Genomic DNA, 144,179 nt, shown 5'->3' on the forward strand with positions numbered 1-144,179 from the left:
TGAACCCGGAAATGTCGAGTTGTCTTATATCCAGGGTTGATTTATAATCAGGACAATATGATACCTGTTGCTGATAGGTTGTGGCACTTGCTATTACCCAAAAAGCTCATGAGAACACTTTACAATTCCAGACAAAGGAAGACAGAGAGATCTAATGAATATATACTTGTAAAAATATTTTATGATGGTCTCTTTGTAATGTTGCCAGATCTGAGCTCTGGCCTCAACCAGTCCCAATCAGAGGATCAGGGCAATTCATCCCCTGAGGCTGCAGGGAAACAGGGACCACTTGCAGCAAGCCTAGATGAGTATCCTGGACCCAGCTGGTCCTAGTAGGGTGCTAGGAGGAACCAATCCTCTAAGGTCACAGGCAACAGGTTACACCCACTCATGCTTTTAAAGGGAAGGCTCAGCCTGCAGTATTCTGCTTAAGCAAAGACTTGCTTTCAAATTGTATGTGCTTTCTTGCTTCACCTGTTGGGTTTCTGGTTCTGGCTCTTGACTCCTGGCATCTCCTGATTGTGGCTTTGAGGTCCTGCTTCTGGTTCTGACTTCTGGCAAATCTTGACCCCGGCTTTGACTCCTGATTTTAGTAATGATTGCTGGCCTAAGACTGCCTATGCCTTGGCCCTTAACATCTCTAACTTAACTTCAAATTTGCTTTTTTCATATTCTGTGTTATTTTCCGTAGTTCATAACCTTTCTTTTCAGCAGTAGCACATTTGCATTAGGCCATCAATTTGCCACCATAATTATGTTGGACTGTGGCCTCCATGAAACTGCACTGAAATAGTTTAATTTCTTTTTTCTGAAGCGTGATGTTGCCTCCACAGACTTGAACCAAAATTGGCTCATTTTGTTGCAAATTATCTCTTCCCACATGCTGCATTGCTACTGCTTTGCACATCCCCCTTACTGCTGGAAATGCAAGCTTTAATTGTGCTCAGGATATGGGTTAAATGAACTTCAGGGGTGGGTGAGGAAAGGGAAAGAGAGAGAGCTTTTGGCTCAGTGCATTCTTTATACAAATATAATGAAACATTGAGGGAACTTAATCAACTATTTACATGGTTAAGCAGGTGGAACCACTGTAACTTGGAACTAAGCAAGCATGGTGCCTAAACTACTACTTCTCTCCACTTCTGGGATGAAGAAACCACTAGGATGTATGCAGTAGCATCAAATGCTAGTCATTGATTTCTTTGTTTCACACTATAAAACATTTCTGTCCACTAGGATTATCAGCCCCTTGTCACTTATAAGTGCTACTGTAGCACAAAGATGCTTTTTTTTCTTACTGAATTAAGTTTTAATAAAGCTATTATATTTGATCACCAGTTTAGGAAGCAGTAACATAGCACAACAAGAAAAGACCATTAATGTTCAGTGAACTTGGCACTCATCTCCACTTTCTGTTGCCCTAGAGAGAAGAGGAAAAATCTTTAACTGAAGTCTAAATACAGTATATTTCTTTTTTTATTTCCTGCACTTACTCCAATAAACAGTATGATGTCTGCAGAATTCCTCTTGAAATGTAACTAAATGTGCACTGAAAAGGGTGGAGGGCCTTTCACCTGGAAAAGAACTGGCTGGGATAGCTCTTTGCAAACAGAGGTTTGCCTGATATCATTCAGATAGACCCATGTCCCCATCCCATATGATCTTAACATCTACAGTGATCTAAAGTAGATGCTGAAGCTGCAAACTGGCATTACTCTTTATTATGAAACTGTCAAGAATAGAAGTATTCTGGCCCCTTTTGGCCACACTCTTGCCATGACCTCAACGTGACACCTGTTCCAGGGGCCGTGTGATAGTTCTTCTTGTTAGCTAAGACCATTTTGGTGGGCAAGTAGATAAGATGGAGGAACTGGTGCTTCTCAGCCTCTTATGGGCTAAAATCAAGTAAGTAGCTGCACTGGTTTGTTGCCCTGACCGAGATGGATTTAAATGGCATTGTGTAGTGGAGGTTGCACCTGTGTAATGCACTACAGACAGGACACCCTGCAAGAGTCTGTAATAGCCTCCCAATGGCCATCTTCCAGTGGGAGGATCTCAGCTACACACCCACTTTATGGAAACGGGGGACTCCTCCCTAACTTGCTCCTGTGGCCATTGGCCAAGGGCAAGTGAGATTCAGGGATATACAAACCCCAAGACCTCCAGGCTTGGGCCTGCATATAAGATGCTTGCCAATAGATTTGGGAGTATCTGAAGTCCCAGACTGAAAAGTCTGCGGTGGAGGGTACTTGTCAGTTGTAGCACCATATACGGTAGTTGAACGATTAAGTTTTGTTCAGTCAAGAGGATTCAGAACTGATTTGGCCGATTTGACCTGGAATATGAAAAATTGAAAAAAAAAACCAAACAAAACTGGTGCCTAAAAAGCCTGTTGCTTAAAACCTGAATTATTTAGCAAGTTAAGAAAATCCCAAAACTATGGATACTATTGTGCACTGCAGTAGTGTAGCTAGAATGAGATGACCAAGGCAGTTGCTCTGCATGCTGACTTGGGGGTGGGGGGGTGGGAAGCAGGTAGAATTGCTGCTACCGAGCTGTAAATCACTGCTACCCCTGTGTGTTGCAGCTGCCCTGGGTGCCTAGCTGTGTTGTTATGCCTCTGATGCATTAGCCTAAACCTGGACCTAAGTTTTAAGGTTGGTCAAGTCTCTAAAAATAGGCAGCACAAAAATAAAAGACTCAAATATCCCTGTTGTGGGGATGTTTGAAAACTTTAGCTTCAGATCTGAATTTTGTGACTTTAAATTATGTTTAGTTTCAGCGGCAGATCACACTCCTGTAGGCAGTGAGACAGCCTGGTGAGTCCTGGTGCTTTGCAAACTCATCAAATTCCCATCTAGTTCAAGGAATACATTGCTGTCTGCCTGCAAGAAAAAAAAAGATCCACTTTTGTCCTTGACCTGGGATGAACTGGATCTTCTGAATGAGTTAGTACGGCTGTAACGTAACCAAAAATCCTCAGAGAAAAACCAATGCAGCTAACAATATCATATTAGACTTCTTTCAATATCAGACAAGAGCGCTTAGGAAACCACTAGCAAATGTTTTTCATTAGATCTCCTCTTGCTGAATTATGCCACCATAGAACTCAACACCTTTTTTTGAACAATGAAAAGATAAAATTTAGAACAGGGTGGCCAACAAGTGACCTGGTTTGGCCAGCACAGTTTTGGATTTTATAGGGTGGTCCCAGGTAGTTGGTCAAAACTTAAACAGAAATCTCAGAATCGGAGGTATGCAGGGTGTGGTTTGGTGGGGAAGTGGAGCAGCATGGTGCACCTCCCCACTGGACTGCACCCATGCCACTGCCCGCAGCTGTGCTGCTGACTGAAGAGGTGGGGGCTATTGTCCCAGATTTCCTTATGGTCACCCCAGGCATGCAGCAGATTGGGAAAGGGACAGGGTGCATGGTGGCAGATTGGACTGGAAACCTAGGGACAAAAGAAGGCAGAACAATGGATTTGGGAAGGGGACTGGAGTAGCACTCAGTTTCCCCCCCACCTCCCCAATTTAGAGGACATGATTCAAACAGATACATAATTAAAATTAAATGATGGATGGTCATTTTTTGACCAGAACATCCTGAATAAACAGTGAAATGTTTGTAAGATCTATGGCTACATTTCTTATATTCATAAGATACTTGTTACAAGAGCACAAAATTGTAGCTATAATTAACAACAAAGCTTAAGAAATCATTTGATCCACCATAATGCCATGTCTCTAGTGTTCTAGAATATATTGTTTCTTTTTTGTGGGGTCACATACAAAAGAACAGTAAGAGAAGTGAATAAAATTAAAACAAGTCACTGAATAGCATCTGTGGGTTAAGATAGGGTAGAATAGGCTGTTTACGGATAAATCAATCAGTTCTTTCTGGGAAGGTTGGCAGTTTACATCTTTTTATAAGCACGAAACATTAGCAACAGATGGACTGATTTCATTCACAGTATTTCTGAAATGCTTTTATTCAGCAAAGGGACATCATATTTCACTGCAATGCACTCTAATAAGATAAGAGATGCTGGCTAATATGGTAACAATAGGAGATCAGATTAGGTGATCTCATGGGCACACCTAGGAAAATGAAATCAGTCACGAAGTATAGCTGCATGCGAATGCTGGATATATTGTGTGCACAGTTATCTGTATTAAAAAATAAAAGCTTCTCTCCCGCTCCCCTTCTTGAATTTACTCCTTTCATTACTTCTTCAGGAAAAGATATTCATTATTGATCAGCACACCCAAAATTACTGTGATGTGAAAATAAAAGAAATAACTCACTGAACCCATGAAAAGTTTCTAGGCAAGGGGAAATAAATAGAATCCATTTAGTAGAGGCAAGTAACTTCCACATGGGATTAGGCTGACATAGATTCTCTAAAGTGTTTGTTAAAATATTATTCTGAGGGAAGGTGCAGAGCTTAGGGTGAAGGGTTTTAGCTCACACTTGTGTAGAAAATGCCATCTCCTCCAGACAACTCCAGGTTAGTGCTAATGGATTCTAGTTAAAAGGCCTTAAATCCTTACATGCAATACAAATCACTATGCAGCACTGCAAATTAGAAGTAATTGAAAGATTTCCTCCCTGTTCAGGCTACAAACAACAGCTTCAGTTTATTACTGTCATTTGAAACATAAAAAAAAATATTCTTCTAGAACTGTTGAGCATTAGGATAATCCCAAAAATGTTGCCAAATCTCAAAATACCTAAATCCCAGGCTCCTGGATTCATGTGATTAGAGAATTTTAATTTTGGGAGTGGGGGGCATTTGTTTTTAAAAACAAAGTAAGAGTTCTGTACACAGAGAAGTAGACTGCAAAACTAAGTCTGGGTATGAATTTACAGCATACTTGATGCTCCACGCTGAGATGGCATATGGACACTCTAAGGGCACAGTAAATGCAAAATTCCTCCCTCTATTTGTAGAGTGTCCACACAGGAAGTTAACTCAGAGTAACTAGCACAGTAAATTCATACCTGAGGTTATTACACAGTACCCTATTCGTGCAAAGCATGACCAGAGCTTCCAGCTATCAAGGTTGCGGAGAAAATTCTGAAAATGTGACTCCAGGACAACCTAGAGACTCAGAAATCAGGACATATATATTACACTCACATATTTTGGCAGGGGCGGGGTCTTTCAATTTTTCAAAATGTGGGGTTGGTGGTGCTGTAGTCCTAGAAAATGAGCAGTGCCCAAACCACTGATGCAACAGAGCCTTGTTCAAGTCTTCCTTTCCTTTGGGTCTCAGTTGGTAGAGTAGGCGGGTGTCACTTCAGCTTCTGCTACCAGATGTCAGTGCTGTCAGTGCACAGAGTGGAGCATGTCTAGCAGCACTAGGAGTGAGTAGGAGGGTCTCAGGCCTATTGTGACAAGAATGGCTTCCTAAAATAGCATAAATCATATGCGCTTTCTGGAGCCGCTGTTACTTTTCTAATCTGTCTACAACCACTACAGCTAAGGAATCTGCTTCTTCCCTTGCTATCCTGTTTTACCGCAGTGCCTGTCCATGTCTGTCACAGCATTTCATAGAATCATAGGGCACTGCCCGATACCTGCTCCAACGCATGCTAATTAGCCAGCATTAGAGCAGACTCGATTAACTGAGTCTGCTTGAGCGTGTTAAGTAGCATGCTCCAGCAGCGTTGGTGGTGTCTCATGTATTCAGTGTCCCTGTGCTTTAAAATGATAGTGGGGGCGCTTTAACTAAAGCTTATCGAATGACCTTTAAAGCACCCCTGCTGCTATTTTGAAGCATGGAATGCTGAACGCACCAGATTTTAATTAGAGCAGCTCCTGAGAGACTAATTAAAGCATCCCTCCTCCCACAGGTTCAAAGATGCCCATAGAGAGGAAAGGCTGAGAGTGACTTCTAGAGGTCAGTCTAGTCCAAGGTTTCTCAGCTAGTGGGATGCAAGGGTCCTTTAGGTGGGACTCGGGTTGTGGCAGCAAAACCAGAGGTGCCACAGATGGGACTTCGTTTCAGTTTTGTGCGCTTCAATCAGCCACTGGGGGACCTCCCCCTGCTCTTCAACTGACCTCTGAGGGGACCCTTCACCCTGCTCATCGACCCATGGGACCAGGATTTTTTGACCTTACATAGGTGGGACATAAGGTGCAAAAGGTTGAGAACTGCTGATTTAGTCCAGTGTTTCTCAACCCCTGATTTGTGACCCAAAAGTCACTCTCAAGAATATATGAAAAGGTTGCAAACAAGCTTTAAAAGTGGATCAACGAATTTTAACAAATGGATTCTCCTTTAAAGGAGAAAAACATGGGAAACCGTACTTTTCCCTTGCAAGCTGGCAGACTTGCAGCCTGCAAGGGACTGCTTGGGGCTCCCAATGCTACCCCCTCCCCCCGACACATTTTGTGGGGCTTGGGCTTGGAGGCAGCAGGTCGCAAATGGCCATCAATATTTACAAATGGGCCTTGGTACAATGAGAACCACCAGTCTAGTCCAACCCCCTACCTGGAGCAAAATCATCTCTATCCAAACCACCCTTTGCCTAATCCTAAAACAAAACCATTGTCTTAATCAGGGCCCAGCTTCAAAAACACGTTCCAGTCCCAGCATGTGAATGGGCAAGATTGTTAAGAGGAAGAGGAGAATCTCATCTGGGATTCACTTCAAGGCGGCGTGTAGGGGTGTTGCAAGGAGGGAAGGGGGGTGCTTGGTGTGCTACAGTTACCCCCTTAACCACCTCCGTAAGAGCGACACTAGCTGCCATGGTCCCGGGGTGAGACCAGGCACCAGGGTCATGTTTTCCACTGGCCCAGCTGCACAGTTGGGATTAGGGCAGCCATCACAGAGGACGTGCCAGTTTTCTGCTACTCTGTCCTTTATTGGTAAAGCCAGTGCCTTTATGGCCTCTATTTTTTTTTTCCAAGAGGCAACCCAAGCAGGATGCGGGGCCAGGGGCAAGTCAGCCTGTGCAGATCCCTGCCCTGGAAGCAAGGAAGCCGGTGTCAGATTGCAGGGGGGGGGGGGGGACAAACAGCCGAATGCAAAGCTGGTGGCAGCAGGGAGTCGCCACAGCCGCTCCACCCAGCTCTGGGGGCCCCCAAAGCGCAGGCCCCGAGTTGTCCCCCCCCAGGGACAGCCCTGCATAAAGGCACCCAGTTTTGTATGGACAGAGGACAACTGGACTGCCCTCTAGGATAGCCACCCTAGTCAGGATAGAGGCAGGCAAGGCTTTGTCGCCTGCCTCTTTCTTGCAGCTCTTCCTTCTACCTTGCGGTCTCTCCATCGGGCGGCAGAAACACCTCGAGAAAGGAAGAAAGAGAGAGGGCGGGGGACACGGCCAGGCCTAGCTCCTCGGGGCCCCCGCGGGGGGGTCGCGGCCCGCGTCGCGTCGCGGCGGCTCTTCTTGGCGGGCGCAGGGGGGCCCAGCCATCGCCACTTTAAATGACTCAGGAAGTGGAAGGCGACGCGGCCCCAGCTGCAGAAGCGAAAGTAGCTGCGGGGCCGGGACCGGGACCGGGGCCGGGGCCGGCCATGGCGTCGGGCAGCGCTGAGGAGCTGCCCCCCGACGGCACGTGCGACGCGTGCGAGCCCGACGAGGCGCGGGGCGCGGCGGCGCTGTGCCAAGACTGCGGCTTCGCCTTCTGCGCGCCGCACGCCGGCGAGCACGGCCGCCGCCACCCCGCGCACCGCCTGCGCCGCCCGCCCCCAGGGGGGCCGCCGGGCGGCGGGGAGGAGCCGGGGCCGGAGCCGGAGCCGGAGCCGCAGGCCGAGGCGCTCAAGCAGCCGGAGCGGAAGCTGTGCGCGGAGCACGGGCAGGAGCTGAGCCTGTACTGCCAGGAGCACGAGGCCATCATCTGCGTGCTCTGCGCGCTGCGCGGCGCCCACCAGCACCACGCGCTAGTCACGCTGGACGAGGCGTACCGCGCCGCGCGGGTGAGCGCCCCCTCAGCAGACAGGCAGGGTTGGCCGCCGCGCCGCAGTCACTGCTGCTCTGTTTTTCTTTAAATCTGAGCCGCCTCATGGAAGGGGGTGAGAAGCTGCCCTTCCCCCCTTCTGGATCTTCCGTTTCTGTTGGCCGGAAGTCATCCAGCTGCCATCCGGCCCCAGCGCAGGGCGGGGTCGGGGGGAGTCCTGCCTAGGTACAGCGGTGGCGAAGGGAACTCGTGGTGGCATGTTTGAATTGGATAGCGGTTGGACTAGGTGACCTGTGGAGGCCCCTTCCAGCCCTGCTTCTTCACGATTCAGTGATTGGTGGGCATCTGAAACGGATCAAAAAGCCCAAAGTGGGTCTTTTGTTTGTGTTTATGGCAGTTGGAAAGATGGATTTAAAAGCTTGAGAAGGCAAGCCAGGCCTGCAAGGTTTGGCAGTCATATTGTTATTGGGTCAGATCCACCGTTGGCTCACAGCCCCTTTGTGCAGGTGTAAGGGTCACAGGGCACTTTTACACATGCTCAGTTGCGGGGAGGGGTGCTTTAATTAGAGTGGTTCTGGGAGCCACTGTAATTAAAGCATTGCTGCATCTCCTGCATCGGCATCCCTGTGCTTAAAAATGGCAGCAGGAATGCTTGAACTACAGCTTATTTGACAATGTGTAGTTCAAGCACCACTCCCCCCCACCAATTTTTAAGCATAGGGGTGCTGATACACGGGATGCAGGAGGCTGCTGGGGCTCAGCAATTGCCGCACTCCAGCAGACTCGGTTACTTGAGTCTGCTTCGCCACGCTGGAATTCCAGCGCATCAGAGCAGCCTCAGCACCTGTGTTATAGGCGCCCACAGTGTCCTGTGGAACAGCCAAATCTCGGGGAGCCAGCCAGTGGTGTGGCAAGTCTTGGTCATCAGAGACTTCCGTGCACTGCAGCACTTACTGCTGAGTCTCTTCAGAGGTGCGATAGTGGAAAATGAAGGACAGGATAATCCTCACAACAGCAGTCGCTTGTATCAAGGACTAAAATGGACCTAGCACCCATGAATAAGCAGGAGGAAGGGATTTAAGCCACCTCCCCTCCATATTCGTGCCAGTGCCTAGAATTATTCCTTGATAGCAATCTAAAAAGGCTTGGGCATCCTGGGTTTAAGTTTCCTCTTCCACAGGCCTCATACTGGGCCCATCTGTTGATATCAAAAGATGGAGTGCTGATGCACATCAGCTGGAACCACGTGGGAAAAGACCTCTCTGTCTGCTTTTTTTGTGCATTAAAGCCATAACTATATTCCCTGTTGTATATCATTTGTAAGAAACAAATTGTAGACCAGTCTACTTCTAATACCGTTGGACTGGAGGAACATCACTGTGATTTTCTGAAAGCTGTGTGTCTTGCTGTTTTAAGTACAATAACATAGAACCTGCCCTTAGGTACTACATTTTACATCAGAATGGACTGCTGGCAACAGATTTATTTCTAAGGAGTGAAGGGTGGATATTATAAGGTGATCACTAAAAACTAGATGGCCCTGAGTGCAACCATGTGATTAGGATTCTTAGTGGGCAGAGTAGTACAAAAAGAATCAAGTTCAGATCCCAACTCCTTCCTAAGTTTTATGGAGTTTAGTTATGGCATTTTCATGTGGTTGTATCAGGAGACTGCCTTTTCGAAGCATGATCCTTGTTGCAAGCTTTAGTCTCAGTGTAATCTTTCATTAAAATATGAGGCAAATTTATCTTTCAGTGTGTTCACACCTATCCTCCAAAAAAGCAGAGGCATAGTTCTTGGTGTCTGGATTTTCAGTAAACTTAGGGGAAGCTTTCCTATATATGGTTAACTGCATAGCTTCTGGATTGAAAAGAGGCTAGGCATATATTTGGAGTATGTGTTTATCTGAACTTGGTGCCCTTTGAGTACACAGCCCTGTGCTAGTAGCAGCCCTAAAAGTGACTAGCTGCACACTATTTCAAAGCTACTATAATAGTTCCATAACTGCTAATAAAGGAAAATGTGGGGACATAGTCCGTTTCCAGGGCTGTTACGAGACAGCTCTGTAAGCAGCACTTATTAAGTACACAGCCCCTTCACTGTTGCAGTATTAGCAGACCTGGAACTGGATAGCTTCCTCATTTTTGAATTTTTTCTAGTCACTCTCAAGATTGCTAATAGATAGGAGCAGCCATGAAGCTGACTCTAGTGTCTCATTTTTTCAAGGCATGTAATAGCAGCCCTTTGACACCTGTTTCCCATTCCCTCTTTCAGTTAAAATGCCATGTGTATAGTTAGGAAGCAGATAGCAAGGCTAAAGGGTGCTATTCACTCGAGCTGCTTGTGCATTTAATATATATGCAGATAACTGGAATTTGTTACAAGATGAGAACAAATTGGGACTGTGTTATACAGTACACTGGCGTACATATCTAGTATGCAAATAAACTGAATACATGGGTCTCTGATATACCATTGCCCTGATTTAAACTGTTCTGTTAGAGTACTTTTTATTTGGAAACCAAGTAGGCTTGATATTAGAAATAGTGCTTCTTTTATTGAGTGTCCATTGAAGTTGGCTGCAAGTCTGCCATTAGCCTTAATAAAAGTATTGGGTCCATATTTTCTTGTAGTATTTCTGATAGCTGTATGTGGTAGAGGCCGCTCTATCTTGTATTAAAGCTAATTTATATAATTTCCTTTGCCTTTTACCTGTTGTCCAGAATAGATCCAGGCAGAATAATTTGCAAATGGGATGTTGTAGCTAAGCACTGTGATGATTATTAGTATTTACCTTTAGCTTAAACCTTGCATACTGTAGGGAAATTTTCAATCATGGCTACTGCCAGTTGAGCTTCACCAGAGCTAGAAGTGGCATTTGTAGTGCAACAGATAGTCCCTGTTTTGACCATTGTGCCATTCAAACCAGATCTGACCTAGATTGGTTAGAAAATAGGGTGTTTAAAATGAATCTACCTGTTTCTTGGTTTGAGCTAGTGCTCATGCTTCTTTAGCTGAACTGATGCCACCCAAACTTTACTATAGAGATCCTTATGTCTGGCACTGCAGCCTCGAGAAACAGTTGGCTAAACCAAGTTTAGTTTTTCTGTTCTTTGGGCATTAGGGCCAGCTGCAGGAACATGTATGGGCTAGCCTCACTAAGCCGTCGTCGCCATATGTTTCTCCACCTTTTCCTATTAAACAGCATATATATTTCTGTTTAGGGAGTGGAAAAACTATGGGGAGAAAAGCAAGAGAGAAAGACAAAAATAGAGAAGGAGGTGGAGAAAAAAATAAATTGGAGAGCGGGGAGCTGGGTGTAGGAAATTAAAAAAAAACTGGGCTGGGTCACTGGCATTTGAGGATGTGGTGAAATGTGCCTCTAATCAATTGCAGACAATAATATTTTCACTGCAGTTGGAGACAATATAAGGAAATTTTGAAGCAAGATGTTACCTGAGCAAGTGGCTGTCCTCATAACAATGTTGGATTTCTTTGGTGTAATGGTCTGTCATCCTATTGCCCTCTCCTAACTTAAGGCTGTTTGCTCTGTTTCTATGTGGTAGTGATGCAATGTACCCTGCGCTATATACTGGGATATTCTTGTATATTCCAATAGCCTGCAACTGCAGTATACCCTGGCAACCCAAGACACAGCTGGTAAGTCTAATTTTAGGCCTCCCTTCCAGCATTGATGGTTGTTTTCCTGAGATCCCAGGAAAAGTGCTTCTCTGTCTAAGGAACTGTGGGAGGTTTGCAAAGCCATGGTGTTAATTTTTTAAATACCGAAATAGTCAGTGGAAAAAAAATAGGAGTCTGTTCATTACTAGAAGCCATTTATCTGTTTGCTTTCTTGACAATAGTCTTATTTGTTCCTTAGCAGCCCAAAAGGCTAGCAAAGAGACTTCTCACTCTTTCTTCCTCCTGCTCTTTGACTGTTCTTTACCATAAACCTCTCTGGGATCAGAGAGACTGGATCAATGATCCAAGAGGTAATAAGCTATTAATCCTTCAGCCTCTGTGGTACATCTATCCCTTAACAGTAATGACTGAAAATTGTTACCATCAGATGGCTGCCCAATGACTGGCCTTGTGGGATTTGACTTTGGTCTTAGTTCATCTCTCCATGGCTGTATCCTGAAAGCTGCTAACACAAGTGAGCTCCCTGGTGGTAGTTTCAGCTGCTAGGGGTGATCAGGACTGGGGCAGTATGGGGAAAACTTGCCTGCTGTCTTTGCTTTGCCTGTTTCATTTCTTAAATGAACACTAAGGCTCAGCTTAGGAAAGGCATTCGATGTCTAATTCTCATAGACTTCTCATTCAAAAGGAAGGAGCCTTTGGCATGGTGGGCTGGTGCTTGGGACCCTGCCACAGTTGTGGGCCAGCTGTCCCCTCTGCAGTCCCTCAGCCCTCCTTGCTCTGTGGCCTTCTGTGCTCCCTTAATGCATTCTCTGATTACTGAACACTGCCAAAAAGTTCAGACTTGAACTAAAGCCTGACTGCTTAGGATCTCTTATCTAAAACCAGGGGTGAGATTCTCATTCCTGCTCCAGCCCCTTTGTGTTGGCTAAAAAAGTTGAGTGGTGTGACAAGGGCTCTCTAAAAAAAACCCTGTCCCTGAAGGGACAGTATTCCCTGAAGAGACGGTCCTGTGCAAACAGCCAAAAAGCTCCTGAGTTTTCTTTAATAAGCCCTTGTTATGTAGGGGGGTATTCTGAGGGTGGGTCTGGGGAGGTGAGATAGGGACAAACCTGCTATTTGCTGAGATCCTGGAGAGTATTATGATGCAGAGCAAAGTCCAGGCCACAGGCCCCCAGGGAAGCCTAATTTTATGGGGGTGGGGGGGAGCCTGCAGAGCAGCCTGGGAACATCAGAATGCACCCTCTTTTTTTCCCCTTGGTTAGCACAGAATTTCCCTCCTTGTTTGTGCATTTTTTTGGGTTGAAATATTCTTTGTCACAAAGGTCACAGAATGAAATAACTGAAGATGCTTTATATTTAATAAAATCTAATTGTGATGCTCCTATTCCCATCACAGATGATGGGTATGTGCTTTCATTTTCTCAGAGCATTCTCTTTCTTAAAATTGCAAGTTCTTCTTCTTTGTCATGCTTCCTATTGACATCCTGCTAGGAACTCCACAGCAAACTGCACCTGCTGTATAAGTAGGGGCCCTCTCTTGCAAGGTCCTGAGTGTTCAATGCTGAATGAAATCAATAGGAAGTGCAGGTGCTTTCTACTTTGCAGGATGAGGCTTCATTTTTGTGCAATTGTAGGCCAGCCATACCACGGAGATAATTGATACATTTCAGTGAGGTGGCTGGAGGGATAAGATTGGGTAGTATTTGTTCAAACTTCAAATTGCTGGCTGCACTTCTGTATCTCCAGTGGAGATGCTTTAATGAGTAACAAACATTTTTAGCATTAGTTTGGCTCATGCTGTTTTTCGAATGTGTGCACAAACTTAACTCATTCCTGTAAGAACATGCCATTTATAACAGATGAAAGGATATCTGTAAATTAGAAGATGAGGAGAATAGATACATACCCATGAAGGCACTAATACCTCCTTGACAGATCACAAGAGCCAGGCTTGTATGGCTCTCACAAACCACACTCTAGTAACCTTATTAAAAATAATGTAAATAACATTCCATTGAGTGGAAGAGTCTCATGGCAAGTGAAGCAAAAGATACAGGGTACATACCCTAAGATTTCAGACCTGGATCAGAATCTGTGGGACTACATGATAGATGCAGGTTATACTAAAAGTTTCACTCAAAAAGCAGTCTACACAAAAATCTTTCTGATTCTGCATTCAGTGTCTGCAAGTGTCTCTTGAGACCTGGGGGGAAAAAAACCCTCGTATTTTTCTGTCTCCATCAGTTATTATGGGGAGGTGTTAATGGACCACTGGGATGCCAGTTGGCTTGTCAAAGTCATTTTGCCTTCTGTCTTGTGTTTAGCTAATCCCTCAGGACACTTCTGATGCCTTGTGGAAAATACTGTCTGGAAGCAATCATGTTTAAGTACCTCATTTTAAGAGTTCCATATGCCTCCCTCAGAATCCTAATCCTGAACTTATTATGTCACAATTGATAGCTGAGAAAACAGTTGTGTTGTATTCTTCCTTTTGGACAACACCTAGAAGCTCTGCTGACTGACACACTAGTTAGCCTCGAAGTGAAGAATAAATATTGGAAGCAGGTGAAATTTTTCGTGCAGCATTCCTTTTTGATGCAGCTATCCCAGTGGTGTGGAGGAAGGGAGGAGGAAAGAAAGTAAGTTAGCAGAAACTTCCTGAAGTAGAGGAGTATCTTTTGGTTACAGGACACACTGTGATACATGTTTGGGGCTATTCAACGAAACCCCTCAGCAGTGAAAGTACCTGAAAAGGTCCTTGAATGGGGATAGTTTAGGGGTGATCTTGTGGACAACTGTGTTCCTGGAGGAATTTGGTTTAAAGCTTCGTAAGGCAAAAACTCCATTGTGCTGCCATACCTTGTGAAGAAGCAAAGTTTGCTTATTTAATTTTAAATATGTGGTTTCTTTTATAAGGCCAACTGTTTAGTTGGGAGGGATGTTGGTGTCCTTTGGAAGGGACTCATCTATTTTTCTGGCTTGCTTTCCCTCTTTTGGATGGTTCTGTATCAGCATGATCAAAGTTCATGAGGCCTGGACTATGTCTGTGGATTGGCAAGATTGGGATTATGGTTAGCCCCCTGCATGGAATCAGTCTTGCCCTCGGTGATGTTTGTGCCTCAGTGTGGCCTGTCTCCAATATCGGGTTCTTCTCTGCAGGGTTAGCCACGCAGGGGTGGGACTAACTGCATGGGGGTGCCAAACTCAGCTGACCTCATGGACTGGGTAAGTGGCATGGGATCAGTCTGCAGGCTAGATCATACTCACAGGCTGGCCCTGCATGTGAGACCCAGCATATGTCTTGGAGCAGCCAGTGTGAATGCTGTGTTTGGCATGGTCCTACTTTGGTCCCCCTGTGACACTGCTGGATCTGATGAGAAGCAAATGCTTGCTGGAGGGTCAGCAGTGGCCTGCAGGTCAACTCTGAGATGCACGAGCAGCGCTGGGGCCAGATGATAGGACTCGGTAGGCCATATCTTTGATGTCCCTGATCTAGAGTCCTGAGTGCCGGGATGGAGAGAGAGTGGCACTGGTGTTGCTTCTCCTGCCCTCTTGACAGACCAAAGGAGTTGTTAGAACAGAGTAATTCCTGCTTTTCCAATTGGCTACAGGTTCTGTCAGTAGGTGTTACTGGCTCCTGGTAGTAGACAGTGTTGTGTCTGTGTCTTGGATCTGAAGCCCATCTGTGTTTTTGTGTTTGGTAATATGGGCCCTCTGGCCAGTGGTCCTAAAGAAGACACAAGATGGCTGCTGAGTAGCAGTGGCGGGTGGAATTCAGAGAAATAAAAATGATTCCAGGTCCAAGAAAATACCACCTAACTGAGCATCCTGAAGCCATTCCAGCACTTATACTGGGATTGTGGTTGGCCTCTTCCCAAGAGCATAAAGAGAGCTTCTTGCATCCTTTATGTGCAATGGATAGGGAGAATCAGGTTGTCCAATCTCAGGACAGGTTGACTGTCCCCACATCAGATCCATTGTTTTATGCCTCCTCTTAGGGGGTCCTGTATTGCTGTAGTTTCTTCTCTTCAGCTTACATATGTGAGCGCGTGTGCATGCACATATATTGCATCTTACATAAACTTTCTTTTAGATCTCATCAGGACCTTTTACAATGTACCAGTTATTGGGTCACTTTTTTGACACTGTTTATTGCATACCCAATTTTCCAAAACCATTCAGTGGTTTTGTATTCCAAGAACTACCCAGTTTAATATAGTCTGAGTAATGTTCTCCTGTTCATCTTTGTTCTGTAGAATGCAAGTGAGTTATGGGTTGTGGAAAACCAGCTGCCCATATCCTGCAAGCTTGAAGTTTAGCTACATTTCTTGCTAGGCACATCCTGGCATTTCAAAAGCTCTACTTAGTTTAGCACTGCCTCAGACACTTATATTTTGTCTGCATAAGCATAACTGATCTGATAAGCATCTACACAATACACTTTAAAACACATTTTAGTATACATATCTCTTAATCATAATTGTTATCAGCAGTGAATCTTTTAAAAGCCATTTTATTAAATGCTATAGATAAGTATGACGAGCATCTTGGAATGAGCCTCCTTCAGACTCGATAAACTCTTATACTTATCATTAGGCTCTTATCTGTTGAATAAGAAGTGTAACTTATTTTTTCCCAGAGAACAGCTGAAGCAAAGGAAATGACTATTACAGGGGTTCCATAAGTGCTTAGCACTTCACTTTACTTTTTTCTCCTAAAGTATGAACCCTTGATTGCGTCCCTAATTAGTTCTTTCCTTTTTTAATCTTTTTCTCTGTTCTCTTTTTATAAATGGAACTATAAAAAGTGCCAGATTAAATTATCAGGCCACAAGTGCACACTCCGGAAAATAAATGTAATGAGGTTCCCGGCTGCCCCCTCCCTGCATAACCTCTGTAAGCGTCCTATCCTGAAAACTGCTGAGTGCCTCCTGCAAGTTGTTGAGCCATTAGCTTTAGTGATGGTTGAGGCCAGTGAACACTTTGCAGGATTAGGCCTTAATTCAGTGAACATGAATGCAGTTGAGCCAAGAGACAAAGCAACAAATGAGTCAGCCTGTGCAATTGCATATAATTTTCATTCCAATAGTTCTCCCAGTTTTCTTGGCGGCTGTTTTCCTTCCCCCCCCACCCTTTTCTTTTCTTTCTTTTGAGTCTTCTGCCTGAGCAAAAGCAGTCTTGCAAGAGTGGGCAAATATATTCATGGGTTCACTGCACCTTGCCCATTAGAATTCGCTGAAAAATTGCTGCCTCTTTTTGTCTTGTGAAAATCTTTGTTGTGCTTGGTGGAGTTAAAATGAGTGACCTCTGTCCTCTCTTTCTTATAGAATAGAGAACCTGTTGACCTGAAGGTGGCCATGCTGGAGATGGTGGAAAGGTTAAAATTCAGGTGCACAGACCCTAAAGTAAGTTACTGAAATGATTACTTGTTTGCATGCTGGCCATCTCCTGCCTTTCATCCTTCTTGATCTAAATGCATTTTATTGTTAATGTCTATTTGAATATTCAGATCTAATTAAGGCTGCATACACACATTAAAATAATTTGGGAGAATTCTCCCAGATTTGTTCTCCTGGTAGAGAAACTTACCCAGAGCCACATTTACAGACATTGAAGTGCTGAGGCCCTGAAGAACAGAGTGTTTGCAATGTCTGCTGATACTGTGAAGCCGGGGGGAACTCTGTGCACACATCTCGGCATGCTCTGCAGGCTTCCTTACTCAGCCTGGCAACAAATGGCAGCAGTGCATACAGTAGTCCTGATTGGCTGACCAAGACTGCCTGTGGTCAGCCTGTGTTTCTGTGCAGCACAATATGAAGATTGCGAAGGGGGTCATGTTCTGCTCCTCAGAGTCCAGCAAGTGATAGACTGACTCCCTTGGAAGTTTGTGTTCTCTCTTCAGAGACAGAGAGATATATATACATATATAGACATTTGGTCTCCCAGGAGAAACACCTGGGTGTGATTTAACCCTGGTTGTTCCTATCTTATTTTGTTCTGGAGCAGCCGTTTTTACTCTAGGTGAAAAAGCCTGAGCACAGTTGTGATCTCCTCTGGGAGAGCAGTGACTCTCCCAAGAGAAACTGAACATCTGTATAAGGCCTCAATTCATCAGTCAAAATGTAGAACACACTAATATGCCTAGTTGTAAGTCCTACTTCTTCTCCCTCTATTTTTTTACTTTTAAGCATACAATTGTTAATTGTTTTTCCTGAACTGCAAACACATGTATTGTTAATTTTTCCTTACAGCAGTGTTTGCCTTAGAGGCCCACATTCATGTAAAAAAGGATGAAAATAGCTCGTGAAACATCCAGTGCAAGCTATACTGTAGCTAAAGAGAACCAGAGAAGTGTGTCCTATCGGGAAAATAAGGCACTGGTCTTACTTTCATCCAAGTGGTGGTTCAGAATAACTAAAAGCATTTTGGAGACTGTGTTAAGAGGCCAAATGACAAGGAGACTAGTTGAGAGACATAAAGATTACAGTGTTCCTGGAGGACTGTCTTTGAAAGGGGAGGGACAGTATAACATCTCAAGTACTTCCTTCCCAAATCTACACTAGAATAAAAACTGCAAACTGCAATAATCCAGTAGATTTTGCTTGCATTTTAGTTATTTTCATGCTTTTCCATTGGACAGAAATCTTTATCTGTTCAATTACATTTCAGTCAGTTTATTCCCATGTTGGCTTGTACAATGTTCTGGCTTATTATATGAGCTGAAACCAGAAGAACAAAGCCAAAGATCTGCTAATAAAATAATGCAGAGATTGAGCAGTATGTGGAAAAAGATTTCTTCTCACAACAGGCAGTTTATCATAATGTTTCAAATTATGAAACATTTTTGTAATCTAGCAAATGATTATATGGCTTTTTGTTTCAAATTAATAAGCACATTTCACTTCTTTGAGGCATACTTAATGTGTTTCTTGTCAGTAACTGCCGTGTTCATTCATAGAGCAGCATATTAGAAAGGGAGGGAATGAATGAGCAAGCAAACTGATGTGTTACAGGTAGTATTTTCTGTTCGTTATTTGTAAGCACATGGTCAAGTGTAAGGGCACAGCGGGGTATAAAATGGGATTGTACAGCAGTTATCATTCTTTATTTATTTACCAGTGATTTTTTTAAGTGTTGACCAAAAAAACACGTGAAGAGATTTACAGTTTGGTGTTAATATTATATTTGGGAGTTATGCTTCCTGTTCCATTTTGGTTTTGTTTCTTTTTGTTGCTTTTCATTTCTTTTCTTATTAGCATATTCATCCTATGATTTTGTTGGTAGGGAGAGAGGAGGACTATGCAAATAACAGGAGTTTATCATACCTGTTAGCATGACAAAAATAGTAATGGAAATGCCAGATGATGATGCTGTGGTGCTTCATCTGAGGGCCAAGTAGTGAGAAGTTAGGAGGGGAAGCCAAAAACTGGAAGGAATACTGTTGAACAATCTTGTGAGAGATAGGAAGGAGGTTTTTAAATCCCCAATGTGTATATACTTCCGCAGGGTTTTTTTACTGTGATGGTTCGGAGAAGAAACTGCCCAAGGTCTTAAGGAACAATGTTAAAGGAAAGCAGATTTAAGCCAAGTATTGGGGAAGAATTTCAAAGCAGTGAAATCTGTTAGATAATGTAAGAACCTCTCAAAGGAAGCCCCATTACTTTGTTCATGGAAAATAAAGCATGGTCTCAAAATAGCAAGAATTTAGTGGCCAGGGTTGATTGATTAGATGATCCAGTAGGTCTTTCCTCATCTTTAAACCTATGCAGTCTTGTTCCCCTGCAGTTTCCTGACAATCTCTGTGTTTCCCTTCAGATTCCGATCATTTATTAGTACTACAACAGTTTACAAAGTATGTGTTTGTATGAAACAGCAAGAAGAAATCTGTGTCTGTGGGCATCTAGATGCTGAATGCTCCACACTTGTTCATACACTAGAACTAAAATATTTGCTATCCTAACATTCATATTAATTGAGCTTTCTTGCGATAGTTGACAGCTTTCCTCTACCCTGGCCCATATCTCTGTTTCCTTTTCTAGCAGATTGCTTTGTGACTGAAGGGTGTTTTTTCCTGCTTTCTGTGCTGTAATCTTCTTGGAACATCTGCCTGAACCAGAAACAAATGGCAGTTCATTCTCTGGATGCTGCGTCCTTGCCTGAATGCTCTGGCCTAGAAATCCTCCGGCACTTTGTTCCTATAGCTTTTTTCCCTCTAGCACCAGAAGACTTGATTAATCCAAATGTTGAAGTCCCGCAGGCATTGTAGTTATTTTTAGCATTAGTGCTCTGCAAAGGGTGGATGAAGATTTATGATTTCATCTAATATAAATCTAGCAGCCCTTCCCTGCTAAGACTTGGATGGATTCCAACAACTTCTCCCCACCATCTCTCCACCCTCTTTTTAAATATCCTTTTATTTCTTTAATTAAAAGAGGTCACAAGGACCAGTAATTCCTCCAAGGTCCTGAGGACAGTGGATAGTATAGGTATAATATATATTTTAAGGTACAGCATGCTAAGATTTTTTGCTTTCATTTGTAAGTTTCAGGGTTATAAATTAGTTCCTGAAAATACCCTTTCATTTCACATGTTGGTGTGATATCTTGAATGGAAGTAGAACAAGAGGGGTGGAGTGGAGAGGGAACTTGGTTAGGTTACTGATGAGTACATTCCTGGTAGTTCAGCTGAAATCTTAAGAGTCTGTTACTCAACCTGTATCGCATTCTTCTATCTCCTTGCTGAAGATAATTTTTTAATGCCTGGCTCCTGATGATGCAGGCCTTTATTCTGAAGTATTTAAGGACCAAAGAAGACATTTGGTGAGAAGCCTTTGGAATCCATTTGGTCTGTGACAGCCCAAGTTTGTTCTCCTTCAGGCCTACCATTACTCCCCTCTTTGTGGTAATGAAGTTGATTCATTTTTGGTGTGATTATTGGATCTGTTCTTTGATAACCAATTTAATACACTTGTGTATAATTGGAATAAGTGTTTTTCTCTTGTACCATCAAAAAAATCCAAACATATTTATAGGTGGCCTAGACTGAATTAACATAAAATAGGAGGGCACAGGCAAAAGTTTTGTTGCCCCACATGCTCCCAGCAATTCCCTGTCTAAACTGCATTCCTGTACCTTGCCACTCTTTGGAAAATGAGGGAAACCCCCATCTGGTAATTTGGGAGTCCTGCTCCTGCCTGGGCTCCACATATCAAAAGACTAACCCTGTAACTACAGACTCTAAACCTATATTCTGCTCTTGTAGTATATCTTAGAATCATAGAAAGATAGGAGTGGAAGGGATCTCAGGAGGTCCCGATGTTAGTCCAACCCCCTGCTCAAAGTGGGATTATCTTTCATGTTTGCAAACCATTCCAAAGAAATTGTTTGTGTAACCTGCAGTTAAAACTTCAGAGCTACAGAGTGTCCACGGGCATGCTAGGTAATCTGTTCCAGTGCTTAACCATCCTGCTCATATCTTGAGCTGCTACAGACAAGAGTTCAACATAATCCCAATAGATTAGTACATACAGGCACAGAATGATGTCTGTAACTTATGAGTTATTAAGCATCCTTAACTCATGCTGTGGTTAATGAGAGCCAAGGGTGCCTCTCAACTGCCAGGATCAGACAGCTAGGAAAACTGGGAGCCCTCTAAATTATCTTGCTTTTCTGAAAACAAACTTTCTCTTTTGAGTATTTTACCTTAAAATCCAGACAGTCGTCTGATTTTGCATGAGTACCCTGATCATTGTATAGTTTCATTGTATAAATACAAAAGTAACAAATGCAACAGTCCCTGGATTAAAAAAATTCTTTCTCTTTTATACAGAATTTAGTTTTTACTAAACTGGCTGACAGGGTAGTTGTATTAAAATGACAGCTGGTATGAGCCTGTGTTGGGATTTTGTGTATATCTGTACATTCTCTGTACAAAGAGGAAGTCAGTGCAGTGAAGCAATTAACTAGACTTTAAACTCCAGTTGGCAGCCTTTCTGGAGCCAGCTTGGAAAAATGGCAACAACAGTCCACGACTTGTCTAAAAAGTGAAACAGTTGCAAGATTCTTAGACGGTGGAGGAAGATGCAGAACAAGGCAGGAAGAAGAGAAGATTAATTGATCTTTAATCATCATTTTTCCTTAAATGTGAAATATTCTGTATAATAAATAATCTGCTTCATTAGTATTAGCAGGAAAACACATTAAGCAGCTCAATACAAATTTAAAAAATCACCCTACTTAAGGTTTTTTTCTTTGTCCTCCTTTTGCTCTAAGCTTTAGCAAGTAGTCTCCAGTAGCATTTTTCTGGCAACTAGCTGTTTGGGCATATGAATTGCAGATTATGAGGCAAATGCTATTTTGACAAGCAGAGTGGAGCTGTCAGACACTTTTTCCCTATAGGCGACTACACTTCATATTTCCAACGCCAGATGATATTTGACATTTAATTTAGGAGTCTCTGTGCCTACATATAAAACTTTACTATGATAATAGTGATAAAGCTGCTGAGTGTTATTTGACAGTCTTTTCTTCCCCTTCCTAGTTCTTTCCCCTGTTTAGTTTGGGCTGAGTGTCTAGCATGTCTTAAGCAAAGGGGCATAACCCTGAATTTCTTTATGAATTGAGGGAAACTCTTTTAGATAATGATCAAGCATTGAATCTCATTTCAGCTCTGGGATCACTCACTGTCTTACTTATTATGTGCCAAGAAGAACTTACAGAAAGGAGAAAGAAGTCAGGTAGAGAATAGCAGCAGGATGGAGAAGGGTCTTGTTGGTAGTCATCCAATTACTAATCTTCCTGACAAGTAACACAAATTGTATTGATCTGTAATAAAATTCCCACAGAGAAAATGGCTCTAATAATATTGACAATGCTATGTTACTGTGGACAGAAATAACTGGATTTTTAAAATGCTTTTGGCATTGCTGTGACTTCGTAAGATTTTGCAGGCAAAATAAAGTCAAACCAATTCAGTCTTTTTTTTTTAGATGGATGACCTCCCAGGAAGGGGATTTATGACTGAGTAGGAAGAGTATTTTTCCCTTTGGTCAGTGTAGAAATCAGGCCTTACCACAGTGGATGGAAAGGTGCTATTGCTGAATGTGCTCATTCTCAACGGAGATGCAAAATGAGTCTAATTGCCACAGGTGGTTAAATATAGCAAAAAACAAAGCTGGTAATGCTGATACTAGCTAAGTATCCAATGTTATGTCACTTTTTTTGTATACCAGTGTATACCTCTAGCACTTCTGTTGAATAGCATGTTCTTCTGTCTCTCTCCAATAATAATTATCTTGGATGCTAATGTACCTTAGCATCTGAGCATCTCATGATTGTTAATATACTCACCTTCATAGCACCATATGTCATAAGCAGCACTGCCATCTCCATTTTACAGATGGGGAAATGAAGCACAAGGAGAGACAAAGAACTTGCCTGCTGTCACATAGGGAGTCTAGGGGAACTGAACTTGATTTCCTGAGTTCAGACTTAGTGCCCTAGCTATTTGCTTTCCTTTCCTATTGTCCTTTTCTTTATTTTACATCTTCCTGAGCCCTACACTTTTAGTAATCTGCTCTGTTTCATTGGTGAATGAAAAGGGACCTCTGGGCCCAGTCTTGCTACCAATGGAGGCTGTGGAAATTTCTCAACAGACTTCTTTGGAAGGGGTGTTGGGCCCTTGGTTTGTAAAACTCTTGGGAAGGAAAGTTTGTTTGGAATCCAAGGATGGTGTATGGCAGGGTAAGCCTGAAAGTGGCGCGATCAATTGTGACTGGTATCCATGACCTTTATCAAACACTTGGAGAAATTGGATATGCGATCAGGGATCAGAAATGTGGCATGTGTTGTCTGAACAGCACATTAGCTGTGTAACCGATCGGCATGAAACAGTTGAGTCCCTAGTTAACATTCTGTTTCTGGAAAGCTTTATTCAAGACGTACAGTGTAGCTTTGTTTCAAGGAATTATTTTTTTCAGTTCAAATGAAGAGTCCCTGGGCAGCAAAAGATCACTTTTCTGAGTGCTTAGGGCTGAGGCAGCTTTTATGGTGACATACGTGTGGTTTGGCCAAGAGTACACTCTTAAAGGGATGGGCTTATTTCTTTGATCTGTCCTTGTGCTGCTGCATTTTCACTGAGAACTCTTCTAGAGTCTGTTTAATCCTGAATTTACTAAGCAAGGAAAATGTAACAATTGGAGCTGATGATATAACGCTTTCCCTTGCAGGTTGCAGGTGGGGCTCCATTTGGAAATTCACTAGGTAGATTGCCCTTTCACTCTGTAATCCAGGAGGAATTGGGTTTAATTCTTCTGATCAGCTCTGGCTTAATTTACATTAGATTTCCTCTTCTGTCCTCCACTGTTAAAATCTCCCACACTAGAGCTACCATTGGTGCAGTTTCATTTGTGTTAGCAGCCAGGCCCTCACCCCGCTTCTGGATTGGAGTTGGGCCATGTTCTACCCCTCATTGGACTGGGTTAAGGCCTAGCCACACCCTATTTCTTCCTGCAGAGTCGGTTTGAGTTGGGCCATACGCCCTTATCTCCCCACAGGCTAGGTTGGGCCTTAATCATGCCCCCTTCTCTGGGGCATAACCTCTCCCCTCCGTGGGGCTGGATTGGGACCTGGACACACCCATTCACCTCCTTTCCCCCCCACCCCCGGGGTCAGGTTACTCCCCCTTCCCTCTCCACAGGCTTGGGTCAAGCTTCTTTCCCATGTGGGGCTGCATTGTGGCCAGCCTGCCAGATGGTGCCCTTCCAACCACCAGTTCAGGAACACCAGTTGGGCAAGAAGTTTGGGCCAACAATAACGTGTTAGCTGGATGTCCATAATGTGTATCTGCTTGGCTTTGTTCTGAGCAGTTGCTGTTCATTAACCTCCATTTACACTGACCTCATACTTTGGACACGTAGCCATCAAAGCCAAACACAATGTACTAATGCAATGCTGAGCTATTTTCAGAGCCATCATTTTTAATGGGGCTAAATTGCATTGTAAACAGATGAACTGAGATGTCTTGTGAATGACTGTTCTTGAAATTGCTTGGATTGGTTTGAATTATGAGTGGAGGCTGCAATTTTAATTGGAGGGGAGTTAATGGCCTTTTGTCTGACAGATTTTTAGCACAGGAACTGAATGTCTGTTAGTTGAGGCCACTGCTATAGGCCTATAGAAGGTAGAGCAGGGTGGCATCTTTGGGACTAACTGGCTCAGAGGTATGAGCTTTCGGAAGACAGCCTTCTTTGTTAGATGCTATGAATGGACTTGGAGAAGGAATGGGTATAAAATGGAGACTTATTTAAATATAAAGGAAAGGATGGGAAAATGGGCATTGCTAAAAGAAACAAAAGGATTAGAGTGGTCAGTAGGGATAAATGAGGCAGTAAACTTGTCAAAGGACCTAGGAAAAACATCTGGAGTTTCAAAGCTAGTGCAGTTACCCACAGTCCAGTGTGGGTCAACATTTTTGGCAACATGGTACAAATTAAGACCCACACCCTCTGCAAGTACTACTCAAGTCCCCTTTCTGTGTCTGACCTGCTTCTCTGCTTTCATCTCTGCCCATTCTGCAGCTGTGCTCCCTGCTTCCTCCCTGATCTGCCGTATGCCACAGAGAGGCTGCCTGTGTCACTTATGGCACACATGCCACAGATTGGCTACATCCAAGGTTGCCTTGAGATGTTTGTCATTTTCTGAGAGGGGCTGGAGGCCATTTAATGATGTATTCAAAGTGTTCAAACTGTAGGTGGCAACTAGAGGAATTCTGTTGCCCTTATCACGTGGTTGGTATTATAGCAGGTCTGAGTTTGGCTGTTAATTTGAGTGGCTCTGGTTTGAAGAGTTCATTTTAAGTGTAGGAATCCCTATTTCAGATCCCTCCAGTATGCATCCCAGTCAGTGGGATCAGAGCAGATGCAGTTCTAACTTGGTTGTAGATGATGGATCTAATGGTGTGCTTAGTATGAACATTGGTGGCATAGAGGTAGCTGCAGCAGTCATTTATGTATGTTTTATCGGAAGATACTGTCCCCCTATACAGCATCTTATGCCAATGTCTGCATATCGTATAAAACAAGGGAGAATAAGGCCTTAGGAGCCTGAAGGTAGGAGCTCCCTCTTTGCCACAGACTTGATTTGACTCTGGGTTAGTTACTTGTTGCTGTTTGCAGTTTTACTGTACTGCTGGTGTTTATACCCTGGCATTTAGAGTAGTCTTCTTGGCATTCTTGTAATTGCTCCTGCAGTTGCTTTGCTCTGTCTCCTTTAATCCCAATTGTTTTATTTCAGGTTCTGTGACTTGATTGCAGTTCCTGTCACTTCTGTGTCTTGAGTTTTCTGTGTTAAAATGTGTCATGCACACTGTCTCACAGATCAATAGAAATGCTATCAAGTTGACTCTACGGCCTTATTCTGCAGGCTGAAATGCATTAAATAACACATCAAAGTCTTCAAAGAACATATTGGTGCTAATTCAGTACTCAGAAGTTAGGAAAGGCAAGATTTATAGTTGTTTAATTTTTCCTTCTTGACATCTGCCCAGAACATTCCAGGGGTGTTTGCAAATGGAGCAGTCCAGTGATGCTCAACGTTTGGCCCTGCAGACCAGATGAGTAATGTGGGGCAGGCTTGTGGGTTGGATCCAGTCCCACATGCCAGGATTGGGCCTTGGGGTCTGCCATCTTCCCCTTCTGGGCCAGTGCTTCCTCCATGCCCTGGAATCAGGTACCCAATCCAGCACGCAGGGTCTGGAGCCCCCCACAGGTCCAGACATTTGGCAGGAGGGGAGCCCTGCAGTAAAGTAATCTATATTTCTAAAGTAATCTATAATTTCATGATCACATGCTCTCATACTGCACATATGTATGAGGACGAAATCGAGTTACCTTCTCTTCCATCTTTTTCACCCCTAAAGAAAGATCCTGAATTTTCTGTACATAAAATGACTTAACTGCAGGTACCTGATTAGAAGATGTGCAGTAGGTACCACTGCCTTGTCATTTGAACAAGCAGTGGGATCTGGTTGGCTACTCAACCTTGTTCCTTCCTTCTGTCTGTCCCCATTGTAGAGAGGTGAAGAGAGAAGCTGATTAGGGGATTATGTTGAGATTGCGAATTCACTTGAAACAAGGCCCTTACGCTAGCCAGTTTTTGGAAGAAACGTGTGTAGAGAGTATTTCTAGTGCTCAGATCCAGCTCTCTAATTAGATTTCTCAAAACAACAACAACAAAATATGCCACCCCCATAACACCCTGCAAGGCAACCAGATAAATTCAGTAAGAACAAATGCAGAAATTCTCATTCCTTTCTTATGAATTTCAAAACCCTGATGTGCCCTCACTACAGGGCCTGCTGCTACTGTGTTGGCTGGGATAGGGCAGACTCAAAGGTGCCATCCTCTCCCACTAGGTTTTTTCTTCTTTCTTTTCAGAATGCTGACCATTCAAATGAACACCGGAGATGATGCCTGTACCTTGATTTTTATTATTAGATCTGTACTTTATATTCTAGCTTCATTTCAATCCTCCCCTCGTAAGGTGAGGCACAGAATGGCTTCCTTTATACCTGGCAGGAAGTCTGGCTAATAGGATGAATGTTTCTGAAGTAGGTGAAGCATTTCGGCTTTATGTTTGTGCTGCTTCCTGCCCTTGACCCTGGAGAGTTTTTGCTGGAGGATGCCCCATGAATATTTTTTCCAGAAGACCTTCCAGCATATGTTTTTATCATTTTCTGACAATGCTAATTAAAAGTAAAAGTATCGCATGTCCAGTTACTGGCTGGTAACAGCCCTGCTTGTGATCAGGGGTTAGGTGTTGCCAGTTTAAAAAATTATACCTATGAGAGTGTTGTGTCTTGATCTCAGTTCTTTTTTTTTTTTAACTGTAATATCGGCAAATTTCGTAGTGCCACCTTTTAGGGGTGCCTGATACTTTCAATTACTTTCCACCCAGGTTTTGGTTGTTCAGGACTCTATCAGATTTTTCTATGCTAGGAGTATGTCACATCTTTGGAAATGCCAGTGATTTAGAGACTAAAGTTCCTCCCCCCCTTATTTTGTTCTTAGCAGCCACATTTTTTAAATTCTGGGCTCACTATGTTTGTTACTTCTACTGCTGACCAGCCTGCCTGCGCATCAGTGCCACAGATGAAAAGAACTTGCTTCATCTCACAGCTGTTAAAATTAACCAAATTGTGCATGTGCTATCCCCAGAGAGTAGCGGAGCATTCTCCAACTCAAGGATGCAAGGATAAAGTACAACTTCTCTGTAATTGCTGCTTTAGCTTAAGTTGAGACTAGGGCCTGGCATTGAGAGCAGAGAGACTGCCTCCTTTGTGTCTTCAGTAATCCATCAATATTGCAGGTAAAGTACGAAGCATAAAAGGGACAAGAATCAGGCCAGGAAGAGAAAGGAGTGGATTGGAGTAAGGGGCCACATGGGACTAAGAGGGGGAGAAAATAACTGAGTTGGAAGGGATTGTAAGCTGGGGTAGGTAGACAGGTAGATATAGTTGAACTAGGAAACTGGGCCTGGAAACTGGTAATGGATGAGAAACCACGGAGGGGGAGACTGAAAGTTATCTTAAGAGAAAAGATAGGGACAGGATGAGGTGAGGATAACCAGAGGCTGGGGCAGGTGAAGAAAGGGAGCAGATGAACTATGAGGGGGAGACCTGGACCAGAAAATGGATTGAATGAGGAGTCAGGACCTAGTAACAAGGTTTATAGGGCAAGCAGTTTGGGGTACAATGGGTAGGCAAGGAGAATGAAATGGGGATAAGGACTTAGGGGTGGAGAAGAGATGGGCTGCAAACAGAAGTCACCTTTGTGCTGCTATAAAAATGTTTATGGTAGCACAGAGTCCATGCAGACAGAAGGCCATTCCACAAATGCCCCAAACTGTGGCTGGGACCTAGTTGGTAGTAACAGTTTTTTGCTACTTTCTTGCAATGGACATCTGTTCATTTATGGTGGGACAGCACAGGCAGCTCAAAACTGGGAATCACTATTAAAGACCTTTTAATTAAAAGAGATAAAACCAAAAGAAGCATTATAACATAGCCTTTAATAACAGGATTGCATCCTTTTTTTTTGGCTTGGGCAACTGCCTTATTCAGTGTGCAGAGCAGATCTGCTTTGGTGATGAACCTGTGCTGTGTAGTGAGAGAGAAGCAGTAGGCAAGGCCCCTGCCTCACTTGATTCTGAAGGTGGTGGGATTGCAGAGAAAAAGCATGATCTCATAGTCAGGGCAGCCGAATGCTGCTTTGGCTAATTGGGTTGTTTATGACTCTTCAAAAATCAGTTGGATTTAGGAAGGCTGTGTTCTCTCCCACCCAGTTCATCAGAACCTGAAGTAATACATTAATTCTGACATTCAGCTATTTTTTTCCTATTCTCAAATTATGTGTACTTCATAGATGATCACTAAAACCATCTTGTTCTGTAAGTGGGAAAGGGATCTTACTATGGCACACCCATCCATCCATGCTGAGCATTCACTCTCCCTGTTACAACGCCTATATCTGTTAGTCTGCATGGCTTTTGCATAGGCATGACCTTACCTTACAGATTCTGCTTCATTTAAGTGCATTTACGTAAATGTGGAAATAAGATCACAGTTTAGTTTTCCTGAAGTCTGACCATATTCTTGCTGCTGTGCAAGACACAGATAAAGACAGTCTGTCCCCTGAGGAGCATGGACTACCCCTCTGAGATAAGGTCATGCTTCTTTTGACTGTGACTTTACCTGGATTGAGGTTTTTGCATGAAATAAATGCAGCATGTGATTGAATTACTGTAGTTCACTCTTTGTTGGACAGTCCGTGAAAGTAACTCCCAGTTTTAGCTAGGGATCCCATGGCTGCCTGTGTACTGAGCAGTGTTTCACACAGAGCATGGGCACACCGTTGTCCCTCATAGACTGCCCTGGCTTTCAGTCACTTTCCATGGATAAAGCATGGTATTGGGGTCTTCAACAAAGAAAAATTGTTAGGTTTTTTTTGCAATTTAAATGCAGGATCTCCAAGATCTCCTCACTCTGTGCTAGAAAAAACTGATTGCATGTTCACTGCTGGTGTGTGCAGTGGTAAGGGACATGCATGTGGATGTACTCTTGTCACTGCATCATTTAATTGCAGCCTATCCACCTTTGTTAACATCAGTGAAGCAGTGTGTGCTGTAAATTATGATTTCAGGTTTGCTAGTGCAGATGCAGTCTCTTCAAACTTCAACTTGGCATTTAAATTTAGCCAGGATGCATAAGCATGAGAACCTCATTTTACTTTAAAGTCTGAGGAAAAGAGCAGAAGGAGCTCTGATGATGCAGGTTTTGGGACTGTTGACCAGTCATGTGGTAAGATCTGAGAGAGGAAGAATGGGTTGTGGTGGAGGCACTGGAATAGGAATCCAGACATTTGTATTTGTTGTGCATCAGTCTTTAAACGTGACCTTCATTAAATCACCTAGGACCAGTTTTTCCAAATAGCTAGGTACCAAGAGGCTCTAACAGGATCACTTACAGTTAGGTGCTGAGTGAATGTGACAAATCTAACAAGCTGAGATCATTGGAAAAACATTTTTAATACCTAAATGGGAGCTGAAGTTCTAATCTTTCTTTTTCTTTGTTTCCAATCTGTAAGATAAGGAGAATACTTCTTTTGGTTTTGTCTCTTTTAATTAAAAGGTCTTTAATAGTGATTCCCAAATTAGGGATCACAACCCCATGTGGGATCATGAATGCTATGGAAGTTCTTTTGGAAGGCTCAGGTGTGAACTGCGAATAAAAACACAAGCCTACTAGAAATGAGGTTGTGGGTCTGGAAAGATTGGAAGCCACCTGGGACAGATTTCTTATTGGTAGTAAGAGTTTGTGCAACACTTACTACATGTGAGGCCAGAATCTCATCATACAAATTAAAGGACATTAGTATTATTATTTGATTACTATAACTTGGTGTTACAATAGAAACCCTATTATTTGGGGAAAATCATGGTAGTTGGGTTGCTGAAGGGGACGGGGTCACGAAAAAAACTATGTTGGTAGCCGACCAGACCCAGTTGACAAGGATCTACGCACCGGGTGGAAATAAGGGAGATGCAAGTGGCCACCATGCTTAAAAGGCAGACAGCAATGGACAGGACCTTGCCCTCAGGGTACTTGGGGAGAGAAAGGAGTCCATGGTGGATGACAGACAGAAAGGAAACACGTAAACCTGAGGGACCACGATTCGACAGCCGACTGGTGAGCGGTACTTACCCGAGGGGTCGCAGGGAGCAAGGGCAGCTGAAGACAGTTCCAGGGACCCTGGAAAGAAAACATTAGAGAAGGAAATTAGGGTGAGGGGATCACGGGGAAACTCAGTGAGGTGGTGAGGGAACTGCATCCCTGTTAAAGGACAACAAGCACAGCTCTGTGGGATGATGAGGAAAAACTGCATCCCTATTAATAAGCAATAAGTGTGGCTCATTAAGACTTTGTAACAATTACTCAATAAACAGAACACATTGTTAAATTCTATCCTGGTGGTCAGCGGCATCTCACCTCACTTGGGGAATAACCGTTATCATTTCTCCCATTTCAAGTCGTGGCAGGTAGCAGGTGAGGTCAGGGAGATGCATCCACCCTCCCCCCTCCCCTCCCCCCCCCCCAAAAAAAAACCAAACAAACAACTTTTATATATTGTGGATGGGAGAATAAGGAGCTCTTTTTATTGATTTAGGTGACATGTATATGGCCTTTGTATGTGAATATGGCATCCAAAGTCCACAAGAGATGCTTTTTATATGGTTTTTAAATAAATTGAAATAATAATATATATATATTTTTTTTGTTAAAGTGCAAAAATATATAGAGAAACTGTGCCATATTCTGAAGGTTTTGCAGGGTGTCCTATTTAGGAAGTGTGAATTTATGCATTAAATTTCAGACTCTTACTCAGAGGAAAGTGAATGTTCATCAGGATTAACAGAATCCTCTGCATGAAAAGTGTTAAAATTGGTTGTCAGGATAACAAATGTGTTCCTGTTGTTCTCTGTTTTGAGAGTCATTCTAGCATCTTGATATTCCTTTAAAAATGCATATTATTATTGTACATGTGTTAAGACCCTTTACAGACAAAGGTTGAGTTGCAAATAAGGATTTTGGTGGGTTTAAGATCCTGGTCCAAAACTACAATATAAAAACCACAACCACACCATAGCTGTTTGACCCTGGAGGTGTCTAATTTATAAGGCATTTCCCTTTTTTACACTAAACTTCCATAGTCACCTACAGTTTTGCATCTGTGCATTCCTGAAAAGTTCTGTTGGGACCCAGAAAGTAGGTACCACTGTGCTTTGTCCTATGAGAGGTCCAGTACAATAGGCTTCCCATCCCCAAAGCCCACCCAGAACATGCAGACAGGACTGGGCCTCTAACAAAGCACAAGCATTTCTTCTTTTTCACAGTGCAGGCAGTGAGGAGATGATGGTATAGATACTGCTACCCTACTTTATGTAACAGCTGAGTTACTAAAACACTTGCTGAAGAGCAGAAGTCCCAGGTTCAATGCCTTCCTCAGCTTCAGACGTCTTCCATATCTCTCATGTGCCAGAGAGTGCTCCCACTGAAGCCAGGTCTCTTGGCAGCCATAACTGCAAGATTCCTTTGATCAGAAAGAGTGTAAGAGGAGTTGGTGAGACTGAAGCATGGTGAGGAGGGCCCACACGTGGAAAGGGACCTATACTGTGGTGTTTATTCATTTTTTGCATTTGAACCATTAAGTAAAATACAGAAACAGAGCTGAGCGCAAAGGCCACAAGCCAGGATTTTCTGCTCCCACCAAACAACAAATCATATTGCTTACACTTTCTCTCTTACTTTCATCTTGGAATCTTGATTCCTTTCTGCTTAGTGAAACTGCTTCAACATGAGGGAAGAATGTGAATTGCAGTCCTCTTGGACTGAAGAGGGCTTTGAACTTAGGTTTCTTGCTCTTAGACAAATGTCCTCACCCCCAAACTACTATGTGAAAGTCAAGCACCATCTCCATAGTTTCTTTAAATAAGAGTAACTCTCCCTTTTTGTGTGTAAGAGGTGTAGGTACCTAGGCCAGGATTCCTACAGTGGCCCAGGCATCTAAATTAGGCTTTGCAATACATGACTTATAGATTCTGAAGTCCTTTATTGGCTTTAACCCAAATACCCTGACTCTAATCTCACCTGCATCATTGATCTAAGTGGAACTGTTCCTGATTTGCACCTGAGCAAGGTCAGGTTCTGACCTATCCTCACTCAAAGGTATGCCAAAATGCACTTTGAGTTAGTGTTGGTGAAGGCTTGACTGCTACTTCCCCTGCTGCATCTGTTCTGCAGATATGAAATAATAAGTTGGTATCTAGAGCTCTGAGTCATACACCTTTCTGCAAAGGGATGTTATCTAAATAATATAAAATACTGCTCTGTCATTCCACAGCGAGTAGCTTGATCTGTTCATCATCTGTGGTGTGTGGTAGTCAAGTAAATTCGGTGCCAGAACTTTCTTTGCTCAGTTGATTATATATAAATTAGGGAGAGTGTGAGGGAGGGAGAGGCTTCGTCATAAAAGATGTGCTGAAATTCATGAGCAGAAGGAACCTATGGTTGTAGTTCCAGTTTTTTAATGTGGGCCGATTCTTCATATGGTACCTAGATTCCCAAGAATTTCAGGGAGTGCATGCAGTAAACAGGGGTGTCAAATATTTGTTCCATGAAGCCTCTCTCTCTGGCCTGCTGGGCTACTGGAATCTAGAGAGCATGGCTTGCCACAGAATACAGGGCCCTTTGGCCCTACTGGCTTGCCACCTGAGCTGCTACCAGTCTCCCATTGCACCCCTAGACCCACTGCCAGACCCTTGTCCCTGAAGCTCTTCCATTGCTATTGGACCTGCTGCTGCTGCCTCTGGACCCACTGCTGTAGTGGCTACAGTGGCTGCCCCCATTCTGTGGTCTAGATCCAGCCCGGGGCCCCAGGTGAGTTTGACACATGTTGAAAAATAACTGACATATGCTTGCCTATATCACTTTGCTAACAAGGATCCAATGAACCCAATACTTATTTTGCAGAACAAAGTGCTGTAAGTCATAACGAAGAGTCCAGATTGTTTTGTTTGTTAAAACTTGGAGTCTTTATCCTATGGCTGTATGATTGAAGACTTCAATCTACCAAGAGTACATGTCAATTTTAAACCTTCCAAGTTAAAATCAAATTAGCTTAATGAAATTACTTTTTCTGTTTTTAGCCTAATCTTTGGTAATTGAGATAATGTCAACTTCTTAGGTTCTTATCTTGTAATTGATCTTGTCACTTTTATTAAGTACCTCCAGTTTTGTCTCACCATGCCTCTCTATCCATAAATCGATTGTCCTATCTTAATCCCTGTAGTCTTTTTTTGTTTTCCTGAACTCCAGTTTAATTATAGACAACCCATAAGAATTCTACATTTATGCTGCTGGGCTCAAAACATAGATTCAGGAATAACCTGGGACTTAAGAGGATTATAAAAAAAGCTTGTGCCCAAATGGCAGCAAATTGGTATAGCTATCTTCCTTTCTACTTGGAAAATGACCTCCTATAAGGAGAGGGAGGTCAGGAATTCACTTGAGGAAAGTGAATTGTGAACTCCACTGTAAAGGAACAGGCTTTTGGAAACTGGTTCTTCTGGCCTTTGTTTTGAGCCCAGGTGCCACAGTGTAGGTAAAGGACTCTAATATTTGGATAGCAGGGACTAACTCATGCTTTAGTCACTTCATGTAATCACTGAGGAGCGATAGCTCAGACACTTACATCATGAACCTTTTCTAATTGCTCTCTCTTGTGTGTGATCTGCAGGTGACCCAGAGTGAGATGAAGCTGTGTATTCAGCAGGAGTTTGATAAAGTACGGCAGCTGATCTGTGAAGAAGAGCAGAAAGCTCTCCACCTGGTGGACCTCCAAGAAGCAGTGGCCACTGCTCATGTGACTGAGGTGCTGGCTGATATCAATGTCCACATGGCAAAGCTGATGACCGAGATGGTAGAGATCCAGAGGCAGCTAAACATCTTCAGTGAGCTAGCCTTGCTCAAGCCTGAGGTAACAACTAAGAATAGCTGTGGTTCTGGCAGAAGGCAGGAAAGCATTGTGATAGGTTAAAAAAAGGAGTCTCTCTTATTGCATATGCCAGTGTTAAAAATGTCTATAAATGCCACTGAATGCCCAAGGTGGTAAGCCAAGATGTGAGTAATAATACATGATGGGTTGTGTGGTTACATTAGATACCCACATGCTCTAAACAGTTAAGAGGAGCACAAAGCCAAATGTCTTTAACAACTTAATAGTGGCTTTCTGGTGTGCCGCAGCTCCAAGTCTCTAAGTCTGCTGTAGCTTTACAAGCCATCAAGGAGTGTTTTAACATTCTTGTAATATGGCTGATTAAGTAGATGCCTGTGGGGTTACCACAGAACCCTGGCCAGCCAGAGTTCTGAGCTGAATCCCTTCTTTTGGGATACCCATTTTGCAAAATGAGACCATTGTAGTTATAATGACACATTTGCATCCGTGTGAAAACAAAGCCTCTAAGTCAGTGGCATTCCCTCTTTTGTTCTGAACTCACATGTAGATCTCACAGGGTTTGTGTTCCTATTTAAGCTACATCTTACCCTACCTGGGTCTTGAGTTGAGTGAGTATAGCGTAGACCAGAGAAGCAGTCTCCTCGTTCCTCATATGCATAACATTATACCTAACGGACGGACTGAGCCATGGAATTTGGGTACATTGCACATTATGAAGTCATTAGATTCAGGTTTCTAGTTTGTGTCCATTATGAAGATGACCGCATTTTATGAAGTGTGGCTTGAAACTCCTCCACAATTGAACCAATCTCACTTAGACATTGCAACACCAGGACTAAACTGTCATTATGTTGTAGTTCTTTGTAGAACAGGTAGGCATGCTAATGCTACAGTACAATATAATTGTATATCTGAAAACTCACAATGAAGAGCCGGTCTAAAGGATCTAGGTCTCCTTTCATTCTGGTGTAAAACTAGAATAAAGTGAGAAGAAAAATGGGCCCAAGGAGTTTATAGCTAAACAAACTGGGGTGACTAAAAAAATTCCATATGTCATAAATCTGAGCATGTGAAGAGAGATCCATTACCAAACTCTGAAGGCTCCCGCCTCATTATACTAAAATTCATGCTAGACTTGCTATGCTGGATAGCAGGACCAAATAACAGAGAATGGCTATTGCTAGTAAAACAAAGCAATACTTCACAAAAACTAAAAGACTTCACACCATATACTTTTTTCAAGGAAAAGAGAGGGACCACTGAACCAACTTGGCTTATAATAATCATACTGCCCAAGTCTTTATATAGGAAAGGTTGCATTAGTGATAGGAAATGTGCCTGCACGGCAAGAGTTATGACAGTGTTTGTGGTGTTGGTTGAAGTATGTGAAATCCAAGACTAAATTACTTTGCTTTCTACTGAGTGGAAATTGACTTGATTAGCAAGAAAGTTCATAACTTGGAGGCATGCTGTTTGCATTAGGACAGACTTAAAAGAATCTTGGAAGAGTAGGATTTGGAGGCCTGCTTTGATATATCCAGGCACTTTGGCCTCTGGCAATATGTAAGGGCTTAAGTTTTCCAAAGTTCAAAAGGAAATGCAGCTTCTAGTTTTCTTTGGCTTGATTTTTGGCAGTATTCACTCTGCCAAATAACTTGCTGATCAAGTCTTTATATAGGAAAGGTTGTATTTCCATTATTCATCCTGAAGAGAATAACTTTTTTTCTTTAAACCTGGTCTGTGTGTGTGTGTGTGTGCGCGCGCATTATAATACATACACACACTACCTCTTTCCCAAACGCACCAACTTTACACTTAGTTTCCTTTCATCTCCTCTCCTAGAATTTGTTTACTTAATGAGGAAAATGTCATACATCTCTTTCTCCTCTCTGCTGTTTGCTGCTTTTTTCATATCAGCTAAACTATCCAATAGTCAGTGTGTGGGTTTGTATAAGCAGCTACCTAAAATTCATCTAAAGCCAGACCCCTTAGTATGTTCATGTGTACTACAAATACTATATGACAACTGGTATTTCTCTTTCTAGTCCTATAGTCTTGATCTGAATCCAGAAGCACAAAGATTTAAAAGACAATTCATTATGTAAGAGAGGGGGGAAGCATGTCTATACATCAAAAAATATATACTGCTTCAGGTTTTTGTTTTTTTTGATCTGTATAAAAAGATCAAAAAGCCCAGAGTGGGTTTTTTGTTGGCATTTTTTTCCCCCAAAACCAATTTGCGTGTCCCTTGTTGATGACTTTTCCCACCAAATTTATGTTTTCCTCTGTCCTTTTCACAGTAAAGGCTTCATGAAACTACTGTTTGTAGGTTTAGTATTCATTGCAAGATGACCTGGTCAGACAGTGTAATGATATGGTAAATTGCTATACATGAGCAGGTTCAGGTCTTCAGTGTTCTGAGTTGCTGGGTAATTTAAACCAGCATTAATTGCATCAAATACATGTTTACTTGTTGAAGTATCTGTGATTCCATTGTGGGATCTTGTTTTTATTACAGTATTGATTTTAGGACCCCAAATAAGATCAGGGTGCTGTTGTGCTATGCACTGTAGGGACACTTGATAAGAAAATGGTCCCTGTACCAAAGTGCTTGAACACCTTTTTAATGCTCATGTGCTTGATGTCTGGTTCTTCAATCAATATAAGTATTCTTTTAAACTGGCTTCATAGACAATAGGTGACATTCAGCCCAAATGAAACTGCAGCTATTTCATTGGAGTTACAGCAGGGAAAACTCAAGTTGGAAAGATCCCCAACAGGTACGCACTGCAGCTTAAACATTTTTAATACTCTGGGGACAGATTAATTCTGCTCAATATCTTTTGATTCACCTGCAACATAAAGGGAACTACAGACAGTTTTATAGATGAATTGAAATGCAATTGAGTCACTGTTGATATCTCTGTAGTCTTTGCTCAGTTACTGTTTTGCAGCTGCTTTTTCCATTATTCAGTGAGTTGCCACAGAAATCCCTTTGACTGTGGTACCACGAGGAGATTGTTTCTCCAGCCATAAGAGGAATGGTGTTAAATCTTGATCGCAGCTATTTCTATACTAGTATAGAGAGATTCTGCACTTGAAGTGAAGGCCTTAAATGAGAGTTTGTATAGCAAGCAGCTGTGTCAGCTGATAAGAAAGGTGTCCCAGTTTCACTTATGAAGCTTCCTATACTTTTTGAACCAGGCTTTGGAGACCTTCTGTGAAACGCAGTGGATCCCTGGTGCATGACAGTACAAATAATTAAGAAATGAATGGAACTGCCTTGAATTTTATGCATTTCAGCTGTGCAGAGTGGACTGGTTTCTCTGTTACACTAACATCTTTTTGCATCATCTAAACAACATAAAGGAAGTATCTCAGCTGGTATAGAACAAGCCCTGGACATGGCAGATTGGTAAGGTGATCTGCAAAATGGGACTGGAGTGAGCTGCTCTTCCACCGTTCTCTTCTTCCTGGGAACTGGGGGAAAAATGGAGTTAAGAGGAGCACTCAGGGTACACTAACTCTGCAGTACCCTGGCAAATTCAGGCAACTCCCAAATATAGGTAACTCAGAGGAGTTACCTTTTGCCTAAGAACATGAGTGTAAAAAGCAGATATAAAATGGTGACATTCAAATTTGGTAGTTCACACTTGCTTTTTATAGTTGTCTGCAACTGAAGAAGGTGTAAGGCAATGGTGCATCAAAGCCAGTGAGCCAAACTTTGATGTTAGCTACAATTCTGTAACCCTGTTGAAGTGAACCAGCTTACACAGCCTCATCAGGGCAGAAACAAAGGAGAAAACCAGTACCTGCTTAAACTCCAGGGACTCCAGTACAGTTACACCAGCAATTGAGCTGCCCCATTGTGTTCCAGAAATTTACATTTGGATTCCCTTATGCTACAGCATGATTTTCGCCAATGCTGTGACTGAGTTTACCTATGACACTCTATGCCTAGCTGTAAAAGTCAAAGTGAACTGCCCCATTTTTCCTTTTGAATACTTAAATTCTACTGAAGTTTTGTGGTTGGTTCTTTTTGTTCATCCTTGAGTGTCTTTAAATGAATAAACCTGTCCATGTGACAACTACAACCCAAACATTTGTCTCATTTTGTTAGTACAAAATAGCGTAAAAGTGAAAATGAATGTAAACCTGATTCTGATTGTCCTTATAGGGCTATAAAATTGGAGTACCTAGAAGTCAAACAGCTGGGAGAATGAACTATAAACAAAAAATAAGGTGATAGTCTCTTTCTTATCTAAGCAAAGAGAAATAAAAGGAAAAGAGAAACTGCATAAAAACTGAAAAGTAATTAGATTTTTTAGAATTCTCTCACTTACAATCAAAAGTGGGATTCGTTATTTAGGAAAAGGAATTTGCTTTATTTATTTATTTATTTATTTATTTATTTATTTATTTTGCTTTTTAGACTAGTTTTAAGTCTGATCACTTTTAAAACTAGTTTTAAGCCTCATCCCTGAACTTTTCCCTCCTTGGAATTGGACAGCTGATTGATATACATGTCAATGTCAAGTGCAGAGAAAACTGCCAAAGTCTGCATCAGTAATCCAGTGATCAGTTGGTGACATTAAATAGATACAGATGGCAGATAGGAGGGAGAGCAACCAAATCCAGCCAGGATTCACTTTGCCATCATGAAATTCATCAGGATTCACCTTGCCAGAGTAGAGAATTGTGACTTTATTTGGCGGGGATGAGCAGTAGGAGTGTTCCACACAGTCTCTGCTTAAAAAAGAGTATTTGCATATAAAGACCAAAATTATCTATGGACATACTGAGGTTTATCTATGCTGTATGCAAGTTTAGTTGCCTAGTTATGTAAGGCATATTAAATTGCATGACTGCTTCAGTTAATATATTGTTTCCTATCAGACTGTTCAAGTAATCAGAAATCAAAGTCTGCTTTCCACAGTGCTCTTTCTCATGCTTTTCTCTAGGAGAGTTCAGTGGGGCTGAGGAGGAAGGAGGTGGCGTGTATATGTCCCCATTGCAGTATTCCCACACACTGCATAGGATCTGTGATTGCAGTTGCAATGTCCTTTGCTGTATAAAACATCTGATCCAGATAGTCTGAATGCTTTGTACAAAATGAATAGCTGTAATGAAAAGTGATTCTCTTCTTAAACCACATTAAGTTCTTTGTATTTCTTATCATACCACTGTGTATAAGATGACAATTTAGTCCAATGTGTTTTGCAGTCTATGTAGCTATTTAACCTCCACTGCATGAAGAAATGTAGACTGAGATACTAGCTGTCATTAGGTCCTTGTGCAATTTATACACTACCTGCTTCCATTCACATTGGGTATCTGATCCTACTCTCCCTGTAGTAAGTGACAAGATGGCATTAGTATTCTCTGTTGCTATAAATGAGGTGAATTGGGGATAGAAGTGTTAAAGTGTTTCTCCTGTTGGAAAGTGACTTGATCATCTATTGTTGAGCTGCCTATGCTGAGTAGTAAAAATTGACCTGTTCTTATTGGCCTGTGGTCAAGTTGAGCTTCTAATTCATACTCTACCTCACCAAATAGAAATATATGCACTCTCCTACATTTAAAGACAGTGTGCGCTGGTTCTGCCATACATAGCTTACTAAAATATCTGTGTGTTTGGGGAAGGAAATAAAACCAAGGTTTTAAAGTGCTGAACCTAACACTCAATTTTGTTTCTTTTTTTTCCTGCAGAGCAGAGATGAAGACCACAGGTAAGAGTATATTTTTGTTTGTTTGTTTGTTTTCTTCACTTGCAGTCACAGCTTTTCTATAATGCTTAACATTTTATTGAAAATACCCTTTTTTCTCTTTTACATGAGAAATAGTGTGGTGGAGACTATGTACAAGCATACCTTTTAACTGCTTTTAAAGGGAAGGGGGAGCTATAGCTTGAGAGCTTACACCAGCTGTTACTTTAGGTCTGCATGATCCTGTAGTGATACATGTTAGTTAAATTGCTGAAACCTTAAGCCTGAATGAAACTGGGTTAAAGTTGAAATAGCTTTGCTACACTTGTATCACTATAGAAGCCCTGGGATGTAACAGTTAGATCATAACAGTTTGTAGCAGCATCTTTGGACAGAGGTGTAACAGGGCAGAGTAGCAGCTCTGTGCTGTGGGCAATGGCTCACTGCATGGGGCAGTGGCTGCTGGACTGCACAGTGGTGGCAGAGTGATTAGCTGCTAGTTACAGCAGCAGTAGCTTTTTCTGCTTCCCTCTCCCCTCTTAGTTATGCTCCTGTTTTGATACTGATGCAGTTTGATATGGATGCAGTTGTTCCTTCTGTCTGTACCCCAGGTGGATGAATGCTGGAAGCTACGGTCTGGGGGCTCCTATACACATGCAGAGAGGCTGCTCGAAAATGCTGTAATTACAGCACATCAAAGCAGACTCAATTAATTGAGTCTGGTGGAGTGTGGTAATACTGTGCTCCAGCAGATTCTAGCATCATGTGTATTAGTGTCCCTGTGCTGACAAACGGTGGCAGAGCACTTCAAACTAAAGCTCAGGTTTGATGAGCTGTAGTTCAAAGTGCCCTGCCACCATTTTTCAGTGTGGGGATGCTGATGCATATGATACTCCAGGCACTTTTAATTAGTGCAACTCCTGGAGCTGCGCTAATTCATGCGCCTCGCCTCTCGGAGCATATCTGTAAGCGCCCTGGAGTTCTCAGCTTGACTATATGCTGCTGTCGTTCTTAGAGTCTCAGACCAGCAGAGACTCCCTGTGCCTGAAGAAGAGTGTCTGTGCCCAAAAGCTTGCCAAGAACTTTTTTTCTGACTACTCAGTTGGTCTAATAAAAGGTATCGCATCAACTCAAAGAACCTTGCCTGTTCTTAGACAATGCACTTCAGTCATAATGCTCAGAATTTGGTACCTAAAACCCTAATTAGGTGGCTTGATAATCGGGGGTGCTCAGCACCCACAGTTTCCATTAGCTCAGTTTTTGGGTATCAGTTTTAATATAGTATTATTTTGTTTTCATGGAACAAATTTATGCTGGAAATTGGAATAACAGCACAGGGGTGAAGTGCTGAAACAATAAGAATAGTGGAGAGAGAAACTTGAAGAGGTTTCAAGGCGGATCTTGACCAGTTGATGAAAGGTATTATATGATGTGGTTGCCTACCTTTCCTATCTTCTGTTTCTAAGTCTAGGGAAGGATGACATTTTATTGAAGTTCAGTGGCTCTAAAAGAAGTGATCATTACTGGGCCTGCCAGTTCCTTTGCAATGTAAACTTACCGCCAAAGCAAACCTCTCTGTTTTTAAAAAATAGGCACCTGATCCTATACTGCTTGCACTGTTAGAACTTCCACTACATCAAAGAAAGTTCTGTTATATAAGAAATAGTGGGTGGGCCTTATGTGGAACACTTCAAAAGCAAGTTATAAAATCCAAACTGTAACTGTGTCTGCATCTGTGGTGGTCCTTCCTTGAATTATTTTAAAAACCTGAAGTACCTGTACACTGCTGCCCTTGACAGCAGGGAATCCTGTAAGCCATAAATACTGTACTGCTTAGAAATTCCAAAGTTGGATGCACTTTTCAAGTGCAGAAATCGGCTTGTGGTCATAAAATTCCAAGTAGCCCTGGAGTGTGGAATGGATTTACTAGACAGACCCCAAAAGCGTTGTGGCATATGGGTTCTTTTTGGTTTATATTATTGCCTTAAATTCTTCCATGTGTATGGGTGAACAGGGAGCATGGGAACAAATGAATGCTGACTGTGTGGTTACCATTACATTGTTTAATTCTTCTGTTCACGATATACACCTGCTGCTTAAAGTGAGACCGTGCATGTATGCAGAAAGTTAAAACCAGGAATCACAGGTGATTGAGAATGGGATTATGTGAATTATTCCAGAGAATAGGGATTGCTCAAGTGAGTCAGGCAATAGTCCTTGTAGTCTGTTAGCACTGCTTTAATTTTAGCCAATGCCCACTGTTTCAGGGTAGGATACAAGAAATCCTGAAGAAGGGAACTGTAGAATAATATGCCCATTTTCCTGCCAGATAGAATGTATCCAGCACCCCTATTAAAGGTGGATTTATGTCCAAAAGCATATGGCTGATAGTCTTCTAAAATTCCTAGTTATTTTTGTAATCCCTCCTGTCATAAGTGAATATTTCTGTTTCTGTGGAAGTGACCAAAAGTCTTCCTGCATGGGTTGCCTCCGGTTAACTAAACTATTGAAATCTGATTAAACTAAGCCTGTTCTGGACTCTTTCATAAATCTGTGGTATATTGCACTTGTTATTTTCTTCTTGCAAAAAGCAAAATTATGTACAGTTCTTCTGCAGGTCTGCATCTAGGGAATGTGTGTGGGCGATGTCTAAGGGAATCCTGTTTTCTTGACTCGCTGTATTTAAATGACAATGGTTAGTGCAGGCTGACAAACTGAATGGCTTGTCCTAATTCTTCCTCTTCTCGCATTCCCTCTGGAATCTTTTATGCCCATATGCTGTTCTGCATTAAAACTGTCTATCTTAATTCTGTCTGGGGCACAAGGCATTCCTCAGCCCTTTTAAGGAAACTGTTGTTTTACCAACTGCCAGTCCAGCGACAGCCCTGAGGGTATATAATCTGCAAAAGACATGTTTGTTCTACATATAGAGGATCCTAAATGAGAACTGGCTTTGTAGCTGGACTGAATTGGACAGTGTGGTAAGAGTGAGCCAATTATGATAACAGGATGACCGAGGAAAAGTGGATCTTTGTTTTCTGTTAGTGTGGGACATTTGGTTTGGCTGCAGATGGTTTAATGCCTTTTCAATAGGACATTAGCCAAGAGGTAACAAGTGGGTGCTAACTTGTTAGAAGCCAGTGATGGAGTGCTGCTTCCATAGACTTGCCCTGATGTACTCACTGATACTAATTAGTTTGTTTATGGTGTGCTTCTGTCTGACTCAGTCTGTTCTAATTAACAATTCAGTGCAGACTGTTACTGAACTTCTGAAGTTTCATTCATTCTAACATGCTTTTCAACATCCCTTGAAATCAAGTACACCTAGTTAATAAAGGTGCCAGTAACAGTGTAGTATAGGAATGCACTGCGATTGTAAGAGGGAGGGATATGGGGAAAAGTGACAAGGCTTCTGTGAGAGTAGGAGTACTGTTAAAAATACAAGTAATACTAAGTACTGGTGTTCTAGTTCTTCCATCAGTTTGATTTGCTGACCTCGTGCCTGACACTAGACTGTTCCATACTGTCTTGCTCAGTGTGGTAGTAACACAGAACACTACAGGTGAAAATCTGTGGTGCACAGACAGCAAAGAAGGTCCAAAGATGGAGATGGCTTCAGTATCAAAATAGCACAGACTGCTCTATTGACGGTTTAATAATAATAATAAATCCCATAATTTAGATGCAGCAGCAGGTTCAGACAGAATTTCCACCACGAGCTGTAAGGTCCGATTTGCCATTTAGCACAAGGAACCTCCTCCATAGGTTGAGGCAGTTGACCACAAGACTACCCATGCTGGCAGCGGAAGGAGTGGCAACGAAGTGGCCTTCCAGCTCTCCCTGTACCCTTGAAGCAGACTTGATTCAGGAGGGTACTGTTGATCTCACTCCAGCAGATGCCTTTGGGGAATTGTAGACTTGAGGATGGGCTTTGCCTTCACTGTGGCTGTGCTAGGGTGTATAAAGCCAAATATGTAGCCGTTTGCTTTGTCACCTCTTTTCTGTGGGACAGATTCCAACTTCCTAAAAGCTGGGTGTCCTAACCTGCCAAAGAGGTGGAAGAGGGCCACAGCATTTCAGTAAGACTGTTGGAGACTCCATGTAGCTATATATCTAGAAGCCTTAATAACTTATTAAATTTGCCTGTCTCAGGTACATTGTGTGCTTTGGATTGAAGTCCTTAAATAATTGGTTTGTGTGGGCATTAAGAATACCATAGTATTTTTTGTGAGTGTAGGAATTTACCAAAATTCTCCTGTTGCTTTTCTCACAGCCCTGGGTCTGCTCTTTACTATGCTGTATTTTTTAAGTATATGAAGCACTTTTTGTGATGAAAGTCTTGATGAAAATGTGAAATGTAAAATGTGTTTTTTCTGGTCTACATGATGGGCACAGAACCTTCCTCATTTACCTCCAATCTGCTCTGCCGCTACGAATTATATCACAGCAGCGCTTCCTTTTGCCAGTTCATTTTCTGTGTAGGTAACGCTAGTATATCGGGCATTCCAGATGCAATGTTCACTTGCTGTAGCAAAGATTTAGGACTTTCTATATTGCTCATTTCTTAGGACTTGGATTCTAACCCCAAGTTATGCCAAACAGCAGTGACTGAAATCCTTGACAAAACTGAATGGACTGGTGTAAATCAGTCAAATGAATCTTAAACACTAATGCAGTAGTGCACGTGTTGTATGGAGCCTACATGTAGCTCGCTATGCTCTACTGATATTGGACTGTAATTCTCTCCTGCACTTTTATGGTCCCAGGTTCCTTTTGCTGCACCATTTACAAAGACCCTTCAATTTTATGCATCAAGGACAAGTTCTATTGCTAAAATAACTTCCAGAAGTGACTTTGGGCATCCATTCAGCCCCATAGCCTTTGAGGAGCCTGTGCCTTACTAAAGCTGTTCTGTGATACTGAAGGTGTTACCAGGATCCAAGCAGAAGAATAAATTATAAACAAGGATAATCTGCTCACCTTACACAGACCAATGCGGAGTTAATAGCTTGGCTTCCCACTAGGGAGTAGTTGCCCATTGTCTTTCCATCTGGCCTTCTTCTGTTTCTGTTTGATTAGAACTGATTTGAGTGAGGGCATATTGATGTACATAGAAATGGAGGTTTAACTATTGCTTAGTCATTTTTAAAAGGGGTTTTTGCAAAGGGCAGATTTGAAAAGTAGATGCTTAAACAAAAGAGCCACTTACTTTAAACAGCAATTTTCCAGCTTTCTCTACTGTTCCTGGTTGTTGTTGTTTTTTTTTAATCTAGACTAGGATGCTTATCATCTTCCTGCCTGATCTACAAATGAGATGTTATGACAGTTTTACACAGTATAAAAACTTGTCAGCCCAAACACAAAATCTTCTTGTCCACCCTTCCCACAAAAAAAAAAATGGTATTTTACTTGGCTATCAGTTGTATTTGTAACAGCCTTTATACTCAGAGCTAACAGATTCCTTCAAAATAAGCCAGCCTTGCTTTTGTAATATAACTGTAGTACAAAAGACAGTAGTTGATTTGAAACTACAACAATAATAACCTTTAAGTTCACAGTTGCTAGAACATATAACCCTAGCACATCCTGTTCAGGCATCTCTCTCTGCAGAAAGAGCCTCAGTTACACTGGAAAATTATTGCTTCTGTCTTACAGAGCTGACACCTTCTAGGGCCTGATTTTCTTCACCCTATGGCAAGATCAGTGCAATTCTCAATGAAATAGAATAGCTTCTGTGTTAACTAGCTCCGTGGACAGGGTTGGCAAAGAAGATAGTGCCAGCATCTTGATTCTGGAAGGATTTGTTTTGTTGTATCTTTTTAAATCTCTTTGGCTATGGATAGATGGGTGGACGGACGGACTTTTTGGAGTGCTCAGAATACTATAAACAGCAAGGGTGCAGGTGTGCATGGCCAAAGAAATGCTTCAACAATGCAGCATTTCAGTTATGAAAGAAGAAGGACATGTTTGAAATGCTCCCTAAAACATCACCCTGTAGTGAAGCAGGACAGGGGATTGCTTAGTCCTCCAGTATCCCACAGTGTTCTGCTCTCACCCCTATCTCCTTCTGGGAAGCAAAGGAGAATGTAAGGGAGCCAGGCAGACGATCAGTGAACACTCAGCTGTCCTTCAGGACATGCTGGGATTTCTGCTGGCCTCCTTGGCTTAAGAGCACCACCATGTCATACCTTCATAGCTGTTTTGAAGTGGTGGCATTTTTGCACAGTGCTGAAGCCCTCCCAAAGTGGAGGGAGATTTGGAGTGCTTCAAATGGTCGTCTATCCATACCCTCTGTCAGACCCAAAGGGTACCACATGATGTGACTGGTGCATCTCCAGTTAGTTCACTGCACTCTGAGCAGTGTCTCTATTGCATCCCTTTTTTTCTGTGTTGTTTTGAATTCATTGCTTGTTTGTTGTATTACTTTAATTTCTATGTACTTCTGAGGAAACCCAGGCATCTGTTTGTGATTGTAGGGAAGCAGAGAAATGTGAAAGATGAGACATTCATTATTCTGAGAGACATCCAGATATCCATATTAGGACTACATGAGAAGAAACTCAGCTGTCACACATTAGCACAGAGTAAGGGGGACATTTTTATTTCCCCTTGTCACCCTTTCCTTCAGCAAGATGAGAGCTGGGGCTGCTGTGTATGAGCTCTGCCTGTCACCAACAAACGCCAAACAGTACTTGATTTGCAGTTAACAGCTTGATAATCCCAACTCTGTCTCTCTTTTGTAAGCTTCACAATGCTTGTGAGAAAATCTTGTCCAGAACTGAAAGTGTAAATGGTCCCTCTGTAATCTCTTATTACATCTGTTTGATGATACTAAGTTAATTCTTAATGGCTGAGGTTTAGAAATTATCTTATTCATAAATCCTGCTTTCATTTCCTACTGACATCTTTAATGACTAGGCACCAGTACCACATCTCTTTAAGCATACCTTGTAACTTTAGTATTGCTTTATTGGGGGGTGAGGAGGAAGATTTTTTTTTTAAATGAGCAGGTGCAATAATTAAAGGATAATTTTATTTATATCATCTGCACATTACGAAGTACGCTGAGTAACATTATAGACATTTGATAGATGGGCAAGCTGAAGCAAAGAGGTTTTCCAAAGATTGCAGTTGTGGGGTAGAAATAGGATGTAGGAGTTCCTGGCTCCAAGTCCTGGACTCGAATCAGTACCCCTTCCCAGTTTCCTATTTGTTCTCCTTATTATGGTTCAGTATCAGCCCCAAAAAGAAGAGAGATTGCTGATATCTTGTCTGATTAGTCTTTCTTCTTCAGTAGAGGGTTCCATTATCATTTGTCTTGCATTTGCAAGTCAGTGCAGGACTGCACTGGATCAGCAGGCAACCTAGGAGCCTTTGAACAGTTACTTTAAGGAACAATAACACCTTCCAGAGCTACCAGTCATTCAGTGGGAACCTACCCATTCCCATTACTACATGCCTTTAAGGGTTGCAGCAAATATCCTTTGTGTGTTGTGCCAGCTGCACTGGTAGCTATGGAAAAGAAAAGGCTATGCACTCTTCATCCTCCTTTTTGGGAGGAGGAGTGGGGAAGGGTCTGCTGATGTTTGTTTTCTGTAATCCCAAAGAGCAGTTTCACAATTTGGGAAACCAGAATTACTGCAATTGTGGCCTGTGCTCACCCTTCTGTAGTAGTCAGTCATTATCTGACTTGGAGATCGCTAATATTGTTTATAGAGGAAAAGGCTGGTGGGGAGGGGAAAAGAAGGAAGGGAAGAAATTTTGGTGCGTGGCAACTTTGCCTGTTCATGGATATTGCAGGCTGGTTTCTTTGAAGGGATCACTGTCCTGTCCAGAGCTTGCAAGCATGTTATTTGTAAAAGAGATTACACACCCTAGAAAACAGTTTCCAAAGTCTCTAGAGCTGGCACCGGAAAGAAGGACCCTGCAAACCAATGTAGTTAATCCCTTTTGGTGCTGTTGGCATTCAATTCTGTTGTCTTGCGATAGGAATATTTTGTCATGCTAAAAAGCTCAACACTATACTTAACAGCACGCTGAGACTCGTAACACGCTGTACAACTTATACAGATGTACTTCCTGTACTCTTAGGCATTTGACCAAGTGATATAAGAAGACAGATCCTAACATCATTACTGGCAATAGCGGCAAGAGATGATGAAAATCACCTGCTTCATCAACTGTTAACTGAAGACCTGAACAGGTGGAGGTTTAAGAGGCTTAAAAGTCATAAACTGTCTGCACACAAAGCCCACAAGCTCCCGAGGAGATTGAGATTGAGGATGTCGAACCACACCTATGGCAGCAACAGAGTGGGCTGACCTCTAGGAGATGTCAGGCCTATTTCTACAGCATTTTATACCAGCACCAGACGACTCCCACATTGGGTACAACTTCAGTCTAGAAGCATGGGTCATGCTGAATAGCCTGAGGTATGGATACAGAGGCTTCAGAACAACACTTCACAAGATGAACATTTTGGACAGCCCACTGTGTGAATGCAATGTCCAACAAACAGCACTTAATCAAAATGTATAATCTTAACAAGTGCCAGACAGGATAGATGGAATCTGCACACTGAACAAAACCAGACAGTGGCTCATAGATTTGGAAGTTGATATCTGATGCCATACAAAAGAAAAGAGAGTGAATGATAAGGAAAACAGCAGGAACCAGTGAGTTACTTTCTTAGCCCGATTTAAAAGTAGCAATTTATAGAAGAACCAAAACATAGTATTCTTTTATCAGCCAGTTAAGCTAAGGACTCTTAGCTTTGGCCAATCTTTGTTCCATTATATTTTAATTTTAATAGCTGAGTAGAGGTCTTATCTATAGATGAGTAGTCATTTCCTTTTGAGAATAACCTATATGTAAGTGATAAAACTAAGATCTAGATTCACCTCACCTGAGGAAGGATACTTTGTGCCTGAAAGCTTGTCTAACTTCTCTCCTAACGATGTTATGTAGATACCAACTTGCTATTTAGATGCGTACTTTCATTTTAGGCTCCTTATTTGCCATTGACTTCTATATCAAATTAGGCACCTGAATAAAATACCCTTTTAATTTAGCTCATAAATCCTATACTCCATCATGGAGAAATAGCCCAATTGCTGACACACAAGCCAAAGTCAGTTTTCTATTTTTAATTTTGCTTCTTGCCACAACCAGGACTGACTTGTAAATACATATATTTTCAGGATTTGGGACCTATTTTGCCTAACAGCAAGTTCTCTGCCATTACAGGGGGCTAAAGCATCTGTGGCTCCCTTGGTTTCTGGTGCACATTGTAATTTTTGAGACTTTTGTACTGCAGTTTCAAAGTTTGCTATTCAGTGTTAGAGGGTGGTCTGTGACTTGTGATATGAAGGGAGAAACAGCGTGGATGTTCCTACAGCCCTATTGAACTTAACTTCTATTATACCATTGTCTGACATTGCAAAGAACAAAGTTTGATGATCCAATTGGTCCCTGCTGTGTTTCTGTGTTTCTTCAGGAGCAAAGAGTTTTCATTTTTCTGATGCTGGTTAGTCCACTTTGCACTTACCAACCATGCTCAATTTGCTACAGCTTCTAAAGTAGGGGCAGGAGATTTCAAGAGGGAGATGGTTGTATCCACTTAATTTTGTAATTTCCACTTAATTTTTGTATCCACTTAATTTCTTTTAATGTTCTTTTAATGTGCATGGTTTTAGACAGGAGGCTATTCCCTTACATGGAGTGCCTTTTTAAAATAATTGTCAGGATGGCTGCAACCCAGGTGGATCTAAATTGTATATATTTTCTTAGCTTCTTTTAAAATAATATAAAAGTTTGTTGATTTAATTCCCCATTTTAAACCTTCTTCATGCAGATTTCAATCTTTCCCACCCATGCTGGTATCATACAAGTTATAATAAAATTTCATATTCATTTTTATGTCCAGACCAGCTGGTGGACTTGGTAGAGAGCAGAAATGAAATCATGTGCATCTAATTTGTATACAGGGGTGTAGGTTGTAGCCATGTTGGTCTAAGGACATAGGCAGACAAGGTTTTTTGTGTGAATCTGATATCTTTTATTAGACCAACTTAAATAGTTGGAAAACAATTTTTAAGCAAGCTTTCGGGTTCAGAAACCCTTCATGAGGCTAAACAAGTTTCATCAGTTGGTATGTGCTCTTCTTCCTGGATGGAATGAAAAGTAAAGAAGCCAGAGGCTGGGCTGGTATAGATGCAAGATGGGTAGTCAGTGAAAATGTAGATTGAGGAGTCAATGGGTGAGAGAGAGGCTGGGGGGGGAGGGGAAGGGAGAGAGAAGGCGGATAAATAGTGGAGAAATACCTGGGAAGTCAGCTGTCAGGCAGGTTATAATGTGTCATACATCCAATGTCTATATTTAGTCCATGATTTTTAGTGTCCAGGAGGTTGATGAAGTGGAGTTCATAGGCTCGTCTCTGGGAAGTGTTTTTTAAGTTTCCTTTGAGGATCAGGACTGAGAGATTAGAGAGTGGTTTTCTTGTGAGAAATGTGCCCCCACAGGTAACTGGGTATTCCTGTCTTTGATAGATTTCTGGTGTGTGTTCATTCTGGTGCACAGTTGTTGTTTGGTCTCACCTACGTATTTTGCATCTGGGCATTTGGTGCATTGGATGAGATATATTACGTTTCTGGAGGTGCAGCTGTAAGACCCAGGAATGCTGATGGCTCTGTTGTGGGGTGTAGTAATTGTGGGAGTGGTGGAGATGTGTTGGCAGGTTTTGCATTTCTCGTCAGGGCGTGGACTGGATCCTTTTGGTGTGTTCTGGGTTTGAGGAAGTTTGCGTCTGGTGATGAGGTTAGCGAGGTTCGGTGCTTGTTTGAAGGCTAGGATGGGTGGCTCTGGGAAGATCTTTTTAAGTGTAGAGTCTCTTTCTAGCATGGGTTGCAATTGTTTGAGGATTTTCTGTACAGGTTCAAGGGAAGGGGTGATGTGTCATAACCAGCGGTGTGCGATTTGTGTGGGGGTTTCTTCTGTACTGCAGCAGTTCTTCACGTGGTATCTGGGTGGCTCTTTCAAGCATACAACCTGTTTCTCTGGAGGAGTGTACTTGTTAGGTGAAAGCCTTTTTAAGATTGAGTGAAAGCCTTGTTGGGTGAAAGCCTTTTTAAGGTGGCAATCCTGGGTGTTCTCTTCAGTGCAAATTCATTGGTGTCTGAGGGCTTGGCTGTATATCACAGCTTTTTTGGTGTGTTTAGGGTGAGCTCTGGTTCTGTGCAGGTATGTATGTTGGTCTGTGGGTTTCTTGTATAACGGGGTCTGTATTTTATCATTCTGGATACTGATCATTGTGTTTAAAAAGGAGACGTTGGTGCTGGAGTATTCTAGAGAAAGTCGAATGGAGGGATGGTGATTGCTGAATTTCTGATGGAACTCAATCAGAGATTGCAGGTTTTCAGTCCAAATGATGAAGATATCATCGAAATATCTTAAATATAACAAGGGTTTGATGGTGCAGTTCTTGAGTAAGTCTTCTTCCAGGTGGCTCATAAAAAGGTTGGCATACTGTGGGGCCATTTTGGTGCCCATAGGTGTTTCCATCATCTGGAGGGAACTGGTGATTATTAAAAGTGAAATTGTGTGTGAGGATGAAGTGTATAAGGTCAGTAATATCTTTGGGTCTGTATTCTAATCTGTATAGGCATGTAAATTGTGGTATCTTTGCCATGGCTTAGCCCATGATTTCATCCTCTGGACAGACCTTTGTAGACACTTACATGAATTAATTTGTCCCATAATGATATGCAGTTTAACAGTTTTTGATATATAGTGTTATATAGTTTGTGATAGAAGCTGGGATTGTATTTTTAAATGCCTAGAGATTTGTTCCTTGTTAGATTCTACCAAATTGCTTTTCGTTCTAAACTATGCAGATGCAAATATTAGGACTCTAGCCACAACCGCTTTGTGTAGCTCCGGTGATTCAGACAACCTATAAATCCCTGAAGGTATTCCCCTATATTAGGTATCCTCAAGTGGTATGCAGGGCTGAAAGGCTTTTATGTTAATGGCTGAGATCATGCAGATGGCTCGAAACCAGCTTTGTGCCCCTATAACTGTTGGATTGGGGGTCCTGAGACTACCTTTTGGTAAGAGCAGGGCCAGAGGGTTACTGCTGTGTCATTATTTTAAAATGGATGTATTCCCTTTATTAGGGAAAATTAATAAATAAAATGCAGCATAAAAAACAGTGAAATGGTTACTGACTAAATTACTGTTTCCTTAGAAGTGGCACTTTTTTTTCTCTGCTACCTAGTCTTACTTGGCAAAGGTTTTTAAAATCCTGGTAGTAATTTGTAATATGTCTTCTGGAGCACATATGCAGCTCAGCTTGATGAGAGACTGTGTGGATGCTGACAGGTAGTCTTAGAATAGCAGCCAAGAAGAAAGTTTGTCCTTTTTCAAAGCTGCAGAGACATATCTGTCATCCCAAGGGACAGAGAGGGTTAGGTGTGCTGAGAATCCCATGAAGAAATAGCAGTAAAAGCTCACAAAGGTCCATTGGCCCTAATCTTTTGTACTAATCTGAACATAATTTCCTGTCGGCCACAAAAAATTTTGCTCTTACCTCAGCCTCTCAAGCAACGGAGTATTTGTGCTTGCCTTTCCAGTTGCATTTCTGTTTTTATACAAGTGCCTTTCCAGAGGCTGAATGGTCAATGGCAAAGGAAAGGCCGTGTGTTTATCTCTTTGAGAGATAATGTTCTTCTTCTCCTCTCTTCTTCCCAGTTGTGTTTCAGATGTGTCATAAAAAGCAGAGGCAGTGTGACAGAACTTAATGGGCTGGCCAGGAACTCTCAGCAGTAGGACAGCTCTTTCAGTTAGTCAGCATCTGTCCTGGTTCTTGTTCACATGTCCACTTTAAAGGACCTCAGCCAGCACCTGCAAAGTAACTGTTTAACAAATGCAGACATGGGAGAAAATTGGGATGATGTGCTTTCTGTTGGAAATGCCTGGATATGCCCATATTCTTAGCGGATGAGTTGCTTAGAAATGTTGCCTTTTTTTGCTGAACAGTAATAGTATCTGTGGCTTTCAGCTGATACCTATTCAGGTATTTTACTGATGTAACTTGCTTGCTTATAATATGTGCATGACTCTAGTTTCTATAAGCAAAATGGCAACAGGCTAGAGTTCCAAACAGTAATTCAGGTAAGACCATTGCCCTGTCATGAAGAGTTGGTATCCTGAGCCTTTTCCTTTATCTTGGCACCCAAGTCACACTGCATTAATGCAGCCGTTTTCTTGTTTCTTGGACTTTCGTTACCTGTTAAGTGAACCTGGGGGATCTCTCCTCCTTTTTTGTAGGTGCTGTGCGAATACAAAGTAAACTTGAATAGTTTCAATACCCTGTTCAGCTGTTTCTGGGTGCACTTTTTTAACTCTGTGGAATGTTCCCCCCTACTCCCATCCTTGTTTATAGTGACCATTTATGGTTAAATTGCTAATACCTTTTGGCAGAGCAGTACTTAGGAAACTGTGGGGAGGACAATGAACCTAATAGAGTATCTTGTTTAAGCTTCTTTTCAGCACAAGACTCTTCTTTAAAATATATTTTCTGTTCTTTTTTCCAGTCCTGGCTCTCCAGGGTTAGGGATTCTGTCACTTCACCCCCCATGGGAGCATATGTCACAGTCTTTTACTGTACAGCTCTTATCGTTAGGAAGCTTTTTGTTGTTAGATCTAAATTTCTTTGCTTCATCCCACTGCTTCTTTTACCCCATTCTCTTGAAAAACACTAAAAATTTCTCATCTTGCTGTTTACTCCTTCCAAATATTTGTAGATGTCACATACTCTGCCTCTGTTCTTACTAGTCCAGCTCTGTGCCTTTTACAGCTTAAATTTCTTTTATATTAAGGAATACAAATCAAACTGATCAAATGCGTTTCAGTGCAAGGTGTTGTGCAGACATAAAGCGCATTTATACACATGCTTGTGCTGCAGTGCCGGGTGTTTTTAAAAGGGCCCCGTGCTGTGGTGCATAGATTTGTATAAATGGCGAAATGCACATGAGCGCTGAGAAAATGGCAGCAGCGCACTTTTAAACTAAAACGCATAACAGTGTTTTAGCTCAAAAGTCCACTGCCGTCATTTTCTGTATTTCACTACTTATACAGCTGCACATAGTGGATCTCCAGCGCATTGCAGCACAAAAATATACGTGTATAAATACTGAAAGTGCCATAAACCCTGTTATTCCAAGGAGGTTAACAGAATTAGGAAGTTCCAGATTGTTAAGGGGAATGGCCAATATCACTTTGTTTAAACTAAAAAAAAAAAAACGCTATCTCAACTATTCTCAAACTTATTAAAGCAAGAAGGCCTCTGACTAAATATAGGTAATGACACTACAGACTCTTCCAAAACACCAAGCGACAAATCATTAGAGACCAAAATGTTGCTCCTGTTCTACTGCAGCAGTCAAAATCTTAGTATGTCCCTTAAAGTTTCCTGCTTCCAGTTCTCTGGGCACCAGTGGAAGCTAATACTTGGCTGTTGTTTAGCGCTTCTTATCTCCAAGGTAGTAAAGTATTATGCCCACTGTGGAAGCTGGGTCTTGGAAAAGTTAAGATGAATATTTTTCAAAAGTGGGCAGAAATTTTGGTTGCCCAATCCAGGTCAGAATTCCTTTTTTTTTCAAAGGTGGCAAGCCTCCCACCTTGACTTCAACTAGAAATATGAAAGCTCAGCATGTGGAAACCTGGGCTCAAGACATCTGACATTTGGCATGTTGGAGATGCTTCATATTAGAAAGTATTGTTGACATTTTTTTTTCTCTAAGCAATTTAGTCCAGGCTAGACAAGAGAGTCTGTGGGCCAGGTCTTTTGATTTTTTTTTTTTTTTTTAATCCTGTGCACTGTCCACTAGACTGCAAAATCTTTTGTGTACAGTAGCTTGTTTCACGTAATCAGCTTTTTAAATAAAAGAGGCATAGTGAGAAGTCACTTATTGAAGCCAAAGATTAAGGACAATGATGTGTTTGGATGCTCCGTGAGGTGAATTGCTGGGGGAGAAAGGGATCAGGGAGCACTTCCTACCTGCCTACAGCAGCAAGCACCCTTCAGCTGTCTCTCTCTGCATTCCCACTCAATGTCCATCTTTTCCCTTTCTAGTTGGGATTCCCAAATGTTTTCCTCTTATGGGAAGAAACTACAACCACGGCTGCTTTGTTCTTCCCCCACACATACCACCCCCTCCATTGAAAAAGTGCTACTGTTCATCCAATGGCAGGTGCAGGCCAGTTGTTGTTATGGTAACAAGGGAAGAGTGAGGAAAGCAGCTTAATTCTAGAGCTGATAATTAATTGGGGGGGGGATAATTGTAGCAGGAGGAAAACTCTTGGTAATTATAGGAGAACAGCACAGATGAAAATGCAGGACACAGATGCTGTCAGTGTGGTGTGCCTTGCTGTAGCCATTGAGGTCCCCCTGGGCTGGGAAGTGTTGTGAAGTGGGACATGGTGAGAGTCCTTCCTGAGGAGGCTTTACTCAGGGAGGTGTCAGAGGAACCGAACCCAGGAGGGAAGCAGTAAGAAAATCCTTGGAGAAGAGGAACTACTTAAATTAAATATTGTGCAGAGTCCAAAATACTTTTGCAGTTGCTAACCCAAATTCCATTTCCTGTTAGCACCCCGGTAGGAATCTAGCATAAAGCTCTTGTCTTCAGTGCAGGGTTTACACCAGTATTGTTGCAATGATTAGGAGTTACTTTGAGGCAGTCAATATATATGTGGATAGGTTATTAAATACAACCATTTCTAAGTCAGATCATGGCAATCAGCCTTTTGGAAAATATCACTTTAAAAGGTAGCTTCTACTACCTGTCAGTTATTTTGGCTTTGGCTTTATGTTTGAAAGACAGCATACAGAAACCCCCTAGCCTCTGCAATGAAGCACTGGTTTAGTGCCGACTCAGAAGGTTGCTCATGCCACCTTCTAATACACCATGGTTGTATCTGCAGCACCTGCTTCACCTTGGAAATCTCTTCCACGATGTGACTGGGCCTTACTCTGTGTGGCTTATGAGCAGGGATCCTGGTTTTCTTCAATTTAAAAAAAATCCCCAGTTTTTGATCTACAAAAAGTAACCCTAAATCCACATTTTTCTGTGATTAAAAAGTTATGTCACTAATATATATACATACAGTGGTGTTTCATTTTAATCACAGAAAAAAATGGCAATTTAGGGTTGCTTTTTTAATCTGAAAATTGGGATTTTTTTTAAATTGGAGAAAACCAGAATCCCTGCTTATGAGATCTGACAGGATCCTGTGGAGAAATGGCTTAGCTGACTTAGTTTCTTGGGACGAGTTTTGTTATCTTCCACTTCTGTGTCCTCCGGGCTGCAGAGTAGATGGCTTGTGACACTAAAGGTTGTGAGGGGTGGAGAGACTGTTCCCAGTAGAAGGATATTCAGTAATGCGGTGACCTACTTCTTTCCAAACTGCTGGGGTGTTTGCAGCTACCCCATTAAAGACAAAGTCTCCCAAAATCATTGTGGCTTCAAATAGCATGAACTTCCCATTTTTCCCACATCTTGGAGTTATGCCGTTTAATAAGCTGCTGTTGGAGTTTGGACAGAAGCAATTAATACTGGAGTTGGGGTGTTTGAGTGACACAATAATTATGCTGGAAAATGTAATTTTCCCTGCATATTAGAGATGGGATTATTTCAAGGAGATCTCATTAATGTGCTGTTCTTCAACAAAGAGCCCAGTAACCTCTCTCTTAATAAGATTAGTGGGGTCATAATGCAGAAGGCTGTTAGTATGATATATTCAGGCTTTTGTTCTAAAGAAATAAATTATCTTCTGCTGCCTAGCAAAGGCATAAAGTAGTAGATTCCATTTAGAGGGATGGGATGGTGATTTGACATTCACTGTTTCCTGATAACTAGTCAATAATCAATACCCAACTTTCTAAATCTGTGCAAGCAGAGTAGAAGTAGTGGAGCTAGAAGTGCAGTTCAGTGACTAGCACTGAGGCTAGTGGTCATGTTGTAGAAAATCACAAAGAGAAGGGTAATAACATCATATTACAGGTGAGAAAACTGATTTTTACCTGTACGTGGGTGTGTACTTGAAAACATGTCACTCGTCAAGGCCAGCAGGAAAGATAATGCAATGATCAAGGCACAAGATAAGGAATGATCAAATGAGCATTTTATCTGCATGGGTAAGGACAGATAGGATGCACCATGTGCTAAGCATCTGGGATCGAAAAGATGTACAAGAATTAGCCATGGCTTGGGTGGAAGGACCTAAAGGTACATCTAAGTTTGATGTCCATGTACATGAACTTCAGCAACAGTCGGTGTGGTGGTGGTGTCCAAGAAAAGAGGTAGCGGGGAAACTTGCTGAAGGGATGAGAACAGCTCTGTTTTAACCATGTTGTTTTTTGAGCATGAGTCAATTAGTTACCCTTGAGACAGTGTTAAAGAGAGAGGCTGATATTTTGATTTGGACATGGTCAGGTCTGAAAGGGAGGTAGATCTTGGATTTGTGTACATGGAGCTTGGAACTGAAATTGTATTAGCAAAGAAGAGTATCCAGAGGTAAGTGGTGGGAGAAGAGAAGGATACTGAGGATAGATCCCCATTTGAAAAAGGGATCCTCTGAAAGATATGCAGGAGGAGTGATTAGACAGGTAGGAAAAGGTAGAGTCAGAAGTCAAAGAAGGATACAAATTGGAACTTGGTCAGGCATGCAAATGCAGCTGCCAGATCAGTCAAGCTGAAGATCAGTCAAGCTGAAGATCTGAGCTTTTCCTAGAAAAGTTGGCAAGGACCAACAGCCAGCTGAATTAGCAAAAAGTTTCAGTAGACTACAGGGATCCACTAGAAGAGTCAGAAGCCAGCTGGAGAGGGTCTGGGATGAAATGGGTGTTTTTTCAATAAGTTTAAAGATGTAAGAATGAAGGGAGATAGAGTAGTAAAGGGATATCAACTTCTAAACAATTTGGAATGAGCTGCTTTAGCTTAACTAAGGTTGCTTATTGGCTCCATTCTATAACATGTCTTTTGTCACGTATCCAGGTTGTAGCTGTACCGGTCTAGAGGCAAAAGGAATTAGAACTTACGGTAGAGGTGATATCTTTTATTAGACCAACTAGATTTTTGTTTTTAAAAAAAAAAAAAAAAAGGAAAATTTTTTTTTTTTTTTTTTTGCAAAAATCTAGTTGGTCTAATAAAAGATATCACCTCTACCACGAGTTCTGATAACATACCTTTTGCACTTTGGATAATTTGAAGCAATAAAAGTTAAGGATACAGTGCATTAGATTTATGGGGGTTGATTCAGAGCTGTGGTAATGAGATACTTTAGAGATATACAAGGCAGCAATTTTTGTGTGAAGTAGTACCTACTTTTAATGGTTTTCTGATTATTTGTATGCATACATATGAGAGTAGAAGCCTTGTAATTGTGTAACTGTGCCTTTTTCATCCACCTCTGCCCAATAATCTCCCTCATGTATTATTGTAACATGTCAAATCCTTGTCATTATATGCCCTAATTTAAATCGTATTATTCTACTGCTTGCTTTATTATGGTGACTAGAGAGATCCTGAGAATGCAGTCCCATTTTGCTAAGCACTATACAAACTTCGCTAGACACTATACAGACTTGGTGTATGAGGCCTTCCCTGCCCCCACAAAGCTTACAGTTTAAGTTTACTGCTGACAGATTACATCCTAGGGTACTCAAGCTGGCAGGTGTCATAGCCCAACCATTGGCAAAAATATTTGAAAACTTGTGGCACTCAGGTGAAGTACCTGAAGACTGGAAGAAGGCCAGTGTGGTACCCATCTTCAAGAAGAGGGGGAAAGTAGATCTTGGGAATTACAGGCCAATCAGCTTGACCTTAATCCCTGGTAAGATTCTTGAGAAAATTATCAAGGGGACCCTTCTGGATAAGCTGGCTGAGGGCAACATCCTGAAGGATAGCCAGCATGGGTTTGTCGCAGATAGGTCTTGCCTGACCAATCTCATCTCCTTCTATGACCAGGTGACGTATCACCTGGACATGAGAGAAGAGCTTGACCTCATATATCTGGACTTCAAAAAAGCCTTTGATCTGGTGTGCCATGACCTCCTCATGGAAAAATTGGCAAACTGAGGCCTTGGCTACACCACAGACTGATGGCTGAGAAATTGGCTCTGAGGTCGGACCCAGAGAGTAGTGGTCAATGACAGTGAATCATTATGGTGCTCCGTGACCAGTGCCATCTCACAAGGCTCTGTCCTCGGACCAGTTCTCTTCAACATCTTTATCAACGATGTGGACATTGGTGTCAGAAGCGCACTGGCTAAGTTCACTGATAACACTAAACTTGGGGGCATAGCATCCACACCTGAGGGCAGACTAGTGATCCAGGCTGACTTGGAAAAACTTAGTAAGTGGGCAGATACATACCTGATGACATTCAATACCGATAAATGTAAGGTACTCCACCTCGGGGCGAGGGGGTGCGGAAACCTGCAGCATTCATATAGGCTCAGCAGTGCTACGCTTGCTAGCACCACTGCTGAAAGAGACTTGGGGGTCATGACTGACCACAAGATGAATGAGCCACCAATGCAATGTCACAGCTGGTAAAGCAAACAAAACCCTGGCTTGCATCTATAGATGCTTCTCAAATAAATTTTAGGATGTCATCCTCCCACTGTACTTGGCCTTGGTGAGGGTGCAGGTGGAATACTGCATCCAATTCTGGGCTCCACAATTCAGGAAAAATGTGAAGAAGCTTGAGAGAGTCCAGAGGAGTGCCATGCACATGATCAGAGGGTGAGAGAATAGGCCTTATAAAGAGAGGCTGAGAGCAATGGGACTCTTCAGTCTGGAAAAGCGCAGGCTCAGGGGGGACCTGGTGGCTGCTTATAAGTACATAAGGAGTGTGCATCAGGATCTGGGAGAACGTCTGTTTACCAGAGCGCCCCAAGGAATAACGAGGACCAATGGTCATAAACTCCTACAAGATGGTTTTAGGCTGGACATAAGAAAAAATGTCTTTACTGTCTGAGCCACCAAGACCTGGAATAGACTCCCTCTGAAAGTGGTGCAGGCACCTACTCTGGACTCATTCAGGAAACGCTTGGATGGTTATCTTGCTGGGATCCTTTGACCCTAGCTGACTTCCTGCCCCTGGGACAGGGGGGTGGACTGGGTGATCTTCAAGGTCCCTTCCAGCCCTAACATCTGTGACATTCTTTGAAATCTAAGACAGACAAATGCAGATAGGGAAAAGGCATGTCACCTGTGTGCAGAGTGACAGTTGGCCAATTTTGCACGCTTTTCTTTCTATGGGAGAAAGGAGATAAAAAGCTCATTTAGCAGGGAATTGAGTAAATAGCAAGACAAGGAAAGCTAAGAGTGATAAAAGGAAATATGGAGTTTTGAGGACTATTTGAATTAGGCTGACATGAAGAAGGAGACTATGGGGAAAGGAAACAAGGGTTGGCACAAAGAGCCAGTTAACACAGAGCAGAGAATATCCGGAGTCAGAAATGCTGCAAGCTCACATTCTCACTGCCTGTCAGCACCTAGCGCGGTTGCTTCTGTGATTACTGCTCCTGGCTCTGGCGTCTTTGGTCCTTGGAAGTAAGCACAATAGAAGTTCTTGTGCCTAAGCAGACTTCTTTACCATGGTCAGCACTTGCATACTCCTAGGCAGCTTTGTAACTGGGACTTGTTCTTTGTTTCATTGTTTATTGCTTCCAAGCCCTGTCCAGTTTTCTCTATTTCTTCCTGTACAACCTTACAAAGTCTTTCTAGACTGCCAGTGCTTTTTTCTCGGCCTCCCCCCCACCCCAGCTTGACTACTGTAATCTTCTTCTGTCTAGCCATAACTGCTGCTCTTTTGTCCCCTTGAAATCCTTTTTGAACAGCAGATCTCTTAGGTTATCATTCTGACTGTGCCACTCATCTTGTGCCATGAATATCAACTGCAGTTCCCTTGCCTTTTTCTTTAAGGCCTTATATAATTCAGTTCCAATCTACTTAGCTTATTAACTAATTTTCACCTTTTTTACCAGAATTTGTAGACTTTGCATTCTACAAATATGCAGCTCTTTTGCCCTCTCATCCAAGTCATCTTGTTAGCCTTGCACCTGCCATCATACCTACCACGGTTTTTTTATGACTGTTGTTAGCCCGGGGGAGAATTTATCCTACTTCTAATTATAAAAAATGTGTGTATACTATTGTTATATTTTACTCACCTTGCATCCTGGTCCTGCTTGGCTATTTAATAGTCTGTCATCTTGTGAATAAAGGCAGAGAAGCTTTGTTTGTTTGTCTGTTGTTTGCACAGGAACTAATCATGACTGCAGACAGAAGGTCCTGATTGGGGTCCTGTTCACATATTAAAGTTCCCAAATGTTCATGTAATATGACAAAAATAATAACTTGCTAGAGTCCTAGTTCCTCTTCTTTGTAAAAGTACCTTTGTTAGAGGCCCAGATTCAGCTCTGTGTGTGACAGGCCTTCTGTGCCATAGACACTTTAAGAGCTGCAAGACTTTTATGTGTAGTGTTAGCTCTGCAGAGATATGAGAACTGGAGCTTCATGTTGTTGGGAGTAGGAGACCACAGAGAGTCTATTTTTGACCCAAAATGTATTTTAGTCACTTTTTTTCTTTGCCAGTGTGCAGGCAGAGGAATGCTTGTGATGTAGTATCTATGAGTCATTTCTTTCCATCCCTGAGTATGGAAGAATAATGGCTCAGAATTCCTAGGTGAATTCAAAAGGGCATTTACAGCTAGTGTAATGTTTCAGCTTTCAGTAAGTACAACCCCAGATTTCAGACCTGCTGTATTACTACTCCAGTAGCCCGTTGTTAATATGTATATTTTAAAAATCTCTACTTTGTCTTCAGTGCTGAATAGTGCCATTTTCCACATAGATAAGTCAAGTGGGAATCTGTGTCTGCAGAGATAATATTCTACTTTATTAAGTAAACAAAATATGTTGAATGTTTCCCTTTAGCTTGAATGCTGTAAGCATCTCTCCATCGTATACTGGAAAGCTAACATATCCTTTATGACTTAACCTGTGATTTCAGTTTTAAGGCCTGTTCATTCTGCATTCTGCTGGGAGGGCAATTCTTAGTGTGTATGTAATAGCTACATGGGATTGCAGTATGAAAATTAAGTAGGGACAACTGAATGGTTTCAATGGGTTACTTGTGGATTAAGATCAGAAGGGTTAGATGATCAAGACTGACATCCAGCATAGTACAAGCTGTAGAATTTCATCCAGTTACTCCTGTATTAAGGCTGATAACTTGTGTTTAAACTGAAGTTTGTCTTCCAGAAAGGCATCTAAGAGAAGACTTCAGTTAAGGACTGTTTTTCTCCATAATTTATTAAAATCCAATCGAAGCTGGCAGTGAGCAAATGTAATTATCAAGCAGTAGTTATTTGTTAAACTAGGAAGCAAAGTCATGTAGTGTATGCAATAAACAATCAATATGTTACCAAAGTTTACCACTAAACGGGTACTGAATCCCCCTGTCAGCAGAAGCTCTTTAGGACAGAGGCTGTTTTTAATGTTATGCCTTGCATATATATTGCTGAACATAGCTAAATAAAAATAATAACGGTGTTTTAGTGCCTATTTCTCTGTGCCATAGTTGGATGAGGTCCACCATACCAGATAGGTGTTCAGAGGGAGCTATTCCATTTGAAATAGCTTGACAAAGTTTTTTGTTTTTGTTTTTTTTTATTGGCTTGCTCTCTCTTTAAAATGATACTAATGCCTACAGATGTGGCCTTAGGAGTATGTGATGTATGTTCTCCTATGTGAAGTTCAGAAGCCTGCAAGTATGCAAGAAACATGGGCACCTCCATAATCATAAATTCTGTAACAACAGTAATTCCAGCCGTGATCAAACAAAAGCTGCCGCTCCAAAAGTTATAACTCAGTTTCCATGTGTAAGTCTTTTATTTTGGTTCCCTTTCTAAGATCCACAAGAAAGCATTGTTGGCTCCAACCTGCTAGATGGAATTTGGGGCCAGATTTTTCCCCAAAGGTTTTGAAGTTTAGTCAGGCAATTGGTACCTGACTATACTTCCCTAAATGCTGAACTGTAAAAATAAAAAGCATATTTGATGCTTTGTAGCAATAGCTGGAGTGACAGAAAGGAAATTTATTTCCCTGGGAACTTCTATATGGGTCATAAATGAATCTGGAGTAATACAAATTTCCAAAGCATTTAAATGACTGAGGAGCCTGAGTCCCTCTTTCAGAGGTGACTTTTAAGCCCCAAGGGGCTTAAGTCTCATTGCACTATAATAGGACATACACTCAGTTGCTTTTGAAATGAGACTTGGGTTTCTAAATTCCTTTAACACTTTTGAAAAACTTTTACATTCTCTAAATTAAAATGACCAATTAAATGTTTCTCTTCTTTAGAAGCATGTTAGGGAACAACAGCTGTAGCAAACTTAAAACAGCATGTTACTCTGCTGCTGCTGGAGACCTAGGCTTTCATTTAAAAAAAAAAAAAAAAAAAAGGCTCTCATCTCTTTCCCAATCTGTGAATTGAATCTTAAAATGTAACTTGATCACACTCAACAGACCTTTTACCTCTAAAGCCAAAAGATTGTCCACAAAAGTCACACGGGGGGAATGCTTCCTTACTGTTGGCTGTGCCCTCCTGCAAACCTGAGGAGGTTCATATTCTCTGTGCTAAAAATCACAAAGCATAGGATTTCCAGTGAATCAAACCAACTTTGATAGCACTAGACATGCAGCCATACCAACTTTTGGAGGCATTGTATCCACTTGTTCCAATGCTTGAATGGAGCGTTGGTGTATTTTTTTTTCCTGTGTAGGTGAGCAATGAAAAGCTATTTAGAGCAGGCAGGAGTGTGTGGATTGAGGTGATTTTTGGCTTTGAATCTAGGAAGAGGAGGAAAGTAAATGCAGAAAAACCTCAGCAGATCTGTTGGTGGCATAATTTAGACAGAATTGCACATTGCTGATTAAATATTCCTTCCAGCCCTTGGCCTGGCTGTCTGATATGCCTTCTTCTGCCCACAGCATAGGGATTAGGCAGTTGCTACCATATCTAAGTTAGTGAGTTTGGGTAGCAGCCAGTTCTTTATTGATTATGGGAGAAAATAAAATATGTAAGGTAATTTCCATTTCTTTGTGAACAGCCCACCTCTGGACCACTAATGAGTGTATCAAAGAATGATAAAAATATAGGGTTGGAAGGAACCACAGGAAGACATCTAGTCCAACCCCCTGCTCAAAGCAGGACCATCCCCAACTAGATCATCCCAGCCAAGGCTTTGTCTAGCCAGGTCTTAACCTCCAAGGACAGAGATTCCACAACCTCTTTTAAGGTAATGTTAGTGCTGGTGAAAGGTACAGAAGCACAAATATTACTTGCTCCATGCCTTACTAGTCTACGCCAGCCTTCAACTGAGGGGACTGAATGTCTAGAGAAGTTAAGTCACAAGGTGCAAGGGTTGTGGGGCTTAGCACGGAGGTTGCCAGCAAAGTATGCCATTTTCAGTGAAGGCAGTGGTGCTACAGACAACCTGCCAGTGGAAATTTTGTTGAAATTACTCTTTTGTTACATATATGCCATTAAACAGTCATTGCGAGGTAATCTTTTTGTGCACGCTTGCTGAACTAGGTATCAGTCTATGCATTGTCTCTGGTTAAGTGTCTGTATATTCCCTGGTCTAATGCAGTACTGGAATTAGGATATCGCAAACAATCAAATTCTTGCCATGGATGCTAATTTGTTCATCAATAAAACAGATTTGCAGTAAGTATCCGAGACTTGATCCTCCTTCCCTCCACATCTCCTTATCAGTGAGATCTATTAGCCTATGGACTTAGATTCCCAAAGAAAGTGGTAAAATGCCCACCTCCTCAGGTACCGAACACTAGGTTGGATAAAGCACTAAGTAAATGTTCTATAGGGAATGGTTCAGCCACTGGTCAGAGAAGAATATCTTCATGATGTAATTGTCCCAAGCTTAGAGATGGGAAAAGCCTATAATGAGGGTTGCCAGCAGTAATTTTAAGCAGAGACTTTCCATGCTAAGGCCAGGTGCACTTGTATTTCTTCAGGGCATTTGAAGTGGCAGTGTGCCAGTGTGAGAGTCTCTCTCTAAATTGTGTGATACACCAGTTTTCTTATCACTTTTTATAGACCAGGAATCCAGCAGCACATTACTTTTTAAATGTTCTGCCATTACTAATGCATTTGCTGTTCATTGTAATAGCACCAATCATAATGAATTCATTTTGCATTTATGTAGATGTCACAAGCACTTTGGATTGTTTTGCTGTAATTTACAGTGGTAAATGGACACTTAAAAAGTATTACCCGCATGCCGATTACTCTGCCAAGGGAGCAAGAGGAAAGTGTGTGCATGGATGTCAGGCTTGCACTACATTGTCAGAAAGCGTCTTCCTGTCTTGACATTAACGACCAGCTATTCTTCTTGATAGCATGTTTCCTAATCAATTTGCCACATATACAGCTGGCACATCTGTGTTCATGCTGTAGTGTTCCATTGCAATTTAGCATTTGGCTCATTTTAATGGGCTGCATGCTGTATCGGATCTATCTGAGTTTTACAGGATAGGCAATGGAGGGGGTGAACTAGCTTAATTTATCATTATAAAACATCCCTTTCTGTTTTGAAGGCTTTTTTTTCTGTTTCTTCCCCCTAGCCCCCACCACGTGAACACACTTTATCTGCAAAAGACTGGCACTGGATGATGAGCCTGTTGTCAGTGGATAAACTCTCCAGTTCAGTGATGCAGAATCTCTGCTCAGTGAACCGAGAGAGGGAAATAATTTGGTGGCAGATGTTTGGAGTTCAAAAAGCACAGATCATCCAAATGTTGATATAAATTGTAGAATGCGTGAGGACAGAAAGGGGCAGGGTAGGATGGGACCAGAAAACCTAAGTGCTAGTAGGACCCCCAAGAACAAAAGGTGTAGAAAGTTGAGCTAAGACATTTGGCACTTTGACGCATCTCATGTGTTGGAGCTCAAATGTTTTGAGATGAGACTCATTAAAGAACAAACCCATGTAGGTAGAGTAACATTAAATATTTCTTGACCCTTTTAAGCTCAGTCTCTTGGGATATTTGGCATCTGGTGGGACGACATAGGTTCTTTTCATTCCCCTTAACTTCAATAGGCATGAATGGCACGAAGTCAGATGTTTTGTCCATGATTGGGCCAGTGATGCCTTGTAGCCTCATAGCAAACCATTGAGTTAAAGTTCCCATTTAAAGTTGGGGAAATTGAGGAAGAGAGACTTAGGGCCAAATTTTAAAAAAATGGAACTTTTGCATATGAAACAAACAGCAGCTGTTATGCTGAAGCTATTACACCTGCCCGCATGAGTCTGTAGCTGTACAATTGTAGCAAAACTGCTCCAGCTTTAACCCTGTTTCATCCACAGTCAAAGTTAAGGTGATGTAGCTCTTGTACTGCTACAGGATCATGCTCACCTAACAGTTACAGCATAATAGCTGCCGTACCTTTCTGAGTAGCAGCCACCCCTTCCCTTTTGAAGCTGCTACAAATATGTGTTTGTCCATACCCTTAGTCTGGAAAAAGAATGTTTGCCTTGGAAACCAGCACAGAATAGGTGTTGTGCATTAAATTCACACCCTGGCTGTAGGAATTATGAAACGTGCTATGAATTATGAAACTGTGTAGTAAGTGAAGGGATATTTATCACAAGAGTGGCCAACTTGCAGCACTCATGTGTTTGAGCTCAAATGTTTTGAGATGAGACTCATTAAAGAACAAACCCATGTAGGTAGAGTAACATTAAATATTTCACAAATAACACAGGTGGCATCTATGTGTGGCATGCAGTAGATCAGGGAGGGGACAGGAAGCACAGTGGCAGATTGGGCATAAAGCAGAGCAGCGTATCAAGCAGATACCACAGGAAGGAAACAAAGAAGAGCAGCAGATTGGACAGGGGAAGTAGATCAGTGTGGCACTTGGGAGTGTACAAGGTAATGCATGAGATGAAAGCATGACAATTGAAGGAATCCATAATTTGTGACAGGCAATTGCACAGAGATCGTCAAAATGGTAATGTTAGCAGGATGAATTGTGATGAGCCATAGATGTGCTAATGTAGGAGAACAGGTGGGTGAACAATAGGGAAATTGCTGGGCCAAGAGGGTGTCAAGGAGACTGGCTCCCTGAGGTCTCGGAGGAGACCCACCAAGAATGAACAAAGAAAGTATTCATGTATTAGGCTTTGTGTATTAGGAATGACAGTGTATTTGTGGATTCTTTGCTGGTGTGAGCTAATCTGCTGGAGCCAGGCAGCATAGGATGACTAGAATCTCCCTTGATAGCTCAGTTATAAGTATTCTGATCAAAAGCTTGCAACTATAATTACTGTGTGGGTGTAACATTGCTATCTAATGTATGCTCAGTATTTTAGTGTGTTCAATTAAAGGAACTGTATAATGCTATTGACCTTTGGATTTAATAAAGACATTTTGGCTGAATTACTGGTGTGGAGAGTCAAATTCCAACCCTGGCCTATTCTGCAGTAGTATTCCTGAGCACTTCTGCGTGAGATGCTTACTGTAAAGTTGCCTAATTAGCTCTGCAGTAAACGTCTCGGTGTCTACACATGCAGCCCTATTACATCACAGGAAACTAATAAAGCCTTCAGCAGGATAGTACTTGTAAATACTTGTACTATCCTGCTGCAGAGTTTTTTGCTCCACAGCAACGTGTAGATGGTGACACGGATGGCTGTCATGAGGGCACTTCAGTGCAGGGGCTCTTGGCTGGGTAGCCCATGCTGGAACCCTCGTGCCACAACCAGCCCCTCTGTATGTAGCATGTTGAGCAGGGTTGGAGCAGCCCCTGGGCTGTCTGCTCTGACCCGGTTCAACATGCTGTGATCCCAGCAAATGGTGCTCCTGGGAGCAAAACTCTGATGCAATTAGCATCAGAGTATATTGCTCTGCATTAATTGCACATGTAAAGATGTCCCTTATGTGGATTATCATTTAGAGCTGCTGTTCTTGGTTGTTTTCTTCAGCTGGAGATGTTTATACTCACTAATGCCTGTTGTTTCATAGCTGTAGAGATGACTGGAAGTATTCAGCAGCTAGGTCCACTGCATCAAAAATGTTTGTGTGCTGTGTTAGTGCTCTAGGGTAAATACATTTCTGTGTAGCGCAACAGCTGGAATTGCATTTGTGAATATGAACTGTCTGGCCCAAATGCCAGACAGTTGCATTCATGAATAAGCTCAAAGGCCACAATCTGAAGACAAGCTTCTCTTAGTTTATGAGCAATGAAGAGAAGTTTACTTTGCTTTCCACGTGGAGTTCAAAACCCCCTCCAGTATTAGTGTTAGTAAGGTGCGGTGTCCTTCTGTCGTCGTGACTTGAACTCGTGAGCCTGACCTGTCACATCCTGTACCTTCAACTCCATTGAAGTCAAGTCCTGAGACTTCTGCTTTCCTTTCCATTTTAGGTATACAGGTCCATGGTTTACAATAAACCTTTAATCAACCTTAAATTAACAAGGTACAGGTTTTAAATTATCAGGAGAAAGTACGTTTTTTACACAGTGTCTAGTTAACTTGTTAGAACTCATGACCACAGGAAGGTATGGAAGCAGATAACATAGCCAGGTTCAGAAAAAAGGGATCAGACAGATTCATGGATGGTCTTTCCATTAATAGCTATTAAACAGCATTCAAGGATATATCTTTTGGCATTTCTAACCAATGATAGTAGAGGTCATTGGGAGGGTGTGACATGGGATAGCTCATTCTTGATGGTGGTCAAAATGACCGATCCGGCCAGCAGCTGGACTCCATTTCCCAGCAGCCCCTGCCTGCATGGCTGGGGCCTGTCTCCATGGAGACCCCAGCCACAGCTGCGCTGTGAAAGCTCAGGGCTGGGATTGCCATGGAGGCTGGCCGCAGCCGCACTAGGGCACATGGCAGAGCAGGGCAAGGGGTTGCTCTGGAGCTAGTGGGAACTTGCAATGGGAACTGCTCCAGACTGGGCTGTCACTGCCACAAGGAGTCAGGGCAGAGCCATGATCCCCTGCCTGCGCACGCCTGCCCAGAGCATACAGGCTACAGATCACATCTCTGCCCTGGCCCTGGAGCAAGCTGTCCCAGCTGCAAGATCCAGTGGCTCTGCCGTGCCCTGCCATGTGCCCTGCCAGTGTGGCTGGGGCTGGTCCCCATAGCAACCCCAGCCTTGTGCTTTCACCCACAGTTGAGGCTGGGATCTCCCTGGAGACCAGCCCCAGCCATGCACAGGGGTAGCTGGGAAATGGAGTCCACTGCCTCCCAGATCGGGCCTGTGGGCTGGACTCTGCCCATCTCTCCTCTAGATATACCCTGTTCAGATGCTCTATGTCAGCGGTTCCCAAAGTCTGACAGATTGTACACCACCAATTTAAAACAATACAGCCTTAAGTACCACCAGCAAATTTTTGTCACAGTAAAATGAAAAAGTAATTATAATAAATCTGCTAACACATACCACTGACAGGTTGCCTGCATACCACTGGTGGTATGCGTACCACAGATTGGGAACCGCTGCTCTATATAAAGCATCCATGACTCTCACTGTCAGAGACGGGCCTATTTGTAACACAAGACAAACTTTGGGCCTAGGTCCATACACAAACTATGAGCCAATTTCTGTTGTTTGAGGGAGGCCATGTAATGCATAACAGCTAGGGTAGTTTCATAGTTGGTAGGGTCAGAAGGGACCTAAGCAGATCATCAAATCCGACCCCCTGCCATGGGCAGGAAAGAATGCTGGGGTCAAACAACCCCAGCTAGGTGACTATATGGCCTCCTTTTCAAGACTTCCAGGGTAGAAGCGAGCACTACTTCCCTTAGAAGTTGGTTCCAGATCCTAGGCACTGTGACTGGAAGTAGTGTCTCCTGATGTCTAGCCTAAATCTACTCTCAAGTCAACTTATGGCCATTATTCCTTGTTACTCTTGGTAGTGCTTGGGGGAACAGGGACTCTCCCATTGCCTGCTGGTCCCTGTTGGCAAGTTTATAGATGGCCACCAAATCCCCTCTCAGCCTTCTCTTTTGGAGGCTGAACAGGTTGAGGCCCCGTAGCCTCTCCTCAAAAGGCCTGCCCTGATGCCTACTGATCATGTGAGTGGCCCTCCTCTGGACTCTCTTGATGCTGTCCTCATCCCTCCTGAAGTGCGGCTCCCAGAACTAGACGCAGTACTCCAGCTGCGGCCTGACCAGTGCCACATAGAGGGGGAGGATTGCCTCCTTGGACCTGCTCGTGCATCTGTGGATGTATGACAAGGTGCAGTTAGCCTTCCTGACTGCGTCCTCATATTGGCAGCCCATGTTCATCTTGGAATCAATACTGACTCCAAGATCCTTTTCTGCCTCTGTACTGACAAGAAGAGAGTTCCCCAGCCTGTAGGTATGCTGCTGGTTCTTCCTCCCCAGGTGCAATACTTTGCACTTGTTGGTATTGAAACCCATCCTATTCTCATCTTCCCACCTCTGTAACCTGTCCAGATCTAGTTGTAGCCTGTCCCTCTCTTCTAGCATGCCCATGTCTCCCCACATCTTAGTGTCACCCACAAATTTGAACAAGGTGCTTTTTACCCCCTCTTCCAAGTTGCTGATGACGATGTTAAACAGTGTGGGCCTGAGGACCAAGCCCTGGGGAACTCCACTGCCCACATCCCTCCAGGCTGAAAATGACCCATCCACCACCACTGTCTGGGTGAGGTCCTCCAGCCAATTTGCAACCCATCTGACTGTGTAGGTGACGACACCACAGTCACCTACTTTTTTAATTTTTTAATGAGGATGGGGTAAGAGACAGTGTTGAAGGCCTTTCTAAAGTCCAGAAAGACTACGTCCACCGCGACACCTGCATCCAGGTTGGTCTGACAGGACCTGCCTCTAGTGAACCCATGTTGGTTACCCCTAAGCATAATCTCCCCTGCTGGTCCCTTGCAGATGTGCTCCTGGATAATTTTCTCAAAGAGCTTTCCCAGGACCGAGGTGAGACTAATGGGCCTATAGTTTCCTGGGTCCTCTTTCCTCCCTTTTTTGAAAATGGGGAACACATTGGCTCTTTTCCAATCCTCTGGCACCTTGCCAGAGCACCATGAGCGCTCGTAAAGCTGTACCAGAGGTCCCACAGTGACCTCTGCCAATTCCCTCAGCACTTTGAGGTGGAGATCATCAGGACGTGCTGATTTGAACATGTCTTATCCCACCAGAAGTTCCCTGACTAGGTCCTGACTGACCCTAGGCTTGGCTACACCTCCCCTGAGTCCATCGGGGATCCCAGTGGGAGAGATGTCCCAGTCCCTGTTCAGAAAAATAGAAGCAAAGAATCTGTTAAAGAGGTTAGCTTTGTCATCTGATGTGGCCACCAGATTTCCAACCATGTCCTGCAGAGGCCCCGTGTTACTCGGTACCTTCTTTTTACCCCTATGTATTTAAAAAAGGATGTCTTGTTATCTTCGATCCAGGTAGCTAGTCCCAGTTCCATCTCTGCCTTGGCCTTCCTAACAGCCCCCCTACAATCTCGAGCAATGGAGGTATAGTCCTCCTTGGTGATGGCCCCTCCCTTCCATTGGGACTATGCCTCCTTTTTGGCTTTGAGATGTTCCTGGATGCTTTTGGTGAGTCATGGGTGCTTTTGAGCCCTCTTGTCCCCTTTGATCCGCATGGGGATTGTCACCCTTTGGGCTTGGAGGATCGTCTCGTTAAGGAATGACCACTCTTCTCGGACTCCCTAATCCCCTCCCTTCTGGGACCTCAGTGCCTCCCTGAGTAGTCTTCCTTAGCTCACTGAAAGGTAAGTCCTGTTTTATACCCGACCATCCTGTTTTTAAACCCTTTGTTCCCTGCCTGTTTCTGAATGAGGACTGGAGAAAGTCCTGTTTTTCAGTTTGTTCATAGAAATACATGTCAGTCCCTTGTCCTTGTGATTCTTTTGGCTGTGCCTAGAGGTAGGACAGTGCAGAGCCAGGAGGAGAGGGGTTTAGAGCCAGCCATGGAGGGAGGAAGTAGGCAGATGGTGGCCCAACCCCTCACTGCTGATTGGCCAAGAGGGCCCACCCCTCACCAGAGTGATATCTGGTATTCTGGGGATGTGTCAATGGCCACCCTAATAACAGCTGTTTACTAAGGACAAGTGAAAATAAACAGGGACAGTAGTGATGGTCACAGGTTAATAACAAGGGTTTCAAGGGCAGGACACTGAGCAGAGCCCACTGGCCAGCACCCACTGCGCCCCAAACAAGTCTAAGGAGCCAGTGGTTGCCAACATGAGTAGCATGACAGGAAAACACCCCCACAGTCACCTGGTTTTCCCCAGCCAGACCCCCTTTCTTGATATATGGCAAGTTTGGCTAGACCCAGGAGGAGGTAAAGCAGGAGATCCTGGGACTTAGTGGGGCCACAGATGGGGAGTGCATAAAAGAAAAGATGAAGGGAGAAGTGTAGCCAGAACCTCAGAAAGAAGTTCCTGAGGAGGTTGCAGCCTGTCACACTTAAGGTAGGCATGCACCAAGGTTTCCATGGATTAGAAGAAGGGGCAGCTGGCAGGGGTGTCCATGAAGTGCACCAGACACACACCTGTGGATACTGGGCTGAATGGCCCATTGGTCAGACCCAGTATAGTACTACTTATGTTCTTAAAGCCAGAACAGGTCGGGGTTCAGGTGAGTATGCACCTTCTTATGTTTGTAACATGTTTCTGCCTTCATTAGTTTTCACATTTTCAGATGCGTTTGGCTCTGAAATCTTGTGATTTCTCTGAAGAGGCATCTCAATATAATTTGGAAACTTGGGAGCATGATACAAACTCATATGAAAGTGGAATGGGAACAATAAATCTATGAATGAAAGCCTTGCTTTCACCTAGCACTGGCAATAGCAGAAGACATGGAAGCATACCAAATCTTCCATGATTATTATCTGTATTGCTTGTGAGCACCAGGCTTCAAAAAATGTTCTCCACTTGTCTGTGGAGAGCTGGCTTGTCACATGGTGCTGGCCCCTCCTTGTTTGAAGAATCTCAGCTTCGTTAAAAGAAGGTAAAACTGCAATAAATGCATTTAAATGTTTCCCTAGTGGTTTTCAGTGTAAGAAATTGCTTGCTGTGGATACTGCAATGCTGAAAATTGAGTATCAATGGAAAGTGCCTCAGGAAGTCACAAGCAGGAGGAGGATGTGATTTTGCACTTGAGATGTGGTCCACGCTGTGGGAATGCTTGTAAATTCCTATACTGCAATGATTTTCAGTGCCTGGGTAATGACATTAATGCTTCCAAGAATGGCCTACCTGCTGTCCTGTTCAATCTGCAGTGCAGTCAAACCTGTTAGTAGTGACCAGTCATTGCAGATTGCCTTGACTGACCTTACTGTGCTCTGAAGTCTGTCCAGTACTCTGAAGGAGGAATGTCTGAGACATTAGATTCAGAGTCCATCCCTTGGGCTACCGAAGCAGTTCATACTACATGGTTTGTCCAGTCATAATCAATAATGTATTTTATAAGACTGTAGAAAACCAGGGCAGTACCTGCTCTATAATTTTTCTTGCATCCCTTGCCATTCTAGCTTTGTTCAAATCAGCTGAAGCAGCATAAAGAGACCTGATTGCCAGAGAACTGGGGGCTCACTGCTTCATTGCTTGAGACAGGGCTGGTTTGATTGACAGTCCAGCAAGTTGAGTGAGATTTGGGAGCTCTGTGCTATAAAGACTGCCTTGGAGACTAGAAGCAAATGATGAAGACGTGAATAGCCTAATAAAGATCACATGTGGGTTTTAAGGGCGTATTTTTCTCTCTCAGAAATGCATGTGCAAGCTCTGCAAAATCATGTAGTCTTCACTCTCACTCTGTATAAAATATATGAGAGTCGATTTAATTTAAAACTGTATTTCTCCCTTGCCTGTCTAATTTAAAATCCATTATATTCACTCTAATAATGGCTAGCAGATGTGTTCTCCAGCTTGTTAGCGTGTTTGCTTGTTACACAGGACGGGCAGGTGCTGTTGTCAGCGCACGAGAGCAAAATTTTGTTCCTGCTCATGCAGAGGCAGGGTTTTAAATTTAACAATTTATCTGCTCTAGAGAAGTAGTGGGGAATGATTTTCTTCCTGTAGAAGATATCTGCTCTTCATCACCTCACTGAAAAGTATTAGTACTTCAGAATGTAGTTCAGTAGTCAGGCTTATTAACAAAGACAAACTATTTTGTGGCTAAGAGAAAATGGAAAAAAGAAGCTTAGGTCTAAGGGTTTTGGACCCGCATTCCCTATTAAACTATAGGGGAATTGATGTCCAGATTTCATAGGTAGCTTTTAAAAATTGCAGCTACAGGTTACAGAATGGTATGAATTACATGAGGGCTCTGGGAAATTGCCTTTAAGGTCTGACTTTGGAGAAGCTGAAGCCTAAGCCCTAAATTCTTCATTGAATGTTTTCTTGTAGTCAGTCAGAAGTTCTTGCTTTAGGAAATACTAGAATGTGATCGATACAACAACCAGAGCTTCCAACTAAAAGACTCTGGCCAGCTAAGAGATGTGCATGGCAAGAGGCATGATTTTGGAATCAGATTCCAGTTGCCCCCTACTTTCCAGGGCAGCAGGAACCCAGGATCATGCCTACACCAGCAAAGTGAAAGCCAAGTTCCCTATAGTCTGCTGATCATCAACCAACAACTGACACCCATGAAAAAGCTAACCTACTTAATGGGTACTTCGTGTTGGTTTTTCATCAACCCAAAGAGTCTGCCCTGCCTAGCAAGATGTAGGACAGCCAGAGTGAGGGGGAATTTCTACCAGCATCAGTGTAGACCTTGAGAGGCTGGACACCTTCAAGTCAGTGAAGGATTGCACCACAGAGTACTTAAGGAGTTGGCAGGAGGCATAGCCCAACCACTGGCAAAGATTTTTGAAAATTCATGGCGCTCAGGTGAAGTACCTGAAGATTGGAAGAAGGCCAATGTGGTTCCCATCTTCAAGAAACGGAGGAAAGTAGATCCAGGGAACTACAGGCCAATCAGCCTGACCTCAATCCCTGCTAAGATTCTGAAAAAAATCATCAAAGAGTTCATTCTTGACAAGCTAGCTGGTAGCAACAACTTGAGCAAAAGCCAGAATGGGTTTGTTGCAGGTAGGTCTTGCCTGACCAATCTCATCTCCTTCTATGACCAGGTGACATATCACCTGGACAACGGATAATAGATTGACGTCGTGTATCTGGACTTCAAAAAAGCCTTTGATCTGGTGTCCCGTGACCTCCTCTTGGAAAAATTGGCCAACTGTGGTCTCGGCTCCATCACAGTTGGATGGCTGGAGAACTGGCTCTGAGGCTGGATTCAGAGAGTGGTGGTTGACGGAAGCGAATCATCATGGCACTCTGTTGCCAATGGCATCCCCCCAGGCTCTGTCCTTGGACGTGTTCTCTTTAACGTCTTTATCAATGACATGGACACAGGTATCAGAAGTGGACTGACGAAGTTTGCCGATAACACCAAACTTTGGGGTCCCCACATGAGAATAGGCTGGTGATCCAGGCTGACTTGGATAGGCTGAAAAAGTGGACAGATACAAACCTGATGACTTCCAATACCGACAAATGTATGGTACTCCACCTTGAGGGGGTAAAAAAACCTGCAGCATGCTTATAGGCTTAGCAGTGCTATACTTACTAGCACCAAGGCCAAAAGAGAATTGGAGTCATAGTTTCATAGTTGGTAGGATTGGAAGGGACCTGAGCAGATAATCAAGTTCAACCCCCTGCCATGGAATAAGTACTGGGGTCAAATGACCCTAGCAAGGAGTTCATCTAGCCTCCTCTTAAAGACCCCCAAGGTAAGAGCCAGCACCACTTTGCTTGGAAGTTGGTTCTAGATCCTAGCTGCCCTGACCATGAAGTAGCACCTCCTGATCCCTAGTCTGAATCTACCCTCTGCCAGCTTGTGACCGTTATTTCTAGTCATTCCTGGGAGTGCTCAGGGGAACAGGGACTCCCCCAATGCCTGCTGGTCCCCTCTGACTAGTTTGTAACAGGCCACTAGATCCCCCCTCAGCCTTCTCTTGTGGAGGCTGAATAAGTTCAGGTCCCTTAGCCTGTCCTCGTACGGCCTGCCTTGGTGCCCCCTAATCATGTGAGTGTCCCTTCTCTGGACCATCTCCATGTTGTCCAGATCCCTCCTGAAGTGCAGTGCCCAAAACTGGACGCAGTACTCCAACTGCAGCCTGACCAGTGTCGCATAGAGGGGGGGATCACCTCCTTGGACCTGCTTGAGATGCATCTGTGAATGCATGACAAGGTGTGGTTGGTCTTCGTGACTGCATCCCCACACTGCCAGCCCATGTTCATTTTGGCATCAATGATGACTCCAAGATCCTTTTCTGCCTCTGCACTAAAGCATAATCTCCCCTGCTGGCTCCCCATGGACATGCACTATAATAATTCTCTCAAAAAGCTTCCCCAGGATCGAGGTAAGACTAACTGGCCTATAGTTTTCTGGATCCTCCTTCCTCCCTTTTTTGAAAATGGGAAGCATGTTGGCCCTTTTCCAGTCCTCTGGCACCACAACAGAGCACCACAAGCTCATAAAGCCATGCCAGGGGTCCTGCAATGACCTCTGCTAATTCCCTCAGCACTCTGGGGTAGACATCATCAGGACCTGCTGATTTTAAATACATCCAGTCCCTCCAGAAGTTCGTTGACTAGATCCTTACTGACCCTAGGCCTTCGTGTGCCTCCCCTGGGGTCTGTGGCACCCTGGTGCAGGGGGTGACCTGGTCTCTGCTCAGGAAAATGGAGGTAAAGAAATTGTTAAATAGGTTAGCTTTGTTGTCTGGTGTGATGACCAGATTTCCTAGCATGTCTTGCAGAGGCCCCACATTACCCGGTACCTTCTTTTTACTCCCTATGTATTTAAAAAGGGACTTCTTGTTGTCCTTGATCCGGATAGCTAGTCCCAGTTCCATCTCTGCCTTGGCCTTCCCGACTGCCCCCCTGCATCTCTGAGCACCCGCAGTATAATCCTCCCTGGTGATGGCCCCTCCCTTCCATTGGGTGTCCCCTTTTAGCTTGGAGATGTTCCCATATGCTTTTGGTGAGCCATGGGGACTTTTGCACCCTCTTGCCCCCTTTGATCCTCCCTTTGGGCTTGGAGGATCATCTCCTTAAGGGACAACCACTCTTCTTGGACACCCGACTACCCTCCCTTCCGGGACCTCAGTGCTTCCCCGACTATTCTCCCTACCTCATTGAAGTCCCCGCCTTCCTGAAGTCCAGGGCTGCTGTCTTGCTGCAAGCCTTTGCCACCTTGTGCTGGATGATGAATTCCCGCAGGCAATGATCGCTGTCACCCAGATGGTCGAGCACCCGCAGCCCCATCACCAGGTCCAACAAGGCGTCTCCCCTGGTGGGGCTGTGCGCCTCCTTGGTTAGATGGAGTTCCTGTATTTTGGCTAGGAACGTACATGAATGGTCAGACCTGGCTGGCTGCTCTTCCCAGCAGATGTCTGGAAAGTTCAGGTCGCCCATGATGACCACATCCTTTGACCTAACTACCTCCGTGAGCTGACTTAAGAATTCCTGGTCTAGCTCTTCCCCTTGGTTGGGTGGTCTGTAGTAGGCCCCCACCATTAAGTCCCTTTCCCCTCGACTTCCTTGTATTCTAATCCAGGGCACTTCAGCGTGCCCCTTCTCTGACCTTGTGCTACTTGACAAGGATGTGTATTCCTCCTTGACATAGAGCGCCACACCCCCAGAGTGCCACACCCCCACCTTTCCTCCCTGCCCTATTCCTCCTGTACAGCTTATAGCCCTTGATGGTCACCGCCCAGTCGTGTGTTGGGTCTCACCATGTTTTAGTGAGCCGTACTATGTCTGGGTTGGTGCTTATTCCCCATACTACAAGCATTTGTGTACAGGCATTTGCGGCCTCCTGAAGACGTGTGCACTGGCCCCCTAATCTCAGTACTCCCCTGGCTCCTGTTGCTTACCTGGGTATTTGCTCTGCTCGTCATCAGTCTAGGCTGGGCTGTTCTTGTGGGTGGCGCTTGGTTTAGTGGTCCAAGACTTCCTCTGCCTTCATCTTCCCCTTCCCCCGACAAGCCTAGTTTAAAGCCTGCCGGAGGAGATCCACCAGCGTAGAAGAGAACACACACTTAACTTGGGGGAAAGGTGAAGCCCATCCCATGACTGACCATACGTTGAACATGAGCCACCAATGCAATGTCGCAGCTGGTAAAGCAAACCAAACTCTGGCTTGCATCCATAGCTGCTTCTCAATTAAATCGCAGGATGTCATCCTCCTGTTGTACTAAGCCTTTGTGAGGCTGCAGCTGGAGTACTGCATCCAATTCTGGACTCCACAATTCAGGAAAGATGTGGAGAAGCTTGAGAGAGTCCAGAGGAGAGCCACGTGCGTGATTGGAGGGCATGAGAACAGGTCTTATGAAGAGAAGTTGAGAGCCATGAAACTCTTTAGCCTGGAAAAGCGCAGGCTCAGGAGTGATCTTGTGGCAGCCTGTAAATGCGTCAAAGGTGTGCATCAGGATCTGGGAAAGCATTTGTTCATGAGAGCACCCCAAAGGATGACAAGGACCAATGGTCACAAACTCCTCCAAGACCGTTTTAGGTTGGATATAAGGAAAAACTTCTTCACTGTCCGAGCCCCCAAGGCCTGGAATAGATTCCCTCCAGAGGTGGTGCAAGCACCTACTCTGGACTCTTTTAAGAAATGTTTGGACACTTATCTTGCTGGGATCCTTTGACCCGAGATGATTTCCTGGCCTGGGGGCAGGCGCTGGACTCAAGGATCTCCCATGGTGCCTTCCAGCCCTAATGTTTATGAAATCTATGGATCAGGACCACACAAGGGCTCAAACTAGCCCTGGTGCAGTCCCTGGAGGGAACTGATGATCAGCCACAAGCTGTTTTAACTCTCTACACACCTGAGTTAAGGTTTTTAGCTAAATAATGAAGTATTGTGTGTGCACTGTCAAGGTTCTCAGTCTGAGTAAGAAATATACATTTAGCTATAATGACTACAGGATTAATGACATATCTTTCGATTATCTTGACTTTTTTTTTTACCTAAATTGCTGTGTTTTTTAAATTTTATCTAGCAAATTAATACACATTTCAATGTTTGTATTTGTTTTTATTTTGATCTTAAACTGAATAATATTTCACTAGGTCCTTAGGTCATTAGTAAAGCTTCTCTATTTAGTACAGGGGTGGGCAAAATAGTTCTCTTCTGTAGCGCACCTCCATGAAATGTGAAATGACAGTATGGTCTACTAGAAATTCTATGAATTTGACATGAGCTATAGAAAATAGGTCTAACCCAGTTTTGTGCCCATGCATATTTTTTTTAAAGGACTTGTAGTCCATCATGGCAGCAGACTGTTGTCTGAGTGGCCTGCTTTGCAGGCATATGAGGCTAGATAATGTAATTGCTAATGTTTGCCCTGACAATTCCGTCTTGACCAATAATTATTAAGATGTGAAGTACATAGTTGGCTATTTAATCAAATCCATTGTTCCAGTTTGATATGTAATGGTAGTTGTCTGTGCCATTTTGCTGTCTGATCTAGAAATGGAAAATTCTTTAATATTTATGGTCCCAGATGTAAAGTATTCAGGTTCAGAAATCCTTCCAGATGTCTCAGTGGTGCATCTCTCTTTTTCCCCCTTCTGAGAGCAATGCTGCCTTCATTTGTGAAGGTGAAAAGAAGTAGGCCTTTCTTTTATCTTAAACTGGTGTGGGAGGGGAGAAGGAGGATTTCTGAGCTCTTACACTTGTATCCAAGGCCCTCTTATTCCAGTTATTCTGTTTTTTCCCAGTGCATCTGGGAGGATAATTTGCTAGTATGTCATGGGGATTTGTGAATGCTCCCTATGCACTTAAACAGAGTTAACGAACAATAAATAACCATAATTCTCCCCAAGTGTATGTTTAAGGGTAAAGAGCATCCCAGGGCTTAATCATTGATTTATTTTTATTTTGTGTTAAATATACACAGCCTTTGAGAGACTCCTGAGTTTTAAGGCTATTATTTATGCTTCTTGGGTGAGGAGACACACTACTGGAGATTGACCACAGAGTTTGTCCGTAAGATGGGGGAACTGAATAGCAAACCTGGAAAGGACTATTGCATTTTTTGACTTCACCCTGATTCAAAGAGTTGAGCAAAATTAAGGCATCATAGATTGGGAACAAATGATCAAGAAGAACAATCTCTTCAGGAATTGAGATTTGAAGAACTTATTTGTCTACAGTACATGTTTAAACTACAGTGACTGATAATTCACAGTGTGAGCATTTATATACCTTCTGCCCTCCAGGGTGAATTATATTGAATAACACTGAGCTCCTGTTTAAAGAAGCAGAAGAAATGGAATTTTCAGGCACTAGGTCTGCATAAATGAAGGTGACTTGGGTAGGCAAGGAGGGCTAAAACTAAAAGATTGAGTCCACTGAGGTCTCTAGGGATAAAATGAGAATTACCAAAAGTCAAGCTGAGTTAGACCTTGCACAAGGAATTTAAAACAAATAGCAAAAGGTTCCTCAGCCAGAAAACGAACAAGAGAAGGAAGAAAGAAACAGTAGGGCTTCTTTTCAATGAGGATAGAGTGTGTCATGTAAATGCCAAAGACCAGATGGATGCTTTGCCTCAGTTTTTAGTAAGGACAATAATCCTGAATGTTAGAGCAGAGGCAGGATGGCTAATGGGAATGAAGGTATAAAACTGGAAATTACCACATCCCAGATGTAAGTAATTTATCAACTCAGTGTGCTTAAACTGAACTGGATATTCTCCATCCCAGAATTCTGAAAGGACTTTGACATGAAATTACAGGATTTCTCATAAGTCTGTCAAATCAAGGATAGTATCCTGGGACCGGAGGACAACAAATAGATTACTGGGCCTGTAATTGCCTGATATTACAGCCTCAATAGTAAGGACGGCTTTAAAACAAAATTTGAAGGACAGACAGGCAAAGGAATGAAGTAAAATGGAAAATGGAATGAAATATAACATGCGTTTACTAAAGGCAGATTGTACCAGAATGCCCTGATATCTGTCTGTAAAAAGATAACTGATTTTGCAGGCTGAGGAAATTCAGGAGGTCTAGCTATCTGGGCTTCAGTTAAGCATGTTAAGTTAAGCATCATATGACAATGTATTAGTTAACTGGAGAAGATAGAGATTAGTACAAGAAATGTAAGGTCGGTAAGGAGCCAGCTCATGGAAAAGTGGCAATCAGTTTTGTTGAAAAGAGAAGTAAAGGCTAGAAGGAAGTTACTCGTGGAGCTCCTCAAGAATCAGTCTTGGCACTAATCTTATTTATTATTTTCTGCAGTGACCATGACAGAAATATCAGAATTTCATACTGAAGGGTGACCCTTAGGGACTTTAGGACCATTTTAAAATGTTACAAAATGTAATAATACAATATGTAAGGTCATGTACTTGGAGATTAGTAACCAAATTTTGCCATAAACTGGGAAATCATCAGTTGGAAATGAGAGAGGAAGAGAAAGACCTGAATATATTAATCAATAACAGGGTGGCTATGAGCCACCAATGAGATGTGGCCATGGAAATGGCAGTTGTGACCTTGGATATCAAGAAAGGTGTTTCTGGTGCAGAGAGGGAAGTATTATCGCCATTATATAAAGGACTGATGAGGCTTGGAATGCTGCCTGCATTAGTCTAATCACCCATGTCCAAAAAAATGAATTCAAGTGAGGAACAGGTGTAGGGAAGGGACTGGGGAGATCAGTGGAAAGGCGATCCTATTTTACAAAGGAGACTTAGAGCTTATCCAATTTGGCCCTACAGAATGAATGAAGGCTGGGGAAGGGATGTTTGATCTATATACACATTGGAGATAAATATCAGGGAGAGAGCTATTTAAGCTAAAGCATAATGTTGGCACAGGAACAAGTAACTACAAACTGGGCATTGATACATTTTGGAGAAGGTTTCTAGCCATGGCAGTGGGGTTCTAGTGGGGAACAGCCCTTTAGTTAAAGTATTTATGTTCTTGTGAAAAATTGAGGGAAAGGAAGAAACCTGATTGGTGTTTTAGGGTGGAGCTCATTCGAGTCATGGAAGGTATATAACTTGATCACCCACATAGCTAGAAACTCAAGTGACACAAGAAGTGGCTTCTGGTCTTTTGTTCACCAGCTGCTACATTTTTCCCAGAGAGGACTCCAGATCAGGGCAGATGAAGCAGTAGCTAGGTGCATAGGGTGAATTCTGGGTGCTTATACCAGCACAAATCAGTCAGTTCATTTCATTGGGTATTTGAGAGAATATTTGGCCCACACTTCATACTCTGAGATCCTGGCATGGTAGGTGAGTCCTGAGGTTTAGATGAAATTAGATAGGAACAGGAACTTACTAGCAACTTACATTCTAGCCTGAAATGGTGACAAATGTCAGATTTTCTGTAACTCTTTTAATGATAGCATCTTTAGACAAACCAGATGAGAAAATTATTATGTGACCAAGAGCTGCTCTGACTTCTACTGAGTAAATGGACCTCATGCACTAGCATGATGAGATGGCAAGGTTGTTGCAGGTTTGAAGGGGGAAGCCTGGTGTGTTTTTAGCTTAGGATGGGTGGCTGGTCTAGAGGGCTTCATCTGACATTTAGTAATTGATGTTGTTTTCTCTTCTAAATGCATCTTTCTGTGATGTGTCATCTTTCTGGCTTTGGCTTATGCCATAAGGTTGCAGTACTGTCTAGACATTCAGTTTTATGGGTGATTGAGGTACCTGAGTGTGAGTCAAAGGCAGCTCATGTGGACTGCCCGCTGGTCCCCATCTTGTGTATACTGAGAAATAGGAGTGTGACACTTCTACCTCTCTTCTTCCATTCTTATACTAAAGCATCTGTCATGGGACCATTCCTGTGGAACAGGGCTATAAATCATTTTCTCAAACTGTCTGGCTGACAGTTTTAAATAAAATGTTCATGAAAATCCCCGTGTTTTTAAGAGTTTAAAATCAGAGAATGAGGATTTTAAGACTAATGATCAGTTATGGAGTTTACATAGCATCTTTCCAGAAGGAAGTATAAGCCTGGTTCTAGCCCACGCAGTTTGATCCCCCACATACCGTGCTTGAAACTAAGTTTCCATCCTACACTGTTTCAGGGGTATAGGTTGTAGCCATATTGATCTAAGGACATAGGCAGACAAGGTTCTTTGGGTAGATCCTATATCTTTTATTAGACCAATTCAAATAGTTGGAAAAATTACTAAGAAGAATTTTTCCAACTATTTGAGTTGGTCTAATAAGATACCGGCTCTACCCAAAGACCCTTGACATCCTACGCTGTAATCTTCACCATCTTGCAGAACTGGGTGTGCTGAAACCTTACTGGAAAAAAAAACCCAGTCCAATCACATCTGCATTTTAGGGATCTACCACATGCCCAACGACAGTGGAATGGGCATGACCCCATTGCAACGCCCTCGTTAAAACTGCCGATCGTGTACAAAGACGTCAGCATTGTTTTGATAATTATTTCTTCCTCCAGCCCTTGGCCTCTCAGATGCAGCGCTCCAAAACGTTGAACTCAGAATTTAGAGCAGCTTATTTTTGTTCCTGTGAAAAAAAATGGATGTGAATGGCACAGAATAGGGCCGTCCTTCATGAGGCAATGGAATGACTGCTTGTCAGCTGCCTCTCGCAGCTCAGTTTGTCAGGGAGCAAGGCTGAATTCAAACTAGCTTGACATCTACAGCACAGTGAAATGTTGCTATGCTGAGAGGCAGGAATCGTCGCTGAAGAAATAAGTAGAGAGAGGGTGCAACCACAGGCCTTGTGAACAGAACAGGGACTTGGGGGTGTTCCTTAACTGTTTGTTTCACCTCATTAAAAACAGCTCTGTGGCTTAGGTTTTGGTGGCCATTTCATATTTGGATTACCAGTTTTCAGTCCCTTGGGCAACTTTCTTTCCCTGCCCCCCACCCCCTCAGCCAAACAAGTTTGAATTAATTTGAGCTAAAGGTTTTCATACTTTGCCATGGCCTGAATGTCATTTTGGATTCAGGAACAATTCCTTTAAAAATCCATGCATCTTTTGGAAGGAAAGAAAAATGTACTTGTCATCATAAAACTTTGCAAATGCTCCTTCTTATGTGTTAGTAACTAAAAGGTCTCTGCTTTTTGAGACTGACAGCTGCAACATTCTGAGTGAGGAATAACTGCTTTGCTTTGGTGTGAAATACTAATGCATCTTATAAGAAAAAGATAAAGGTATTGAAAAAAGAGGATATTGCAATTTTCCTTCATTTTATAATAAAAAATGATGGCTTCTATAGTCATAAGAGAGTGTGGTGAAGTTACAAGTCGGAGTGGAGGAAGAAGCTATTTTTCAGTACGTTTTAGAGGAGCTTGAAAATTGTACCCGATACTTGTTGACAAAAGGGGTGCAGCAAAGCCTGATCGCCACTGTTTCTTTCATCAGTATAATCAGCAGATCAAAGAAGGGAGAAGCTGAGAGTTTGAGCAAGACAACAGCTGGATGGGATTTAAAAATACTGGGAGGGGCTTGCTTTGTTTTTTTAAACTCTGCTCTGTTAGAGCAAGAAACGGCAGTAGCTGGACAGTATTTAAAGCACTTCTTCAAATTCATTTTTTTTTCTTTTTTGTTCCAACCTCAACCCAAGTATTTTCTTCAGTTGGCATAATGACAGAGTGAAATCCTTTGCTCGGTTGAAGGAAATACTGAAATCAGATGAAATTTCTGAGATTTCACATCTCATCTCCTTGTGAAACACTTACATACTACAGCTTTAGCAGTGTCAGAAAACCATGTTATAACAATGCTGTATAGCTCAGGTAAGAACATAATCTCACTCCAAATTTTGTACTTGTCAGTCTTGATATGAGAGACATTTTTCGTTACTTCAATGCCCCTGAATTGAGATGTCCAAAGTTTGTTTGCATAGTTCAAAGAGAAGGTTTGATAGATGGGTCTTGTTTACAATGGTACATCACTTTAACCATGTCACCAGTGCTGCTTCTCACAGCTTCAGTGCCTAAGAATGCTTAATCACTTGTCTACTATATTATTTTCTTTGGGCATCTTTATGTTAGGTGATAGTTAATGACAGATATGTCAACCCACAAAATATCATAGCAGTGAATGTAAAGTATCTTGGAAGAAAAACACTATATTTCTAACTCTTTGAAGTCTTTTTCTTTCTGGCTACCTGTCTGTGGAACAGCTTTGGCTTTGAGCCCAATACTGTTGTAGTCCTATGCATGCTTAATAAATTCAGTCTTGGTTTTTAAAAACAGTTAATGATACCAGGTGACCTGGAAATGTACTAATGAAATGAAAAAAAAAAAGGTTAAAGCTGACTTATTAGATAATTAATATTAAAAGCAGCTGCTGCTTTCTTGCCAACTGTTATGTAAAACAAATTAAAATTCACAGCTTTTAATTTTTTGAAAGATGTAAATTCAGTGCACTGAAATTTATCACCAAGTGCATTAGAAACAGCAGACTGGGCTAAAAATAGTTTCTTATGGGTGGTTTTAGGTTTTTCCTTAAGTGGTTTGATTTTTTTTAGCCTAGCCATTTTTTATTCTTCTAGGTGAAATATACAGGCCCCTCCATTTGTAACTGATTGGTCTGTTGTCATTTTCCTTGTTCGTAGGGTCCCCATTTATGGTCCTAGCTGTGATAAAACACCACGTGGTTACTTTCTGAACACAGTAGAAAGTGATCTGTAAATTCTGTTGAAAAATGCAAAGCATTGCTGAGGCTGAAATCTTTCATGTAGATCCATTAGAATCAATATATAATTCACTCTTCATGTAGCTCTTTTGGAAAAGTCGAGCATCTCTAACCGTGTCTCAGTTTCTTGAAAAACTTAGATGATCGTGGATCAGTAACATGGTCTTGGAACAGTAAAATCATTTGTTTCATTCATTTATAAAATGGACTTAATTCTAGATCAAGTCATAAACAACGTATTTTCTTTAGTAGTCTTAAGAAAAGAGATGGTTGCTAGACCTCTTGCCAACCCGTGGAATATACAGCTGGCCAGTAGAGCCAGTAGAATCCAGCCTGCAGAGCTGGAAGGCTTTCCCTGGGCCATCCCATGCACATGCCTGTGCTGCTGCTGCTGCTTCTCCCCTCCGTCCTAGCTCCAGTCTGACATGGGCTAGCTGGTTTCAACAGTGCATCAGCAGCAAGAGGATTCTCTGTGCCCATGCCAGGGCCAAGCAGCTGGGAGGTGTGCCTAAGACACTGGCACTTCCCTCTAGCTCTGTGCTCCCTGGGTATAGCACAGGTACAGCTTCCAGCCAGTGGGGAGCTGTGTCAGGGCCAGGTATCTCAAACTGCATGTACACTGCTGCCACTCCCCACCTTCCCTCTCTTCCCTCCTCCCCACCTTCCAGCCCTTGAGAAACTGTAATGGGTCTGTTGCAGATACCTGATCCGAGCACATCTCCCCAATGGCCAGTGGTGTAACCTGGGGGAGGTGATAGGGACAGCTGCCCTAGGTGCCATCCTGGGGGTTGGAGGAGTGGAGGCTGGGAGAAGCTGCTGCTGGCAACCACACATTCATGATCAAGAACCAAAAGTAGCTGCTTCCACTTTGCCCCAGGCCCCTGGCCGCAGCCCTACACTGCTGCCATGGGCTGGAAGCTGCACTCACGCCACAGCCAGTGTATGGGGGGCTGAGGGTAGTGGCAGTGGCCTAGGTATAGCTCCTGGCTGCCGAGCCCCAGTGCAGATGTAGGGAAAGCCCCCCTGCCACCAGTGTTCCTCCATAAAGCCGCACAGCCCACACTGGACTACAACCAGGTTGTTCTGGCCCATGGCTTGTAAAAGTTTGCAAGACTGCCCAACATAAGCTAGTCTTCTTCTTTATGTACAGAGAAGAAGCAGCTTTCAGAAATTGGACTGCCACTCAACTCAAGGGCCTCACTGGATTTCAGAAACAGTGGTATGGCACAAGTGTGCTGCCTGTACAATCTTTTTGCCTAAAATATACCTTCCCTGTGCAGCTGTGTAGGTGGTAGCAATGGCGAGGGTACCCAGATACACCACTTAAAAACACCAGCTGGTTTGGCAACTACAGGTTTGCCAACTACAAACATACCAACTGCTGAAACTTCCTTAGCCTGACAAAGGGTTTTTGAACCCAAAAGCTTGCTTAATAATTGTTTTTCAGCTATTTAAGTTGGTCTAATAAAAGATATCAGATTCACGCAAAGAGCCTTGTCATCTTTGTGGTAACATTTGTAAAATGTCTGGTCTTGTTTTGGTTCCTGCCAAGAAAGAAACCAAATTACACATTACAAATACACATTACAAATAGGAACCATGCTGGCAGTCTCAGTAGAGAGGTGAAGGATGGAATGGAAGTGTTGGGCCTTAGAGAGGTTCCCTCTGGAGCAAGACAAACTCACTAGCCAGGGAAGCTAAAGTGCTGCTGCTGCTGTACCTGTTCAGTGACTGAATTGGGGGCTTTATTCCCCAAGTCACGAGCCCAGCATTTCTCATAGACTTATCGCATCAATTTGCTCCTCTGTTAAGAATCTTTGGCGGTGACTTTCTGTGGGAAGACAGTAACATTGTGCATGCATGGGTGATCATTGCCGCATTCCAGGTTTTCATTGCTGCAGCTTACAAAGTAGACCTCACCAGCCAGCTGTCTGTCACACATCTTGCATCAGTTCTCCTGATTTCCAAGGGAAAACTTCAGGCAATTAAAATTATCCCAAGGTCTCCCTTGCTATCTGCTTCTAATTTCTGTTGTCAAGAATGAATCAAAACTGGGAAGGAAATTTTATTTGGTCCTACACTTTTTAAAGGGCTGGAGGGAAAGAGGAGGGAGAAAGAGAAATGAGATATATTTATACACCAAGAACACAGAGTATTCTCATCTGACATTTCAAGGTCTTATTTGAGCAGACGCTCTGGAAAGAATAGTTATGCGTACATCTCGTTTTTCCCCCCCAACCCCTTAATAATGAGCACTGATGCTACAACTAATGCTTCCAGGGATTTCAGTGTGTTTTTCCCCCTTATCTTATCTTACTCTCTTGCTGCAGCATTTTGTGTATTTGTGCTTTTATACTGAGCTGACACTTGTCCAAATTAACAGGAGGGAAAATGTGCAGGTTTGGTCAGATGAAGGTGAATCTGATTAGATGCTCATCATCTCAGCTGGTTGGCTGTGCAATGCTTTGCCTGTCAGGGGCAAATGAATTTTAACAAAACCAAATTGTCATCTGTTCAGAGACCGATTCTCCAGCAGGCCAGGCCTTTATTTTGGTAGGGTTGTGCTGCAGAATATCTAGCAGGTAAGGGAAAAAAGCAGTTGTAATAATTAGGGGAGGCTGTATTGTCTGGTAGTTAGGACACTAGTCCAGAAGGCAGGAAACTGGAGTTCTGTTCCGAGCTCTGTCACTAGTCTTGAGCATGTCACTTCACCCATCTCTGTCTCCTGCCTTCCCACGTGGTTTTGGTCTTGTCCATTTAGGTTGTAAAGTCTTTGGGTAGGAACACTTTCTTGTGTGTTGGTACAGAGCCAGCACAGTGAGCCCTTCAATGCTACTCTAACAAACGCAAGTTGATGGAGAAAGCACTGGGTAGAAAACTCCCATTTCTGCTTTTCACTTTCATTCTAGCTGACCATTTGTTTCCAGGGAGTGTGTGTGGGTATTGTGCATAGTTACAGAAAGAAAAATGCACAGTACCCAACATCAGCATAAACATTTATCTCCCCAGTGATCTCCCCAGTGAAAAGAAACATTAGATTTGATATTTATTGAACACACAATTAGGGAAGAGTGCAGAAAAGAGCAGGCAGCTTCCATTTAAAATTATGCCTAACACTGTCCTCCTCCCTCATTGTGGACACCAAGTCTCGGACAAATGGGGAAACAAAGACTAATAACAATTCTGTCAGCTGAAAAGCCTGATCTTGTCTTGGTTTCTCACTGAAGAGGCACTCTCAGTGTTACACCGATGACTGGCACACGTGTTATCATTCCAAATGCTTTTCCACTTGTGTATAATGTGTAAAATGGTTTTGAGAGCCACCGCACAAAAGGTTTCCTATCTGCTTTCAGACAGCTGTGTTTTTGCTGCCTCCATCAGGATCATACTGAAAGTGTCCCTAATTATTTTAAATACAAACTGAAATTGGATGGTAATAAGCATCATTAGGAAGCTTTTTATTATTATTACTATTATTATAGGCTGACCAGACTTGTTTTTCTCTCTTCTCTAAAGGGTTTTCTGCTCTGCTAAGATTTCCCTGCCTTATCATTGCTACCTGTTACCTCCCATGTTCCTAGTGTGCAAAACATCGTCTGAAGAAGGGTCATAGATCTGGCTGTAGCCAAGAGCTAGAAAATAAAGTGTATGCAGCAATACCGCATAGCCAAGACACTGAACAAGTTCCTAAAGTCGATGTCACCCATGTATAGTATTGATAATCAGAGCTTGTCCCCATGTAGGGTCACAATATTGTGACACAAACCATACCCTTCCTCTAGGGGCCAAATACTCTGCTAGCTAGGAAATAAAAGATTGAAGTGAGAAGGAGCTTGCTCAATCCTCTTTTCTCCGGTTACAAATACACTTGCACTAGGACGGGAATCAACTGATGGAACTGAAGAGATTCACTGCATGTCAGCCAGAACTTCTGGAGGGTAGATGGAATAGTTAAGGTAGAGTTATTTGGCACACCGTTGAATATGACACTCTCCAAGAAGGAGGCCCTATGAGACCATGAGTTACCGCCTCCCTCTCTTGTGCTTCTACTAACAGATGAGGCTGTAGCTGTTTTCCATTACTTCCCTTGGGGGGAAGGGAGTCTGGCCCATCAATTAAGAGTTCAGAGGATTCCAAGAAAAATGGCTTCTGCTTAAGACTTGTTACTAAACTAGAGATAGGACAGGGGATTTATCTGTGCTACCTTTAACTGAATACATAATGTGTTCAAGAATTACTACTATTTCTTAAGAAAGGTTCCATATAAATGACTGAGATTTCCTTTTTCTTCCTCCCCAGCTCCATCCAGCTCTTTTCAGTAGGGTTCTGCCCTTCCATTTCAGACTCTCTCTCTTCCCCCACCCCCTTCCATTTGTTATAGCTGTTTCCTATGGCTGTACCTCTGTAGTTGCCATCACTCTATTGATATCCTGCATAAAGTAAGAGTTGGGTTTTTTTACAGCTCTTTTGAATGATGGATAGGCTGCAAAATAGACTGTGTAAAAGATGAATACACTGGGGAGGCTTTCAGCATGTGTCACAAAATGGAGATGACTTCCTGAGATTCTTCACTGAATTAGTGAGCTATTTTGCTACCGTTGGCACAAAATCAGAAGACGGGCCCCAAGCATTCATTTAGGATAGGTTTCCCCTCTTTTTACAGGGTTGCTTTGTTTAATGCTTATTGTTTACACATGTTCATACATACCATATCTTTGTGTAGAGCCAGGATGCACACAGCGGCACACCAACAATAAAAAAACAAACAAACCCTCAAGGTGAAAAACCCAAACCAAGCAGTGGTATCAACACAAAAATAGGAGCAGGGCCCCACATGTGTGCAGATGGTGAGTGAAATGTAGCATCAGAAATGTGTCTAAAGTGGGGGTGAGCCGGGATACTGCAGGTGGTATATAGAGAGCCCATTTACCAACCAGAGCCTACACCACACAGCAGCAGTCACCATTTATTGTTCAGGAAGCCCAGGTGCAGCAGGTAACACTTTGTACCCCCAACCTCCCTTATGCCCAGGAGGCTGAAGGACCCTGATATAGTTCTGCATAGTATGATTTTGAAAGACAGCATATTTTCTGAGCAGGGGTTTACTTTGCACTGTACACACCTGTTTCTACAGCAGTAAAGAATGACATATGGAAAAACAATTGTCATTCTTTATGTCCATACACAGAGCAAATATAGAAGATATCTTGAACATGAGGCATTTTGTTGAAGGCAGTAGCATATTGTATGTGTACAGAGATACCAGTCTTCATGTATCCATGTAAAGAAACATATATACAATAGAGATTTTTATATGCACAATGTATTCCACATAACATTCTCTCGCTCATCCAAAATGTTAGCGTAGCGTAGCATAGCAAAGCAGCAGATGCTCAGTTAGAGTGGGCTGAGAAGTCTCTTGGGTTTTAAACTTCTGTAAGCTTTATTGCTACAATGAGGAAGGGTGGACTAATTGTCAGACCTGCAGACTGGAAGTCTGGCCTGCTAAACTCTTTTCCAAACTCTGTTAGTGACCTATTCTCTGACAGACAATTCAGGGAACCTCTTTGTGCCCTTCCTTGTGAAGGAGGAATAATGATTCTTGACATTCTCCTAGTGCATCTGTGAGGCTTTATTACAAGGCTTTGAGAGCCTCTGCTGCAAAGCCTAGTAAAATTGCAAATGTATTATGATTACCTTATTTCTCTTGCGTAACAGATGTTGTTCAGCTGCAGTTGAGTATTTAATTATTTTCCACAATTTTGGAAAATCAGGATGTATCTGTGGGACTTGGTTCAGCTGCCCCTTAACAAAGAGGGGTGTTCTCTTTCAGGAATACAGTATATCAGGTGAGACAAATGAGCTTTATATATACTTGGCAGCTGGGTACCCCAGAGACAGTGTGGACGGGACTTGAACACCAGAAGTGTCTTCCTCTGAGGTTGTATATAGTGGTCTGGAGTGAGGTTAGTGGGTTGAAAACACCTGCTGTATTCTTTCTGAAGGAGATTGACGGTCCAGGTTGGCACTTACTCATATGCAGAGATCCATGGGCTGGTTTGCTGAACCTGTGTGAAATAGTTTTGCAGCATTAGTCAGTTCCCAGGTACCAGACTGCATCACCACTGCAGACGACACTGTGTGGCCATCTCAGGAGAGGCTAAGGACTAGAAGTACATTGAACGTTGACCTCTAATCCTTAAAAAAAGATTTACTGCGTTTCTAGGTTAGGGCCTGTTAGCAAAGTGCTTCTGCCTACCCAAGTGGATAAATTTGGCTTTGGTCCTTGAGGCTACACAAGCAGCACCAAAAAGGATGAACTTGATTAGAAAATTTGATGAAACTGAGGAACTGATTTCAAGAATGGCAGTTGCTTTTCATTGCAGCCAGACTTCTGTCGTGGGCAAGAAAGAATATAGGTGAATCACAGGAAAATAGGAAGAGATCACCTCATCAACCTGCTCAAGGAAGGATCACTCCTTTTTAAATCACTTCAGTCCATGGTCTCTTCACTAATTAAACAGGAATATATTCTCTGCTGATGCCTGCCTTGTGTGAGATGCTGATTCTATGAGTTCCCATCTCCATTTCCTTGCATGCACTGTACTAAGAATGGAGATGTACGCATGCATTGACAGCAGGTCACAGCTGGGTGCAGAGTTCAGCAGGTTGCCTTGTGAGCAGCTGTCTTATGAAGTGGAAAGCTGGTTGGCACCTCTGTTTAGAGATTAATAGAGTTAGTCAGAATCATTGTGTACATATTTGCGTACTTCTCACATTTTATGTAATTGATTTCCTATAAAAATACAGTATCTTTCCCTCCCGCTGTGTTGACATTTCTCTTTCTGACCCTTGTCCGAAGTCAGCTCCATCTACTGTCCTCACTACCGTTGAGGCCAGGTGGTTCTTTTCATGTCAGTTTATAAGAGTAATAGTAACTTGCAGTGTGCCATTTAGATAGTATGGCAGATAGCCATTCACTGTTGTAGTAATGTACTGTTCCTAAGGATATTTATGCAAGACAGAATGAGTTATTGAGACCCTTGGCACACAAATTGGGCTTCTATTTTACCTGTACCTGTGAGAAGTGACCGGGAAAGGGACATCTCACAAAGCAGACAGGCTGGTCAGGCTGTGAATTCTGAAGCATTGCACAGTGCATGCCCTGGCTTGGCTATCAAGATATGTGAACTCATTAATCATACCAGGACAACTGCCAGTTATCTGACTTTAAGTGAGGGCCTTCTAGTATTTAAGCTGACTTTTTTGGCACTACAGAGAGAGAAATTAATTCCTTTCCCAGTGAGGCCATGGAGACACTATAGAGGTGTGAATGTAACTCAGGGTCACTCAATGACCTACAGCTACTGGGGAGAAATTACGTTATTCTGCACCATTTTCCTTCAGAGATTGCTGTTCTGGCAGCATGTTTAAGTGCTTGTATATTTGTCTTTTAAATTTTTTTGTTCCCCAAACTCTAATATTTTAGTGATTTGCAGTCCGCTGCATTATTATTATTATTATTATTAAAGATTTCCATGGAGAAAAACTGCTGGCAAGGAGATTTTCTCTTGTATTTTTGCCTGGAGAAGGGTGTGAATGAGAAAGTTAAGTAACTATTCTTTCTAGGGAGAGTCCATTTTGGGAAATGCAGTGTTGCCAATGCTAAAACTGGCTGGAGCATCAGGCTCCAAGGGTAATAATCAATGCTCAATGTCTAGTTGGCAGCCGGTATCAAGTAGAGTGCCCCAGGGGTTGGTTGTGGGGCTAGTTTTGTTCAATGTCTTCATGCAGTGTCTTCATCAGTGACCTGGAAGATGGCATACAGTGCACTCTCAGCAAGTTTGCCTTCAGAAAAGGCAGGAAGGAGGACCCAGGAAACTATAGGCCGGTTAGTCTTACCTTGATCCTAGGCAAGCTGTTCAAGAAAATTATGCTGGCACACATCCAGGAGGGGCCAGCAGGGGACTGCATGCTTGGGGGCAACCAACATGGGTTCATCAGTGGCAGGTCCTGTCAGACCAACCTGGTGGCCTTTTACGATCAGATAACCAGATCATTAGATGTAGGTGTAGCAGTGGATATAGTCTTCCTGGACTTCCCAAAGGCCTTCGACACTGTCTATCACCCCATTCTCATTAAGAAACTGGGGGGCTGTGGTGTAGACACCCACACAGTCAAATGGGTCGCCAACTGGCTGGAGGGCCGCACCCAGAGGGTGGTAGTAGATGGGTCCTTCTCAACCTGGAAGGACGTGGGCAGTGGGGCTCCGCAGGGCTCGGTCCTTGGGCCCGCACTGTTCAACATCTTCATCAGTGATTTGGATGAGGGGGTAAAAAGCACCCTGTTCAAATTTGCTGATGACACTAAGATGTGGGGGGACGTGGGCACACTGGAAGGATGCAACAGGCTACAATCAGACCTAGACAGGTTACAAGGGTGGGCGGACGAGAATAGGATGGGTTTCAACACAGACAAGTGCAAGGTGATGCATCTTGGGAGGAACAACTGGCGCCGTACCTACAGGTTAGGGAACTCCCCTCTTATCAGCACGGAGGCGGAAAAGGATCTGGGGGTCATCATTGACTCCAAGATGAACATGGGCCGACAGTGTGGGGAGGCAGTTAGGAAGGCCAACCGCACCTTGTCATGCATCCACAGATGCATGTCCAGCAGGTCCAAAGAGATGATCCTCCCCCTCTATGTGGCACTGGTCAGGCCGCAGCTGGAGTACTGCGTCCAGTTCTGGGCACCACACTTGAAGAGGGATGTCGACAGCATGGAGAGGGTCCAGAGGAGGGCCACTAGTATGATCAGGGGACAACAGGGCAGGCCCTATGAGGAGAGGCTACGGGACCTGAACCTGTTCAGCCTCCAAAAGAGAAGGCTGAGGGGGGATCTTGTGGCCTGTTATAAACTAGTCAGGGGGGGATCAGCAGGCACTGGGGGAGTCACTGATCCCCCGAGCACCGCCAGGAGTGACCAGGAATAACGGTCACAAGCTGGCAGAAGGTAGGTTTAGGTTAGCTATCAGGAGGCGCTACTTCATGGTCAGGGCGGCTAGGGTCTGGAACCAACTTCCAAGAGAAGTGGTGCAGGCTTCTACCCTGGGGGTCTTTAAGGGGAGGTTAGGTGCACATCTTGCTGGGGTCGTTTGACCCCAGTATTCTTTCCTGCCATGGCAGGGGGTCGGACTAGATGATCTGCTCAGGTCCCTTCCGACCCTAGAAACTATGAAACTATGACACCAAGCTGTGGGGAGTAGTAGATATGCTAGAAGGTAGGGCTAGGATTCAGAGTGACCTAGACAGATTGGAGGATTGGGCCAAAAGAAATCTCACAAGGTTCAACAAGGACAAGTGCAAAGTCCTGCACTTAGGATGGAACAGTCCCATGCACCGGTACAGCCTGGGGGCTGACTGGCTGGACAGCAGCTCTGCAGAAAAGGACCTGGGGGTTATGGTGGACAATAACCTGAATATGAGCCAGCAGTGTGCCCTTGTTGCTAGAAGGCTAATGGCATACTGCGCTACGTTAGTAGGTACATTGCCAGTAGGTCAAAGGAAGTGATTATTCCGCTCTATTCAGCACTGATTTGGCCAATGGAGTACTGCGTTCAGTTTTGGGGTCCCCACTACAGAAAGCATGTGGACAAATTGGAAAGAATCCAGTGAAGGGCAACAAAAATGCTAAGGGGGCTGGGAGACATGACTTAACGAGGAAAAACTGAGGGAACTGAGCTTAATTAGTCTAGAGAAGAAAAGATTGAGAAAGGATTTAATAGCAGCCTTCTACTATCTGAAAGGGAGTTTGAAAGTGGATGGAGCTGGACTGTTCTCAGAGGAGGCAGATTACAACAAGGAGCAATGATCTTAAGTTGCAGCAAGGGAAGTGTAGGTTAGATATTAGGAAGAATTTTCTCACTACAAGGGTAATAAAACACGTTATAAACAGGTTATAAAGAGGGGTGGTGGAATTTCTGTCCTTGGAGGTTTTTAAGACTTGGCTTGACAAAGCCTTGGCTGGGATGATCTAGTTGGGGCTGATCCTTCTTTGATCAGGGGGTTGGACTAGATGACTTCCTGAGATCCTGTCCAACCCTATTTTTCCATGAACCCCACCACTACCCCACATCTTTCCAAATGAAGCTTTATCATCACCCCAAATTAAGATTGGTCTCAAAATCACAAGATTCTTTTCAAAGATAAGTGTACACTAATTGTTGGTTGTTGATCTGATTGAGCTCCTGCTGCCTAGGAACAGGATGGGTGTTACCTACCTCCCCAAATATAGTAAGCGTATGAATGTTAAAGAGCTTTCATTCCCATGTCTGCCTCTTCTCCATGATCAGTTTTGCCCTAGTATCAGTTCTGTTCCTGTATCAGTTTCACCCTCCAGTTCCTATACATGTTCAGCCCTCATTCTGTCCCCAGCCACCACATGAGCAAGTTCTGCCCCCTACCCAGCTTTTCCTCTGTTGTTCACAAGGGAGGGCAGAGGGGTGACAGGGCCCCTTTGAGTTGCTTGGATTTTTTTCTTTCTTTCTTTCTAAATCCCCCTCCTTATCTCTCCCTCCCCCTACCATTATCAAGGGGGGAGGAGGGGTATCAGCTCCTCCGGAGTGTGAGAAAGGCCTCTACCTGCTTGCGGCAGCAGCCCATATTGTTTGTTCTGCCCTAGGAAGTAGGTTAGAGGAGTAGGCAGTCAATCAGAGGGGTGTCTTTCCCAGGCTGAGCTGTAATTTGTTACTGGGCTGGAACGTATGTCCTTGTGAGATTTCCTCTGGCCTTGTTACATGCCAAAAAAATCTTTGAGAATTGACAACACAAGAGGGGGGTGTTAAGAAAAATGTTTTTAATAGTTTTCTCTCCCCGACTAACCTAAAAGGACCTTCAGGCTATATAGCTCAAAATAGTGGCATGAACCATGCAACCCAGTTGCACAATGGCAGGCAAAATGGAGATGGTTCTCTGCAAAGCATCTGTTCATTTTTCTTTTAAAAGAAAAGGAGTTGAGCTCAGATTTGTTCTCCTGTGTTGTACGATTATTTTTCCCCAGAGTTACTGACATGATGGTATTTCACTACACAATGCTACCTCCTTCCTAGGACAAATTCCCAAGCACATGCAGGTCACAAGCCCTGACTCTGACCTCTCACATTTTATGCCAACATATCCTCTTTTGATTTCAGTGGTGTTACCCCAATTTGACACTGGGGACAATCTAAGAAGAATCAAGCTCCACAAGTACAGCTGGATATTGCGCTGTTTGTGCACCAGCAACCTTTGCAGGTGAAGTAGCAGCCAGTGCCCACGATGAGCTCATCTGTCACACAGGGAGTCAGTTCTCCATGGGTGTGCTAGTTAATTGGTCTCTGAGTCCTTTCCCAGTCTCTTCTGCTTTGCTTACAGAGCTGGCCCTTTCCCTCCTGCTTCTCCTTCCCGAGGGAACAGGCGATATGACGACGATGACCTGTCATCTTCCTCCAATGGGCCCTGCTGAGAACTTGATATGGTCTTGGCTGCAGCAGACTCCACAGGTATTTTTTTTCATTTTCTCAGTAAGTACCTGCTTAACTTTACAGCATAGGAAAAGATGGAAAGAACTGCAGTCCTTCAGTAGCTCTCCATTCCTAGTGAAAACTGATAGACTAGGGATAGGAACCTCTTGTCTGAAGAGATGCATAAGCTCGTTTATTTTTGGTTCTGGCACCGCTTCTGTAACCACACATTGAAGCAATGAAGCAGGAAGTCTTGTGATTGGACTGTGTTGCCTTATCAGAGCTCCAAAGGAAGGTAAGTACATCTGAAGGTTTTTAGGTTGTGATCTTCAAAGGAGATACATTACTTAGGTCCCCAAATCCCACTGAATTTCAAAGGGATGTTGGGTTCTTAACACCATTAGGACCTTTACAAATCTCAATTTTAGATGAGATGTGCTGGGCAGGAAAACTCCTGAGCCAGATGTAACAAACAAGCAATGATTTCAGTATGCAAGTCTGCGGATGATCTGTTCACCCTGTTTGAGCTCCTTACCTGCTTTTATATTCTGCAGTACTATTCATCTCTTGGTAACACTAATAGATCTTTTTAGATTAGATACTAATACATTTGATTCATGTCCTGAGAAAAGTGTAGCCCAGTCCTGGTTGAGTAGTCCTAGGTTCTTAAATTTCTATTTCACCCTGGTGTTCTGTACTAAAAGCAAAGAGAAAGAACAAGAACTTGCTTTAGGTTTAAAACCAATGGATGCAGTTCAAACTGCATGAGGCTTCTGGTAGGAGGGTTTCACAAAAGACACTTTGTTCCCTGTGGGACAGATGCCACCAAATAGTAGAGTTTATTTCTTCATTATTTTTCTGGGCCTCTCCATTTCCAGCTTGCTCACAAACACTTCACACAGAGCTTTGCTTGGAATGGCATGAGGGGGCACCAGCAGTGGGGATTTGCTTTCTATGCATGGCATGACTCCCCTTGTCTGCATGAGCTTTCTTGTTCCTAGGATACACTTACTTGCCTTAATTTATGGAGCTTGCCTTATTATTTTTCCCCTTTGGCGGAGATCTGTTTTGACTTTCCCACTAAGCTCCTTTCTGAGCAGGGGCAAAATGTGGAGCACTGAATTTATTCAAGTGTAATTAAAGGATAGTCCTTGTGCTCAGGCAGGGTCTGTGCTGCTTCAGCTGGCTGCGGTTCAAGGAACATTATATTTCATTTAACAGCAACTGCTCCTCAGTAGCAGAGAGCTATTTTTGAGACTGCAAAGGGACCCTCCCCCTCCTCTCCATTGGTGTAGGATGGAAGGAGGGGTTTCTCCTGGGTAGTGAGCTGGCAAGTAACGCAAGGAAAAAATTGACCCACTAAATGTCCATCTAGCCCAGGGGGTGGGCAAAATACGGCCTGCGGGCTGAATCCGTCCCGCCAAGCACTTTCCTCTGGCCTGCGGAGCCTCTTCAAAACCCACGTAATGGTGGCTGCCTCTCTAAAAGCCTCCGGCAGCACCAGCTGCAGCACCTCAGGCTGTTTTCTTGGGTTCTGGTTGCGAGGCAACCAACCCTGACCACAGCCTGATCCACCTGGCCTCGCCCTGCCCTGGCTCAGGCCACGTTTGCAGCTTGCAAGGGGTTGGGGGGGGCTGGGCCAGAACCTGTGGTGCCGATGAGGGGAAAAAGCGTCTGGGCCAGGTTCTGCTTTGCTGCACAGGACTGGAAAAGGGCCCTGACCTGCAGGTAAGCCCAGGAAAGCGACTGCTGGGCAGGCTTTCCCCATGCCATGCCGCTCAGGCCGTGCAGGGTCGGGCTGGGCCGGCACTGGGGAGGGGAAGCAGCAGCTGGGCCGCAACTCCGGCCCAGTCAGCACCAGGGAGGAGAGGTGGCAGTGGAGCCATGTGCCGCTTGGGACAGGATGAGCCCAGCCGGAGCGGCAGGGGCTCAGCTGCACTTTTCCCCTGCCTGCGCCAGTCAGTCCCGAGCGGCGCACGGCTCCACGTCTGCTGGCTGGCGCAGACCCGGCCGGGCCCGTGCCATCCAGAGCAGCATGCAGCTGAAGCCGGCTTCCCACGCGCTGCTGGGGATGGGAGGAGCCCGGCCAGGTCGGCACCGGCCAGCAGAAGCGGCGGCAGAGCCGTGCGCCGCTCGGGACTGACTGGCGCAGGCAGGGGAAAAGTGCAGCTGAGCCCCTGCCGCTCTGGCTGGGCTCGTCCCATCCCGAGCAGCACGCGACTCTGCCGCCATTTCTTCTGGCTGGTGCTGACCTGGCCAGGTTCCTCCCGTCCTCAGCAGCACGTGGGAAGCCGGCTTCAGCTGCATGCTGCTTTTCCTGGCTGGGTCCATCCCATCCAGAGCAGCGTGTGGCTGAAGCCAGCTTCCCAGGTGCTGCTGGGGACAGGGCGAGACCACTGGGCCAGCACTGGCCAGCAGAAGTGGTGGCAGAGCCGCCTCCTTTTTGGACCAGCTGGCACAGGGAGGGGGAAAGTTCTGGGGGAGGTCTGATGCCTCTGAAACCCCACTGCTGGGGCAGGATGTTACGGTTCCCAACCCCTTGCTACCTGGTAAGTTGTGCAAGGAAGGGACTTCTGGTGGCAAAGGTCAGGGGTCAGGGGACGAGACGTCCAGTCCCGAGATGGTGACCAGGGGGTGGGCAACTGAAGGGGTGGAACTACCCATGCGGCCCTCAACAGCTCGCCAAAACTCATCAAGTGGCCCTCCACCCAAAATAATTGCCCGCCCCGATCTAGCCCTATTTCCCAGCCACAAGCAGTGTCAGATGCTTAGGGAAAAGATGTAACCCCATCACCACCATGACTGTTAATCTAAAATAATATTAATTAATGCTATCAAAACTGACATGCTACTTTTAATTGATAAAAATGAAGATTTCCTCCTTCAGTAATGTTCCAAGGGTATGGAGAAGGAAAATTTCTGAGCCCCACGAGATACCTCAAAGCATGAATTGATGGCCCTTGAAAATTTCCTCTTAGCTTGTGTGATAGCAGGTATCATTCCTGTTCATATGCATGCAATATTTTGATTTCTATCGAGCTTTCATGGTGAGAAACAAACCCAAAGTTGCACTAAGGCTATGCAGAATCATTACTACCCCAGGAACTAGAGGGGAAAACCCAGTATAAAAACACATGCATCTGGTAGGTGCTTGGTCCTGATTGTGTCGTCTTTCTTCAAGCACATAACTTGGATTGAAAGCAATAATGCCATCTAATTTTAAGAAATGCTTCAGGGCACCTTTTACACTTCATGGGGGTTTTGCTTATATGAGCTCTTACACTGTACTAGGCAAAAGCTCTCCTTTCCTGCCCGTCTCCAAATAGAGGGAGAACCAGAGATCACAGCCAACGTGTGATCACTTTTTCTCCCTCCATTTAGTCTAGATAGATTGGGATTGTTATGGAAGGCAGAGAGGATTGTGTGTCATCCTTTAGCACTGCAGCCCCTGTACCTAAGGGCACAGGTATGTGAACTAGCTAGCCAACACAAGATAAAATGAGGTGAATTTAAAGAGGCAGTATTTGTATCTGAGGAAGATCTCCATTGACATGCTTATAACAGCAGAGAAGCAAAGGATTTAGTAAGCTGGGGTGTGCTTACATCAAGCTTATTGTGTCTTGTGGGAAGTGACTTTTGGTCAAGCTTGAGTGAATGTGGAGGATAGGGGGCAATGTGGAGCAAGCTTGCTTGCATTGTCCCTCTGTGCTGTATCTGCTCTGTAGACCATTAAAGTAATTCAGGTCCTGGACACAAAATATGGCAGCAGCAATGAAACTTGTGCAGGAAACTCCTACTATTTGCAGGTTTGGCATTTGCAGTTTCAAATATTCACGAATGCTGAACCCACATTTTAAATATACTTACAGAAGTTCCTCGGGAGCTCCGCGCTTGCTGCTCCTGGGCTCCCACCATTGCCAGCAAGCTCCCACCATCACCAGAGCAGCCGTACCCCCCCCAGCCGCCGGGGCACGGCGTTCATGAATGTAGATGTCATTCTGAAACACAGTGCCTTATTCGCGGATTTCACTATTAGCAGGGATCACGAGAACATATCCCCTGCAAATGATGAGGGTTGCCTGTATTGCTTTTATATATGAATGCAAGTTACAGTGGTGTTTGGAGCAGACAAACAATCAGGTCTTTGCAGGTAGCTGCCACACTGTTCAGTTACTATTACAGTGTCTCGCCACTCGGTGACAGGGGAGCTAATAGGTACTTGTCCCCATTTAGCCAAGTTACTCTGGGATAGAAATGGACACAAGACTAATGTTAGTGTCACTTTTCTCAGGGTAACTGTCATATTCTAGCAAGCTATATCAATGTAGGGCTACACTGATTTCAGCCAGTGTAAGCATAAGTTACCCTGGTAAAAATATGCCATGTTTCTGACCCCTCTGTCTCTAGAGCTATCAGTCCTACATTTTCAGCCATCACTAAATTAACCTAAAAAATTAAAGAGCTTTTTATGTAAGCCTTCTCAAGAGCATCCTTTTGAAGGTGGAGGCTATGGAAATCTATTTTTCATTGAGCTACTGGTACATCCACATACATTAAGGGTTTTCAATTCTCAGATGTTGGCTGTGTGCAGCACAGCTTATATTTGACTCCCCTTATTAAAAAAGGTTGGGATTGGAATAAGAGCCATAATGCAATACATTATTTATGTAAGGAAAAAGCCAATGCGATCCCAAGAGCCTTCGCTGCATTTTCTGCTTAATCTGTATTTGCCTAAGTCATTGTTGGTCCCAGCATTTTTTTCTACCAGCACTGAAATTGAAAATGCCCAAGCAAGAAAAAAAAACTAGATAGAAAAAGAATGACTGAGCAGACTGAAGTGAATTTAAGCAACAGTAACTGTAGGGGTTCTCAGAGGGAGACAGAAATGGGGGAACCACACTTAGTGTCAGACGAACAAACAAGTTACTAAGAATAACTACCAGTGTGCACATTCTTGTGCCCTGGTAAATGCAAGGCAGCTCACCCATTTTCAGAGAGGGGTAAATTACCTCACATTTGCAGTGGGACAAGAGATAGCACACAGCCATTTACTACAGAATAGCTGATGAACAGGGATCCAGGTTTTCACTTTCCCACGGAAATACAGATTCCCCCTTTTACCCGAGAAGAACATGGATTTTTAATTTTAACAAAGAAACTCACAGATTTTGCATTTTGGAAAGAGCTGGCAGATTTCCAGCCTACAAGGGGCAGGAGGAAGGTGGTCAGGCAGGGGGGCTCCATGTGCATGCAGCAGCTCCTGGAGGTAAGTCTGGCAGGGGGGGAGGTGGGATTGAGGCTCTCATAGGGAAGGAGGGAGGGAGTTGGGCAAGGCAGGGGCTGAGACGGGGTGGGACTGCTGCCCAGCTGGGCGGTGCTTGGGGTTTGTGGTCTAGGGCCAGAATGCGTGGCCACAGGGCCATGGGCGGCTCGACTGGGGGGAGGGGGCTTCCTGCCACTGTGTGCACGCCCAGACGAGAGTACACAGGGTGGGGGCAGGTGCAGGCTGCTCGCTGTGGGCTCAGGCTCCCCACCCTGTTGCCCTCCCCCTGGGGGCTCTGCAGCCCAGTGGGTGGGACCGGGTACAGCAGGACAGAGCAAGACCAGGCAGGGAAGCTGTTCACTGCTGCAAGCCCTGTGTCGCCCTGGTGAGGCGTCCCCTGCCTGCCTGGCAGCAGTGGGGCAGCAGCGCAGGGTTGTGCCCCTCTGCTGTGGGGCAGGCAGGGAGCATGTCACCAGGTCAGCACAGGGCTTGCAGCAGCAAGGGGCTTCCCCGCCCGGCTCCACTCTGCCTTGCCACGCCAGGTCCCACCTGCCGGCCTGCAGTGGCCCCAGGGGGAGGGCAGCAGAGCGGGGAGCCTGAGCCCACAGCTGGCAGCCTGCACCTGCTTCCTCTCTGCACAGAGATTTGTGGGGCACAGGTCTCTCCTGGCCCCTCTCAGGAGTGTGCACAGCAGTGGGGAGACAGCTCTTCCCATGCAAGCCTGCAGCCACCCCCTCCATAGGCTCTGCTTAAGCCATGCTGCCCATGGTGGTGCAGGGAGCTAGGCTCCACTCACTGCAGCAACCACTGCCTCCCACAGGGGCAGGGTGCTACGAACTCAAGTCCCTGGTCCTGTAGCCCTGGTAGCTGGGGGCCCTCCAGCAGGGCTGTGAGGGGTGGTGGGGAGTGAGGGGCACCAGCAGGGTCAGGGTATGTGGGGGGCTGGAGTGGGGGCACTGGCTTGGGAGTGAGGGGCCTAGACCTGCGTTGTATGAGCTAAGGGGACAGAGGGAGCTCTGATTTTCCATGATAAAAAACCCAAAATCAAATACCAAAATTTGTAGGTATTTAGAATTTATTTTATTATAGTGATGAGTCACTAGTAGGCTTCCAAATTGCTTTAAAAGAAATTGCAAATGTATCAATAAAACATTGCATTCAACTGATACCTATACAATAGTGGCATTTCTTTTTAATCACAGATTTTGGATTTTTTATCAGAGAATTTTTATCAGAGGATTTGCAATTTTTTATCAGAGAAAACCAGGATTCCTGCTGATGAATAACTGGCCAGTTTTGAAGCACATGCCACTGAGATATTACTACTGTTGTCACCCACACTTTTAAAATTACCTTTAGTATTGATGATCCTTCTGTAATGGTACCCTCATTTTACTATATGGATGGCTCCCAGTGCTGTAGCAAGGGGGGCCGAGCAGGGCAGCCACCCCAGGCACTGAAATTAAGGGGCGCCAAGAGGCGCTGGCCAGCCGGGGAGGGGTGTGGGATGGAGCTGTGAGCAGCTCGTTTGGGACAGGTGCGGGGACAGGGGAAGGGCAGCTCCTGCCACTGCATGCAAGATCTGTGTGTAAGGCAGGCTGCTGCTGTGGGCTTTACCCCAGGAGCCAAACTCATTGCTATGGCACTGGACTCTCCACTGTTGTTTCAGCAGAGTGGGCCATAAAGACTGAACTCTGTCATCCAGGAGAGGGTCACGTAACAGCAGGGCTCGATCTCACCACTAATGAGAAGTTAGGTGTAAGGTTATTACCAGAGATTACACTTGGGACTTGCAAGATCAGACTTCTACTGCATGAGGCAGAAGAGTAACTCCCTTACCTGGTAACAGTAGTGGGCTTTTTTTTCCCTATTAGTAGGTTGCCCTCTGCTAGAAACACTGCTTAAGTAGTTTGGTCTTGGAATGTCAATTCAGCAACTTTCATCAGCTTTACACCCTACTTTATAGAAAGAAAAATATTTTAGTTGGAAATTAATTTGATTTCTAAATGTAAAAATCCCAGTTGAGGAGCTTTAGTCATTATCCTAAACCACATACTTCCCCCTTGTAGAAAACTGACCATATCCCCACTGTTCCCTTGCTTATATAAAATCTCTTTTCACTTCACAGAAGGATCCTCTCCACTCAAACTCCATCTGGTGACAAGAAGACAGGAGAAGTGTCTTGGGTGACGCATGTGTAGCAGAAGCAGCCTCTGACATTTCCTCCCTTAACTCTGCGGTATCTTTGGTTCTCCTAGATAATAATGTGACTCTTCTCAAACCCCTCCTTTGGGAATGCACTGCTTGTCTTACCTAATGACTTATTCACTCATCAGCCTTTTTTAGGTTGACAAATATCTTGCAAAGATAAGGCACTGGCCTTTGAAAATGTGGAGCCAGTAATTAAAATGAAGAATGTATTACAATAAAAAGTAGAAATATGAGCCTAAAAGCCACATTGGTATTTTTAGTGATGGGAGTTATTGAAGACTTCAGTTTAATAATTCAGTGCAGCTGAGATTAATAAATGATATGAGGTGGAAATGGTCTTTCAAGAAGAAGGATTTGAGAGGTATAGTTAACAATTTAATTTAGTGTATTCTGAAAAATGCAACATGAATTGCTATATAGTAACTTGGCACAGGGCAAAGGTTTCTCAGCCCATTTTGTAAGAGTGGGATGGGAAATATGCGTCATGAATGAGGATCATGCCTAGTTAGTAATGCCATATTAACAGAGTCTGGGGAGCCAGGAATCCCATCTCTAAAACTGACTCCACCTACAACCTTTAGCAAATCATTTCTTAGTTTCTCCTTCTGCAATAATGTCAGGTTAGTACCATGTCCCAGCCTCTCAAGGGAAAACAGTACAGTGGTGGAGGGAGGACAAATGAGACCAAAACAAGGTGGTTGATCTTGGCATCGCTCTCTTGCCTGCTCCAAAAACAGATCTGCCCCAGGTTCCCAAAGAGCAAGCCAGTTCTGATATATATAGTATGGTGGAGAGAAGAGTGTGAATGAATCATCATGTTGCTTCTCATCATCCAGTGCAGAGAGCTGCCATGAGTAGCTCTCCCAAAGAGGTCAACTCCAGGTTTTCTACTTGGAACAAATCACAGACCCTGAGCACTTGCTATCTTAGTGCCCTGTCAGCCCTTCTCTACTCTCTGCTGCACCTCTCAGCAGTGCCAGAAAATTCTGGTTGAAATTCCCTACTCAGTAAAAGGGCTTCACAAGAGATGGAGCTAGACTGTTCTCAGTGGTGGCATATGACAGAGCAAGGAGCAATGGTCTCAAGTTGAACCAAGGGAAGCAGTAGGTTAGATATTAGGAAAATCTCTCTCAGGAGGAGGGTAGTAAAGCATTAGAAAAGGTTACCCAGAGAGGCTATGTGATCTCCATCCTTGGAGGTTTTTAAGACCTGGCTAGACAAAGCCTTGACTGGGATGAACTAGTTGAGAATGGTCCTACTTTGAGCAGGAGGTTGGACTAGATGACCTCCTGAGATCCCTTCCAAGTTTTCTATGATTCTAATTGAGCAGTGCATCAGTGGCCTCATTGGTGACATGGGAGTGGTAGTGCTACCCTACCTCAGCATAAGGATTGATTCAGCAGTGTCCACAAAATGATTTGGAAGTGCAGGGTACTGTATGAGTGAAAAGAGCTTAGCAAGGTTTTCACAAATAAGTATATGCATCTGTCATCTTAGCTTACGTGTGTGAGGTTGTAGACCTTTCATACACTAGGACCACGTTGATTTCTTTAATATTCCACCCTAGAGAGGGTCTTTGTTTGTGCAAGGAAAACCTGTGCTACAGTCTGTAGATCCCCTTGGCTGCTTGGATGCCTAAAAAGGCCCAACTGTAAAAAGTGTCTGATACTGTCAGTGGGTGACAAAATATTATACCCTCTTGTGTCAGCCACAGTCCTGACTCCAGTGATCCATGCATTTCCGACCTGCAAGAGATCCACTGATAATTAAGGTAGAAGCTCACTTGTTCTTAAAAAACATAACTCCAGCCAGTCCTGAATGCAGTAGCCCTACTCAGAACATTTGTCTTGGTGTTTCTACATCATGTGCTGGCCTCGGTTCAAAGTCTCTGTCCAGATATTCACAGCTGTGCATATGCCTGCCTATCTGAATGATTGTCCTTTCCTCCATGTGAGCATGTCCTTCCACCAAAGCTACATTCCCTGGAAATGACAAAACTGCCATCCCAAAGAGGCTTGTGAATATAGGAAACAGACTATTCTCAGGACCTGGCTGTGACTGTAAAAGAATACCTACTAAATGTGCCCCATTTGGCAAGGTGCTTTACACATGTGAGCCTCTTCCTCCTACACAGCTCATGCATTCATCACTCCAACTGGACAACACAAAATCTGATTGACTTACCTTGCCACATTCAAAAAGATTTAGGAAACATCTTGTCTCCCACCCAACCCTTCAAACAAGCAGTTATGCTCACATTCTACTGCTGGTGTGCAAGAAGTATAAAGAATTTATAGTTTTGAGTTTGAAGTGATCATATTATGCATGCACTAGTTAACTAGACCTTCTCCAACATGCACACAGATTTTTTGCAAATACCCCATGGCCAACAGACAGTTTATGCCAGTTAGTCTGGGGTTTTTTTACTTCTGACTTTGGAAAAAAATCCTCCTTTTCCTTTTTCTTCCTTGATCTACATTAATTATGATGGAAGGATTGGGCCAAATTTGTGACTAATGTAAGCTAAACCATTTACACTGAAGTCAAAGGAATGGTCCTGTTTACACTGCAGGTGAGCTAGACTGAGCAGCTACTTCCCTCTTGTCAGTGATCCCTCCCAAATTTAGTGGTTGATATGGAGATTAGTGACTTCCTAAGGTGCAATATAATTTCAGTTTCTAGAATAACTTGACATTATACAGCAAGGTTTGGGAAACAGATGGGTTATTCATAGCTATATATACACACAAGTAACAACCTCAATGGAAGCCATCATGTGAGCGAGGGAAGAAACTTGGCCCTGAATCTTTAAACAACCAAGTCTACCCCTGTGAAGACAGATAGGGGCTTTGTCACAAATCTCAGCAGTTGTGTGGGGTTTGACATTTTGGTGTTATTTTTAAATAATAGCATCCCTTGGGAATTTTCTCTCAGCAGTGCAGGGTTTTACTAGAGACAGCATTCTGACAGATTTCCAGAAAAACAGCTTTTTAATCAGTGATTGAAACACATTTTTACTACTAAAAATTAAAAAAGAAAAATGATAAATCAGAACCCCTTTATATAGAACGCAGTAACCCTGGCAGAAAGGAGCACTGAATTTATTTTTTTTTAAGGAAGGGTTTCCGATCTTTTTTACAGCCTCATACTGTCTAGGACACCTGATAAAAACTGGAAGCAGGAAGAACATTAAATATAGAGCAATGGCTTGTACAGAAAGGCCCTGGGTTTCTGTTTTAGTCATTTTATCAGTTTAAATCCTATGATATTTTCCATGATTGCTACAGCAGCTTCCTATAAACTACACAGTACCATGTTAGTCCTTGAGCATGAGAATTGCATTGTTCCCATTTTGTTCTTAGTCCGTGCTGTTTAAGTGCTGATGTATTATTCAGATTTGGACTGAATTATGTTTTGATTTGACATGAGCTGCATTGCTTGCAGAAATACTGAATAAGCCTGTACCAGGGAAACAGGTAACAGCTTCTGTAATGAAGCTGGGGCTGAATTAAGGTGACTTGTTGCTAACCAAATGAGAAATAGTTGCCTTTTAATATGACTCATTAAAATGATGGTGTGCCCCTTGGGTAATAGCAGCACCAGTAGAGAAAACCTGTACTTACAAAGGCACTGATATAAGTAGATGGAGGAAAGTGGCTGAAGTGCTGTTGATTTTTCTCCTTGTTTTTCTCTTCAAATTCTCTTTTCTTAAAGAAATGCCTCAGGCTTAGTGCTGCTGAGCTGGACAAGTCGTCAGAATGTTACACCTTACATGTTCCCTGAGAGAGGACTGATTGCTGCTATCCTTATTTGACAGGAGGGAAGGGAACCTGAAGTGCAGAGCATAAAAGTGACTTAAGCCAAGGTCCACAGCAAAGAATACATCCTAGAAGCCGTCATTTAAGGTTTTGTTCTCTGACCACTGCCCAAGACTGGAATTCTTCACTGATCCCTCCCATAACTCTGATAGTATATCTGAATCAGTAGAAACCTCCATTTGTCCTTATTATATTTTATTAGTTATATACATTAACAGAGCACCTAGGAGCCCTAGTCATGGACAGAAGTCCATTGTGCCAGGGACTCTACAAACAGAGAACAGAAAGACAAACAGAAAGTCTTGGGGAGCACACAAGTTTGATCAGCATGATAAGCAGTGATCTCTGCACCTCTGCAGCAAAATAACTGCTCTCAAGCTTTTGGTAGGCACCATCGCAAAGGAGAGTTTTAAGGAGGGATTTGAAGGAGAACAATAAAGTGGCTTTGTGGAGGAGCAGCTTGGGAGAAACTACCAAGATGCTTGTTTAAAAATGTAACTAGCAGGCAGCGGAGGCTGGCATCATGGGCGGATGGGAGGTGGAGTCAGTCTCGGAAAGTGTATTAGTCAAGGTCTTATGTAGTGTTAAAAGAAATGATATATCATCTGGGCCAAAAGAATCCAAATATTAAACTTGTGGACTCACTGGCAAGACGGGCGTTGTTCAGGTAAAGCAGTTTTAACCAATCAAATGATACTATACATCAGTGGTACTCAAGCTATCAGTCCCATGGGCCAGATGAGTGATGCAGGGCTGTTCTGCAGGGAAGACTGCATGCGGGGTCAGACTGTAACAGATCCAGCTGCAAAGTCCCCGCATGCACTGTTCCTATACCATGCACCAGCCCATCGCAGTGTCAGATCTGGCCATGGCACAACCTGTGCACCGGCCTGATCCTGTTTGCCAAACCTTGTCATTAAACAACCCTGCATGCCAGATCCAGCCACAGAGTGACCCTGCATGCCAGCTCAGTCCTGCCAGCTGGATCCAGCCATTGAAGCAACCCTGCGTGCTGATGCGATCCAACCCACAGGACCATGTCATGCAGCCTGTAGGGCTCCCCACAGGCCAGAAATGTGGCTCCCAGAAATGTAGCTATTAATGGTGCTAGCATTCCCCTGTTTCCAAGTGTCTGAACCTGTGGGGAGCTTTGGGAGCTGGATCCAGTCTGCGGGGCTGTAGGTTGAACACCACTGCTCTACATCATTAGATATTTGCATCTTATTCACCTTCTTGTGACATTGCAGCCTTGAATAAGGGCACAGGTATTCCCTTCCCTACCACCCACCAAAGAAAGTCTTGCTCCTGTTTTTACCCCATAGGCTAAAATGCATGAAGCTAAAAGGCACTCTTATAAATATCTTTACTTCAGTACCTGCAACAAAACCATTCAAGATTCCAGCTTGTTCTCTAGAGCAAAGGTTGGCAGCCCACAGCCTGTAGGCTAGATTTGGCCTGCAGAGTGATTGCAGCCAAGCCATGAGGCTGGGATATGAGCAGATGGGGGAAATCAGTGGCTACAGTAACGGCAGTGGCGACCAGGTCAGAAGCACAGCAGCAGAAATTCAGTAGCGGGAGGGAGCAGCAGCCAGGTCTGAAGTGGCAGCCTGCCTTCGGAACAAGCTAATTCGGTTGCAGAGTCCCCTTCTCTACAGCAAAGTTAATATTGCTTTTGGGCAAGCACCTCTCCCTCAGTGAGCTTCAGCTCCAAAAAAAGATCTTGCCTTAAACTCCAGTTCATCTTTCTGAAGGCCACAAATCAGACCTCATCATAGCGAAAGCACAGTACAGTGTCACCATTATTCACTTCTGGGTGAAGCAAGGCATTGAATTCAGGCCTAATTGCAATGTCACAAATTAATTGTAGCTGAGAGACTAGTTCTCTAGTCCAGGACCTTTTGCATTGGCAGCTTGTCAGAAGTGGTGATGTGATGTGGCAAGCTAGGACTGGAGTAGGAAGAAAACACTCTTCTGAGCCAGTGGAAATTACAAACAGCAGGATCTCTCTCAGTGTCTTGCTGCACAGCTCTAACTTAAGGTTAAGAAGTGGGATTTCCTGTGCAGAGCATTTGTTGCTACAGCCAGTATCACACAATCCAGCTTCATTTAAGCCCCGACTTCAGCAACACACTTAAGCATGCCCTTAAGGCTAAGCACATGCTTAAGTCCCGTGGAAGTCAAAAAACAATCAGGTGCTTCAGTGCTTTGTTTCAAAACTATCACTGATTAATAATTGTTCTTGTTCCACTCCTGACCCTCAGCGCACAAGCAATGGGGGAAAGCTCTCATATGTAACAGCATCTGGGGTCATTAAAAACGAATACAGTCTGCAGCTTCAAAAGGAAACCATGGTATAGCTTTTTCCCTCTATTTGCAAATTCTTCCTGTGTCAGATCAATTTATTTGTTATGCAGCATGATCTGAATATGTGTCTGGGAGTCAGGAACTTCCATGTTGTCATTCCAACTTTGATGCTTGATGTCTATGGCCTTGAAAATGTCATGCCATGGTTCTGTGCCTCAGTTGCCCTGTCTGTTAAATTGTGGTAACCATGTGAGGTGGCTTGCTTTAAACCGCTTTCAAAATGAATAATGCTTTCCTATGTAAGTGGTTTTGATTTGATTCCCCACCCCCCCCCCGGGCTCCACAGAATGAAACTTACTTTTTCATACCATTGAGTGTTTAAAACTCTTAAATTAGGTTGTATGGCTTTTGTTTAACTGGAGTAGGAAGAAAACACTCTTCTGAGCCAGTGGAAATTACAAACAGCAGGATCTCTCTCAGTGTCTTGCTGCACAGCTCTAACTTAAGGTTAAGAATTAGGATTTCCTGTGCAGAGCATTTGTTGCTACAGGCAGGATCACACAATCCAGCTTCATTTAAGCCCTGACTTCAGCAACACACTTAAGCATGCCCTTAAGGCTAAGCACATGCTTAAGTCCCGTGGAAGTCAAAAAACAATCAGGTGCTTCAGTGCTTAGTAGTGTGAGGTTAATTTAAACTGGGAGCATGTGTTTATTTGAAAACATAGTCTGGCTAAAATTCTGTAAGTGGTTATTGGTCAGCAAATCTACTGACTATGAATACTGATAACTGTAATGCCTGTCCTGTGGTCGGTTCTGTGTGGACAGACCGAGAAGCCATACTGGTAGATCCAATTGTAGGATTGAGACTACTCTGCTCAGTCTTTTCTCAAGCAGAAATTATCAAAGGGAGTTTACTTGAGGCAGGATTGTTTAAGAGCTGGGTATGGACTTCAGGATTTTGACCCCCTGTGTGTCACCCTTGATTCCCTCTCTCCCCACTCCGCCACCCCCGAGTGAGTACTGTATACATGTTGCTTAAGGGCCAGATTTTCAAAGGCATTTAAGCCTAACAATACAAGTACACTTCTAATGGGATTTTCAAAAGCCTCTAGAAGCTTTAGATATTTTAAGACACCAAAATACTTTTGAGAATCTGTCCATTTAATGGCATTGTTGGACTTCGTGCATTTAAAGCAAAACTTCTTTAAAGAATGACATCTGTATTGTATTTTTTGTTGTTGTTGTTGTTATAAGGATTTTAAAAATTAGGATCTGGAAATAGGAAAGAATCTACATTTCCAGAATGGAAAGGCAGAAGGTGTTACATTGGTTTGATTTTGTTTCTGGAAGAAGGCACATTTATTTTAATTTAAAAAGCAAATTAGCTCCCATGAGGTATCATAGACATGAGCATGAGCATGAACTGTAGCTCTTAATGTAGTCTTCTTTTTAGTTTAGGATAATCTTTGTAACATAAGCAATTGTTAATAAAAACTGCAAACCTTGTTTTTTGCACTTTCTGGGCTGTGCGTCTTGAATCATCATTTTGCTGTCTGTGAACATGCTCCTTATGTGTATGTGATTTGAGGTTGCATATTTTCCAAAGCAGCCTAGCAGGCTTCTGGTTCCCATGATATTAAAGAGAACAGAAGGATCTGCAGAAGGAAGGTATTGCTTGAGGATTTTATAAGGAAGTAAAACTATAAATAGAGACAGCAACTGAAGCACTCCAGTGGTCAGCCTTAATTACTGGACAAAGTAAAATGGACAAAGTCAGTCAAATCCATAACAAGTTTTCAGTGTGGTTTAAATGATGCTGTCCTCTGTTACAGCCAGTCTCATTGGCCTTTTGTTATTGCAGATGTATGCATCTCTAATAGTTCCATTTCCACCTATAGGCAGTTGTAACTGATTCCAATTGATGCATCTTAAAAATCTGTTTTACTAAAATGAAAGCTAATTGAGCATGTTATACATCAAAGCATCAAAGTAACAAAATCTTTTATAAGTCAGAGTGAGACCTAGCTACTGATCCCATTCCCACCGGTGTAAAGCCATGGTTACTTCACAAAAATCAACAGCCTTTACTCTAGTAGGAAGGAGTTCCAGATTTGACCCAGTTCCTACCCTTGCCTCCTAAAGACAGGATTATTTAACTTTTAGTCCTGCAATACTCAGGACTGTACTGATGTCCTCAAGTGTTCTCCCCACCCACCAACTTGGTTTATGACAACAATAGGAAATGATGCTTTCCCTGTGGCCACATCAAATCTCTTTAAGGTATATGAAGCTGAATAAGTGGGGGAAATACAGCTGGCAGTTTTGCAGGTGTCTCTAATAAAATCTTTAGGCAAAAGAAAGCAATGCAAAGAAAAGTAGAACCTGCTCTTTGCTTTTGAATCCACTTCAGCAGCCAAGTTCTGGAAGACTGATTGTGAAAATCTACATGTGCTATTATCACAGAGCAATAAACTCTGGCACACATTATGCCAAACTTTATTGCTTCTGGGTGCCGCATCTTGATGTGCACCTAGGACCGCAGCACATTGAGCAGGATTGTAGCAGCCCTGGCTAGCAGGAAACCTCAGGAGGTCAGCCTCCCAGCCCAGGGTTGCTCCAACCTGGCTCAACAGACAGCGGAAGGGGCTGGCTGGGGCATGAGGATGCTTCAGTGATGAGTAGCCAGCAGGCAGCCCCCACACTGAAGCACTCTTGTGTCCTAGCTAGCCCTGCTCAGTAAATAATGCCACCTCAGGATAGTACTTGTATTTAGACATATTAACCTACAGTGGCATTTATTTGTTTACTGTGACCTAATAAGCAGCTCTGCAGTAAATGTCTCGTGTAGATGTGCCCATTTAGTTGTACAAAACTAGGGTGCTACTGATTATTTGACATCTCTCCAGCCTGTACGTAATCTCAGAACTATACTGAAGGACTAATTTGAACATATGTTCATTTAGGATCCAATTCACCAGTGTAAGCCAAGAAGGCATTATATTATGATTGCCTTTATAAAACTGCTCCTCTCCTGTCCTTTGTACCCAGATCAATCAGAGGTGTAATAGCTTTCATATTCCTCTGAGATGAATTTGATTTCTTCCCTCTTGTGCTGTCATTTCTGGCCACTTGCTCTCTGTATTTTTACAGGAGCTCGTACCAATTTGATGGGGGAATTGAAGTGTTGTGAAATAGTTTGCATTGAGGAAGATAAGTACGGGTTGACTGAGAAATGGGATGCCGTGGAAAGATGACAGATTGGCCAGCAATGCCTATTAATCCACAGAATTGACAGCATAAGTGGTGGCAATGCAAAATCCTGTGCTTCTCAACGCTGACCTACAGGGACCAGAGCTGGGGAATAAGAGAGTAGTTCAGGTTCCTTTACCTAAATAATCTTCATCCTTAACCAAGAGGCTAACTGTGCTTGGGATATCTGCCTGTTAGGATGGGGCCAGGTGTACCTGCACACATCTACTTAGGATAGATTTGCACTTTATAAACTAACCAGCCTTTTATGCAACATGATAGCTTGACCAGTAGACTGCTGTTGAATGGCAGTGCTTTCATCACTATGGACCTAAACTGGATTTAAAGTAGACTGTAAAAGTGAGAGGGTCTTTGGCCCTGACTCTTAACTACCTTGCACATGTAGAAGGAAAACCATTTCACGCTCCCTTCTGACAGGTGTAAATAACCATGCTGCACAGCAGATAGCCAATTGAGATCCCATTACTTCCCACTCAACCATTGTGCTGTGACTGTAACACCTAATTTCTCCCTTCAAAGTTTATTTTACTTGAGAAGCCTCTTGAGTAGACCAGTCACCTAGTCTGACTTGCTCTCTCTCACAAAGGCCAGGACTTGACACGTCTTCAAAGGAAGATGTAAAATCCTTCTAACAGCTCTAATTTTGCAAGGCTGTACCATGGCGAGACACTTTTCCTGACTTCTCTTGATGATTAGTTTATGTCCTAAAGCAAGAAAATTGATGAACCTTGTAATTTTATCTCAGCTAGTGTAACTACAAATACTGCTCTGAAATCATATAAATGTCAGATCCTTGTTTAAAACTTCCTGCCTCCTTTACCTCACTAATAGCCTATGTCAGAATGTTGCACAGATACAGAAATCATCTGCCCCAGTAATACACCATGATGCTGAAGTCTCTTGTGCTGCTTTCACCATATCCTCATGCCGGATCAGAAATCCTTTGCCTTGCCTGCAGTTGGCAAAGCAAAACAGTGCTGATCAAAGAGCAGACAAGAGGCTGCAGGAGAAAACCAGAGGGGCGGTGCCCTCCCCCCTTTCAGTTTTCAGCCAAGAAATAAGCTCCCTCCCCCTGAGCAGCCAGAGAAAAAAGGAACTACAGTTACAAAATCACCATCCAACATCTGCCTCTGCTTTGCAGTCAGTCCCCAGCACCTGAGGACATCTGCGGGTGCGGCTTGAATTTGGCAATATTGCATCAGTTCCTGCAGTTGCTTTATGGTTCTCTGCCCTTGTCTGTGGAAGAGGCTACAGTAAGTATGGGAGTGAAACCAGCAATGCTGTTAACCAAAAGCAGGAAGTTTATTTTTGGAGAAAGAAAAGACAGAACTTCTCACAGGAGCTTCAGTGCAATATTGACACTATCACACACTTTATTGCTGCTGTCTTTGGTGCCCTCAGTTAATAAATCAATTAATCAATCAAGCTTGAGCTGCTAAAGTGGGCTTTATATAGCTTTAATAAATCAATTAATCAATCAAGCTTGAGCTGCTAGAGTGGGCTTTATATAGCTGGGACAGCCACCCCATCAAGCAAAGTTCCCTTAAAAAAAAAAATAGCGATGCCAGGTAACAGATCTCTTTAGTCCTTGAGACTTCAGCTCCCGGGCTTATATAGGATTTTTTCAGTTTAAGCCTTTGTCCTGAAAAATAAATAAGCTCCAAGCTTGCCCTATGTGACCTTGAATATAAAAGAACAACCTCAGTATGATCTCAGAAATCTTTTCTAGCCATGTTCCAAACAAAGGTAACAAGAGGTTACAGGCTAGTAAAGGGAGTGAAAAAGGATACTCCTCTGAGACCCCCATTGCTGCAGGTATATGATACCGCCCTCCTCTTATTAGGCGCACACAGCTGCAGGTTCTGCAAATGACTCCTGCCCACCCCCAACTTAGGGTTTATTGTAAGAGCTTGTAAACTGGTATTATCTGTGCAGACTGCAGCCTGTTTCTAAGCAGTGACTTCATGGGACAGTGAAGCATGAGATACAGGTAATATATAAGGTAAGTACAATTAGTATAAAGGAAAAATATCATCAAACATGCACAGTCCCACACAACAGCTTCCTTCAGCAGCTCTCGCCTTCCCACTGGAATGGAAGTGAAGAGAAAAATAAAACGCTGGCTACTCCTACCATTTTCACAAACCCTCGGTAAATAAACTAGCATAAGTCCCTACAGTGAGTGTGTTAATATTCAACTCACAAGGTCCATATTTATGTGCCTCTGAAACTTAATCCTTCTGTCTTGTGTTCTTTCGCTTTGCTTAGTAACTAGGGAAGGGAGATACACCACCTTGATGACAAATTGACTGCTTGTTTTTTTGTTTTTATAAGTTTGATGCTTTTTCTCTCCACTTTTTTAAAGCTTGTTTTCACTTATGACATCTATGTATTGCAAGCTGGGGCTTCAGAATTTGTTTCTGATCCTATTTTTTCCTTTTAAAGATAATCCCTCCTACTCCTAGAAAGGTTCAATTGTAACAGGACTCAGTAATGCCATAAACAGTAATAGAAAGAGGGTGGGGAACTGACTTGAAGTACTTGCTTCTACTCTAATATCTGGTGTCCCAGGTACATTCAGATTGTGTCCAAAAGGAAGTCTGTAAATTTTAAGGGCTTTTCAATGTGAAGTGGTAGCCTTTGTCTTATCTGTAATTCAAAACCAAATCTGGAAGGAACAGAATGCACTTCTAATGAAACAAATTCACCATTTTTCACTGTTCTTTGAGACCAACAGAGTTTGTAGCCTCTAATTCTACCGATCCAGACCAAATCAACTCTATATGAAATATTTGGCTTTGCCTTGGGGAAACTGTGACCAAGGACTAGACTTAACAGCCCCCTCCCCACCAGCAAAAGAAACCTGGGTGCCTAAGTGCCACCTAACCAGCCCTATAGGCACCTAAATCCAATATGTTAGTCCTCAAAACCACCAATCGGCTTCCATTTAATCCCAAAACACCTGAAGTCCTGAGGCCTCTGAATTACTCCCAGTAAACATCCCCAGACACCTAAGTTTCTGCTTTATGCATGCCCAGAACTGCCTCCAACTTAAGCTGCTAAGTGTTTAGCTTGTAGCAAAGTCTCACTGGGATCATCTGCCTGTCTTGCCTGCAGGCCTCAATTTGGTAGATGTTCTCAGATTATATTCACACAAAATAGAGGTCCAACAGGTACTTCTACCTTTTACCCTGTAGCTAAGTGGTTAGGGCAGGAGCCAGCAAGCTTTCTTCAATCTGCAGACCAGAACAATCGGGCACTGGTCCAACAGGAGTTGTGTGGCTTTGGCAGTGTGGCAGTGGGAGACGGGACTGGCTTTCCCTGTGACCCAGTCAGAGCCACTGATCTGGGAGCTGTGTCACTGCTACTTTTCCTGGCCCCCAGCTCCCTGGGTGTGGTGCAAGTGCGGCTTCGGGCTGGAGCAGAGCTGCGCTGAGATCAGGCTGTGTGATACTGGAGAGCAGGGAAGGTGAGGGAGAAGAGCTCCTGCTTCTCCTTAACTCCCACCACCACCCCCCACCCTGGCCAGCCCTGGTGCAGCTCCCTTCCAGCTGGAAGCTGTGCTGGCACTGCATGCAGGCAGGGGGGAAGGAGGTGTGGTGAGAGGCAGCTGTGCTGTGGGGCTTCCAGCTCCCTGGCCCTAACATGGTTTCTTACTGTTCAGCCCCAGTGCAGGCACAAACACAGGCAAAGAGAAAGCCCTGAAGCTCTGCATGCCGGATCCAGCCCATGGGCCATATGCTGCTGACCCCTCTTTTAATCAATGCGAGCTTATGACCCGCACTCGCTGGGAATTCCTCGTTCATGGGGAAAACTTTTGGGCTGCAGGTTAACCAAATTCAGTTCTACTAGTGAACTTAGAATTTTTCTAAGTTGGATGAATTAATTCATCACCCCTGGTGATGCTCTAGCCCAGGGGTCAGCCACCTGAGGCCCACAGGTCAGATCTGGCCTTTGAAGGTCCAACCCAACCCAGGTCAGCAGAAGAGTTCAGTGACCTACAGCTGTGCCATGCTGCTCACGCAGAAGTGTTGCTCTACCTTATAATTTATTTTCAACATCTCGCCCAAAGTGAATATTTTTTCCTCCTAAAGTAAATATTTTCCCTCCTTGCTCATCCATGACTCGCTGTCTTCATAAACAGCAGTAACCCTAAAGAAAGAAACACCATTTGTATAGAGGCATCTTTGAGGGGTTGCAACATGACTCTCCACGACTCCAGAGACCCGAGTTAGGGGTTCTTACCCTTTTCAGACTCTGAGCACCCATTTTCGGACTATGGAAAAATAGTACAGCAATTTTTCAACTGCACAAAATTCAGAAAGACCCAAATAGGTCAAAGTGTTTTTAACACTATGGATTCTTATTTGAAATCACTGATTTTTTGTCTTGTGAATCAGGTTTGCTCACCAAACAGTGCTAACATCATATGGCACCCTGTGGCACTTTTGAAAGATGCCCTAGTTGAGAATCACTGCCCTAGAAACTGGGGGAACTTCTTCTCTCCCCAACACTGGCAGGATCAGTAGTAGACCAGGATTTGTTCCTGCCACTGATTTAGTGTTACGTGCAAAGTGCTCAGCACTCATCTGCCGCTGTTTTCAGTGTTTTATAAGTGCTCACAGTATCGGACCAAAAAGTACTTTGACTTCTATGAATGGAGAACACAAGCAAGAGGATCAAGTGGATACAAAACTGAACTGCAAAAGAAGCAGGAATGCAGCTCATTAGACTTATGTTTAGGTTCCAGTGATAGGTAGGGAGGAATCCCACCCTGCTAGTTAATAGTTACCACGTTGTGCTGTGCAGTGAAATCCCATTTAGAAAAAGTCGCCTCTCCTTTCTGTAACACAAAGGCTTCTGGCAATAGGAAGGAAAAAAATCTAGAATCGGATTAAAATTAATCGGAATAGAATAAATCGGATCAAGCTAAAATAGAAGCAAAACTCAATCCTTCCATTCTGAACACGCTTGGATCTTGATGTAAGCCTCCCTCTGGGTCCATGTTTCCCATTTCAAAACACAGGAACTGAAATACCCTCAAACTTCAGGCAAGTTCAGATTCCAACTTTGTGGCCTCCACACCAACTGAAACTGCCAGCGTTGATTACCGAACATAGGAAAATCGAGCTTTAAAATGAGCAGCAGGATTTTGTACTTGAGTCATAGTTTTTCCACTCTTTTATGTTTTCATGTCAGAACTGTAGGCAAAAATATTTATCTGTGTACAAGTTCACAAAGCGATTGCAAAGGAGCTACAATTTGTCTTTGCATCCTCTGTATTCAGAAGCCCTGTGGGAGGGGAAATTCCATGCATGTGTGCTCCAACGCCGCCATCGCGAAGAGATTTCCACTTAAAATATTCTTCCCATGCTGCAGAACTGTGTTAAGTAATAACAGCTGAGACTAAAATAAATAAGGGCTTTTTTTCAGGCTAACAGCAAAAAAACACCCACAATGTATTTGAGAGAGAGAAGCAAGGTCCCTGATGAGTAAATCCAGAGACAGAGAAAATAATGAATTCTTCCCTATTTAGGTTTTTCACAAACAACAGTTTGGCATTCAAGCTTTAGAAAATATGCCCTTTCTTCTTTTTCTTTATCCTTGAAGCATTTCTACATCCTTGTGTCAAAGGGGTTATGACTAGGAAAAATGGAAGGAAAGCGAACTGAGGAAAATGCAGGCAGTATATCAGGGAAAACTTTGCAACAGTGAAATCCATTTAACTGCAAAATCCTTTTTCAAGGGAAATAGCCAGTGTCCCACCCTAATTCATTTAAAACCAGACTGAATTGTAAAGCCATCTAGCATGGGCAGGATTGGGAGGGGTAGACAATCCAGTGGGGGCTGCCAGCCCTTGCCACTCTGAATATGAAGCTGAGCAGTCACGTTCTCCATCGTCAATGAAATGCAAAGCAAAAGCAAACAAACAGTGGTGAAATACAGATTTCAAAATTCTTCCAGCTGCTACAGTTTCACTGCTTGGTGATGGATACTGACAGGCTAGGTTAATCATGCGGTTAAAGGAACTCCATTTACTCGGGTATCACAACATCAGTCTTATATGCTTGACAAGTCCAGGTTCAATTCTGGGAGACATTTCACTAGAACTCGCACATGAACAGTTCGCCAGGTCTGTCAGCTGCTCCTTAAAGCAACAGTGTTTTAAGGAGATGCAAAGCTACCTGTTTCCCTTTCCCTTCCCCTTCATTAACAGAGCCAGCATTAGCATTCAGCAGAAGCAAGTACATTTGAGCGTGCTTTACAATAGCTGCTGTTTGCATAGCCCGCTGGCACCATCTGTGCTCAGTCAGAGCATCCCATTTCACTCCTGCCACGGTGAAGGCGGGGGATGGAAGTTCAGTGCTCGGTGAATTGAACACATGCCGAACAATGAGTCTTGGTTCTGCTCATTGGTGTGGCAAAGCTGGGCCTGCCTCCTCCCTTTTATTGCCTTCCCATTGAGACGACCTTAATTTAATACAGCTCTAAAGTGGTGTGCTATTGAGGTGAGATGTGGGTGGCACTGTCTTGCCTTTGAGATGAAGACGATCAGAGGTGCATGGGGTTGTGACAAGGCTTCTCTCCTTATAGCTGCTTTTGCGGTGTGGAATGCACCTGCCAGCCACCAGATGCAAGACAGGCAGGGCTGCTTCCACCTATAACTATCAAGCACCTGGGCATCACTGTTGCAGTGGTAACCACCAAGGTGATAATTGCTGCTCTGGACATACCTACTGCGTTGCAGGTATGTCATGGCACAGACAGAGATGTTTGATTATAAGATGAATTTCATTTAATGCATGTATTATGTATATTGGCACCTAAAAGCTCCAGGTGATATCATGGCACCACTACCCAAGACACTGAGTATACACTTAATAAGGCAGCCCCTCTCCAGGATTTGCATTTATACAGACAAAAGGGTATGACAAATTGTCCTGATATACAAGGAAGGAAGCTGAAGCACACAAATGACCTGCTCATGGTCACAGAGCTAGAGGGTGACAGGATGGAGATGTGAAATCTGATCTTTTTAATGAGTCCCAACCTAGTGCATTAACCACAAGAGCATCCTTCCTCACAACTAGGATTTCCCTCATCCAGTGTATATCTGTTTCATTTACCTTACCATGAAAAGGGGCTCCATGGACAAAATGCAACATGCAACTGATATCTTATACCCACAAGAAAACACTTGGCATGGGCCAAGAACAAGCAGACTCCTGCGGGGTGTCCCTACAAGCAGGAACATGTGTGCCCTGGCATGTGGGAAGTTGCCCTGGGTGTAGGGTAGGGAAGACTGGGGCCAGCACCTGGGCTGGCCCCAGCAGCCTTACCTGGGGCCTGGGGGCTTTCTAGGACTCCAGCGGCAGCAATCTGGGTGCATGGAGCCTGCTTGCCCATCAGAGCCTGGCTCTGGCCAGCCAGGCTCCAGTTTTGGACAGCACACACTGTCGCCACTTGCTCCACCCCACCTTTTTCTGGCACAGGTTTTTTTGACACTGGGATCTCCTGGTATTAAAAAAACGAAACAAAATTAGCCACACTGCTCATTTGCAGTGCAGTTAATGCCTGCATGTGTGGGGTGCGTGCTTGTCTGGATGCACCCAGGGAGGTGGCTCCTGAGCTGAGATAAGAGACTGACTGAATGTGGATGAGGGTTACTGTTCTGGATTTGGCCATTCTCTGGGTAGGTAAGTATCAGAAAACTGAGCTGTGAAGCTCTTCCTGAACCCAGAGCAGACTTTCTACTGAGCTGAAAGTGAGGGAACAAAGCAATGAATTTTGCTGCTCTTGCAGAATTAGGGATGGACCGTGTATGAAAAATCAAGCATGGCAACATTGTTTGGGTTTCGGGTGAAGCTGCTCTTCTGACTACAATTGCTGAGATTTGTCAGTCCTTGGATCACTGCACTTGCAGGCTGTGATATAGTATTTGAAAGGGCAAGGTCAGTGTGGCCGTAAGGGCAAGAGGAGGGTGACTGTTTGATAAATAGTGACCTCTCTGGTAAGTTGGTCTCCTTTTTCTTGCAGAGTTGTAGTCTTTAGTCATTAAATCTGAGGTCATCCTGTCTCCTGATAGAGATTTACTGCCATTACCACCCTTCCAGGTCATTGTCACTTCAGTATTCCCAGGTCCAGCAAAGCAGTGGAATAAGAAAGAATAAAGCAAAAGAGGAAGAAGCAGGATCCCCTGAGGAATAAACAGTCCATGACTAATGAAATGTGAATCCAAGCAGATGGGAGGGGCTGAGTGACCAGCAAGCCACCAACCAAGATTCATTACACTGCAGAGTATTTTGGACCATAACGAGGGCTACAGTCCATCTAGCTGCAGTCCACAGCATCTAAAAAGGGTCCAGTCCATTAAAGTGAATTGCATGAGTTTTTAACATGGCCTCATTCTTTTTTTTCCTCCTAACTTTTAAAAGAGGCTGCTTTAAAGATATAGGATGATAAATATACTGATGTATATTTCTGACTAGATCACAGTAAAAGTTGGCCCATTCTATGAATATAGGACCGCATGATTGTAGAGATAGAAGCCAGAGCTCCTGGCTTGGTAGCACTCGACTGCCATATGTATAGAGGAGATAGGGAATTTCTGATAATTAAGTGTGACGGTTTATTTGCAGTTTGAGGGTGTGATTCTCAACTAATCCAGCAGGGGTCCGATGCTTACATTTGTCAAACCCAACTGTTGACAAGAAAAATGTGCAACTCTTTTCTGGACAGCAGTTGCCTGTTGAGCAGAGCTGTTCTCAGTATAAATATTGTGTCCTCTTTTATAACAAGGAGACCACAGTAACTGCTCTCTTGTTCTTTTGGAGGAAAAATAAATCAAGAGATTGATTTTTGATTTTTTTTGGATACCCTTGTCAATGCTGAAGTATATTGAGTACACTATAAGCAAAGCCTTCATGCTGGCCAAGAAGATATATTCATTCATGCCAGCAGCTTGCCAGCAGCTTTGTATTTACCACTAGCTACTTCATTCCCAGACACTTGAATGAGGACTAAATCTTTGAAACAAGTCACTGATGCTGGCAAATTGCTTAGGCACCAAAGAGAAGATTTATTGATAAATTAATAAAGTTTACATGTAATCCAATATGACTGGAAGGGATTGTTCTCTATAGGATGTATAGAGCACTGTGCAGTAAATAAAGATGAGCATGAGCTGAAACCTGGGATCCCCCCAACCCCAAAGATTCAGAATCACAACTTGTATCCTGGTCTACATTCACAGGCAGGACCTTTACCTTTGGTAACATGCTGAATCCAACCTCCTCCAAGTTATGGGGAAGATAAGAGTCTGACTGGATTTGGCATGTGGTGTTCATCCCAGCCCCAGGTGCCGTCTATGGAAATTAAAAAGGCAAAGACCCCATCTAAACACTACTGTGAGTAATCTGTGCATTATTGGCATCAATACTGATGCAAGTGGGAGAGGACTCTCTAAGGGATTTCCTGCCTGAGGGAATGCTCCGCTTGCGGGATCTTAGATCAGCGTTTTCAAAAGTGGCAACTGAGAGTGGGTCTGTGAGCATCCAGTCAGAGCAGTGGTCGGCCTGACTTCCAGAATTCAGATTTTAATTTGAAGTCAATGGTGGGGCCTAAGTACAGACAGCCAAAAAGCCCAAGGTTGAATCCATACAATCTTTGTAGGTTAGACTAAGCTGTGTAGATTGAACTGAGTGAACAGACATTAAGTTTTCTGAAAATGCAGCCACATGCTTGCACTGGCTCAGGCCAGAAGCTGGGGGGCACTAGAGCCTGCCTCCCTACTTAGCTGGAGCAGACAGCTTGGGCCAAGGCTAGCCCACCCACCCTGCAAGGGGTGGGAGGTTTTCAGGGCAGTTGCAAAGCATCCTGGGATGCTGGGGGACTATGAGTTAACTTGAATCTGGAGGAGATCTGGAACAGAAGTTCAATAAACTGATTTACCCTAAATCAGTTAAATCTGGTACTATATCCATCCAAGCTTATCTTAAACTGGTTTGGGCCATTTCAAAGCAGTTTATGTGCTGCTTCTGTTATGTTATAGATTCTGTTATGTTACAGATTTGAATAGGTTTCCTATCACTTACACCGGTTTATGTGGAATTGCTCTCCCTAGAAGTTGTGAGTGCTTGACACTCTTAATATCACCCCCTTTTCATATATCTCAATTTAGACTGCTAAAAAATGGAGGCTCCCCAAAATCGCTAAAGACTTTTGAAGAGTGTTACATTGCAAGTTTGACTTTTACAATACTTAAGACAGAACTTCAATTGCAAGACTCCTTGGAGTTTTGCAGAAGGACTGGGATGAAGGAGGAGAGAGAAACAATAAAGCTATCTTTCATTGAAAAAAGGATTTTTTTTTCTGCTTATTTATTGTATTTTTTTAATATAACACTTCACCTGTAGTGCTGGGAGTACATCTACAACAACAGTCTTCTGCTAGATTAAGAAAACTTGAGTATTTAAAGGCATCCTTGAGTTACTTTTTCAAGTTTTCTTTGCTACCAGGCGAGCTAGACACATTTTTTTCTCTCGACAGAAGCTGGGATCCTCATCAGAGTGCAGGATTCCAGATACTAGGGCTTGAAGAGAAATGCCACGTCCCATAAATCTCACAATAAAATTGCGACAGTTGGTGTCAAGGAGGCAGGAGATGAAGCCAATCCACCCGAGAGTCTTATCTACCCCTTTCTGCTCTGGAACTGCAAAGTGTACATGTAGAAGGGGATTCATCTCTCATATGTAGGGTTTTGAACACATGAGAGTACCCCACAAACAGGGTGCAGTTAGTAGGAAAGGAACATCCTCAAGGGAAAATACAGTTTTACTGCTCTCTTTTGTCCCACCCACCTACACACAGCAAACAAAACTAATATGGCCTGTTTTTTTACAGGTGCTCTACACCCATAAATCCCAGTGGCTTTAATGGGAATTGCAGATGTTCAGCTTTTCTGACAATCAGGCCATAAATCTCTACCTATCTTTTATTTTTCAAGCTAGCTGTAATTAAACTTCTACATTCCCAGTGTTTCCAGAGGTTAGGAATAAAGTGTCAAAAAAGCACTGGAAGGCTCTGTGGCTTCCGCATCTTAACATCCTTGAGAACTGGGATTACAACCCAGGGCAGACTGCCTTGGGGAGGGAAGAGCCCCACTGTTCAGTGTTCACCTTGCACTAGTTGTGACCCTTGTTAAGCTCAGCACTGCTGCAGCTGCCCATTGGTGGCTCGTGGTATTTCTGTAAAGATTACTATGTAATTGTATTAGATCCACTCCACTACTACTGATAAAGCGCAGCCCTGTGAATAAATGAGAACAGGGAGAGGGCAAATGAAATGAGATTGGTTTTCAGTTTGTGAACTTGAACTGATATTTTTCCAACATTTTATGTCCCAATTCCTAGTCTCTCTTTCTGCTTAACAACTCTCTCCCTCACAGTGCAGTTTACTGCCAACCTTCCCTGGCCCAACCTCTGCATGTAAGAAGCTCCCTCTCTTTCCATTACCCCTGCATGAGGTCTGTCTCTCTCTCACATCAGCTGCAATCCTGTTCTCCCATTTACTCTGTGGCCTGGTAACCACAGCTAATGCTGCTGCCAACTGTGTTGTCTCCTTAGGCCATATGTGCTTCTGTGCTATATCATGTGGTTATTTTGTTCTCCCATACCAGCTTATGAACAGTCAGTCCAATGTGAGCACAGGTCATAAGCTAAAGCTTCTAGATCTGCAGCGGCTGCTTCTCTAACTTGCATTTTTGTGTAAATGAGATAATTTAAGCCTTCACACTTGTTTGTGCTCACACACATTTTCTACAAGCCCACAAGCAAGCAGTTAAGGGAGAGTCACATTTAATGCTGTGTATGCTGCCATGCCACTATCAAAAGTCCTAGCAAAAAAGGTCAGGAGACTAAAGTGCTGCAATTAGTATATATTCACTGCAGCCGATTCTAAAACACCATGGTGTTCTTCTAACAGCTTTTTTATGCTGCTTTGTGCTGCCATCCTGCATTATTCCCGCTGCTGTATTGCTTTGTGCCCTTGTGCTAGGGCACTGAGGTACGGCGGGAGCTACTGTTGCTCATCAAAATTTAATCTTTTCTGACATCAGGAACATCTGTAGCATGGCAGGGAAAACACACACACCGCCTCGCCATGGTGATACAGAGAGAGCCTCCATTGCCCCTGAAAGGGAGAGATGCTGTGAAGATAGAAAGTATTATGTCATGTTTGCCTTACAAAACGAAGGCTGGGACCAGCCAGATGTTGCATTCTTACAACTCCCTGTGGAGCCGACAAGCATGGCTGAAAGTCAGAGGCTTTCAAGATCAAGACTGTATAATATATTGCCCCTCCCAATGATCAACCAAAATGTAATCTGAACTCCCTCTATTAATATAAGAATCAAATATGCACCCACATGCATATTTCAGTACTGTGTTTAAAATGAATACCCTGGTGATATTTTAACTTGCATTTTATCAGTCAATCACTAGGTGGCTCTGTTCTGTATGGAGATCTAGTCACCCCCGGTGGGGAAGTGTGGGCTAGTAAACTGGGAAGACAAAGCTGGAACCTGGATGCCCATCTATATCTGTAGTTTGTAGCTGTTCTGTTTCATGAACTCTCCCCATCTATGTTTCTACAGACTATGGTCAATACTTACAGTTGAGCAATAACCAACAAGAAATGTTATCCGTTCATATAACTTTTCCTAAACACTAAGCAGGAAAGGCACCCCGTAGTCAAGCATTTGAAATGTAACACCATAGCTTACCTCTGGGCACCAAAACTAGGAACAGAGCTACATAACTTAGAAAGCAACACATTACTTAATGGATACAGCTATAAAAAGGGATATGTTTGCTTAAGATAACAGGAACCCAAGTTAACCACCCGCAAGGTTCTTTCTAGCTCCCTGTATTATGCTCATAACACCTGAACATGTCACCAGTAGACATGGTCAGAGATGAGAATAATTGTTGGGCTCAGATGTGGAGAGCATACTTGTATGTTTAGAAGCAACTTGCGGATTTCTTTCAGCTAATGTTACCCTTCTAGAATATGAAATGAAGTAAGAAATCAGTTGTGTCATCAATGAACACAAGCACAATTCAAATCATGAAGTTGCACAGGGACTTCTACTTTTAACCCATCTCTCCCCACTTGCACTCTCACAACATCAAAAAAACCCACATGGTCCTTTCAACTAGCAAGAAAGTGGGGGACAAAGAATAGCGTTGTTTACCTTGGCCAAATAAATGTTGCCCCTTGAGTTGATTATAGCTGTCTCTAATTTCATTCATTTGAAGCATTCTTTTACAGAATATTAAAATTTGCAAAGCAAGAACACGAGGTTTATCAATGCTAGACCTCCTCAGATAGGGCTGTCTGCCTCCTGAGGAGGGAAGAAGGGTTTCATGGGCTGACAATAGGGGAGGTAGCTGCAGCTGAAAAGGGGGCCTAGAGTGGAATGGAGATGGAGTGTTAAATGACTCAGGGGCTTATTCCTTAGGTTTTGGGTTTTTTTTATAGTATGTGTTGGTAGAAAATGCAACCTAGCAACCTTGATGCCAAGTAGGAACATTTTGTGTGGGTGTAGGTAATGTACATCTTCAATCATTCCCAAATTTGCTTTTTCCTAGCAATGGTTAATAAATGTAGAAAATCCCTTTGATTTTTCTGTATTCATTGGTTCTTCTGATATTCAGGCCTGTACCAAGTACATGTATGGATGTGTGAGCTCAGTAATTTAACATTCTAGGAGAAACTCTGAGCCAAAGCATTTTAGATGTTATATATCCTCCTTTGTGCTACCTGTACAGTCTACAGGCTCTTGCTGTCAGTATGAAAAACAACATAGCAAAGGCCCATCAGCAGTCTTAGCACCACACAATTCCCTTATTCCTTTCCGTTTCTGTGTCCTATTTGTTCAACTCGACATATTTATTACTAGTTTCAGTCTTGCATGGTCAACCTATCCTATGGGCTGTGCAGCACAAAGCAATAGGGAGAACTTAATAAAGGCAAGGCAGACTGCAAAGGATATTCCTCAGGGCTTCTTTGTGGGGGAGAGACTTTATAAGCACAACTTTGCTCCTCTGCAGATAGGCTAACAACATATCTGCCAATATTTCTTGCTGAGGAGTGAGGGTGATATTACCTTGGCAAGGGAGGCTGAGAGATTTTCATTATTTACAGTAGGAGCTGGTCCCCCAAACACCAGAAGTCACGTTTGTAAGCTTGAGGCAGTGATGCTTTATTCTGCAGCCTGCACCAAGGTAAAGGAATGAGAGGTCAGGGAGGAAATGGCTCAGGAAAGAGTAATGGAGCAACAAGTATGCCAGATCAATGGTTCTTATCTAGCCCCCACGCTGAGCAAGTGAAAGCAGTTACTGGAAGTACACCACACAGACATCAGCGTGAAGTGAGATGGGGCCTCAGTCAAGCTTCTGATGGCCAAATATTAGTACAAATGAATCTCTCTACCATAACTGCCATTAACTGGGTTCCTTGCTGCCACCTACAGAATGGATTCAAGTGATAGAGTTTGCAATGCATTCAACATCCCCAGAGACCCTTGGGTTATCTTGCTGGGATCCTACGACCCCTGCTGCCTTCCTGCCCTTTGGGCAGGGGACTGAACTCGAAGATCTTCCGAGGTCCCTTCCAGGCCAAATGTTGATGAAATCTATGAGGTGTCTACACCATGTCAGTCAATGCTAGGGAGTGCTGATTTGAACACATGCCTTGCCCATTCATTCCTGCTCCATGCCCACTGCATGCCAAAAAAACAAAAGTTATATAGTTGTTATTTGGCCCATGCTCAATACTGCTCTCAGCCCCAAAAGTGTGGGCACAAGTGGATGAGGGCAGTTCTCATAGCAGTGGTCCTAACCATGGTCCAATGCAATGTTGACATGCCCTGTCAGCTTGTTGTAGCTCTGTTACCCAGTATGTTTCTAACATATTCCATGTCTGTCTTTGGAGCTAAAGAAAAAGTGCAATGGTGGAGTCACAAACATATTTCACATTTGTGCATATGAGAACTTGTTTCAGGTTTTGAAATCTCTGGTCTTTGCCTTTTGATTTAAAGGAAAATATTTTTACTAGCTAGTATTAGTAGCTGGTTCATTTTTCCCTTTGTGTCATTGCTTGCTTGTTGCACGCTCTCTCGCTCTCTCTCTCATTCTCACACATTCACACTCACACTGACATGTTGCTTTACTGGAGAGTGATGGACTAGATAAGCCAATGATGTGGTCTGCTATGGTCAGTAAGATTTATAGGGAGACAAATGAGAGAGAGAAGAGAACGAGAATAAAAATGGTTGAAGTAAGCTTGTGCAAAAGAGGAGAAGATGGACACATTGATAACACAAACACTACTGTCTGTGGAGGAAAGAACTAAGAATAACTATTTCAGAAACATCAAATGCCCCCTAGGGAGTGAAAGAGTTAATAATGCAAGCTGTTTTCTTTGTGCAGCAGACATCCACACTGCTAATGAACCTGAAAGCAAGTTTTTCTTATCACAGCTATGTTTGCATTCACAGATCTGACCACAGCATAAGCTCTGTGGTGTGACAACATTCAGAGATACTCCTCCATCCTTTCTGATAGGCAGATGAACAGCCAGGTCCAATCAGTTGTTTCATTAACCATAATAATTTCATTTTTACACAAGACCTTTCCTCTCTTCTGGGTTCCTCTACATGAGATGCTTCACTGCGGAGGTGACTAATTAACTCAGCAGTAAAGCATCACCATCTACACGTGCGGTGCTATTAGACTTCAGTAAACTAATTAACTCCACTGTAGTACTGCCTGACTGACACAAGTATTATCCTATAGCAGTGTACTTACATGCAGCAAAACATACGTGTAGACAATGATGGGCCCTTGTGCCCCAGCCAGCCCCTCCGCAGCATGTTGAGCTGCATCAGAGCAGCCTCGGGTTGGCAGGGTGACCCCCGGGGTCCCCCGCCAGCCAGGGCTGCTCCACCCCGGCTCAATGTGCTGCAGTCTCAGACCTGTGTGCAAATATCATATTAATATCATGTGTAGACACACCCTCTGTGTATCATTTAGAGATTGTGAGTAGTTTTTACAACTTGTGTGTGTATCTGCTTAACTGTACTTGGAGTAATTTTATCTACAGTGGTTACTTGCACGTGAAATGACCAGTTCTTTGTGCATGCTGCACTCCATTGAGAGTGTTAGGGAGAGGTTAGATTGGGTTCAAAAGGGCCATCTGATCTAAGGTAAGTTGGGATGGGGAAGTGTGACAGTTGTGCCTCCCTGGGGCCGTCTATTCGTGGCCCTGCAACACCGATCAAGGGCCAACCGCCCACCTTCTCGCCTGCTGTGCCTTGTTGTTATTTTGATTGATTGGAAGATCTTAATCAAACGGGAGGCTGCCTATTTTCAGTCTCGGTGCCTTAGGCACTATCTGCGGCTCCTGTCCTCCACTTATACCGCAGCCCAAGCCTCGCAGATGTATCTGGTGTTGTTCAGGTCTGTCCTACTCCCTGCCGCGCGGATGCCCTCTGGCTTATCCCTCCGTCTGCACCCTGGCCGGTGCCCTCTAGCTCATCTCAGAGTCCGCGCCCCTACCGGTGCCCTCTAGCCTGTCCCGCACTGCCCATTTCGGGACTTCTTGCCCATGCCAACTCTGGGATCCCTCACTGCCCCCTAACTCTGGGGCTCCTCCCAGGCTCCCTTCCTTTGGCTCTGGGCTCCTCACTGCCCCCTACCTTTGGCTCTGGGGTTCCTCGCTGCCCCCAAGCTCTGGGGCTTCTCGCTGCCCCCCTAGCTCTGGGCTGGGCCAATGAGCCCCCAAAAAAGCTGCTCCCTCTCCGGTGCCAGGAGACCCCACGCTATCATGGAGCTCCTATGAGTCCTTCTCCAACCCCTTATAGCCTCTGGTGAAACAGAAAACACAAAACGCAAAGCCCCCCCCCCCCCCCCCAGGCTACAACATAAAAGCTAAACCGTTCTGGTCAAAATATGAATCTCTCCCTACCAGAGAGAGAAAGAGAGTGCATCGACCCCCAGCAGGAACCAGGGGATGTTCCGACCGTCAGAGTTCTCCCCTTTATTCTGGCTGAGTTCCTCCTCCCTCGGCCACCGGACGAGAACTGCCCTCCTGGCCTTCTGCCTGGGCTTAAGAAGGGCTAAGCTCCACCCCTTCCTGGCTCTAGGTTTCCCTGGTTGCTAGGGCAACCAGCACCTGCGCAGTCCTGGTGACTGGCAGCTGTGCTTCCCCCTTCCCGCCACTAGGGGTCTCTCCCGAGCCATTTCTGCTCTCAGTGGCAGGGCACCTGAGAGCTCTGCAACAGGAGGCTAGTGGGGGAGCTGGAAGGACAAGGGGGCAAGCATGCTCAGGGGGAGGATCAGGGGTCCATGGGAGATCGCAGGGGCAAGCAAGCTCCACAGGAGTGATCAAGGAGGATGGAGGAGCAGATGGCATCTGTGGGAACGATCAGTCAGATTGGGGATGCAGGCAGTGGCCACAGGAGGGCTGGGGGAGCAGGCAGGATCCACAGGAGCAATCGGGGGGCAGATCAGGCCCATAGGGGGTTGCTAGGGTCCAGGAGGGTCTGGCAGGACTTACAGGGTCCATGGGGGGGGTCGGGGAGGACCAGGGGCACTTTTTAGCCCCCTGACACCTCCCCCACCCCAGTGAACCTACACCCCATCCCCCCACTCCTCCCTCCACTGATACTTACATGCTCAGGTCCCAGCAGTGGCAAAGGCTGATAAAACTTGCAGCAGCTTCTAGGATGAGAGATTGGAGGCGGCTGGCTGGTCTGTGGTGGGGGGCAAGGGGCTAGGGGGCTAAAATGCCAGGCTGGGGTGGGGGGCATGAAAAGTGCAGCCCTGGTCTAACGTAGATCAAGTATGTCTGACATGACATGGATCCAGGTGTATCTTAGACTGGGTTCCACAATTTTTAGACTGGTCCGCATGCATGTATTTTGTGTACTGTTACAGGTTTAGACCGATTTCTGATCACTGAGACCAAGTCTAAGTGTAAGGTGTAAGGTCTGCACCTGTGAGGAACTAAGTTAGATCAGGTGGCCATTCTGAAACTGATCTAACCTTCTCCCTCCCCCACAAATGTCTGCACTTAGCCTTGAAGTCATTGTGAACACTGCAGGTGTGAACTAACAACACCATGTGACAATTTCGGAGTAAGAATCTATTCAGTAGACTCTCTATAGAGAGAACATAAGAAAGGACATTTTAGCTTTGAAACCAGGGTAAAAGCTTTCTTTTGAGACACATCCCATGGGAATTATTAATGGCCACAATTGGTCAGGCCCTGCGTTTTACATCTCACCCAAACAACAGGAGCCCTGGGAAAAACACATCCTCTGAGTTATCAATACTATGTGAGAAGGGCGGGAGCAACATTTCTCTCTCTCTCTCTCTCTCTCTCTCTCTCTCTCTCTCTCTCTCTCTCTGTGTGTGTGTGTGTGTGTGTGTGTGTGTGTGTGTGTGTGTGTGTGAAAGAGAAAATTTCAAACCTTGAGGTAGAACTAAATTTTTGTACCTCCTCATCGTTTTGATTTCACCAGTCCAAACACATTATTCTTGGGTAGCTTTTCAGTTTCTCTTATTAAGGACAATATGATTTGACTGTCTGTATAGTTACCTTTTTCATGAAAACTTCAGGAGAGAAAGGAAAACCAAAGAGTAAGCCTGTTAAGCAAATTATATCAAATGTGCAACCTCTCCCCAGTGCTTATTAGCTGTTCTGCAGGAACTGCTCACTCTGATGAGGGAGATGTGTAAAACACTGGCGCATTAAGCCTGGGCCCTGCTGCCTATTATCAGCTGAATCCCTGAGAGTCCAGTGTTAAGGAAAATCCCAGGTGCTGACACATTCCCACATGGCTCTGCTTCCTCCCAGAGTGAGAACACAGCAGAAATCACTTGACAGGCAGGTTCCTCTTTTGTCTCTTCATTAGGGACCAGAACAAAACTGAGAGTGACCTTGACAAGTTGGGGTAGGCAACACTCTTAGCCAAAGTGCTGCTATAAAAGGCATCCATCTGTGTTCCTTATCAAATGTTTCCGAGAGGACCTACATTTCAGTCAAGACTGGCATTGGATCAACCTATTCTTGAGACTCAGGGTTTTCAGCAGTGTGTCAGAATCTAGGAAAGCAATAGTCCTAATCATATAATGCATTCCCTAAATCTCAGTGTTCAGCTGAGAGGGATTTTATCTGTGGAGATTTTGTACTTAGAAGGGCAGAAGGTTAAAGTCTTAGAGCCTGTTGTGAAAAGTATCAGGTGAACTCAGCACCCACTGAAGTCAAGGATGTCTGATGAGATTAACTTTCTGCGTGTATGTTGTCATTCTTAATGACTATTATTTATTCAGTTGTGTAGCACCATCCAGATGGGGCATATACTTCATAGGACTGGTCCTCCACTATACTCCTAGCTCAAGGGTGGGCAAAATGCGGCCTGGGCCCCAGATGCGGCCTGCCAGGCTATTCTATTTGGCCCACAGGGCCCCTAAAAAATTTAGAAAATTAATATTTATCTGCCCCGGCTGCCTGTCAAGTAGCCCTCGATGTCTTGCCAAACTCAGTAAGTGACCCTCCACCAGAAATAATTGCCCACCCCTGTCATATCTGTTTATAATGCAATCCAAAAGTTAATAATCAAGAGGTAGCATTGGATTGGATCATTCTGAAATATGGATTTGAGGTGGTCCACAACCAGAAGACTGACCTTGTGGAGTCTTTCCTGTAAATTTTCTCCTCTTATAGTGCCAAAGTGCAGGACTCAACTGAGTTTAGAAGAGCAAGATCCCCTAAACCCACAGATTCTGGGATGGGGAAGAGCAGCCTCAACTTCACTGAAACAGGAAGACAACATTTTTTCCTCTGTGGGTGCGTCTACCTGAGACACTACTGCACAGTTGTTACAGTGTGTTTATTTAGTACTTGTATTAGCAAGTACTAAATAAATGTGCAGTAACTGGAATTACTGTGCAGTAGTGCTAGCAGACATATTTTGGTGACATTACAGTGCAGTAACCTAATAATACTGTGCAGTAGCATATTAACACTGCCCATGCTGTGATGCACTATTGTACAGTATTTTTCAGCTACTGTGCTGTCAGTGTCTCATGTAGACATGCCCTGTTTATTCAATGTCTAGTGTAAAGGGATTCTAGGGCACAGACAGAAGTGACAATTTTCACTCAATCTGGGCCACAGAAAGTGGTCTATCGCTGTGACCAAACACAGGTGCACAGCTGCAGACCCCTTCACAAATGGCCAATCGGGTGAAAATCTGAACCCTCATTGTATGAGGGTTCCAATGAAGACATTTCAAAACAAAGCATCTTCTGTAACTTCTGTCTGCACTGCCTCCCAGCCTACTGTTTTCAAAATGGGAGGGGGGGAAGGAGAGTGGAGAGAGTTCGGTCTGAGGTTTATTTCACCTGCCACTGGAGGGTGAGGTGGGTGTATTGGAGCCTCCTGAGGGGGGGGAGTCCTCCAATTCACCCACCCCACCCTCCAGTGCTGCCTGGGGAGCCCCCAAACTAGATGCAGGTTGGCAACAGCAGTGAGATTGCCCCTCCCTGCTAGAACCAACAGCGAACTTCTGTTTGGTCTGGGGGACTGATGTAACTCAGAAGGCTTTCTGCAGAGCATTCAGAATTAGAGAAGGGAGCTGCACTGCTGTCTGTGCCCCTAGTCTATGACTGGGCTCCCCAGGCACTACTGAAATACATAGATGAGAAATCATGGATGACAGTGGAGGATGCATGGAATATCTGTATTTGTTTTATGAGAAGTAACTATGACTCAGTTTTCCCACCCACTTCTGTGTTGTGACTCACTGTGGCAGAATGGGTTAATGTCTTCCCTAGCAAAAAGGACATAAGAGCTGGGTATTGATCATGAAGGTACATCTGGCTTGGTCTTAATGAACTATCAAGTGCTGTCAGCATCTGAAAGGAAGACCAATGACCAGGCATTAACGTTTAACAACTGGCAACTCAGGGAGACCGAATATGTGAAAACAGTGTGGCTGGAGTTTGAAACAAAGAGTTAAGAAGTCAGGACACCGAGGTAAAGGCTTTGTTGCTCACCATAGGGAGAGGTGGAATCCTGCCAGTACAGATGTACCTAAGCTTTATTTTGCCATTTTTACGGTAAGGATACTAGTATACTGTTTTCTAGTTGGCCAATAAAAGCTGTCCATTTTCAAAAGGCTGTTCCATGTTGCTGTAAAGATCTGCTAGTTGCATGGTCTTGATGAGGGTAAATTCTCCAATACAAGTTCAAATTTTCTTGTGCTTGCAACAGGAGACAACATGGAAAATGGAGGTGCTGGAGCTAGTACCCAGTCTGAAAGCAGTGGAACTGCAGGGCTTCATCTTGAAAATATGGAGATATAGGGCCTAGTGCCCCAGGACCTGATACAGAAACAGAGACACTCTCAGGGAGACTGTGTAAAGCTCAGAGGGAAGCTCACCCTGTATTTCTGTGACAAGGGATCCTGCTTCCACTGTTCCCCTCATAACATACTTGTGTCTTCTCCCCTCTCTTCCTGCCACCCACCAGCATATCTTCCATGGAAACTGTTCTACCAATGCCTCGCTGCTACCACTAAGAAGACTCAAAGAAATAATACGTTTTCAGGGGTGTAGGTTGTAGCCATGTTGGTCAAAGGAAACTTACAAAACACTTCCCAGAGACGAGCCTATGAACTCCACTTCATCAGTCTCCTGGATACTAAAAATCATGGATTAAATATAGACATTGGATTTATGACACATTATAACCTGCCTGACATCTGACTTCCCAGGTACCTCCCCACTATTCATCCCCCTTCTCTCCCCCCCCCCCGTCCCCCCAGCCCGTTTCGCACCCATTGGCTCTCAATCTACATTTTCACTGATCCCTGTCTTGTATGCATACCAGCCCAGCCTCTGGCTTCTTTACTTTTCATTACATCCAGGAAGAGCACACACCAACTGCTGAAACTTCCTTAGCCTGACAAAGGGTTTTTGAACCTGAAAGCTTGCTTAATAATTGTTTTCCAACTATTTAAGCTGGTCTAATAAAAGATATCAGATTCACACAAAGAATCTTGTCTTCCCTAATACATTTTTAAGCTTTTAAAAATATCTTCGTAAGTAAAGGGTGGACATGAGCACAGATTGGTGCAACACTGAGTCTGGGCCCTTCTTTAGCTCCAGCTCAGTCTAGTATACAAATCCCATGAGCAGCTTTCACCCAGATCTCCAAAAGAGGCAGGAAAGAGATGGAAGGGACTAATGGAGGTGGTATTCCACCCAGGCAGGTGGGAATCACCCCTCTTCTCCAGTGGGGATACTCTAGCACTTTAATCTTTAAGTGTAAATAACTGGAGTTGTTACTATTACTAAATTCAGCACAATAATTTTCATCTTGGCAGCAAGCCTTTGGCCTGAGTGACAGCTGTATGTTGGGAAGATGTGAAAGATTTAATTAGCGAATGACTGCATTTCTAGGATTCTGTATGAATGGGATTGCTTTCCTGGAGAGAGCAGCACCTCTGGCATCTCATTTAGTGATTACAAGAAAGCTTTTTTTCCTGTTGTTAATGAACTATTTCACTCTACATATCTAGGCTTATTTACTGAATTAATCATCATGATACCCTTAAGGATGGCCTCCCAAAATGATTAAATGGGTCCAAGAAGGTATTTCCTGCTCTTCTCATGGACATTATTAGCCTTTTCCCTTTGTTCTCACACAGGGAGTAAGAGGTAATTGGCCAAGAAAGCACTAAAACCCTACAACTACTGCAGTTCTCCTGTTGTACTGGTAGGATGATGACAGGGCCCTCATCTCCTCTGTGACATGTTGTAGGGAGCTTTGTGTTTTTGTGCTTTGCAATTGTGGTTCGTGAGAGTTAGGAATGGATGCTTTTTTTAGGAATCTTTTGTCAAGGCGTTACCTGTAAATGCAGGGTACTGGCCTGAGAGACCCCTTCTGCTCCTAAGGTTGCAAAGGTTTGCATTGTATTACTACTACCCCATTTCCCCCTCAGGTCCTGCAAAAGGGATGGAGTTAACACCTATTGATTGCTTCTGAGGAAGGCGTATTTCTCTTTGGTATACTATGCTGGGGCTCAAAGACTTGTGACTCCATTATGTGTGTTGGAGAGGCTGACCCTTCTAATATTGCTAGAATAGATGATTTCCTGTTGACTGGGTTTGAGACAATAAAAAATCAATTCCCCCGTTGACTTCAGTTGGGACAGGAAGCTCTTTGCAAAGGTTCAAACTGCAGTTTAAGGAAAATTAATGAGGGAAAGGAAATGGTTCATTGAAAGCAACATGACAAAAATTTCAAAGGAAAAGAAGTAATTAAAAATAAAACAGAGTAACTCATTTTTAGGAAATCCTTCCATGAAATATTTCTTTGCTAGTATGAGCCAGTGATAGCTGAAGTGCCTAAACTGCTGAAATGAAAAATGACACTGTTCTGGGCTCAGAAAGGTTTCACTGTGATTATCAGGATCTTCAAGCAAAGAAAATGAGGGAAGGTATTTCTGTCATAAATAGTTTTGCTCTTACCATGATGGCAAGTAAAAGATGTGCTGAGGTGGTCAAGAGTAGACTGAAGTTTCTTGTTACGTCATTCTCTCAGACCACCAAGTTCTTCGGTGACCCAAGGTCTTTGCTAGTGGAAAACAGCTTGTGATATGAAGGGAACTGGTAGTTCTCAGTCCTGATTCTTCCTGCCCACCAAGGACAACGGCCAACTGACTGAAAAGGCATGAAGGAAGAACTACTCTCCCATCCTTATCTGTGATTGTTTGGGGATAAGTATCAGGTTTCCTGAAGGAAGTTTGCATGGCATCTCAGTTACAGTGTGAACCAGTTAAGGACTTCGGGAGTTGATTTCCAGGCATGCTCCATGCCCAGGGTCTCACTGACTTTGCATGGAGTTGTAGGTGCTCTGAACCTCTAGAAATTACGACCCAAATTTAGGTTAAACAAAGACAAAGATGCATTCAGCAGGGCCAATATTAAGAAGCACATAAGCTCACACTAGACAGAGAGAGTGCCAGCACCATCTAGGAAACAAGGTAGCCCATCCATCATCGTCTCCACTCTGACATCTTTGGGTTGGATTCTAATCTGTAGTGACACTGGAATAATTCTATTTACTTCATCAGAGTCACTCTGTATTTGCACTAGTGTCACCAGGATCGCAGTCTTTCCTTGGCTTTTATTCTATTTCAACACCTCTACTACTCCCAAATAGCTACGTCATAAATTTCCCCTCGCTCCTCCCATGGGAGGGAACATAACTAGAACTCCAAAGCCTCCGAGACACTTCATGTTAATAAAAAAAAGTGAGGTGATGGCTCATCAGAAAGGTCCCCAAGGAAGCATTTGCCATTGTCAGATCTTGAAAGATGATCAGCCGTTAGATTAATCACCCATAAAATATCACTTAGGCCAAAGTGAGTTAGCTAAATATATGGTCTTATGAATTTGCAAAGTTCCCCTTTAGGCTTAAAGGCAGAAAAGAATAAAGAGACTAAAGTGGCGGGGTTTTACTGTGTAAGCACCAAATGGGGCATCTCCCTGGCTTTGCCTGGCAAGGTTTTACTGCTCTTACAAAGGGTCTTCACCTCGTGGACCAGTCCAGCATTCACCATCTCAGTTATTATCTTCACAAATGCTAGATTTGGTGGGCAGGATGATGAGAACAGCCTGTCTGGAGGTTAGAATTCAAGTCCTAAGCAGTGTCCATCTGAAAGGAGAGGGGGTGAAATGGGGAAACAGCTTTGTGTCTCATCTTGTTGGACAGTGACCCCTGCTGTCCAACTGGGAACAGTGTTGACAAGAGTCCTGCAAAATGGGACCTGTTCAAGGAGATATGGCTGAAAACAAAGGTACCATTTAGTTATATATTGTGCCCTGGTCAATCACAGTGAGGATTTAGGCTCTGCATTTTATATTCTATTCACTAATAGCTTTTTCCGCCCTTAAAGTGGCTTCATCTATTGGAGGATATGGCAGAATACAACCCTGACAACTGCTTTTTGGTGAGAAGGAGGAACAAAAGCATGAGAAAAGTCGAATCATGCCATTTTCCAGTCAGGGAGCTGAGCTAATCTCTGTTTTGTGCACTCAAACATCTTCCTGGAAGACGTGATCATCTCCTGCCACATTATAAACATTGAGTAACCCAGTCTCTAAGGGACAGATAAGATTACTTCATCCACCACCAAAAAGACAGCGACCTTTGGAGCAACACTTTTCAACAGTGCACCCTGGCATGACTAAGGGATGAACAAACATGCAGTTTCAAAAGGGGACCAGGCACTGTTGCTCTGGACTTTGTAGCAGCTGTATCGTTCTAAAATCTATATGCGGGCAAGCCAGAAGCAATACAAACCAGAAATACAAAAACTCTCCAACTTCAGCACTCCTGTCTCCAGGGTTAAAGCTGTGGCAGTTTTACTACATTTGTGTCACTCCCAGCCTGTGCATGTATAACTGTTAGAATATAACAGCTGCTGCATGGTCCAAAGGACCAGCTCTCTCTCCCTTTTTGAAACTGCTCCAAGTGTCCGTTTGTCCATGGCTGCAACAGCTTAGCTGAGCATCTGCAATTGCAGTTGAAGAACGGATACTGCGAATGTGGAATGCAATTAGCCATGTGGAACGTAGGCAATATACTCAGGGCAGACCTTGGATTTTCATGGGTTTATTTGCAACATCTGTCAAGGAAGGATGTTTTGGGAAAATGCTACAAAATGCTGAATGTTCTTGATTAATGGGAGAACAGCAGGACTTAAGGCAAGATTCATATCGGGGTGAAAATATCTAACTCACTATTAGCATCTTCTATTTTTGGCCTCCCTTCATGGAGAGGAAAGACAGTTCATCGGGACTTGGGCTTAGTTCCCAGCTCTAAAACAGATGTTCTTTGTGATCCTGAACAAGTCACTTAATCTCTGTGTGCCTGTATGGCTCATCTGTGTGCCTGTATGGCTCATCTGTACCTCACAGAGGTGTCACAAGGGTACAGGTATTAACCTTTGTGGTGTTACTGAGTATGTAAGTGCCACGAGGTCTCATTTTATCTAGGACTGATTGTCCCAGTTTGACCCAGATCAAAACAGGAGTGGCACAGTCATTTGCTCACATTGCCCTTCCAACTTCATTGCTGATTCTTTGTCAGTAGGTGACCAGGGAGAGAGCACACTGACTTCCTTGTCCCTGAGATGAACCACAATATTTGTACAGAGATACAACAGGATGTCTAGGGAAAAGGCTTAGTGCATTTAGCCAGAATATTTCAGGGAGATTTGAAGCATGACGGTGGGTGTGTACATCTGTATAATTCCAGGACAAAAGGCTTTCTATTGGGATAAATGCAATGTCTGAACCACAGAAAGAAACACTTATTTTTGACCACCCAATCCTTGTAGAAAGGTGTGGTGGTTGAAAAGTTGAAGTATCTTGCTATGACTCCAGAGGAATGAATTCAAAACTTGTTCCCCAGTTGATGTAGCTGTAAATGGGTACATTTGGTTTTGAGAGCCAAAGGTAGCTGGACATGATGCTAGCCATATCCCTTTCTTGTGTGCTATTTGTTAGGGTGACTATATTTGGATCTTGGGGAGCACTGGATTTGCAGCTGAATACAAGGCTGTAACTTGTGGCCTAGCAAAGCTGCTGACCACAAGACAGAATGATATATAAGCCAGCCATTTGCTTATGCTAAGTAACCATCTTAATTGTGTCAACCATCTTCTGAGAAAAAGCAGCAAGTCAGTCTGTGTGTTGTGAATGAGGTGAAGCTTTAGGAATGTGGAAGATGGTACAACCTGGGATAGAAAAACAGATTGGAATGTGAAAAACAACATGTAATTGGTAACAAAATCTGAGATGAATATATGCAAAAAGCTGAATGGTGATTGGTGAAGAAGCCTCCAGAAACTTCCAGGTTTTGGTCAAAGTCCGCCCATTGACCGAAGAAGTAAGTTCATGGCTTTGGACATTTGCTCATAGCAAAAAAGCATGTAAATGAATGAAATACATAGGCAATTACATGTTAATGAAGTAAACAGTAAACAGAGGCAGAGCTTGAGATGGGAGGAGAAATGGGTGGAACATGGGAGGAGTAAGGGTGGAATAAATGGTAATGGGCATAAACCAAAGTACATAAAATGTGGAAAAAAGTATTGTTCAGGGCAGCTCCCTGGTTTGTTGGTTTTTTGAGAGCTAGTCCGAAGCTGTCTCCATTCTGAATAAAGCTGTTGTGAGCAATGTGTGCTGGTGTTTGCTCCCTGCTTGCTCTGGCTAATGAGTAACAGGTTCCATGGGCAATTAGATCATCATCTCCCTAGTCATTGGGCATCGAATGGAGTTGGGGTCTAACACTATTGTCTACAGAAACTGGTGTGCCTTAACCACACTAGCTCAGGGTTGTTAGGTTTGGAAAGACCTTTATCACGAAACCCTTCACAAATCAAAAGCAAGGATGTTGTAATTTTATGATTACTGACAAATCAGCTCACTTAGGATTTTACCATACATGTAATTATTGGTAACACAGAAACCCTCTTGATTTTTGTCACCACCTATAATGCAAGGGAGGAGGAGACTACCTGGAGGATGCAAAATCCCTTGGAGTTGTAGGAAAGTCCTTTTACACCTGAAAAGACTTTCTAGGAGTCTTCTAGTTCATCCCTTTCTAGGAGTGCAGGGGAGCCTAGGGCCTCCAATGGGAGACTCACTTGCCTGTACACAAATGCCAGGAGCCTGGGGAACATGAGGAGTAACTGGCCCTAAATAGAAATGACTATGATTTTATAGGGATAACAGAGACCTGGTGGGACTCCACCTACGACTGGACCAAATGTGTAGATGGCTATACCTTGTACAGAAGAGATCATGTTGAAAGAAAAGGTGGGAGTGTAGCTATCTATGTGAAGGAGCAGTACACTTCCCTACAAGCAGAGATTGGCAACCAAAGACGGCAACTTGAGATTTGGGTTACAATATGAAGGGAATGTGGTGAAGAGGATGTAATGGTAGGTGTCTACTACAGACCTCCAAATCAGGAGCAAGAGCTTGACCATGAATTCACTAGGGAACTGGCTGAGGCTGCATGCTCTCAGTACATGGTGTCATGGGAAACTTCAACTATCTGGACATCTCATGGGACGAGCACTCAGCCAAATGCAATTGGTCGCAAAGCTTCAGCACATGCATGGATGAACTCTACCTGTCTCAAGAGATTTATGGGCTGGCACGAGGTAAGGCATTGCTGGACCTGGTATTGGCCAAGGTGGATGATCTAATCAGTGACCTAAGAATCAAAGGGAAGCTGGGAGACAGTGACCATGAGTTGATCACTTTAATTATCCATCGCAAAGCAAAGCTGGTGAGTCAGCCAGCAATACAGAAGTCCTCGACTTTAGGAAAGCCAACTTTTATAAACTTAGGAGGCTAGTTGTCTAGGCCTTGAGAGGCCATAAGCTGACAGGAAGGGGAGTCCATGATGAGTGGTCACTCCTTAAGGAAGAGATCCTTGAAGCACAAACAAAGTCCATTCCAGCCCATAGGAAAGGTAGTAAAATGGCTAACCAACCCCTTAGCTAAATAGGGAACTCATGGACCTCCTGCATCTAAAAAGAGAAGCTTATAAAGGATGGAAGACAGGAAACACTACTAAGAAAGATCTTGGAAAAATTCATCAAAGAAACCATTAACAATAGGAAGGCAATATTCTGAGGGTCTACTACAGACCTCCTCACCAGGATAACAAGCTAGACAAGGTATCCTCCAAGCAGCTTTCAGATGCCATATAGGCAAGGTAGACAGTGGTCATGGGGGATCTAAATTACCCAAATATCAGCTGGGAGGAACAGGCGGCCAAAACAAGCTGCTCAAGGAGGTTCTTAAACTGTGTGCAGGACCTCCACCTAACCCAGATGTCCAGTCCCACGGGTGTCCAGTCCCACCAGGGGTAGCGCCCTGCTAGACCTGGTCCTAGTAACAGGGGATGATCTTTTGGGGGACCTGTAACCTGGGTGATATTGACCACCACTTGGTAGAGTTCACTATCCAATAAAGGGTGACAAAAATATCCAGTGATACTAGAGTTTTAGACTGCAGAAGGGCCAACTTTACTAAACTTAGGAACCTAATTAGTGAGGTGGCCGAACTCAAGTGCATTGGGCTAATGGGGCTCCAAGAGGGTTGGAAGTCACTCAAGGGAGTGATCCTTGTAGCACAAAAGGAGTCTATCCCCTTATGCAGGAGAGGGGCTAAGCGGATAAAAAGTCCCTTTGGCTGAACAGGGAACTTCAGGAAATACTGGGGGCAAAGAAAGAGATATATAGGCAGTGGAAGCAGAGGGCAGCCACCAAGGACGCATACACCACCCTGGCGCGCTACTGCAGGGAATCAGTTAGGCAGACCAAGGCAGGACTGGAGCTAAGGCTGGCTACAACAATCAAGGGTAATAAAAAAGTCCTTCTACAGATAAATAGTGAGCAAAAAGAAGGTGCAGAGTAGCATAGGGCCCCTGCAAGACAAATCCGGTCAGTTGGTGGTTGACGCAGACAAAAAGGCTGAGCTCTTCAGTGAGTTCTTCACTTCAGTATTCCTTAA

General features: G+C 43.6%; 1 protein-coding gene across 1 annotated transcript; it reads left to right on the top strand.

The window, feature by feature from the left end:
* Positions 1 to 7,194: 7,194 nt before the first annotated feature.
* TRIM44 (TRIM family member 44) lies at positions 7,195 to 112,752 on the top strand. The gene is made up of 6 exons (XM_090032942.1): positions 7,195 to 7,926; positions 16,876 to 16,953; positions 34,398 to 34,637; positions 40,326 to 40,345; positions 97,551 to 97,678; positions 105,031 to 112,752. Exons 1-5 carry the CDS (start codon positions 7,435 to 7,437, stop codon positions 97,639 to 97,641), a joined length of 921 nt encoding a protein of 306 aa, XP_089889068.1. The 5' UTR covers positions 7,195 to 7,434; the 3' UTR covers positions 97,642 to 97,678; positions 105,031 to 112,752.
* The last annotated feature ends 31,427 nt before the right edge of the window (positions 112,753 to 144,179 follow it).

This window comes from Crocodylus siamensis, chromosome 2 (assembly GCF_052110815.1).
Source record: "Crocodylus siamensis isolate JL-2025a chromosome 2, ASM5211081v1, whole genome shotgun sequence".
Taxonomy (NCBI): domain Eukaryota; kingdom Metazoa; phylum Chordata; order Crocodylia; family Crocodylidae; genus Crocodylus; species Crocodylus siamensis.

Coding starts and splice junctions, on each gene's coding strand:
- TRIM44 (XM_090032942.1), top strand. CDS start 7,435: ATGACTCAGGAAGTGGAAGGCGACGCGGCCCCAGCTGCAGAAGCGAAA. Junction 7,927..16,875: donor AGGCGTACCGCGCCGCGCGG/GTGAGCGCCCCC, acceptor TCTTTCTTATAG/AATAGAGAACCTGTTGACCT. Junction 40,346..97,550: donor AGCAGAGATGAAGACCACAG/GTAAGAGTATAT, acceptor CTTTGCTTACAG/AGCTGGCCCTTTCCCTCCTG.